At 42.1% G+C, this 118,681-nt stretch overlaps 2 protein-coding genes across 3 annotated transcripts; one reads left to right on the forward strand and one right to left on the reverse strand.

Moving 5' to 3' along the window:
- Positions 1–16,292: 16,292 nt before the first annotated feature.
- Positions 16,293–19,269, reverse strand: LOC128686140 (splicing factor YJU2). Its single transcript, XM_053772845.2, has one exon. It carries the CDS (start codon positions 18,690–18,692, stop codon positions 17,625–17,627), a length of 1,068 nt encoding a protein of 355 aa, XP_053628820.1. The 5' UTR covers positions 18,693–19,269; the 3' UTR covers positions 16,293–17,624.
- Positions 19,270–19,675: 406 nt separating this feature from the next.
- Positions 19,676–77,071, forward strand: LOC128686139 (uncharacterized). Of its 2 annotated transcripts, none has more exons than XM_053772841.2 (5): positions 19,676–19,833; positions 21,553–21,736; positions 53,272–55,255; positions 55,454–55,488; positions 71,098–77,071. In XM_053772841.2, exons 1-5 carry the CDS (start codon positions 19,831–19,833, stop codon positions 76,122–76,124), a joined length of 7,233 nt encoding a protein of 2,410 aa, XP_053628816.2. In that variant the 5' UTR covers positions 19,676–19,830; the 3' UTR covers positions 76,125–77,071. The 2 variants fall into 2 exon arrangements, with proteins under 2 accessions (XP_053628816.2, XP_053628817.2); XM_053772842.2 differs by lacking the exon at positions 19,676–19,833 and adding an exon at positions 19,981–20,174.
- The last annotated feature ends 41,610 nt before the right edge of the window (positions 77,072–118,681 follow it).

A 118,681-nucleotide genomic window follows, 5' to 3' on the forward strand; every position in this document is an offset into this window, starting at 1 on the left:
TGAATTGATACTTTCTCTGTCCATATTACTACCTCATATTTTTTTAAATACTATCAATTGATATTACTTACTAAAATTAATAATTATCATTTTTACTATAATTTCAATTTACTCTTAACATTTTTGACATTTAATAACCATTACTTGTCTAATTACCTTTACCTGTTTTAATACCACATTTACTATCTTAGAGTACTCTTAGTAAGTAAGTAAGTTTATTCAGGTATACACAAATACAGTTACATAGAATTATCATACATAGCAGCATATGTGTAGAGAACCTAGGATAACCCAAAAAAGTCAGACAGAGTGACTTATTTCCATTGGGGTCCTTTTACCTTATTATTATAGTATAAAGGTTATAATATTTTCTTATTATTCTACAATGAAGATAACATCTTATTATCATACTAAAAAGACTATCTGCTACACCAAGGTCATTAAGACTATCTACAATACGAGGGTCATTACAAGGAATAATTACCTTGTACTGCCATATAACCTCTAGTATAACTACCAGTGCAATATTGAATGAAATAAACATTACTTTTTCACTTTTTTTGTAATCATTATTACTTACTAAAATTTTATTAAACACCATATTTACTACCAGTCAATTTTACTTTTATACATTAAACATTATTTTATACTTCCCATAACATTTTGTTGCCAAATTTTCAAGTTTGTATATTCAACTCCAACCTTTATACAGTGGACCCCCGACAAACGATCTTTTTTCATTACAGAAGTATGTTCATGTGCCAGTACTGACCGAATTTGTTCCCATAAGGAATATTGTGAAGTAGATTAGTCCATTTCAGACCCCCAAACATACACGTACAAACGCACTTACATAAATACACTTACATAATTGGTCGCATTTGGAGGTGATCGTTAGTCGGGGGTCCACTGTATTATCCTTTGTACGTGTGTACCTGTCTACCATCTTATTATCATATTATAACCAAGACATTACCATTGTTATTTTTTACTATTATTCTTTTGGTACTTTAATTGTGAATTTTATTTTGTCAATTTAAATCTAGTAAGGAGGCCTGGTCACAGACCGGGCCGCGGGGGCGTTGACCCCCGGAACTCTCTCCAGGTAAACTCCAGGTATACTCTTGATCTTGCCAACAACCTATACCAGACTCTAGTGCAATTGCAAGTACCATTTCTATTTGTATTTTTATAAGTTTATATTATAATTCCTACTCTAAGATTGTTTTCATATCTTAGTGACTATATTGTGTGTGCAATTAGTGTATATTTCAATTATATTATTGTTCAAGGCCCTTAACTATCTTTTGCTAACTAGTACCAACTACCTCATATATCTTTTTTTTTTTCTACATTTTTTATTCTTTTGCTACCTTAACTTGTATATTTTATCTTGTCAATTTAAATCTAGTTATACTCTAATTCTTGTAAACAACTTATATAACACCTTAGTGCAATTACAATTGAGAGTCTTGTGCCTTTTTTATATTATCAGATTAAACTCAGTTGTACTATAGTCAATACCAAATTCATTATATTAGACCATATTGCAATTACTAGTGAGAGACTGGTGCTATTTTTAATTTGTATTTTTATATTATTAGATTAAATCTAGTTGTACTATAGCTCACTCTAGCTCAAAACATAGACTCCACAAAAGTCATTATATTAGACCTTAGTGCAATTACAAGTGAGAGTCTTGTTCTATTTTAAATTTGTATTTTTATATTACTAGTTTATACCTAGTTGTACTTTAGTTCATTCCAGCACAACACATAGACAACATCAACTTCATTATGTGTAGTAGTGACTATACTCTATATGACCAAAATACTCTAGCTATATACTTATCCAAGCTTCCCACCACTACAGATATCAGTACTAGAACTCAACACATAACTCAGGATATAAATAACCATAATTTAAACCTAGAAGATGATTGATCACGTTGACCCTGATCTAAACCTCCATAATCTGACACCCAATCAAAACCTATTGGAAAGTAACTGCCTTTATTACACAGCATCACAAGCCAGCACTATCCTAAACAATGCTAAAAGCCTATCAGTACTTAACTACAACATCAGGTCCTTAAGCAAACACTATGATGACCTCCTGGCACTCCTTGAATCACTAAAGACACCCTTCTCCTGCATTATTCTTACTGAGACCTGGCTTAAGCAGGACACAATAGATATCTACCCTCTACCAGGATACACAGCAATTCACAACTGCAGACCAAACCAAGTTGGGGGTGGTATTGCAATCTATTACACTAACCAATTATCTTGTATTAGCACCACTTGCTTTAGAGATGAATATGGGGAATACATTTTTGCTAATTTTACTGTAAAAAACCTTAAGACACCTATAACAATTGGTGCCATTTACCAGATACCTCACACAAACATCCCAAATTTCAGTGAGAAATTAAAGTCACTAATAACAAACAGACAAATGAATAAGCACCACCTTCTCTTAGCTGGAGACTTCAACATCAACCTTGGCTTACTAGATGATCAGCCTGTAACTGATTTCATCAACAATATGAACAACACACTTCTCATACCAACAATAACTAAACCAACCAGGCTCACTGAGACAAGTGCAACCATAATAGACCACATATGGACCAATATACTAGCCCCCCTTAAATCAGGGATAATCACAGATAGCACTACAGACCACTACCCTACCTTCCTCCTGACAAACATTAATAAACCACTACTTGAATACAACAAAGTCTCATTTAGACTCCATGATGAGGCCTCAATAAGGAAGTTCACAACTGACCTAGAGATTGTTGACTGGCCTACAGAATTCTCCAAGGCCAATGGTATTGATGACTGGACAGACATTTTTCTTAACCAATTACTTAGACTATACAACAAATATTGTCCTATAAAAACAAAACAGATCACAAACAAACGGCTTGGTTGCCCATGGCTAACCAGCACCATTCTGAAATCCACTGACAAGAAACACCAATATGAAAAGCAATATAGACAGGGCTTAATACACAAAGATATTCTTAAACACTATTCATCAGTTCTCACCAAAGTAATAAAGAAAGCCAAACAACTATACTACTCCAGTAGATTCACAGACACTAGAGGAAATATAAAAAAGACCTGGAAAACACTCTCTCAGATTCTAGGGACCCACAAACTGAAAAAAAACAAGAATATTGTCCTAACTAAACCTAATGAAACACCACTACATCCCACTGACACAGCTAACAAGATAAACGACTTCTTCTCAACCATAGGATCTAATCTCGCCAATAAAATCCCACATACTAATGCCCATGCCGGGGACTACCTAGATGGGAATTTCCCAAATTCCTTCTATCTTGCACCAACTGAGCCCTCGGAAGTCACCGAGATTATAAAGTCACTTAAAAACAACTCAGAGAATCTGTCTTATGTCCCACCATTACTGTACAAGCGAGCGGCCCATATCCTTTCACATGCTATTTCATTACTTTTTAACAAGTCACTAGAAACTAGCACCTTCCCGAAACTACTCAAGATGGCAAGGGTTACACCAATACATAAAGGTGGTGACCCTACAGACTTAAACAACTACAGTATAGGCCAATATCAAACTTACCACTGCTATCCAAAATCTTTGAGAAACTCGTGCACAGGAGACTGTATTCATTTATAACAGCACAAATGTTGATGAAGATAGGGAAGCTGTGATTTCGTGTATAGGACAAGGAGGAATAACATCTTGTAGGAGTGAGGAAGAGCCAGTTGTGAGTGTGGGGGAAGTTCGTGAGGCAGTAGGTAAAATGAAAGGGGGTAAGGCAGCCGGGATTGATGGGATAAAGATAGAAATGTTAAAAGCAGGTGGGGATATAGTTTTGGAGTGGTTGGTGCAATTATTTAATAAATGTATGGAAGAGGGTAAGGTACCTAGGGATTGGCAGAGAGCATGCATAGTTCCTTTGTATAAAGGCAAAGGGGATAAAAGAGAGTGCAAAAATTATAGGGGGATAAGTCTGCTGAGTATACCTGGTAAAGTGTATGGTAGAGTTATTATTGAAAGAATTAAGAGTAAGACGGAGAACAGGATAGCAGATGAACAAGGAGGCTTTAGGAAAGGTAGGGGGTGTGTGGACCAGGTGTTTACAGTGAAACATATAAGTGAACAGTATTTAGATAAGGCTAAAGAGGTCTTTGTGGCATTTATGGATTTGGAAAAGGCGTATGACATGTTGGATAGGGGGGCAATGTGGCAGATGTTGCAAGTGTATGGTGTAGGAGGTAGGTTACTGAAAGCAGTGAAGAGTTTTTACGAGGATAGTGAGGCTCAAGTTAGAGTATGTAGGAAAGAGGGAAATTTTTTCCCAGTAAAAGTAGGCCTTAGACAAGGATGTGTGATGTCACCATGGTTGTTTAATATATTTATAGATGGGGTTGTAAGAGAAGTAAATGCGAGGGTCTTGGCAAGAGGCGTGGGGTTAAAAGATAAAGAATCACACACAAAGTGGGAGTTGTCACAGCTGCTCTTTGCTGATGACACTGTGCTCTTGGGAGATTCTGAAGAGAAGTTGCAGAGATTGGTAGATGAATTTGGTAGGGAGTGCAAAAGAAGAAAATTAAAGGTGAATACAGGAAAGAGTAAGGTTATGAGGATAACAAAAAGATTAGGTGATGAAAGATTGAATATCAGATTGGAGGGAGAGAGTATGGAGGAGGTGAATGTATTCAGATATTTGGGAGTGGACGTGTCAGCGGATGGGTCTATGAAAGATGAGGTGAATCATAGAATTGATGAGGGGAAAAGAGTGAGTGCACTTAGGAGTCTGTGGAGACAAAGAACTTTGTCCTTGGAGGCAAAGAGGGGAATGTATGAGAGTATAGTTTTACCACCGCTCTTATATAGATGTGAAGCATGGGTGATGAATGTTGCAGCGAGGAGAAGGCTGGAGGCAGTGGAGATGTCATGTCTGAGGGCAATGTGTGGTGTGAATATAATGCAGAGAATTCGTAGTTTGGAAGTTAGGAGGAGGTGTGGGATTACCAAAACTGTTGTCCAGAGGGCTGAGGAAGGGTTGTTGAGGTGGTTCGGACATGTAGAGAGAATGGAGCGAAACAGAATGACTTCAAGAGTGTATCAGTCTGTAGTGGAAGGAAGGCAGGGTAGGGGTCGGCATAGGAAAGGTTGGAGAGAGGGGATAAAGGAGGTTTTGTGTGCGAGGGGCTTGGACTTCCAGCAGGCATGCGTGAGCGTGTTTGATAGGAGTGAATGGAGACAAATGGTTTTTAATACTTGACGTGCTGTTGGAGTGTGAGCAAAGTAACATTTATGAAGGGGTTCAGGGAAACCGGCAGGCCGGACTTGAGTCCTGGAGATGGGAAGTACAGTGCCTGCACTCTGAAGGAGGGGTGTTAATGTTGCAGTTTAAAAACTGTAGTGTAAAACACCCTTCTGGCAAGACAGTGATGGAGTGTATGATGGTGAAAGTTTTTCTTTTTCGGGCCACCCTGCCTTGGTGGGAATCGGCCAGTGTGATAAAATAAAATAAACAGCACAAAACATACTCAACCCCTGCCAATTTGGATTTAGGAAAAATAAAAGCACTAATGATGCAATCATAAAATGCTAGATCTGCTTTACACAGCATTGGAAAATAAGGAATATCCACTAGGAATTTTTATTGACCTACGAAAAGCTTTTGACACAGTAGACCACTACATCCTACTCCACAAACTTGACCATTACGGTATAAGAGGCCATGCGGTTGCTTATTTCAAATCTTACCTTACTAATAGGTATCAGTATGTTACCATTAAAGACAGCATCAACAACACGGCCACTTGATACTGGAGTTCCGCAGGGAAGTGTCCTTGGTCCCCTGCTCTTCCTCATATACATCAATGATCTTCCAAACGTATCCCAACACCTGAAACCCATTCTCTTTGCTGACGACACGACTTATGTCATCTCTCACCCTAATCTTGCCACCCTCAACACCATTGTTAACGAGGAGCTGATCAAAATATCAACTTGGATGACAGCCAATAAACTTACGCTTAACACTGACAAAACCTACTACATTATGTTTGGTAGCAGAGCAGGAGATGCACAAATTAACATTAAGATCGACAACACTCTAATTACCAGACATAATGAGGGCAAATTCCTAGGCCTATACCCTGACAACAACCTGAATTTCAGCACCCATATCCAACACATAACCAAAAAAGTATCCAAAACAGTTGGGATCCTCTCCAAGATACGATACTACGTGCCGCAAAATGCCCTTCTCACACTATACCACTCACTTATTTATCCATACCTCACCTATGCTATTTGTGCTTGGGGATCAACTGCAGCAACACACCTAAAGCCAATAATAACCCAACAAAAAGCTGCAGTAAGAATAATCACTAAATCCCATCCCTGGCAACACCCCCCCCCACTCTTCATAGATCTAAACTTACTCCCTGTTCAGTACATCCACACTTACTACTGTGCAATCTACATCTACAGGACCTTAAACTCCAATATCAACCTTGACCTAAAATGCTTTCTTGATAGTTGTGACAGAACCCACAGGCATAACACCAGACACAAACATCTCTACGACATTCCCCATGTCCAACTAAACCTTTACAAAAATTCAATGTATGTCAAAGGCCCTAAAATCTGGAACACCCTACCTGAGAACTCTAGAACTGCAGACACATTCATCACCTTCAAAACTACCATTAGAAAACATCTTATCTCCCTGATAAACCCCATCAACTAACTACACGAATACCACCTGGTGGTTCACACTTACACTCACTCACCCATTTGACCATAAACAGAAATATTAATCTCAATCTTAAAATAATGAATCCTATGATACTCCAATACTGAAACTATGTACTGTGCCAAAACAAAAGCATTCACATTGCTAAACTCACAAACTAGTATTTAGTCACTTAGCCATAATACCAACTTACCTCATAATTTGTAATATTTTAAAATAAAGAATTAAACTAAGTCTGCCCGAAATGCCTAGCCATGCTAGGCGTTCTAGTGGTACACTCTGTAATCATTATTTAACTACATGTAAACCACACAACAACCAAATTCTGTAAATTCAACATTGTAATCTTTATAGAGAATAAACTTTGAATTTGAATTTGAATTTGAATGGCCAATGCAAAGACGGGAGAGAGTAGTCTCCCAACCTCGACACTGGTGATAAGAAGACGGCCAGTAACCTATACTCGGTTTAATAGATTGAAGTTTGTTGCCGAGCATAGAAGACCAACGTTGTTGCCAACGGGTGTGAAGGTGGGAAGATATTGCAGCAAAATAGTCCATAAATGGAATACCTCTATATGAAACTGGTAGGTCATGTACTGCTGACCGCGCAGCAGTGTCTGCCTGTTCATTGCCCTGTACGTCAACATGACCAGGGACCCAACAAAAAACAATATCTTTATGCTTGGTAAAGATGCGGCGTAGCCAAAGTTGGATACGGAGGACTAAGGAGTGAGGTAAATCAAATTTCTGTATAGCCTGTAAAGCACTAAGAGAGTCTGAGACAACCACAAATGATGACACAGACATAGATGCAATACAGATAAGTGCTGCAAGGATGGCATACAATTCAGCAGTAAAAATACTAACTGAAGATAGTAAATGCCCTCATACGACGCTGTCTGGAAACATTGCTGCGAATCCTACGCCGTCAGAAGACTTAGAGCCATCTGTGTACACAGCAATGGCATGAGAATGAGAGTGAAAGTGGTCAAGAAAAAGAGAGCGGGAAGCGACCATAGACAGTTGGGCTTTCGAGCAAGGGAGAGAGAAAGAACAGACTCAAACAGCTGGAACTTCCCAGGGGGGTAGGGAAAAGTGAGATGCTACATGAACATAGAAAGGCGGTAATTGAAGAGAAGACAAGAGCGAATGAAGGCGAAGAGAGAAGGGACGGAGTAAACAGGGGCGGCGAACAAATAAAGAATGTCTACTAATATCAGTGACCATTTTATAAATGGAAGGATTGTGGAGATCATGAGAGCGTACATAGTAGTGAAGGCAATGGGCATCACGGCGATCGGATAAGGATGGAACGTTCGCTTCTGCATAGAGGCTCTCGACAGGGGAAGAGCGAAAAGTACCAAGGCATAAACGTAATCCTTGGTGATGAATGGGGTTAAGGCTAGAGAGAGTAGCAGGAGATGCCGCTGAATAGATCTGGTCACCATAATCAAGTTTCGATAAAATGAGGGTGGAATGTAGGCGAAGGAGGGTTCAACGATGAGCTCCCCATGAAAGATGAGCAAGGGTTTTAAGAAGGTTCAGCCGGCTGTGACAAGTTGCCTTCAGAGAGGTAATGTGAGGTTTCCAGGATAACTTACGGTCAAAGAGGAGGCCCAGAAACTTGACTGTATCACGTTCAGGGATACGGGAGCCATAGAGGTACAAAGGATGATCGGAGATGACAGAGCGTCTAGTGAAAGTAATTTGGTGAGTTTTAGTGCTGGAAAATTTAAACCCATGTGTGGTGGCCCAATTGGAAACACGGTCGACTGCATGCTGGAGAGAAACTGTAATGAGGTGACAGTCATCGCCTGCACAGGCAATAGCAAAGTCATCAACATAGAGTGATGACCAAATACAGTGGACCCCCGCATAATGATATTAATCCGTTCCTGAGAGCTCATTGTTATGCGAAATTATCGTTATGCGAATGAATTTTCCCCATAAGAAATAATGGAAATCAAATTAATCCGTGCAAGACACCCAAAAGCATGAAAAAAAAATTTTACCACATGAGATGTACATTTTCCTACACACAAAGAGAAGAATACATGCACAATAGTAGAGTAATACATGCACAATATATATTGTGCATGTACTACTCTACTAAATGAAGAATAAATGACACTTACCTTTATTAAAGATGTAGCAATGACTGATGAGACACTGTGTCCTGGGAGTGCCTTTTCCTCCTGAGTACTGTAGGTCCTGTTTGGCATTTTCTTCCAGAACAGGCCTTATCACACTGTGTATGCCACTACGATTCTTAAATCTCTCAAACCAACCTTTGCTGGCTTTAAATTCACCAATATGAGCACTAGTTCCAGGCATTTTTCCGTTCACCTGGGTGTTAGTCGACTGGTGTGGGTTGCATCCTGGGAGACAAGATTAAGGACTCCAACGGAAATAAGTTAGACAGTCTTTGATGACACTGACTTTTTTGGGTTATCCTGGGTGGCTAACCCTCTGGGGTTAATTGTTTCTTGGTATTCTCAATAAGTCACACCAACAACGGTGCTACAGCAGCAGCAGCTGACAGTGCTACAGCAGCAGCAGCAGTACCAGCTGACAGTGCTACAGCAGCAGCAGACGGTGCTACAGCAGCAGCAGACGGTACTACAGCAGCAGCAGCAGTTGACGGTGGTACAGTAGCAGCAGCAGCTGATGGTGCCACAGCAGCAGCAGCAGCAGCTGACAGTGCTTCAGCAGCAGCTGACAGTGCTACAGCAGCAGCAGACGGTGCTACAGCAGCAGCAGACGGTACTACAGCAGCAGCAGCAGCAGCTGATGGTGCTACAGCAGCAGCAGCTGATGGTGCTACAGCAGCAGCAGCAGCTGACAGTGCTACAGCAGCAGCAGCAGCAGCTGACAGTGCTACAGTAGCAGCAGTGGACAGTGCAGCAGCAGCAGCAGCTGACAGTGCTACAGCAGCAGCAGACGGTGCTACAGCAGCAGCAGACGGTACTACAGCAGCAGCAGCAGCTGACGGTGGTACAGCAGCAGCAGCTGATGGTGGTACAGCAGCAGCAGCAGCTGACGGTGCTACAGCAGCAGCAGCTGACAGTACTACAGCAGCAGCAGACAGTGCAGCAGCAGCAGCAGCTGACAGTGCTACAGCAGCAGCTGACAGTGCTACAGCAGCAGCTGACAGTGCTACAGCAGCAGCAGACGGTGCTACAGCAGCAGCAGATGGTACTACAGCAGCAGCAGCAGCTGACGGTGGTACAGCAGCAGCTGACGGTGGTACAGCAGCAGCAGCAGCTGACGGTGCAACAGCAGCAGCTGACAGTGCTACAGCAGCAGCAGCAGCAGCAGCAGCAGCAGTTGACCATGGTACCACAGTATTTCGATAATATTTCTCACCCTTTTTACCACAGGGTTGGCACTAGAAGCTTTCTTGGGGCCCATGGTCACTTATTTTGCAGATAAAATCACCAAAAACACTGTGATAATACGAAATGTTCCGATTGTATGCTTGGATGTTGCCGCGGAGGCTGGCTTGTAAACAATGCCACCGGCAGAACATGTGAGGCTGGCTCAGGCCGCACATTAGACGCGTCTCAGACGAGTAGCGTTGAGCGGGTTTTTTAGCGATATGCAAGGCAAAATCTTAGCGATAAAATGTATCGGTATGCAGATTTAACGTTATGTGATGCCAACGGTATGCGGGGGGTCCACTGTATTTGATGGAAGACTAGAGGCCAAATCATTAATAGCAAGGTGAAAAAGTGTTGTGCTCAGAACACATCCCTGGGGGACATCTTGAGCTTGGATAAAGTCCGGGGAGAGCACATTATTAACCCGAACACGGAAATGCCTGTCAGTTAAAAAGTTCTTAAGGAAGGATGGTAGATTGTCTCGAAGGCCTAAGGAGTGGGCTTGGGCTAAAATATTATACCTCCAAGTTGTGTCATATGCCTTCTCAAGGTCAAAAAATATGGCAATAACTGAGAGGTTAATCGCAAAGGCATTACGAACATACGTATCCAAGCATAGTAAGGGGTCTATGGTAGAACGTCCCTTACAAAAGCCATATTGACGAGTGGAGAGACTGTTGTGTGTCTCTAAATACCACACTAAACGTCTATTTACTAGGCGTTCCATCACTTTGCAAACTGCACTGGTAAGAGCAATGGGACGATAGTGGGAGGCTTCATGTCCCGTAGTGCCTGGTTTGCAGAAAGGGAGAACAATGGCGGATTTCCACAGCTGTGGAAGAACTCCTTGTGACCAAATAAGATTGTAAAGGCGTAATAGGATTGCAAGGGCTGACTGATGTAAATGTTGTAGCATACGAATATGAATGTTGTCGGGCCCAGCTGCCGATGATCAGCAAGCTGAGAGTGTTGCCTCCAGTTCTTGAAGTGTAAAAGGCACATTATACTGTTCTTCTCTGAGAGAAGAAAAGTCCAAGGGTGCTAACTCTGGCAGACTTTGAGGAAAGAAATGAGGGGCATAGATGGAGTCCCTGAGAAATACGGACCAGATGATTGCCAATTTCATTGGCAACATCTAGTGGGTTTGCTATACCAACACCGGCAACCCGCAGAACAGGAGCCGGGTCAGGAGAATATTTACCACTCAGTTTTCGTACTTTTTTCCAGACTGCACTCATAGAGGAAGCAGAGGTGATGGTGGAGACATAATTTCGCCAGCAAGTGCGTTTAGCGTCACGGATGACACGGCGAGCGATCGCACGCTTCTGCTTAAAATCAAGAAGTCTCTCTGTGGTTCTATTGTACCGGTACCTGCCCCATGCAGCGCGTTTCAAACGTACTGCACGAACACAAGGAGACCACCAAGGCATGCATTTCTGAGAATGCCTGCCTGAAGTTTGGGGTATACAATTAGAAGCTGTGGTTAAAACAGAGGACAAGAAGAGGTGTAAAAACTCATCGATGGAGGACGAAGAAGGAACCTCTCTAAAAACAGTTAGGTGTGAGTAAAGGTTCCAATTTGCCTGATCAAATTGCCAGCGTGGGATGCGAAGAGGTGGTGAATATGAAGGGGAAGTAAGAATGATTGGGAAATGATCGCTGTCATGTAAGTCTGGGAGAAGAGACCAAGTGAAGTCTAATGCGGCGGAGGAAGAGCAGACTGAGAGATCGATGCAAGAGAGAGTGTGAGTCCGAGGATCAAAATGGGTGTGAGTACCTGTATTTAAAACATGGAGGGGGTGGGTGGCAAGAAAAGCCTCTAACTGAATGCCACGGGAATCACAGTGAGACCCCCCCAGAGAAAATGGTGGGCATTAAAATCGCCAAGTAACAGAATCGGTGGCGGTAATGACGAAACAAGAAAGGCAATATCCGGAATAGAAAATGCCTGAGAAGGAGAGAGATATAAAGAACAGAGCGTGTACCACCTATTCAAGTGGATACGGGCTGCTGTGTAATGCAGCGAAGTACGAACAAACAGCTCTTGGTACGGAATATCAGTGCATAGAAGAAGGGCACTTTCATTAAAGGTCTCATCAGGAAAAGGATCTGAAGAATACAATAAATTATAGCCTGAGATGGGAGAGATAACAGCAGAGTGTAGTTTTGGTTCCTGTAAGCAAACACCAACAGGGGAAAACTGGGAGAGTAACATCTGAAGCTCACCTCAATTACCCGAGGCCTCGTATATTCCACTGTAAATAGGCCATGATTGGCAATGATAAAGATACCTGAAATCTGCAGGTAAGGGTTCCTACGGACTAGAGGGGTTAGAAAAGTCCACATGCGGAGGCAGTGGAAAACGTTCAAGCAGCGAAGGAATGGTGCGCTGTGAAGAAAGGAGTTGCGCAGATGGAGCAGAGGAGAGAGAAGGAACGGAGGGTGGATCAGTGTCCATTAATGGTTTGGTCTCTGCAATATATTCAGAGATTGCTTCAAGTGTTTCGGAATTCAGAGACATCGTATGGGAGACAATATTGGAAATGGTAGGGGGAGGATGAGTAAAGATTGGAACTGTAATGGACTGTACCAAGGTGGGGGGAGGGGCGAAAGGGTGGAGGGAACTGGAGAAGCATGGAAGGGGACAGAAGAGGCAGAAACCTGGGAGGTGGCAGAAGAGCAAGAAACTTGGGAGGGAACAGGGGAGGAAGGTACAGTATGAGGAGGAGGGTGAACCTCTACACTTGTAACAGAGCCAGTGAGAGGGTAAGAACCAGGTACAGAGACAGGGAAGGTAAAATGAGGAGGTGGAAGATGGGTAGGAGGTGTGAATGGACCTTTTTTTGACTTTTGAGAAGTAGAGGGACGATTAGGAGGAGGTGTCATACGAGATCTCGTCGCTACTGAGGCTTGTGAGGGAGAACACGAAGAAGCGAGATCAGACTGAGGCGTTGAAGTAGGGACGTCTGAGCCTAGGACAGCAAAAGAATTAGATACAGGAGTGACTATGGGAGAGGTAACCACAGAGGTGGTTGCAGAAGATGGGATCCCAGAAGTGGGGGGATGTTTTGAAACACGGGAATAAGAAACACGAGGTAGTCTCCCTTGGAGGCGGAGATGAGAAACTGCCATGGCATAAGGGAGACCTTCTGCCTCTTTGAGGCAACGGATTTCCCGCTTGTTTAAGTAGACTTGACAACGGCGAGAGTACGAAGGGTGAGCCTCATGACAATTAAGGCAAGAGGGAGGTCGATTGCAAGACATATTAGAATGGTCATCGGCACCACAGACCGGGCATTCGGCGATAGATCTGCAATATTTCGCTGGATGGCCAAATCGCCAGCAATTTCTACACTGCTGCGGTGTAGGGATCACCTTTCGAACTTGTAACCGATGTCCTGCTACATAAACTGAGGATGGGAGTTCACGGCTGTCAAAAGTTAAACGAACCACATTGCTAGGGTATCGTCTCCGCCCGCGGGCAGGAAGAACATAAGTGTCTACCTTGAGGATTGGGAGATCTTGGAGTTCCAGCTGTTCAAGAATGTCAGTGCCACATGTCTGGAAATTTTGTTGAACTATGGTATGGGGCAGAATGACGGTACCACTACAAGAATTGAGGGAATGATGTTTTTCAATAGTGACAGGAACAGTATCGATATGGGAAAGACGAGAAAGCTCATGAGCCTGGGTAGCATTCTGTACGGTGATGATGCGCGTACCGCTCTTAAGAGCATGAAAAGAAATATCTTTACCAACATGGCGTAGGAGTGCCTTGCCAATACTGTGGTCAGAAAAATAGGCAGTAGAGGAAGTCGGTCGTAAAGTGAAGAATTTAGTCCATTGTGCAGTCTGAAACTGAGCGTGGAAAGGTAGTGAAGGACGTGTCGATCTTTTCTGAGAAGAACGAGAAGGTGGAGAAGTATCATCAGCAGGTAATTGTCGTTGGCGTTTAGGCGTGGGACCAGAGTTGGTCCGACGTGGAACGGGCTGGCAATTTGAAAATTGCCGCACCGTAGAGGGAGAGGCCGGAAGCATAGTCAGAGGAGAGCGAAGGTCAGATAAATCGAAGGAGTCAGTCGAGGCCTCAGTACCTGAAGCGGGCGAGGAAACAGCACCGGCAAGAGGTACAGAGGCATGAGGAGTGTCCGAAGAGTGGTCCAAAGACGAGGCGGGCTCAGAACGTGGTGCAGTATCAAGAAGGGGCCCGGGGGTAGCAGGTTCATGGACTAGGGCTGCCATGGTTAGGTTACTTCTTTCTTTTTGTTTTTAAGAAAAAAAAAAGAAAGAAGAAAAGAAAATAAAAATAAAAAAAAGAATAAAGAAAGGGGGACCAGGGAGGGATAGTTCCTAGGAGGAATGAAAGGGCCAGAAATTTCCCTCCGCGCCCAAGAGGACCTCAGCACCCCAAGTAGCGCAGATGCAGCATGGAACCCGTGCCATACCCTACCCATCGTACCAGTAAACCAGCAATCCGGGATAGCAACCTCACATCTGCCGAGCTACCTCGGTGGACAAAAGAGAGGGCGGCCGGAAATCCACCGCAAAGCATACCTCCTTTGGCCACCACCCCCGGAATCCGAAAGGTGGCTTCCAGAGATACACCCGTCGCCCGAGAGACACCCAAAGCCACCCTCCGGGATACCGGAGAGGGATCGGGACATCCCCAGGCAATCCAGATTCCACGGCAAACTACGCCACCGCCAAGAACCTCAACGGAATGGGATGGATCCCGGTACCCTTTCCCCTACCTAGGAACTAGCGTGCCTGTGGAAAAAAAAAAAAAATCCCAAAGGCCAAAAAGGAAGGGCAAAAGGGAGAGGTGGGGAGGAGGAGGAGGAGGAAAGGAAAAAGGGGAGGATGGGATAGGGAACGGGGGATTGGGGGGTAATTAGGTTCGGTCTGAGGAAGGAGACCGACAGGTCTAATTCCTCAGAACAAGAGCCTCTTATTGTTTGTGCAAACAAGTTTTGTAAACAATATATTGATAATTATGTTTGTGCCCCTATTGTGTTGAATACGAGTGTATATATGTACATTGCACCTTACTTTGGACTCACAGACCACAGAAGTTATGTGAAAAAAAATAAAACAGTGAAAAAAAACAAGAAACCTTCGAATACAAGTAAACCAAAGTTTACTGGGTGAGCGGCAGTTGCCGCTGTTGCCATACACGGCTCATTTTCTACCAAATTCACACCTCTATATCTCGGTAAGTACTCATGGCAAAAAATTTTGTTTTGCTTTAAAAGAATCAGAAAAATAATCTTAACATTTTCATAAGAAAAAATATTTTTTTTTTCAAATATTTCTCGACACCAGGAGACACTTCAGAATTGGGGCTTGCGACAGTCAAAGGGTTAATTATATTGTTTATTATGTCATATTAGATGAAATGTGATAGATAAACAAGCTGTACAGTTGATATTAGCGTCATATTCAAGTATTTTGTCCTGTCTCCAGAGTGCAGGAACGGATTAATGGCTTTTCAATTAATTTAAATGAGGAAAATTGATTTGATATATGAGTAAATCGAGTTACAAGGTAGGGCACAGAACGGATTAAACTCGTTAGTCAAGGTTCCACTGTACAGGGTTCACTACTATTTGTAGTTTTGAGTATCCACAGTAGGTCTTGGAACATTTCCCCCATGGATACAGGGGGGACTACTGTATATGACGAGCTGCTGATTTGTACTCTACTGACTAGAATACTGCTGTAAACTGGCAGCTCCATTTTCCAGATATGGTGAATGTACAGAGGAATTTCATTTCTCATAAGTTCAAACACCTAAAATATTGGGAATATTAAAATTTCTCAAACTGCTAACCAGGAGTGTAAAAAAAAAAAGATGAAGTATATCATAATTTACAAATGGAAGATGTTGTAGGGTCAGTTTCCAAATTTGCACACTAAAGTTACTCCATACTGGACAACTGTCAAGTCACAACAGGAGATATGGCAGAATGTGTATAATACCCCCAGTGAAAGGCAGGAATGCAATAAGTATATTAATAATGAAGATTTAACAGAAGAAAATTTTGATTAATAAAATTTTTTTTTAAAAAGATAAAAAAAAGGTTACCTTCCATGAATGTGAAACAAATTTCTTACAATTTTATATGATGCTGATATTAGGATTTAAAAAAATTCAGTTTTTTACACTGCATTTCACATTTTTATTTTCACAGTGATTGTATTTTAAGCATATAATGGTGTTAGGTGATTATTTAATTCAGCCTAATAAAACCCCTCTGGGGTCCCTATCGTTCATATCTCACACCTAAGCACATGCGTGCTACCATAAAATAATTGAGAAATTGTACTTGGCCAAATATATTGCAGAATTTCATTACAAACATTTTGCTGATAATAGTACATGAGAAGAGTACAGTATGTACTCTATTAGCATTTCTCAAGGACCTTCTGTACCTGCTATATAAAATGATAATAATTTGACATCAAATGTTTCTTCTTGGACATCATACAATTGGCATAAAGAGGAAAAAATAAAAATAAATTGGTTTTTAAGCTTATTAAAACACAAGGAATAGAAAATTATACTTCCAAGCAAACATGTACACTACAAAAAAAAATGTTTATATAATACTCTACAAAAATTATGTTAAGTATTGTGCAGTAGTATATCAATTGTATGACTGTCATTGTCAGAGAGGGCCTTCAAAGTTTTTTCCCGTAGTATACAGAAATTGAACATTATGCATAATAAATATAAATTACACAATATTAAAGCAATTAACACATTTATATAAAAGAATATTATCTGGAACTCTATTGTAATGAAAGATACTCTTCAAATTTGAAAAAAAAAATGAGAAAACCAAGAATTCTGAATTAGATGTTAACAAAATGTAAATAAAAACATCTGACTGCCTAATGAAAGTGGATAATGAAAAATAAAAAAAATCTATACAGATTAAGTCTGGGTGCCTGATTTCTCTTACATTTTTATACATAGTACAGTATTGTGTATGTATTAACCTGATCAAAATAAAAATCCATTTTTAATATACAGGTATTAAATATTTGAGTTTTCACTAAGAATTATTATTTCACTCAAAACTATGTGCTAAATCCACAAGGGTCATACAGATAAAGAATTATTAAAACAGTAAATTACAGTCATGTAAAGATATATACCTGTAGGAGTAATTCAACACTTTTCTCAAACATTTCTCAGTACCGTAATTGTAGTGCAAATGGGTGAATGATATTCTAATACAGAAAATCCTCAATTTAAGACTAACAGAGAAGAGTGAGTGACTGGTAATAATGACTGTGACTGAGAAACAAGACTGTTTAGCCATGACAATTCTGTAACTAACAGAATTTGTCTGCTGTTTCTGAATCAACTGATCCAACCTATTTTGTCACGAATTTCCAAAGTCTGTTAAACAAAGGGTATTCTGTAGTCTACAACATAAATACAAACATGGACATATTTACTGTGAGTTATGTCTCACTCTCATCACTTTCAGAATCAGAGTACACTCCAAGAAAAGAAAGGCCACTGAGCCCTGTAGAGCCTGACTTAACCATTGGAATACCTACTGAGGCTCCACCTGACAAAACTGCACTAGTGCATTTTTCTGCTAGTGATAGTTTCTCAGGCTTATTAAGTAGTCCAATCTTTTCTTCTGCTGATTTTTCTGATGTTGATACTTGAGATGAATCATGTTTCAACTTATCTTGTGAACTGGCAGTACTTGCCTTGGCCTCTTGTGGAACTTTTGTTTTAATAATTCCTGATAATCTGGATTTTATGTTATTTTTCTTTGTTTTATTTCCAACTGTATTAGAATTAGTAGAAATGTTCGAAGCTTTTGAATCTTCACATTTTTTTATTTTTTTAAGTGGTGTTTCACTGTCCACTTCCTCAGGTGCAATTCTCTTGACAATTAATCCTTCTACCATTTCATACCCAAGAGCTCTCAGTGCTGCTAGTCTCTCTGCTTCACCAATTTGTTCTCGAGTCATCCTCCTTTCACTTTCAAACTTCTCTGCAATCTTACCTAGATCGATACCTGCATGTCTATCATTCATTTCACGTAGATCTTCAAGTGATTCTAACACCTCCATCTCATACTGGGACTGCTGAGTTCGGTTTTCTAAAAGTAACATTGGGTTTGATTCTATTTCCTCTTTTGCTTCACGCTCTTCTCTTGCTGCCTGTTCTTCTGCTAATTTTAAGGCCTGGAAATTACGATGAGCACCAGCCTCGATAACATAATCTGTGCTCTCAGGGTCAGTTCTAAAGGATATCTCTGCAAGGCACCCTGGGCACTTAATATAAAACCGGTAAATTCTAACACCCAAGTACGTCATATTCTCCACATCTTCTTTCCTGGCGTTGAATTTCTTGCCTTTGGCTATATACTCACCACAAGTATAGCATTTGATATTACAGGGCACCATTAACCTCACAGTAAACTGACGGTTCCTCGGGCACCTCGCCCGGGGGATCTTAGAAGGATCAAAGTCTGGAGGATAATATTTATTGAGCACTTTACGTTCCGACATGTTTGTACGTGGAAAATAAAGGGCAGAGTAATAGCGTTGGTGTCAGTGATGACCTCGGTATGTTATTAGTTACAAACCTCAGGAAGTTGCTAGTGAAATAACTTCAAATCACTTTCCTCTTCTTTGGATTAAGGTCCACCACAGCCTAAGCCGTTTTGACCCTATCTCCCGGTGGTCAGTAATAAAATACTTCAAGTTAGATATAAAAAAAATCAGTGGAACAAGTGTTTACACGCAAAAGTTCACAATGAGGTAAAGATGGAGGAGAATCCCTGGGCACAGCCTCACCTGCACCATACCTGGGATGGTGACCGGCTGGCCTCACAATTATACACAACGTGCTAGATAGTGATGTTCAGCAGCCTCAGCAAAATGTTGTCAGTAAGTCAGCAGCAACAACTTCTCCAGGGGTTAATGTATCGCTGATTAGCTGGACTGAAGGAAACGCAGTAGTAATAGAACCAAAATGCAACAGATATGGTGAAGCTGAGTCAGCCTATGAGGCTCAGTCAACACCATCAGACGTAAACAAGCCGTCAGCTGCACCCGTCTCCCGATTCTCTCTCCTGACTTAGTTCAATTGATTTGTTTGTACGATGTGGCTTCTTGTATGTTTATAAAAGCAAATTGAGTTCAATTACGGAAAAAAATGCATGAGAGCATTAATCATGTTGTAGTGTGTGAACGTGCCATTTAACTGATCTAACTAACTATTATGTCAAGTAATTTTAAGGTGTGTAAGATAAGATAAGATAAGACATCTTAAATATACCCGAAATGCATTACATAAGTATGGGTTTTTCAGTGTATGACACAACCTATGTTAGTTAATCTCTGTTATACATAAGCCGCAATGGAAATAAATCACTGGGACTTTTTTGGATTATTCTAGTTAATTTACATTATGTATGATGATTGTACTTATGTGTATCTGTGCTTAAATAAACTTATTTTCTTAATCTTCTCGGAAAATAAATATGGTGGCATTGTTGTAAGTCATGTGCAGGGTTCGGGAGACAGCGGCGCCGCAGCGCTGCTGCCTCAAGATGGCCACGACTTGAGGGCGGCAAAACGTTCTTTAGTTTCTATCATTGAGGGTTCATGGGTTATGTGACCTGCTGCACCCATCTCCATTAACATGGTGAGAATCTTTACTGTATAATTTGTCAATATAACACACGGGCTTCTGGCTTATTGTAGGTTTGCTAACGAGTAATAATTTTGAAGCTGAAAAGTTTGAAACACTGAAGCTCCCAGACCTTCGCTAAATTGTTTCGTTTATGATAAAACAGCTTCCGCTTCAGTCGGTCGTTTTTGCGGATGACTAGTCGTGCCTCATTAGAGTTCACCGTGCCTACATTTATCCCTGTTGTACACTGGTGTTTTGGTCATACGTCTACAGGAGTTTTTGTGTTCATGTTACAAAATGCTTAAGTAACCGAGCAGTTTCTCCCACATACTTCTTGTCACATCTTTCACATGGTATAATATATACTCTGACGCTGGTTGAAGGCTTTTGTGTTTCTGCACAAAGTCTTTGAAAACGAAGAGTTTGGTGACTATTTTGATGGGTTGATTGTTGGGGGATTCATCTCACACACTGAGGTCCGTGGTTTGATCCCCGGTACTGGTGGAAACATTATGATGTGTTTCCTTAAGATGCTTGCTCTCCATGTTCACCTCCCCTTAAGGAAGGTTCCTTGATTCTGGTGATGGGCTCTTAATCCAGAGAATTGGATCTGTGCTCCAGTTCTCTGAATTGAGCCTGAATACCTTCCATCCCTGCCTCCCACAGGTTCTGTATAATCCCTATGGGTTTAGCGCTCCCCCATGATTATAATAAATCCATGTTCACCTATCAGTAAAATAGACGCCTGGGTGTTGACTGGTGTGGATCGCATCCTGGGACAAAATTGACCTAATTTGCTTGAAATGCTCTGCATAACATGGGGCTTTCTATATAGTAGTATGTCATTCATATCAGCTAGGCCTGTATACATTGTACATGCAGAAATGAAGATAAGTATTATTTTTTTTAACATTTTAGCCACATTTGATGACGTTACTGATTGGCAGAGCAACATATCTGATGGCTTCCTTGGCAGTCGTGTTGGCATTTTTTCTGTTAACATCTGTTCGTGGCATGCTTCCTGCAAACTTGTGTAAAGTGTAGGGGATAATTGAAGTGATGTGAAAGCACGAGTGATATACACGCATTCCTCTAAAAGAACTGAGGACTTGAGATTCTGAATGCTCTGAGAAAGAAACCTGTGACCACCCTCTATCCTCTCTTTGTTATGACATCATTTTGAAAGTAAAGTGTAAAAGATCATTGTTCCTTAATTGTCCAGAACTGTACAAGAGTTTTTTTTCAATTTGTTGGTGGCTCCATACCGTTTACAAGTGAAATTACAAGAGTATTAAAAATTAATGAAGTATTAGGGGTCGGCCTAGGAAAGGTTGGAGGGAGGGGGTAAAGGAGGCTTTGTGTGCGAGGGGCTTGGACTTCTAGCAGGCATGCGTGAGCGTGTTTGATAGGAGTGAATGGAGACAAATGGTTTTTAATACTTGACGTGCTGTTGGAGTGTGAGCAAAGTAACATTTATGAAGGGATTCAGGGAAACCGGCAGGCCGGACTTGAGTCCTGGAGATGGGAAGTACAGTGCCCCTCTGAAGGAGGGGTGTTAATGTTGCAGTTTAAAAACTGTAGTGTATAGCACCCTTCTGGCAAGACAGTGATGGAGTGAATGATGGTGAAAGTTTTTCCTTTTCGGGCCACCCTGCCTTTGTGGGAATCGGCCAGTGTGTTAATAATAATAATATAAATAATTAGAAATAACCTTTTTATTCATTTTTTCAGAACTTTGGCCATCCTTGTTCACACTGCAGGGAGGGATGTGTGCGTCCCTTTCAGTTTTCTCTGGACCAGGCAGTACTGAGATGTGACAATACAGAATGTGAAAGTTTACTTATTTCATCACCTTGGCAAAATGTTATTAATCGTAACATAAGGCAGCAGGTTCCTCGTCGGTCAGCAAATTTTGGTAAGTGGCCTGCTTTTTGTATCTAACAAAGTTTTGTTATTGCAGGGGGTACAGATTTTAAGACCATTTGCATACAAACATTAAAAAGGAGCACTGTGGCAGGCCTGCTGGTCCATGCTAGGCAGGTCCAACGCTCATCCGTCCACACCCATTCATATACAATGTACATACTTGTCTAATTTATTTTTAAAATTACTCAAGGTTTTCACTTCAATGACGATACAGAATTTTTTCCACTCATCCACAACTCATTATAACCGCACACCAAGTGTCTGCGGTTCAGCCCCCAACATGGGTGGTAAATGTTAGATATGTTCCTCACACCTGCTGTCCCTGTTCACTTAGCAGTAAGTGTGTACCTGGGTGTTAGTTGACTGGTGTGGGTCACATCCTGGGGAGATCAGATAAGGACCCCAGTGGAAATAAGACAGTCCTCAATGACACACTGACTTCCTTGGGTTATCCAGGGTGACTAACCCTCCAGGTTAAAAATCTGAATAAATATTATTGGTGTGTGCTTTGTCTTGGTTATATATTTTTAGCATGTTATTTATTGCCCTTTATTTATTCCTGTTTTCCAGTTATACACCTTAGTCATATCCCCCCAATTCTGTGCCTTTCCAGAGTGCAGATTGAGTGCCTTCAGTCTATTCTTGAAGGAAAGATTTCTGACACATGGGTTCAACTTTGTCATCCTTCTCTGTATGTTTTTCATCACATTTATATCCATGCTATAATAAGGTGGCAAAAATTGTGCAACATACTCTAAATGATATATAAACTTGAAACATAACCGGAAGATACCTATTATTTATACTTCTTGATATGAAGTCATGTAAGTTTATTTAGGTATAGGTATACATAAGTACAATATGATGGATAGTTTAACATGTGTGTAAATTTCCTAGGATAACCCAAACAACTCAATGACTTTATTTCCATTGGGGTCCTTGTAATATCTTAATATTATTGTTCAAGGCCCTTAACTTTATCTTTTGCTAACTAGTACCAACTACCTCATATATCTTTTTTTTTTTTCTACTTTTTTTTATTCTTTTGCTACCTTAACTTGTATATTTTATCTTGTCAATTTAAATCTAGTTATACTCTAATTCTTGTAAACAACTTATATAACACCTTAGTGCAATTACAATTGAGAGTCTTGTGCCTTTTTTATATTATTAGATTAAACTCAGTTGTTCTATAGTCAATACCAAATTCATTATCTTTCAACAAATTCATTATATTAGACCATATTGCAATTACTAGTGAGAGACTGGTGCTATTTTTAATTTGTATTTTTATATTATTAGATTAAATCTAGTTGTACTATAGCTCATTCTAGCTCAAAACATAGACTCCACAAAAGTCATTATATTAGACCTTAGTGCAATTACAAGTGAGAGTCTTGTTCTATTTTAAATTTGTATTTTTATATTACTAGTTTATACCTAGTTGTACTTTAGTTCATTCCAGCACAACACATAACTCAGGATATAAATAACCATAATTTAAACCTAGAAGATGATTGATCACGTTGACCCTGATCTAAACCTCCATAATCTGACACCCAATCAAAACCTGTTGGAAAGTAACTGCCTTTATTACACAGCATCACAAGCCAGCACTATTCTAAACAATGCTAAAAGCCTATCAGTACTTAACTACAACATCAGGTCCTTAAGCAAACACTATGATGACCTCCTGGCACTCCTTGAATCACTAAAGACACCCTTCTCCTGCATTATTCTTACTGAGACCTGGCTTAAGCAGGACACAATAGATATCTACCCTCTACCAGGATACACAGCAATTCACAACTGCAGACCAGACCAAGTTGGGGGTGGTATTGCAATCTATTACACTAACCAATTATCTTGTATTAGCACCACTTGCTTTAGTGATGAATATGGGGAATACATTTTTGCTAATTTTACTGTAAAAAACCTTAAGACACCTATAACAATCGGTGCCATTTACCGGATACCTCACACAAACATCCCAAATTTCAGTGAGAAATTAAAGTCACTAATAACAAACAGACAAATGAATAAGCACCACCTTCTCTTAGCTGGAGACTTCAACATCAACCTTGGCTTACTAGATGATCAGCCTGTAACTGATTTCATCAACAATATGAACAACACACTTCTCATACCAACAATAACTAAACCAACCAGGCTCACTGAGACAAGTGCAACCATAATAGACCACATATGGACCAATATACTAGCCCCCCTTAAATCAGGGATAATCACAGATAGCACTACAGACCACTACCCTACCTTCCTCCTGACAAACATTAATAAACCACCACTTGAATACAACAAAGTCTCATTTAGACTCCATGACGAGGCCTCAATAAGGAAGTTCACAACTGACCTAGAGATTGTTGACTGGCCTACAGAATTCTCCAAGGCCAATGGTATTGATGACTGGACAGACATTTTTATTAACAAATTACTTAGACTATACAACAAACATTGTCCTATAAAAACGAAACAGATCACAAACAAACGGCTTGGTTGCCCATGGCTAACCAGCACCATTCTGAAATCCATTGACAAGAAACACCAATATGAAAAGCAATATAGACAGGGCTTAATACACAAAGATATTCTTAAACACTATTCATCAGTTCTCACCAAAGTAATAAAGAAAGCCAAACAACTCCAGTAGATTCACAGACACTAGAGGAGATATAAAAAAGACCTGGAAAACACTCTCTCAGATTCTAGGGACCCACAAACTGAAAAAAAGCAAGAATATTGTCCTAACTAAACCTAATGAAACACCACTACATCCCACTGACACAGCTAACAAGATAAACGACTTCTTCTCAACCATAGGATCTAATCTCGCCAATAAAATCCCACATACTAATGCCCATGCCGGGGACTACCTGGATGGGAATTTCCCAAATTCCTTCTATCTTGCACCAACTGAGCCCTCGGAAGTCACCGAGATTATAAAGTCACTTAAAAACAACTCAGGGAATCTGTCTAATGTCCCACCATTACTGTACAAGCGAGCGGTCCATATCCTTTCGCATGCTATTTCGTTACTTTTTAACAAGTCACTAGAAACTAGCACCTTCCCGAAACTACTCAAGATGGCAAGGGTTACACCAATACATAAAGGTGGTGACTCTACAGACTTAAACAACTATAGGCCAATATCAAACTTACCATTGCTATCCAAAATCTTTGAGAAACTCGTGCACAGGAGACTATATTCATTTATAACAGCACAAAACATACTCAACCCCTGCCAATTTGGATTTAGGAAAAATAAAAGCACTAATAATGCAATCATAAAAATGCTAGATCTGCTTTACACAGCATTGGAAAATAAGGAATATCCACTAGGAATTTTTATTGACCTAAGAAAAGCTTTTGACACAGTAGACCACGACATCCTACTCCACAAACTTGACCATTACGGTATAAGAGGCCATGCGCTTGCTTATTTCAAGTCTTACCTTACTAATAGGTATCAGTATGTTACCATTAAAGACACAGCATCAACAACACGGCCACTTGATACTGGAGTTCCGCAGGGAAGTGTCCTTGGTCCCCTGCTCTTCCTCATATACATCAATGATCTTCCAAACGTATCCCAACACCTGAAACCCATTCTCTTTGCTGACGACACGACTTATGTCATCTCTCACCCTAATCTTGCCACCCTCAACACCATTGTTAACGAGGAGCTGATCAAAATATCGACTTGGATGACAGCCAATAAACTTACTCTTAACACTGACAAAACCTACTATATTATGTTTGGTAGCAGAGCAGGAGATGCACAAATTAACATTAAGATCAACTACACTAATTACCCGACATAATGAGGGCAAATTCCTAGGCCTATACCTTGACAACCTGAATTTCATCACCCATATCCAACACATAACCAAAAAAGTATCCAAAACAGTTGGGATCCTCTCCAAGATACGATACTACGTACCGCAAAATGCCCTTCTCACACTATACCACTCACTTATTTATCCATACCTCACCTATGCTATTTGTGCTTGGGGATCAACTGCAGCAACACACCTAAAGCCAATAATAACCCAACAAAAAGCTGCAGTAAGAATAATCACTAAATCCCATCCCTGGCAACACCCCCCCCCCCACTCTTCATAGATCTAAACTTACTCCCTGTTCAGTACATCCACACTTACTACTGTGCAATCTACATCTACAGGACCTTAAACTCCAATATCAACCTTGACCTAAAACGCTTTCTTGATAGTTGTGACAGAACCCACAGGCATAACACCAGACACAAACATCTCTACGACATTCCCCATGTCCGACTAAACCTTTACAAAAATTCAATGTATGTCAAAGGCCCTAATATCTGGAACACCCTACCTGAGAACTCTAGAACTGCAGACACATTCATCACCTTCAAAACTACCATTAGAAAACATCTTATCTCCCTGATAAACCCCATCAACTAACTACACGAATACCACCTGGTGGTTCACACTTACACTCACTCACCCATTTGACCATAAACAGAAATATTAATCTCAATCTTAAAATAATGAATCCTATGATACTCCAATACTGAAACTATGTACTGTGCCAAAACAAAAGCATTCACATTGCTAAACTCAAAAACTAGTATTTAGTCACTTAGCCATAATACCAACTTACCTCATAATTTGTAATATTTTAAAATAAAGAATTAAACTAAGTCTGCCCGAAATGCCTAGCCATGCTAGGCGTTCTAGTGGTACACTCTGTAATCATTATTTAACTACATGTAAACCACACAACAACCAAATTCTGTAAATTCAACATTGTAATCATTATAGAAAATAAACTTGGAATTTGAATTTGAAAGCCTAGCATGATTATAACCTTCAAAATTAAAATGACTAAGTAACTCAACTGTGTGATATCAGTTACAATAAAAGGAGATACAATAGGAATAAAGTGAACTGAGTTATTTACTTGAAAATTAAACAGAGGATCAGCTTACAATAATAGGTACACAAATGTTAACCATACAAAAAATTACTCTCCTCTCTTTCTGTAGCTTCATTCATTAGGTATCTTTTAGCTCTTTTTCTTGCACTGGCTCATGCTAGGACAGGCTTTGACATGCTCAAACAATCTGTTTACTCCTGGAGAGCAAAACGTTGCCACAATAAAAGGTCACATTAGTTGCGCTTGTATCATTTTACCTAACATAGTAAAAGATGTTTGAGATTTAACCACCTACTGTAGGTTCTACAAAATTGTGTTCATTTTCTCTAGTACTGTACTGGTTTTGGTTCCTAACCTTGACAAATTTGGCAGCAAAATATTCTGGAAACTGCTTGTGAGTAATTTTATAAATATTTAACTTTAGTTGCTTAACTCTTCAATATTCAGCATATTCAGTTGTAATTTATCCTGGCCTACATGATCTCTTGGACCCAGGCACAATATGAACATACATGGTTTCATATAAACAGTTGCTGTTTATATGTTTTGTACTACAAACACAGAAAATTAATTGGCTTGCACCCTTGTAGGAGTTTTGTTACGTATGACTAACCCATTGTATTGTAATTTTTTTTTTTTCTTCAGAAATTCACATAACATTTCTGTTAGTCGTAAATTTTCAGTATGCTGTAAACTTGTGTAGCGTTTGCTTTTGCTGCAAGTTTCAAGCAATATGTAGTTTATGTAGTCATTTCTCTAGTTTCATTTTGTCACAATTTAAATTTTTTCTAGAGCTTAGATTAGCATTTCTGCCTCACATTAATATTATTTCACACATATTGTTGTATCACATGCTGATACTGATCCTGCGCTAAGCCTCTTCGACCTCAATAATAACCATTTTACCACAGAATAAGACTGTAAATATTGCACAGCCATTCATGTTAAAAGTACAGTGGACCCCCGCCTTATGATGGCAGCGCATTACATTAAATCCACCATACGATACATTTGAATGCAAAAATTTTACCTCACCTCACGCGATTTGTCCAGGACACGTCCCGGACGAATCGCATGTATATTACATGTCCGTGTGTGTGTGTGTGTGTGTGTGTGTGTGTGTGTGTGTGTGTGTGTGTGTGTGTGTGTGTGTCGCCTGTCTGTGTGGGTATGTGTTGCCTGTCTGTGTGGGTATGTGTTGCCTGTCTCTGTCGGTATGTGTTGCCTGTCTCTGTGGGTATGTGTTGCCTGTCTCTGTGGGTATGTGTTGCCTGTGTGTGTGTGTGTGTACTCGCCTAGTTGTACTCACCTAGTTGAGGTTGCAGGGGTCGAGTCCAAGCTCCTGGCCCCGCCTCTTCACTGATCGCTACTAGGTCACACTCCCTGAATCGTGAGCTTTATCATACCTCTGCTTAAAGCTATGTATGGATCCTGCCTCCACTACATCACTTCCCAAACTTTTCCACTTACTGACTACTCTGTGGCTGAAGAAATACTTCCTAACATCCCTGTGATTCATCTGTGTCTTCAACTTCCAACTGTGTCCCCTTGTTACTGTGTCCAATCTCTGGAACATCCTGTCTTTGTCCACCTTGTCAATTCCTCTCAGTATTTTGTATGTCGTTATCATGTACCCCCTATCTCTCCTGTCCTCCAGTTTCGTCAGGTTGATTTCCCTTAACCTCTCCTCGTAGGACATACCTCTTAGCTCTGGGACTAGTCTTGTTGCAAACCTTTGCACTTTCTCTAGTTTCTTTACGTGCTTGGCTAGGTGTGGGTTCCAAACTGGTGCCGCATACTCCAATATGGGCCTAACGTACACGGTGTACAGGGTCCTGAACGATTCCTTATTAAAATGTCGGAATGCTATTCTGAGGTTTGCTAGGCGCCCATATGCTGCAGCAGTTATTTGGTTGATGTGCGCTTCAGGAGATGTGCCTGGTGTTATACTCACCCCAAGATGTTTTTCCTTGAGTGAGGTTGGTAGTCTCTGGCCCCCTAGACTGTACTCTGTCTGCGGTCTTCTTTGCCCTTCCCCAATCTTCATGACTTTGCACTTGGTGGGATTGAACTCCAGGAGCCAATTGCTGGACCAGGTCTGCAGCCTGTCCAGATCCCTTTGTAGTTCTGCCTGGTCTTCGATCGAGTGAATTCTTCTCATCAACTTCATGTCATCTGCAAACAGGGACACCTCAGAGTCTATTCCTTCCGTCATGTCGTTCACAAATACCAGAAACAGCACTGGTCCTAGGACTGACCCCTGTGGGACCCCGCTGGTCACAGGTGCCCACTCTGACACCTCGCCACGTACCATGACTCGCTGCTGTCTTCCTGACAAGTATTCCCTGATCCATTGTAGTGCCTTCCCTGTTATCCCTGCTTGGTCCTCCAGTTTTTGCACCAATCTCTTGTGTGGAACTGTGTCAAACGCCTTCTTGCAGTCCAAGAATATGCAATCCACCCACCCCTCTCTCTCTTGTCTTACTGCTGTCACCATGTCATAGAACTCCAGTAGGTTTGTGACACAGGATTTCCTGTCCCTGAAACCATGTTGGCTGCTGTTGATGAGATCATTCCTTTCTAGGTGTTCCCATACTCTTCTCCTGATAATCTTCTCCATGATTTTGCATACTATACATGTCAGTGACACTGGTCTGTAGTTTAATGCTTCATGTCTGTCTCCTTTTTTAAAGATTGGGACTACATTTGCTGTCTTCCATGCCTCGGGCAATCTCCCTGTTTCGATAGATGTATTGAATATTGTTGTTAGGGGTACACATAGTGCCTCTGCGCTGTGTGTGTGTGTGTGTGTGTGTGTGTTAGCTGTCCATGTGTATGTGGTACCTATTCATGTGTGTGTGTGTGTGTGTGTGTGTCACCTGTCCATGTGTGTGTGTGTGTGTGTGTGTCACCTGTCCATGTGTGTGTGTGTGTGTGTGTTAACTGTTCATGTGTGTGTGTGTGTGTGTGTGTGTAACTGTTCATGTGTGTGTGTGTGTTACCTGTCTTTCTGTGTGTACTCACCTAGTTGAGGTTGCAGGGGTTGAGTCCAAGCTCCTGGCCCCGTCTCTTCACTGTGTGTGTATGTTACCTGTTCATGTGTGTTTGTGTGTGTGTGTGTGTGTGTGTGTGTGTGTGTGTGTGTGTGTGTGTGTTACCTATGCCAGTTGTGGAATCCATTGTGCCTGCTTCAAAGATTAAGGAAATGTGTGCAAAGTGGGTTGAACTGCAAACCTTTATGGAAGAAAATCACCCTAACACAGCTATTTCAAGCCGTGCTGGTGACTATTACAATGACAATGTTGTGACCCATTTTAGGCAAATCTTAAAGGAACGGAAGGTACAGAGCTCTATGGACAGATTTGTTGTGCGACAGAGGTCCAGTGACTCTCAAGCTGGTCCTAGTGGCATTAAAAGAAGAAGGGAAATAACCCCAGAAAAGGACTTGATACCTCAAGTCCTAATGGAAGGGGATTCCCCTTCTAAACAATAACAACTTCCACACTCTCCCCTCCTCCCATCCCATCAATCATCACCAGGTCTTCAATAAAGGTAAGTGTCATGTATTCTATTCTTAGTAGAGTATTAATTGTGCATGTCTTCTTAAATTTGTGTGTATTAAAATTAATATTCATGTGGTAAATTTTGTTTTTTTTCAGACTTTTGGGTGTCTTACACAAATTAATTTGATTTCCATTATTTCTTATGGGGAAAATTAATTCGGCTAATGATAATTTTGACTCAAGATGAGCTCTCATCAACGGATTAATATCGTAAGGCGGGGGTCCACTGTATCTTGAGCAACATCAAGAACATATCAGTATTCAGCTACAATGACATATCCCAAAGTAAATACTAAAATGGCATGAGTTCACTGCTACAGTCATTAATCCTTTGAGGGTCTGTCCCGTAGTTCTACGGTTTTGAAGCCAGGGTCCAGGCTGTAGTTCTGTGCCATGTGCTCGGCTCACTCAGATGAACTGTGAGTGGTAAATTTGGGTCTAGATATGAGAGAATACATCTATGTGGTAAGGGTACACCACATGAAACAAATCCTGCAGCACGCAGTTCATAATGAGAAAGTGCGACCGTATTTTTGGATTAAAACAGCGACTTTGCTTTGTTGTTTCGTATGTTTTTTACACTTGTATTTGTGTTTTTTTTGGACTCATTTGATAGAATGGAAGATACAGTAGGAATAGAGATGATTTTGATTGGTTTTTAGTACTGAAAATGGCTTGAAACTTAGCTCAAATTAGCGGACATGTTTGATTTTTGTCGCTGTCCAAGAGTAAACCCCTCAAGGGAGGTTCGTTGATGCTGGTGAGGGGCTCTTGATCTAGGGAATTGGATCTGTGCTCCAGTTCCCTGAATTGAGCCTGAATGCCTCCCATCCCCCACATGCACTGTATAATCCTACGGGTTTAGCGCTCCCCCACGATTATAATTATATCAAGAGTAAACAAATGACGTCAGGCGTTTAATACACATCAGCTGGTGGGTCTAATGTGCGTTTATGAATGTGCTGATATTATTTATACATTTATTACAATATTGCATAATAGTAAATCTAATATTTTAGTATGAGTAAACATTCATTATGTGAATCAAAAATCAAAATGGAATTCATTTGTAAAGCCTGGAAGCATAACTAATAGAGTAAATATTATTTTAGTGCCAGGAATGCCTGCATTGTTTATTCTAGACCCTATTTTGAATTTGAAATATTTTGAACTTTGTGTGAAATTAGCCAAATTACCAATTTACGATCACTTTATTGGGTAGTTGAAACAGTTGACTGGGCGATTTTGTGTGCTCATTCGATAAAATAGAAGTAATACTAGTGAAATAGCTAAGAATTTGGTTGACTGGAATAATGTAATTGGCCTAAAATGGGAGTCAAAGTGGGCAAAATCACTGATGCGTAAATATCGCTGATGCAGCAAAATTCGCGTGTAATTTCATCAGCTTTCCATCAAATTTCATACTTTTTGTTTTATTACCCTCAGAAAAAGATTCTTTACCATTTCATGTTTTTTTTTTTTTTTTTTTTTTTTTTTTTTTTTTACCCTGTGGACAGGTTTCAGATTGGGGGTCTGGACACTGAAAGGGTTAGCCCTTTCAGGGTCCAAAGGCCAAATTTCAAAGTGTGCACCAGGGCCCAAGAATTAAAAAAAAAAATTATTTTTTCTTATGAAATGGTAGAAAATCTTTATCTGAAGGTAATAAAACAAAAAGTACGAAATTTGATGGAAAATTGAAGAAATTACGATCTCGCGATTTTTGACGTGTCAGCAATATTCACGCATCGGCGATTTCACCGAATTTGACTCCCATTTTAGGCCAATTACATTATTCCAGTCACTATTCTATTTCACTAGTATTACTTCTATTCTATTGATTGAGCACAAGAAATTGCCACGTCAACTGTTTCAACTACAAAATAAAGAGAGTCGCGACCTAGCTGCCAGGGAGTGTGGACATGTCTCGTACCTCTCTGCTGACAGTCTAGCAAGCTATCGAAGTTGAAGACAAACGGTTGTTGTGAGAGGATCAGCTGTGTCTAGCTAGCTAGAGGGATAATACTGCAGAAGGTGAAGGACACAGATTACTCACCTTGTCATTGTGTTGTCCACACCTGTCTCTGAATGTGCATTTGTTATCTATCTAGCAATTTACTGTATTTCCATATGTGATAAACAACATCGGAAATGGTTCACGAGGACTATTAGTGGAAGGATAGCCGCTAATTTGCAGAGTGTTCAGAGTGACGCTTTCGAGCCGACCTGTGTTAGTTTACGCACGGTCTCGCACCTTCTTACGAGGACCACGCATTCGTGAGAGCACGCACGAGTGCTGGGATGTTCCCTGTGAGTTCCATGTTGGTTTACGCATGGTTACGCACAGGAACGTTTGTGACAAAGTGTTTTTCTTTCAAGACATTTCTGCAGCGAGTGTGGTGTGTTCTGTGTTAGTTTACGCACAGCCACGCCAGTAATACGTGTGCTACCCGTGCCTCGCTAATTCGTGTGCATTCATGGGCGTTCGTGCGTGCACCTACGCCACACCATCGTTCGTTTTGGCGATAGTGCGACAAATAACACCCCAAGTCCGCATATTGTGTTAGTTTACGCACAATTGCGAATCTGTCGTGTATCTCGTGCATTCGTGTGATTCGTGCATGTGCTGTGGCGTGGCGCTGACCAGCCAGTGTACTTCGTGCACTGGTCCAGCTTGCCAGGCGCCTGTACTGTGTTTACACACAGCACCTGACGGCCCTCGCCATTCGTGCATTTGTGGGTCATATGCGTGTGCTCAGTGCTTTGGGAAAACATCCGCTTGTGACCTACGTGTGCACCGTACGATTCCAGTGAGTGACGTAATCATGGCTTGTGCACCACTGTGAACCCAGTGTGGGCTGTCAATAGATCTTGGGAACTGTGGCACACAGCTACGAGCCTCATTGGGGTGGCTGTACTGCCATGTCATTCCAGGAACCAAGAGGCAAACGGCCCATGTCATCATGCGACGACGACTTTCACAGCAACGTGGAGGAAGTGGAAGGGCCGGCGAAGAAACCCAAGGACAACCTGCACTTCGGGGGCGATGCCTCAGAAGCACCTCAGCTGATGCCAGCTGCTTCCCCAGATGGCCCAGGGACGATGGGGACAGCCGAGGCCAACCCAAGCCCGGTCCAGCAGGTGGACACCCCCCAACATATGGGGACCATGGAAGAGACCCAGGACCCTCCTCCTCAGCAGATGGCACCAGGGACAACCAACCCAGACGAAGCCCCACAGGCAACAGAGGAGAACGAGATGGTACAAGGGCGCTCAAGACCTCAGAACCGTGCTGCAAGGCAACCAACTGTGGTCTTTAACAAGTTCATGATCCCTCACTACGATGTGGTGAAGAACCTGGAGGCGACCATGCCTTCCATCAAGCTCAGCTGCGACTTCATGCTCAGGGGAGAGATAGTGGCGAAGTCTCGCGACGAGGACACATACGATCGACTGAAGTCAATGGCTGCAGAGAATCCGAGGATAAGGGAGCTCCTAGCTCAAGAAAAGATGCACAAGGGGGTTGTGCTTCATGTCCCTGTACCCATCCCAGCAGAGCGCTTCCTCGATGTACCCAACATTGTCAAGGCAGAGAGGCTGACCACCGGGACCAACAAGATCCCAACACAGAATATGTTGATCCACCACCGAGGGCCCCTACCATCCCACATTGCACTGGGGGTGTGGGGGCGGTTCAAGACCCGGCCATATGTAGAGGGCCCGCTACAATGTTACAACTGCCAGGGCTTCAACCATATCGCGGCTACCTGCCAACATGTGAAGAAGTGTGGAGTCTGCAGCAAGCAGCACGACTCCAAAGATTGCATTGCATTGCTCAAGCAGCCCCCGAGACCCCACGCCCTGAACCCAAGTGTGCCAACTGCGGCAAGAAACACCATGCATGGAACCAGGGCTGCCCTGTTATGGTACAGCGGTGGCAACAGGTGCGACAGCGGATGGCCCCTGCGGCGACGACGACCCAGCCCAGCTCAGTAAATGCCCAACAGCAACAGGCGGGGACATTGTCCAATGCCCCACGGGGCCCGAATATGGCCTCTCCACGCCCCAACCCATGGAACTATCAGCACCGGCCGCTGGCAGTAGCCAGCACAGCTCCCTCGACGGCGGCCACACCCTACAGCAGAGAGTTCCCAGCACTGGGGAATCACCAGAGAGGACTGGTTGCACCGCCAACATTCAGGCAAGGGGAACAATGGCAAGGGCAAGTCTCGAAGCCTCAGCAAAAGCAGAACAAAGGAACACAACAAGCCCGGCTCAGGGACGCCGCTCGAGGAGCTGCGGCTACACAGCACCAGACAGGACACCAGCAAGGGCCTTCCCGACAGAGGCAGTCCCCACCAGAATGCAGCGGGAAGCAGGCCACGGCACCCAGTCAGATGGCACAGAGAGCCACGGAGACTTGCGTGACCTGCGAGACAACGGTGGCAACGATCGCAGGAGTGGGCCAACAACCACAGACCACAGCCAAGGAAACCCTGTCCCCCCAGAGGGAGGGCACCTCGCCGGCTCACATTGTCACCGTAATCAAGCTTGTGGTAGAGGTGCTGTCCATGCTAATCCCATCAGTGAAGGACAGGCAGGTCTGCAAGGATCTGACTACCGTGTACAGCATGGCTCTCCTGGAGAGGGCCGACGCAGCTTCCCTTCAGGCCCACCTCACCCAGGTCTTCACGCCCGAGGAATTGGTAGAACACGCACGGATATTCCGGAGAAACATGGACCAACAGGAGGAGATGGAGTCCGACGGGTCGCCCGACAGTCCCTAAAAATCCTCCAGTGGAACATCTGTGGTCTGAGGTAGAAACTCCACCTAGCTATCCAGGCGGCAGTCCAGGATGAGATAGATGTGTTTCTGTTCCAAGAAACCCTTGCCAACCCCCCACCCGCCCCACAGCCACGCATCCCTGGGTTCTCTGCATACCTGCAGCGTGGTGGGCCCCCCGCCAGGGGCACCGCAATCTATGTGCGGAATTCCATTCCCCACTCAATCGTCACTGACCCTGTCAACTGCGGTGAAGGGGTGGAGGTGCAAGCCGCCACGCTGCGACTACCATCTGGACCACTGACTATTTACAATGTGTACCAGAGCACACGGTTTACCCTCGACCTCTCGGAGGTTGCAGCCCTGTCCATATCTCGCCTCGAGGGCGTGCTCGTGGCGGGGGACATCAACGCTCATCATGAGCTTCTCTGCTCTGTCTCCCATACCAATGAGATGGGCAGGCACTTGGCGGCGGTGCTCGAGGATGTTCCCGAGATCGTCCTCCTCAACAATGGGGAGCCGACACACCACGGCGGCAACCAACTGGATGTCACTCTCCTCTCTCGGAGACTGCAGCCTGGGGTGAGGTGGGAGCTCCACCCACTTCTCACCAGCGACCACTTTGCGATCATCACCATGCTGGCGCTCACTCAGTACACCCCATACACACCGCCTCCACGGTGGAACTTCAAGAAGGCTGACTGGCAGTGCTTCCAGGATGTCATACAGCAATGGTGGGAGACGACCTCCCTCACTGACAATCCTGATGCGGCTGCCCAGAACCTCCAAGCGGCCTTCACCCATGCGGCTGAGGTGGCCATCCCACTTACCAAGGCTGGAGGCACCATCAAGCGGGACTGGTGGTTCTACGATGAGACAGTCAAGGAGCAGAACCACCGTGTCAACTGTGCCCGTAGGCTCCACAGACGCAACCCTACTGCGGACACCCTTCGGCTGCTGAGGGAGGTGGTGAGGCACTCGCCACATCTCCCACAGAGTCCGCCTGGCAAAGTGGTTTGAATGGTGTGCCTCCTTCGACCATGCCACTACCCTGTCTGAGATCTGGGCGAAAATAGGTCTAGCTACTGGAAAAACGAAGAGGAACAGCGCGTGCTCACCATGACCCGGCTGGTGAAGCAGAGAGGCTGGTCGAGCTCTTCACCTCCAGGACAGCAACAGCCCGCCTGCCACAAGATGTGCAGAACCTTCAGGCTGTCCTCCTCCCAGACAGGACTGCCAGGCTGCAGGCCGCATGCTACGAACACGATGACACCGACATTGACTTCAGCGATCGGGAGCTGAAGGCAGCATTCAGGACATCTCGGGACACCACCCCTGGCCAGGATGGTATCACCTACAGCATGATCGCAAGGGCGGGCCCCTCTGGACACGATGCGCTCTTGGAGGTCATCAACTGCTCCTGGAGGGCTGGGCAACTCCCCACTGCATGGAAGGAGGCCATCATCTTGCCCATCCCCAAGCCCAGGGACCCGGAAAGCATGAGGCCCATCTCTCTCACCAGCTGTCTTTCCAAGATTGCTGAAAGGATGATCCTTGAGCGACTACGGTGGAAGCTCGGTCCCGAACACCGTCATATATACGGCTTCACATGAGGAGTGGGCACAGCAGAGAGCATCACCACCCTCCTTGCAGGCATTGGGTCAAACAAGAGACCCAAAATTGTTGTCTTCCTGGACCTCGAGAAAGCCTTTGAGCTTGCCAGCTCACCAGCCATCCTCGACCTCCTAGCACGCAGGGGCGTGAAGGGCAGGCTCCTTGCCTGGATCTCTGCATACCTGCAGGACAGGTGTGCACGAGTGCACTTCCAGGGACAGGTGTCCACCCTCAGGCCCCTGGAAAATGGCACCCCGCAGGGAGGGGTCCTCAGCCCCGCTCTCTTCAATGTCCTGATGCATGAGCTGGTGCAGCTGCCGTTCTCTTTAGGCACCCAGCTGCTCAGCTACGCTGATGATCTTGCCCTCATCATCACCGAGAGATGCGGTTTGATGCTTAGAGCCCAACGTGACCTTAACCTCCTCTCCACCACCTGTCGTTGCCTCGGCCTCAAGGTCTCGGCGGAAAAATCCAAGGCCATGATCCTGCACGCCAAAGTGCCGGAAGGGAGACTGCAGGTATTGGGCATCAATCTCGGCTGGGTCAGCAGCTACCTGTACCTGGGAGTGCACATTAACAATTGGCTCTCCTTTCGGAATCAGGCAGAGTACGTCAGAGAGCAGACCATGCAACGGGTCACGGCCATGCGGGCCCTCGCCAACCCTAGGTTGGGGGCCAGCCATGATATTCTCCGATTATTCCACGTGCAGGCGGTGCGCTCTCTTGTCAACTATGGTGCACTTACCCTGGTCCATGCCTGCCCCTCGCACCTTCGAAGACTCGACATCCAAAATACTGCAGCTCGGATCATGCTGGGCGCGCCAAGGTGGACGAACACCGTGCCACTGAATCATGAGGCTCAACTGCAGCCCCTACGCGATAGGATCGCCCTTGTGGCTGCCAGGAGGGTGGCCAAGTACGTACAACTCCCTGGTGGAGAGGGACTGCTGCAAGACCTTGAACGTCAACAGGGAGACCTCAGGGAGTTTCCCGGCCGGCTGTGGGTGTGGTCAGTGGCAGATGTAGCGAGCAAACTCCTCCCCATGGCGCTTATCGTGGACAAGGGCTGTGACCGGCCTGTGGCGGGGTACTCTGTACTCCCGCCCTGGGCACCAGAAGCAGTTGTGGTCCACATCCAAGACCTCCCAGTTAGCAAGCATCACTGTCCACAACACGTGCTGCAGCAAAGGGCTGCAATGAGTATTGCAGCAGCAGAGCACCCTGGGTGCGCCTTATATTACACTGATGGCTCCTGGGATCCAGAGGCTGGCCGCACAGGTGCCGGGGTACACCATGCCACCCTGACGGCCGGATGGCGACTCCAGGATCACTGCACCATCCTCCATGCAGAACTCCATGCCATCCAGAGGGCCCTGCAACACGCGCTCCTGGATCATCGGCGACCCCCAGTCATTCACGTCGACTCCAGAGCGGCGATCCAGGCCATCATGCACAGGGAGCCCAGGGACAACATCCGGCTAATTACTGCCATCAGGAAGGACCTGCACACACTTAATGAGCAGGGACAGCAAGCAACAATCAACTGGATTCTGAGCCACATCGACCTCACTGGGAATGATGCGGCGGATGGCGCGGCAAAGTCAGCAACCCTTGAACCCCAGCCAGTGACCACCATCGCCATCAGCCGCAGGCAGGTGGACCTGTGGGCAGCCGCTGCAGCCAGGCGCCTGCTACCAGGGCCAGGCACATCGCGGAGCCGGATCTGGGGGAGCCCCTGCCGAGCATGCGGAGGCTAGACAGGAAGTTGCAGGTTGGGATCCACCGGCTGCGACTTGGCTACCCTACTGCCAGAAGACTCATCGACCGTGTGCGAGAGGAGTGCTGCTGCCATTGCAACCAGATGGTCCCCGAGCCACTAGTGCACTACCTCCTCGACTGCCCCGCGATGGTGCCACTACGACGGAGGCACTTCCCATTGGCGCCTGGGGACCCAAACCGAGAAGACACCACAGCCCGGCTGGTGTACCTGGCCGTCCGTGACCTGGGAACTCTCATCCCCATCCTGGCTGCCCACTCACCGCCTCGATGACGACGCAACATGCAACGAGGAGTTGCCACGACCTCTCCATCTATTAACTCTCCTACTCTTCCTTCTTTCACTCCCCTACCTCTTCTCCCCCACCACTTAAAAAAAAAAAATCCAACGGAGCCTGTACCTGTTTTCTAAGTAAAAGTCTGAACTCGCCTAGAACCCATGCCACACTACCAACAACTTGATGGGGCAACAAGTGCCCGAAGACCTTCAACCCTGGCGATGCCTGCCAATGAAGCCCAAGTGGATGCCTGCTGATGAAGACCAAGTGACGCCTGCTGATGAAGATGAGAAGCGAGATGACACTCCCCTCCGGGGAGTCGCCGCAAGAGAGATGATGATGTTACCCTCCAGCCGGAGGGCCCAAGAAAGAAGACAGAAGAAATAAGAAGATGAGCGACACCCCCAACCGGGGGCCACAGCCGGGTCACCATATGGAGAAGACCTGGGCCGGAAGTACCGGCAAACCTCTAATGAATGAATACAAAATAAAGTGATTGGAAATTGGTAATTTGGCCAATTTAATGCAAAGTTCAAAATATTTCAATTTAAAAATAGGATCCAGAATAAACAATGCAGGCATTCCTGGCACTGAACTAACATTTCCTCTGTTCATCAGTTACATTTTCAGGCTTTACAAATGAATTCCATTTTTATTTTTTATTTACATAATGAATTTTTATTCAAACCAAAAAATAGAAGATTTACTGTTATGCAATATTGTAATAATTGTATAAATAATATCACCACATTTGTGAACATATATTAGACCCACTAGCTGGCGTGTATTAGACATGTGAGGTCATTTGTTTACTCTTGAACATTGGCAAAAATTTAACATTTCTGCCACTTTGAGCTCGGTTTCAATCCATTTCCAGTACTAAAACCAATCAAAATCATCTCTATTTCTATAATACATCTTCCATTCTATCAAGTGATACCAAGAAATCGCAAATACAACTATAAAAAACATATGAAAAAGCACTGCAAAATCGCTGTTATAATCGAAAATTATGGTCTCGGTTGTTTTTCTCTCACTATGCACTGTGTGCTGTAGGATTTGTTTTATGTGGTGCACACATACCACATAGATGTATTCTCTCATATCGAGGCCCACATTTACTGCTCACAGCTTATCAGAGTGAGCTGAGCTCATGGTGTAGATCTACAGTTTGGACCCTCAGCTCAAAGCCGTAGAACTATGGCACGGACCCTGAAAGGGTTAAACGCTGACCTAGCTTTCATTATTTGTACAGGAGCTTGGGTTGAAAATGCTGCAGTGAGGAGGCGGCTGGAGGCATTGGAGATGTCCTTTCTAAGGGCAGTGTGTGGTGTAAATATTATGCAGAAAATTTGTGTGGAAATTAGGAGGAGGTGTGGAGTTACTAAAAGTATTAGTCAGAGGACTGAAGAGGAGTTGTTGAAGTGGTTTGGTCATTTAGAGAGAATGGAACAAAGTAGAATGGCTTGGAGAATGTATAAATCTGTAGTGGAAGGAAGGGAGGGTATGGGTCATTCTTGAAAAGGTTGGAGGGAGGGGGGGTAAAGCTAATTTTGTGGGCTAGGGACTTGGATTTCCAGGAAGCGTGCATGAGCATGTTAGATAGGAGTGAATAGAGATGAATGGTTTTTGGGACCTGACGAGCTGTTGGAGTGTGAGCAGGGTAATATTTTGTGAAGGGATTTAGGAAAACTGGTTAGCCAGATTTGAGTCCTGGAAATGGGAAGTACAGTGCCTGCACTTTAAAGGAGGGGTTTGGGATATTGGCAGTTTGGAGTGGCTATCTAAACTGTCGTATCTAGGTGCCTCTGCAAAGACGGTGATTATGTATGAGTGATGGGGAAAAGTGTTGAATGATAATGAAAGTTTTTTCTTTCTTTTGGGTTTTTTCTTTCTTTTGGGTCACCCTGCCTTGGTGGGAAACAGCCAACATGTTAAAAAAAAATATATATATATATAGGTTTATTCCACAAAGTTGTTTATAAGTCAAAAAATTTAATTTCACTTAAATGAATATCAATATTCTGTTTGAAAGCTGAGGTTCTCTAGCTAATAGATTAATTTACAAAATAAAATTTGCTTTGAAAATAAGTTTTGAGATTTTGTGTAAAAAAGAAAATGTTAAAATTTTGTGTATAACTGTGAATTTCATTTCAAGTGTAAGTTAACCCTTTGACTGTTGAAAGGCCCAATCCTGAAGTGTCTCCTGGTGTCACAAAATATTCGAAAAAAAAAAATTATTTTTTCTTATGAAAATTTTAAGATGATTTTTCTGATTGTTTTAGTCCAAAAAAAAAAATTCCATCAGTACTTACCGAGATATAGAGGCGTGAAGTTTGCAGAAAGTGAGCAGCGTATGGCAACAGCGGCGACTGCCGCTCACCCGGTAAACTTTGGTTTACTTTTATTCGACGGTTTCTTGTTTGTTTTTTTGTTTTTGTTTTTTCACTATTTTATTTTTTTACATAACTTTTGTGGCTTGTGAGACCAAAGTATGGTGCAATGTTCATATATACACTCATTGAATATAACACAATTATAGCAAAAACACTAGTACAGTGGACCCCCGGTTAACGATTTTAATCCGTGCAAGAGGGCTCATCGTTATGCGAAATAATCGTTATGCGAATGAATTTTCCCCATAAGAAATAATGGAAATAAAATTAATCCGTGCAAGACGCCCAAAAGTATGAAAAAAAATTTTTTTTACCACATGAAATGTTAATTTTAATACACACAAACTGAAAAAGGCATGCACAATTAAATGACACTTACTTTTATTGAAGATCTGGTGATGATTGATGGGATGGGAGGAGGGGAGAGAGTGTGTTAGTGTTTAGAAGGGGAATCCCCTTCCATTAGGACTTGAGGTAGTAAGTCCTTTTCTGGGGTTACTTCCCTTCTTCTTTTAATGCCACTAGGGCCAGCTTCAGAGTCACTGGACTTCTTTCGCACAAGATATCTGTCCATAGTGGCCTGTACCTCTCGTTCCTTTATGACTTGCCTAAAGTGTTTCACAACATTGTCAGTGTAATAATCACCAGCACGGCTTGCAATAGCTGTGTGAGGGTGATTTTCATCCATGAAGGTTTGCACTTCAAGCCACTTAGCACAGATTTCCTTTATCTTTGTAGTAGGCAACTTCTTCAATTTCTCTCTCCCCTCCTCTGAACCAGTTTCCTCAGGTCTGGCCTCTTGCTCTTGAAGTTGATCTATCAGCTCATCAGTGGTTAGTTCTTCATTGTCCTCCTCCACCAACTCTTCCACATCCTCCCCACTAACCTCCAACCCCAAGGACTTTCCCAATGCCACAATGGATTCCTCAACTGGCACAGGATTCTCAGGGTTAGCCTCAAACCCTTCAAAATCCCTTTTGTCTACACATTCTGGCCACAGTTTCTTCCAAGCAGAGTTCAAGGTCCTCTTTGTCACTTCCTCCCAAGCCTTACCTATAAGGTTTACACAATTGAGGATATTAAAGTGATCTCTCCAAAACTCTCTTAGAGTCAGTTGAGTTTCTGAGGTCATTACAAAGCACCTTTCAAACAGAGCTTTTGTGTACAGTTTCTTGAAGTTGGAAATAACCTGCTGGTCCATGGGCTGCAGGAGAGGAGTGGTATTAGGAGGCAAAAACTTCACCTTAATGAAGCTCATGTCCCCATAAAGTCGCTCTGCCACGTCTGTAGGATGACCAGGGGCATTGTCTAACACCAGGAGGCACTTAAGTTCTAATTTCTTTTCAGTTAGGTAATTTTTCACATTGGGGGCAAATGCATGGTGTAACCAGTTACAGAAAAATTCCCTAGTGACCCATGCCTTACTGTTTGCCCTCCACAGCACACACAAATTATCCTTGAGGACATTCTTTTGCCTGAACGCTCTGGGAGTTTCAGAGTGATACACTAATAAAGGCTTCACTTTGCAATCACCAGTAGCATTGGCACACATCAACAAAGTAAGCCTGTCTTTCATAGGCTTATGTCCTGGGAGTGCCTTTTCCTCCTGAGTAATGTAGGTCCTGCTTGGCATTTTCTTCCAGAACAGGCCTGTTTCATCACAATTAAACACTTGTTCAGGTTTCAGTCCTTCAGTTTCTATGTACTCCTTGAATTCCTGCACATATTTTTCAGCCGCTTTGTGGTCCGAACTGGCAGCCTCACCATGCCTTATCACACTATGGATGCCACTACGCTTCTTAAATCTCTCAAACCAACCTTTGCTGGCCTTAAATTCACTCACATCATCACTAGTTGCAGGCATTTTTTTAATTAAATCCTCATGCAACTTCCTAGCCTTTTCACATATGATCGCTTGAGAGACGCTATCTCCTGCTATCTGTTTTTCATTTATCCACACCAATAAGAGTCTCTCAACATCTTCCATCAATTGCGATCTTTGTTTCGAAAACACAGTTGAACCTTTGGCAAGAACAGCTTCCTTGATTGTCTTTCTGGTGCCCACAATAGTAGCGATGGTTGATTGGGGTTTCTTGTACAGCTTGACTAGGTCGGCTATACGCACTCCACTTTCATACTTATCAATTATCTCTTTCTTCATCTCTATAGTAATTCTTACCCTTTGAGGTGTAGGGTTGGCACTAGAAGCTTTCTTGGGGCCCATGGTCACTTATTTTCCAGAAACAGCACCGAAAATACTGTAATAATACGAAATATTCCGAGTGTATGCTTGGATGTTACCGCGGAGGCTGGCTGGTAAACAATGGGACGGAGCGGCACATGTGAGGCTGGCTGAGGGCACATTGGACGCGTCTCGGACGAAAATCGGTATGCGGGTTTTTAATCGGTATGCGCGGCAAAAATTTTGCGATAAAAGTAATCGTTATGCGGAAAAATCGCTATGTGATGCCATCGTTATGCGGGGGTCCACTGTATCATCATAATGTTCATAAAACTTGTTTACGCAAACAAACAATATAAAAAATTGTTTATTACGATTGTTCTATAATATATACAGTGGACCCCCGCATACCGTACGCATTGCATACTGTACAATCCGCATACCGGACGCTTTGATTGCTAAAATTTTGCCTCGTATACCGCCCAAAAACCCACTCACCGCCCTTCGTCCAAGACGCGTCCAATGTGCGGCCTGAGCCAGCCTCAAATGTTCCGCCGGTGGCATTGTTTACCAGCCAGCCTCCGCGGTAACATCCAAGCATACGATCGGAATATTTCGTATTATTACAGTGTTTTCGGTGCTTTATCTGGAAAATAAGTGACCATGGGCCCCAAGAAAGCTTCTAGTTCCAACCCTACAGCAATAAGGGTGAGAATTCCAATAGAGATGAAGAAAGAGATCATTGATAAGTATGAAAGTGGAGTGCGTGTCGCCGACCTGGTCAGGTTGTACAAGAAACCCAAATCAACCATCTCTACTATTGTGGGCAACAGAAAGGCAATCAAGGCAGCTGTTCTTGCCAAAGGTTTAACTGTGTTTTCGAAACAGAGATCGCAAGTGATGGAAGATGTTGAGAGACTCTTATTGGTGTGGATAAATGAAAAACAGCTAGCAGGAGATAGCGTCTCTCAAGTGATCATAAGCGAAAAGGCTAGGAAGTTGCATCAGGATTTAATTAAAAAAATGCCTGCAACTAGTGATGATGTGAGTGAATTTAAGGCCAGAAAGGTTGGTTTCAGAGATTTAAGAAGCGTAGTGGCATACATAGTGTGATAAGGCATGGTGAGGCTGCCAGTTCGGACCACAAAGCAGCTGAAAAATATGTGCAGGAATTCAAGGAGTACATAGAAAGTGAAGGACTGAAACCTGAACAAGTGTTTAATTGTGATGAAACAGGCCTGTTTTGGAAGAAAATGCCAAGCAGGACCTACATTACTCAGGAGGAAAAGGCACTCCCAGGACATAAGCCTATGAAAGACAGGCTTACTTTGTTGATGTGTTCCAATGCTACTGGTGATTGCAAAGTGAAGCCTTTATTAGTGTATCACTCTGAAACTCCCAGAGCGTTCAGGCAAAAGAATGTCCTCAAGGAGAATTTGTGTGTGCTGTGGAGGGCAAACAGTAAGGCATGGGTCACTAGGGACTTTTTCTATGACTGGTTACACCATGCATTTGCCCCCAATGTGAAAGATTACCTAACTGAAAAGAAATTAGAACTTAAGTGCCTCCTGGTGTTAGACAATGCCCCTGGTCATCCTACAGACGTGGCAGAGCGACTTTATGGGGACATGAAATTCATTAAGGTGAAGTTTTTGCCTCCTAATACCACTCCTCTCCTGCAGCCCATGGACCAGCAGGTTATTGCAAACTTCAAAAAACTGTACACAAAAGCTCTGTTTGAAAGGTGCTTTGTAGTGACCTCAGAAACTCAACTGACTCTAAGAGACTTTTGGAGAGATCACTTTAATATCCTCAATTGTGTAAACCTTATAGGTAAGGCTTGGGAGGGAGTGACTAAGAAGACCTTGAACTCTGCTTGGAAGAAACTGTGGCCAGAATGTGTAGACAAAAGGGATTTTGAAGGGTTTGAGGCTAACCCTGAGAGGATTATGCCAGTTGAGGAATCCATTGTGGCATTGGCAAAGTCCTTAGGGTTGGAGGTTAGTGGGGATGATGTGGAAGAGTTGGTGGAGGAGGACAATGAAGAACTAACCACTGATGAGCTGATAGATCAACTTCAACAGCAAGAGGCCAGACCTGAGGAAACTGGTTCAAAGGAGGGGAGAGAGAAATTGAAGAAATTGCCTACTACAAAGATTAAGGAAATCTGTGCAAAGTGGCTTGAAGTGCAAACCTTCATGGATGAAAATCACCCTCACACAGCTATTGCAAGCCGTGCTGGTGACTATTACACTGACAATGTTGTGAAACACTTTAGGGAAGTCATAAAGGAACGAGAGGTACAGGCCACTATGGACAGATATGTTGTGCGAAAGAAGTCCAGTGACTCTGAAGCTGGTCCTAGTGGCATTAAAAGAAGAAAGGAAGTAACCCCAGAAAAGGACTCGACACCTCAAGTCTTAATGGAAGGGGATTCCCCTTCTAAATATTAACACTCTCTCTCCCCTCCTCCCATCCCATCAATCATCACCAGATCTTCAATAAAAGTAAGTGTCATGTAATTGTGCATGCCTTTTTCAGTATGTGTGTATTAAAATTAACATTTCATGTGGTAAAAATTTTTTATTTTCATACTTTTGGGTGTCTTGCACGGATTAATTTGATTTCCATTATTTCTTATGGGGAAAATTCATTCGCATACTGAACATTTCGCATAACAACCAGCCCTCTTGCTCAGATTAAGGTCGCTATGCGGGGGTCCACTGTATACACATGTACAATCACTGGACACTTCTCTAGAACTGGTGCAGCTTGTGGAATTCTTTGAAACATAGGTATAAGCACAATGGTGTTTTACACTCCTCACACATAAAACGAGTGTCAGTGCATTTTTGTGGGCATTTTGTGGTATGTCCATAGACAAAACACCTCTTCTGAGCATTTTTCTTGAGAGCAGTAGCAGGCAGTGGTATGGAGTAGTGATCACCAGGCCTCGGACGAGAGGGCATGTGTTGATAATTTCGTGGGCGCTGGTCTGTTGCAAGTGTTGTTCCTTGGTACTTGAATATTATTTGTCTGATGACTGACAAACAAAATTCACCGTACGTATTTGGGTTTGTTGTTGGTCTTCAGCTATTACATATTATAAGCATTCAGCATGGAAATGTCAAGAAGATGGAAAAAGAGTTTTATGTACCACTTATAACTCTTGCGAACACAATCAGCAAACCCAACATGCATGTCACATTTGTCCACTAAGCGCATATTGAGGTTGTAATCCATCACAGCTGCAGGTTTTACAATGGGTTCATTGGTCTCTCTATTCTGCTTGCCACTGTCTACCATTTCATGTCGGTGAACTGATGTCAACAATGTGACATCACGTTTGTCATGCCACCGAAATGCCATGATGTCATTGGCAACAAACACCTGCACCTCACCTCTACGACTGCCAGCGTCGAACCTGGGCATATGCTTACGATTTCCACGCGCTGTGCCACACACATCTGTCATGTTCACTTGGGAGAAATCACTGAGTACAGGGCTTGTGTACCAGTTTTTTTTTTTTTATTAGCACACTGGCCGATTCCCACCAAGGCAGGGTGGCCTGAAAAAGAAAAACTTTCACCAGCATTCACTCGGTCACTGTCTTTCCAGAAGGGTACTGTACACTACAGTTTTTAAATTGTAACATTTACACCCCTCCTTCAGAGTGCAGGCACTGTACTTCCCATCTCCAGGACTCAAGTCTGGCCTGCTGGTTTCCTTGAATCCCTTCATAAATGTTACTTTGCTCACACTCCAACAGCACGTCAGGTATTAAAAACCATTTGTCTCCATTCACTCCTATGAAACACGCTCACGCATGCCCGCTGGAAGTCCAAGCCCCTCGCACACAAAACCTCCTTTACCCCCTCCCTCCAACCTTTCCTAGGCCGACCCCTACCCCACCTTCCTTCCACTACAGACTGATACACTCTTGAAGTCATTCTGTTTCGCTCCATTCTCTGTACGTGTCCGAACCACCTCAGCAACTCTTCCTCAGCCCTCTGGACAACAGTTTTGGCAATCCCGCACCTTCTCCTCCCTCAGACATGACATCTCCACTGCCTCCAGCCTTCTCCTCGCTGCAGCATTCATCACCCATGCTTCACACCCATATAAGAGCGTTGGTAAAACTGTACTCTCATACATTCCCTTCTTTGCCTCCAAGGACAAAGTTCTTTGTCTCCACAGACTCCTAAGTGCACCACTCACCCTTTTCCCCTCATCAATTCTATGATTCACCTAATCCTTCATAGACCCATCCGCTGACACGTCCACTCCCAAATACCTGAGTACATTCACCTCCTCCATACTCTCTCCCTCAATCTGATATCCAATCTTTCATCACCTAATCTTTTTGTTATCCTCATAACCTTACTCTTTCCTGTATTCACTTTTAATTTTCTTCTTTTACATACCATACCAAATTCATCCACCAACCTCTGCAACTTCTCTTCAGAATCTCCCAAGAGCACAGTGTCATCAGCAAAGAGCAACTGTGACAACTCCCACTTTGTGTGATTCTTTATCTTTTAACTCCATGCCTCTTGCCAAGACCCTCGCATTTACTTCTCTTACGACCCCATCTATAAATATATTAAACAACCATGGTGACATCACACATCCTTGTCTAAGGCCTACTTTTACTGGGAAATAATCTCCCTCTTTCCTACATACTCTAACTTGAGCCTCACTATCCTCGTAAAAACTCTTCACTGCTTTCAGTAACCTACCTCCTATACCATACACCTGCAACATCTGCCACATTGCCCCCCTATCCACCCTGTCATATACCTTTTCCAAATCCATAAATGCCACAAAAACCTCTTTACCCTTATCTAAATACTGTTCACTTACATGTTTCACTGTAAACACCTGGTCTACACACCCTCTACCTTTCCTAAAGCCTCCTTGTTCATCTGCTATCCTATTCTCCGTCTTACTCTTAATTCTTTCAATAATAACTCTACCATACACTTTACCAGGTATACTCAACAGACTTATCCCCCTATAATTTTTACACTCTCTTTTGTCCCCTTTGCCTTTATACAAAGGAACTATGCATGCTCTCTGCCAATCCTTAGGTACCTTACCCTCTTCCATACATTTATTAAATAATAGCACCAACCATTCCAAAACTATATCCCCACCTGCTTTTAACATTTCTATCTTTATCCCATCAATCCCGGCTGCCTTACCCCCTTTCATTTTACCTACTGCCTCACGAACTTCCCCCACACTCACAACTGGCTCTTCCTCACTCCTACAAGATGTTATTCCTCCTTGCCCTATACATGAAATCACAGCTTCCCTATCTTCATCAACATTTAACAATTCCTCAGAATATTCCCTCCATCTTCCCAATGCCTCTAACTCTCCATTTACCAGTTGTCAGTATATAAAATATGCCCCTTACCAAGATATGGTTCTATCATTGTTCTAACCACATCACCAGAGATGCCCAGTAACTTCCTAGTACATATCTTGCAATGTTTTACTGCCAATGTACACAGTTATATCCAAAACCAGACCAGTTTTGTAATCACACTGAACAAGTAACTTTATACCAAAGCATTTCCTCTTGCTTGGTATATACTGCTTGAATGAGAGTCTTCCTTTGAACAAAATCAAAGACTCATCAATAACAAGCTTCCTGGAGGGATAAAAATACATACAGCACTTTTGTTTCAGGTACATAACACATTTCTGATCTTACATAACCTGTCGCTTCTGTCAGGCCTTGTTTTGTCTGAAAAGTGTAGCATACATAACAGTAACACAAATCTATTCACTGGTATAATGTCGCTGAAAGCTGGGGTTGAAATCAGGCGGTCTGTCAACCAGTATGTGTTGACAGAGTGCTTATACACATGTGGCATAAGCATTATTGTGGCAAAGAACAGATACATCTCTGCCACATTGTGTCCTTCCACTGGTGTAGGCATGACCTTGGTGAAAGAATTGTGTTTGCCATGGTGTACTCAAAGTATGTATTGCTTTCCCTGACAATAATGTCCATCAGGGGTTCATCGAACATGATGGCCGTATTCCACTTTGTGTTTCATCAAAGTCATGGGGACTGGGAACAAACTCGTCACCTTGCTGCCAATCCCAGATGCGGTCAGCTGGTGGGTTCTGGATATTGAAACGTGGTTGTGGTTGCGCAGGTTGTGGTTGTTGTGGGAGTGTGGGGTTGGGTGAGGCTGGTTGTAGTTGTGCAGAGTCAGCAGTGTCAGTAGTAGCATGGCCCACTGCTGGTGCCACGTGACTCATGCCACCATCACTATCACCATCACTGCCTGCTGCCTCACTCACATCATTCATACCCATCGTAACAATATCGTCGTGTTCGCTATCAGGTCATTGTGTAGGGCCATGGGATGTGCTCCGAGATTTACTCCTTGCCCTTGGAACAGCATATGGCACACTACCAGACCGCAAGCGACGTTGTATATACTGCCGCTTCACTGGGGAATATTCACCCTCACTGTCGCAACTAGAACTGCTTTCAATAGCTTTGAAATCACTATCACTTTCACTGCTCACATCTGAGTCTCGTACACGGGCAAATAGTTTCCTCTTTCGTCCTGGTACAGGTGAACATAAATGAGCCGGCCCAGCACCAGAGGTGGAAGGTTGTGGGTCATCTGGGTTTTCATCACTAATTACGTTATCCTTGGCACTGTTTTCAGTCACACCCGCTTGAAAACCAAAGAATTCACTTTCACTGACACTTTCATCGCTGTTAGAGCTATCACTTGGGAACAAAAGACCTCCAATCCGCCGAGGAGTGAGGAACTTCTTAACGCAAGGCATGGTGAAAATGGACTACCAAGATGTGTTCACACAATGCACCGCTGAGTCCCAGATTTTTTTCACAGGGTGCACACCCACCACTTAGACCCATTCTCTCTCATGTAGGCCTACCAACCCTCTCCCGCTTGATTTGAAGCCTCTAGAATTTATGAGTATACATATGTCAAACACGGTATCTCGTAAGACGTATATATACAACCGAAACAGTCAAGGGGTTAAATATAATCAGTCATCGTTTATTTTTATGACATCACAAATACAGTAGAGCCCCACTTATACGGCAGGTTAGGTTCCTGGCTACCGCCGTACACATTAAAATTCTATAGTGTTTCTCACCTTTACCAAAGGGCTGGCACCAGAAGCTTTCTTTTGGCCCATGGTGGCTTATTTAGCAGTTGCAAGCACAAAAAAAAATGGAATATTACGAAATGTATCGTATGAACGCATGAGGTGACTTTCACTCGCTGATAAACAATGGCAGACTGACTGTGAATGGTGTGGGATGGTGTGTGGGGCCGCTCGTATGCACTTGGGATGAACAACTATTACCGAGGTAAATGACGATCACCGATCCAATATTTTGACAAAAAAAAAAACTTTACGATTACCGAATACAGTGGACCCCCGCATACCGATTTTAATCCGTGCAAGAGGGGTAATTGTTATGCGAAATAATCGGTATGTGAATGAATTTTCCCCATAAGAAATAATGGAAATAAAATTAATCCGTGCAAGACACCCAAAAGTATGAAAAAACAATTTTTTTTACCACATGAAATGTTAATTTTAGTACGCACAAACTGAAAAAGGCATGCACAATTACATGACACTTACTTTTATTGAAGATCTGGTGATGATTGATGGGATGGGAGGAGGGGAGAGAGAGTGTTAGTGTTTAGAACGGGAATCCCCTTCCATTAAGACTTGAGGTGTCGAGTCCTTTTCTGGGGTTACTTCCCTTCTTCTTTTAATGCCACTAGGACCAGCTTCAGAGTCACTGGACTTCTTTCGCACAACATATCTGTCCATAGTGGCCTGTACCTCTCGTTCCTTTATGACTTCCCTAAAGTGTTTCACAACATTGTCAGTGTAATAATCACCAGCACGGCTTGCAATAGCTGTGTGAGGGTGATTTTCATCAAAAAAGGTTTGCACTTCAAGCCACTTTGCACACATTTCCTTAATCTTTGTAGTAGGCAACTTCTTCAATTTCTCTCTCCCCTCCTCTGAACCAGTTTTCTCAGGTCTGGCCTCTTGCTGTTGAAGTTGATCTATCAGCTCATCAGTGGTTAGTTCTTCATTGTCCTCCTCCACCAACTCTTCCACATCCTCCCCACTAACCTCCAACCCCAAGGACTTTCCCAATGCCACAATGGATTCCTCAACTGGCATAATCCTCTCAGGGTTAGCCTCAAACCCTTCAAAATCCCTTTTGTCTACACATTCTGGCCACAGTTTCTTCCAAGCAGAGTTCAAGGTCTTCTTAGTCACTCCCTCCCAAGCCTTACCTATAAGGTTTACACAATTGAGGATATTAAAGTGCTCTCTCCAAAACTCTCTTAGAGTCAGTTGAGTTTCTGAGGTCACTACAAAGCACCTTTCAAACAGAGCTTTTGTGTACAGTTTTTTGAAGTTTGCAATAACCTGCTGGTCCATGGGCTGCAGGAGAGGAGTGGTATTAGGAGGCAAAAACTTCACCTTAATGAAGCTCATGTCCCCATAAAGTCGCTCTGCCACGTCTGTAGGATGACCAGGGGCATTGTCTAACACCAGGAGGCACTTAAGTTCTAATTTCTTTTCAGTTAGGTAATCTTTCACATTGGGGGCAAATGCATGGTGTAACCAGTTATAGAAAAAGTCCCTAGTGACCCATGCCTTACTGTTTGCCCTCCACAGCACACACAAATTATCCTTGAGGACATTCTTTTGCCTGAACGCTCTGGGAGTTTCAGAGTGATACACTAATAAAGGCTTAACTTTGCAATCACCACTAGCATTGGAACACATCAACAAAGTAAGCCTGTCTTTCATAGGCTTATGTCCTGGGAGTGCCTTTTCCTCCTGAGTAATGTAGGTCCTGCTTGGCATTTTCTTCCAAAACAGGCCTGTTTCATCACAATTAAACACTTGTTCAGGTTTCAGTCCTTCAGTCTCTATGTACTCCTTGAATTCATGCACATATTTTTCAGCCGCTTTGTGGTCCGAACTGGCAGCCTCACCATGCCTTATCACACTATGTATGCCACTACGCTTCTTAAATCTCTCAAACCAACCTTTGCTGGCCTTAAATTCACTCACATCAGCACTAGTTGCAGGCATTTTTTTAATTAAATCCTGATGCAACTTCCTAGCCTTTTCGCTTATGATCGCTTGAGAGATGCTATCTCCTGCTAGCTGTTTTTCATTTATCCACACCAATAAGAGTCTCTCAACATCTTCCATCACTTGCGATCTTTGTTTCGAAAACACAGTTAAACCTTTGGCAAGAACAGCTTCCTTGATTGCCTTTCTGGTGCCCACAATAGTAGCGATGGTTGATTGGGGTTTCTTGTACAACCTGACCAGGTTGGCGATACGCACTCCACTTTCATACTTATCAATGATCTCTTTCTTCATTTCTATTGGAATTCTCACCCTTATTGGTGTAGGGTTGGCACTAGAAGCTTTCTTGGGGTCCATGGTCACTTATTTTCCAGAAACAGCACCGAAAACACTGTAATAATACGAAATATTCCGATTGTATGCTTGAATGTTACTGCGGAGGCTGGCTGGTAAACAATGGCACGGGCGGCACATGTGAGGCTGGCTGAGGGCGCACATTGGACGCATCTCGGACGAAAATCGGTGAGCGGGTTTTTAAGCGGTATGCGAGGCAAAATTTTTGCGATTAAAGCAAGCGGTATGCGGATTAATCGCTATGTGGTGCCATCGGTATGCGGGGGTCCACTGTATTACAAAATGCGATGGCTAGGATATCTGGGGTCCACTGTAGTTTGAGGTATGAAAATGCATGTCTGCATTATCATGGAGATGCTGCCTCCCCACTTACTTTTTTTGTATATCGTTTTAATGTGGGTCATCAGGCTCTTCAGCAAAATCCCCCCCCCCCCTTTTTTTTTTTTTACTTAATTTGCAACTGTATTATTTGCATGTTATTTATGTAATTTATTTTTTACAGGGCATCATCGTTTTTGGGAAGGTAGCAGCAACAGTAGTGGTGTGCAGTTGGATGTAAGAAGCCCATTATTGAGTCCTGCCCAGTCAATGGGGTCCGTAACAGATAAAGAAGTAGAATTGCTTTTACTTAAGTCTTATGCACCTTCAAAATTCGTTAGGAATAAAAGTAAATATTCCAAAAAGTGCCCTGTCTCTCCAAATTTTGCTGCTGTTCCTGCTGATTTTCAGCCTCCAGTATTGAAAGATGATTCCAAGTGTGACAGTTTCTTTGAATTGCTTGGTAGCTTAGATTTAGACTCTCCAGCACATGTACGTTCTCTCACAAAGGAGTCTCCACCTCTGACCTCTAGTAATGATACTGGACTAGATATTGTAACAGCAGAACTTGAATCTTGGATGAAAGGTTTTGAATCCCCAACATTTAACAATGGGATAAATGAAATTGTGTGCACAGACAGTATAGGAGTGAAACCTTCTAGTACTGGACCTAACTCTAACAGAACTTTTAGAAAAAACATTTCAGAGTCAAGGATTTCAGAACAGCAGAAACTTATAATTCCCAGTCAGAGATCAGCTTTTTCTCAAATATCTCCAATGAAAGAAAAAAGTGGACTTAATGATAGTCTGGATTTCACCAGTGATTTGTTACCAAGTTCTCCATTGTTAGAAGTAAATGCAGATATTAAGAAAAAAGTAGCACAAAGTTATCAGGAAAATGATACAAAATCAACATCACTCACATGTCCACCAAATCATCCTGTGAATTATGATCTTTCCGTATTGTGTGATTCTCAGTTTTTATCACCTGCAGCTTCAGCTGCCAGTGATGATAGTGGTTATAATGAAGAAGACACTAACAAAGTTTCAGCTGTTGCATTACCACACTTGCAGGATGAGAATCATCTTTCATCCTGTTCTAAATCCAACCTTGAGTCTGTGCAAACTGTAGAGGCAAATGAAACTTCAAAATGTAAGTCAGTGTTGGCTTCATCTCATAATTTGAAAAGCATAATAGCAATGGATTTAGAATTGTCTGCTTGTCAAGCTCTACCTCATTTTAACATTCATCCAGCAATGGTAACCATTGAAAAATGTTTAGATTTAAATGAGCAAACAGGTGTAGAATCCGAATTATCTAGGTCTCAATTACCTGTTGATCAGTCTGCCATCACTAGTGAATTACCGCTGAGTAGAGTGGAGGGAGAGGTAAAGGCTGATAATGATTCTGAGGCCTTTTTTTTTGAAAATTCTCCTAGTTCATCTGGATCATTTAATGCAGATCTGGAATCTAATAACATTCATTCAGCCTCAAAAGATGATATAATGCCAAAAGCTAAAACTGGTGCTAACTTGATTATAGAACCTTCTCAAGCAGCAGTGATACAAGAACATTGTGATTCTTCTAGTCAGTTTGGGTCTTCTTTATTATCTGATATAGCAGAGAATGTTGAGAGTAAGGCATCATGTTCAGATCATTCTTCAGATACACTATCTTTCTGTTCAGTTACAAATATAAACCGGTATAATACAACTAACAGAGGCAGAAGACGAGGGAGAGGAAAGGGTAGGAAAAAGGGCAAAGCCCATCAATTTTTTAATGGATGTCGAAGGCTCAGTACAAACAACTTATTAGACTCTAGCATCAAAGTCTGTAATAATACTGTACCCATACTCAGAGGTAGGGGTCGGGGCCGTGGAAGGGCTTCAAACAGAGGCAGGGGACAGGACAGTTTAAATAACACCCAAGAGTTGTCAAAATCACAACCAAACAGATCAAAACTTCCATCTGTAATGCTGCCTCGCCAGACAAGGCAACGTACCGGCACCATTGAAGTTCAGGCACCAACTGTCCCAAGAGGACGCTTCTGTGACCAGTTAATAACTGAAGACAGTTATGATGGCAATATTCGACGAAGTCTTTCAACCCTTCTTCAAGGCCCAAGCTTGCAGATACCTGATCAAAGAAGTAATCATCATAATAGGAAGTGAGTATAAAAGTGCAACATAGTGAGTGTGTGCTTCATACCAGGGATTGTACATTTTACCATTTTATTTAATAGCTTCTTTATATATCTCGTGTATTTTCTGAAGTGGATTATACTGGAAAATTGCAAAAAAAATTGTGGTGCCATTTTTCTTTTTTTTTAATGTCTGCAATGTTTAACATATTTTCTTCTGTTTAGTTTAACCAACTTGAGCTTCCGAAGCCTTCTGAGTGGTGAGTAAAAGTTTTAACGTGAATTTAGTAGGTATGTATGTTTAATTTCCTTATAAATGTGAATATAATCCTAATGTGAAACTTTTCGTTGTAGTAATAAAATGGGGACATTCAAGTCTTGAATATGTGCAAGTAATAAAGAGGTTCTTCTATTCTGGCTTTCAGTTGTAATGAGAATCAGGGGCCCTTGATAATTTTTTAAAGATTTTTTACCTTTGGGTCATTCTGCCAAGGCAAGGTGACCCATACAGGGGAAAATATTCACCATCATACATTCAATGTTAGTAGAAATTTATACTGCTATAAAATTCTTTCTTAAAACAGAATTCACCCTTATGTCATACCACTGCAGTTTATCATAATGTCATATATCTTAGCTTCTTCCATAAAAAAATTATGCATAAATAACCTACAATAGGAGAATGAAACTCATGTCATTTCGGTCCGACTTGGACCGTTAGCTAGTCACAAGTCAACCCTTTAACCCTTTGACTGTCGCAGCCGTATATATACGTCTTACGAGGTACTGTGTTTGACATATATATACTCGTAAATTCTAGCGGCTTCAAATCAAGCAGGAGAAAGCTGGTAGGCCCACATGTGAGAGAATGGGTCTGTGTGGTCAGTGTGCACCATATAAAAAAAATCCTGCAGCACGCAGTGCATAATGAGAAAAAAAAAACGACCGTTTTTGTTAATTAAAATGCCAACTTTGTGGTCTATTTTCGTTTAGTATTTATGGTTGTATTCTCGTTTTCTTGGTCTCATTTGATAGAATGGAAAACATATTATAGAAGTAGAGGTGATTTTGATTGGTTTTACTATAAAAAGAACCTGGAAATGGAGCTCAAAGTAGGGGAAATGTTTGATTTTTGCCAATGTTCAAAAGTAAACAAATGATGTCATTGTCCAATAAATGTCCAACTAGCCATTCTAATATGCAGTCATGAATGGGTTGATGTTATTTATACATTTATTACAGTATTCCAGTAGTCTGCATAATAGTAAGTCTTCTATTTTGTTTGAATAAAAATTCAAAATAGAAAGCAAGAGTAATATCAGAGGGGCCTGGAGACATGACTGATGAACAAAGAAAATGTTATTTTAGAGCCAGGAATGTCTGCATTGTTCATTCTGGACCTTATTTTGAAATTGTTATATTTTTTAATTTTCTTGAAAATGGCCAAATTGCAAATTTCTGACCACATTATTGGGTAGTTGAAATCGGTAAATGGGCAGTTTCTTGTACTCAATCGATAGAAAAAATGGAGTTCTAAAGAAATAGCTATGAGTTCGGTCGACTGGAACAACGGAATTAGCTGAAAATAGGGCTCAAAGTGGGCGAAATCGCCGATTTGTAAATATCGCCGAGGCCGCTAACTTCGCGAGAGCATAATTCTGTCAGTTTTTCATCAGATTTCGTTTTTTTTTTTTTTTGGTGTCATTACAATCGGGAAAAGATTCTCTATCATTTCATAAGAAAAAAATAATTTTTTTTTTTTTTTTTTTTGAAATTTTGCGACACCAGGAGACACCTCAGGATTGGGGGTTGCGACAGTCAAAGGGTTAACTGTGTCTGATGTCCTAGTATGCAGTTTCTGGTACTGTGTCCAACGTACTGGTACACACCGTTTTTATACCTGCAAATTTGCCACCTGCCAACATTTTTTACCTTGACAACACTTTGGGGTCTTCTTCGATCTGTTCATACATTCGAAAAAATCTAAGGCCAGCAGTGTATCATGGTTAACTACTCGGGATGACCATATGTCCTGTGTACTAGTACGCCTCACTAGCAAAAGTAAACAAAGTAACCAGGCATGAAGGGTAGGGTATGGCACGGGTTTCATGCCGCATCTGCACTACTTGTGGTACTGAGGTCCTCTTGGGCCAGGAGGGAGATTTATGGCTCTTTCATTCCTCCTAGTAGCTATTCCTCCATGTTCCCCCCCTTTTTTTTATTCTTTTTTTTTTTCTTCCCTTTCCTTATTTTTTCTAAAAAAAAACAAAAAGAAAGAAGTAACCTAACCATGGAGTTCCCAGTCCATGAACCTGCTCCCCCCTGGGCCCCTTCCTGATACCGCACCCTGTTCTGACCCTGCCTCGTTATTTGACCACTCTTCGGTCATTTCTAGCGCCCCTGTACCTCCTGCTGGTGCCGTTTCGACACCTGCTCCAGATTCCGGGGTTTTGACTGACTCCTCCGATACATCTGACCTCCACTTTTCTTTGACTATACTTCGGGCTGCTTCCTCTACAGTATTGCGATTTTCAGATTGCCTGCCATCCCACATCAGACCAACTCTGGTCCCACACCTAAACACCCAAGACCTTTACCTGATGATACTACTTTGCTTCCTTCTCATTCTACTCAGAAAAGACCAGCACATCACGCAATCCCTTTACACACTATGTTTCAAAATACACGATGGACTAAGTTTTTTACTCTACGACTGACTTCCTCTACAGCTTAGCTTTCCGACCATAGTATTGGCAAGGCACTCCTTTGCCATGTTGGTAGAGATATATCCTTTCATGCTCTCAAGAGTGGTACATGCATCATCACTGTCCAGGATGCTGACCAAGCTCACGATCCTTCTCTCCTTACAGCTATCGATACTATTCTTGTAACTATTGAAAATCATCATCCTCTCCATTCTTGTAGTGGTACTGTCATTCTACCCCATAACATTGTCCAACAGAATTTCCAGACATGTGGCGATGATATTCTGGAACAGCTAGAACTCAAAGACCTCCAAATCCTCAAAGTAGATACTTATGTTCTCCCTGCCTGCAGGAGACGATACCCTTGCAATGTAGCTTGCTTAACGTTTGACTCCCATGAGCCTCCATCCTTTGTATATATAGCGGGACACTGTTTACAAATTCGAAAGGTGATCCCTACACCACAACAGTGTAGAAATTGTTGGCATTTTGGTCATCCAGCAAAATATTGCAGGTCTATCGCCAGATGCACAGTCTGTGAGGCCGACAACCGTTTAGTTATAGGTAATACATATTTTAAGAAAAAGAGGATAAATAAGTATGCAAGATATAATGTAGGGCATAATGACAGTAGTTTGTTGGACTATGTACTGGTAGATAAAAGACTGTTGAGTAGACTTAAGGATGTACATGTTTATAGAGGGGCCACAGACATATCAGATCAATTTTTAGTTGTAGCTACAGTGAGAGTAAAAGGTTGATGGGATACAAAGAAAATAGAAGCATCAAGTAAGAGAGAGGTGAAGGTTTATAAACTAAAAGAGAAGGAAGTTAGGGTAAGATATAAACAAACATCTATTGGAGGATAGATGGGCTAGTGAGAGTATAGGCAATGGGGTCAAAGATGTGTGGGGTAGGTTTAAAAATGTAGTGTTAGTGTTCAGCAGAAGTTTGTGGTTACAGGAAAGTGGGTGCAAGAGGGAAGAAAAGCGATTTGTGGAATGATGGTGTAAAGAGAGTAGTAAGGGAGAAAAAGTTAGCATATGGAAGGTTTTTACAAAGTAGAAGTGATGCAAGGAGGGAAGAGTATATGGAGAGAAAAAGAGAGGTTAAGATAGTGGTGAAGTAGTGTAAAAAGAGATCAAATGAGAGAGTGGGTGAGATGTTTTCAACAAATTTTGTTGAAAATAAGAAAAAAGTTTTGGAGTGAGATTAACAAGTTGAGGAAGCCTAGGGAACAAATGGATTTGTCATTTAAAAATAGGACAGGAGAGTTATTAAATGGAGAGTTAGAGGTTTTGAGAAGATGGAGCAAATATTTTGAGGAATTGTTAAATGTTGAAGAAGATAGGGAAGCTGTGATTTCGTGTATAGGGCAAGGAGGAATAACATCTTATAGGAGTGAGGAAGAGCCAGTTGTGAGTGTGGGGGAAGTTCGTGAGGCAGTGAGTAGAATGAAGGGGGTAAGGCAGCTGGGATTGATGGGATGAAGATAGAAATGTTAAAAGCATGTGGGGATATAGTTTTGGAGTGGTTGGTGCTATTATTTAATGAATGTATGGAAGAGGGTAAGGTACCTAGGGATTGGCAGAGAGCATGCATAGTTCCTTTGTATAAAGGCAAAGGGGACAAAAGAGTGCAAAAATTATAGGAGGATAAGTCTGTTGAGTATACTTGGTAAAGTGTATGGTAGTTGTTATTGAAAGAATTATGAGTAAGACAAAGAGTAGGATAGCAGATGAAAAAGGAGGCTTTAGGAAAAGTAGGGGGTGTGTAGACCAAGTGTGTACAGTGAAACATATAGGTGAACAGTATTTAGATAAGGCTAAAGAGTAAAGAGGTTTTTGTGGCATTTATGGATTTAGAAAAGGTGTATGACAGGGTGGATATGGGGGGGGGGGGCAATGTGGCAAATGTTGCAGGTGTATGGTATAGGAAGTAGGTTACTGAAAGCAGTGAAGAGTTTTTACAAGGATAATGAGGCTCAGGTTAGAGTATGTAGGAGAAGGGAGATTATTTCCCAGTAAAAGTAGACCTTAGACAAGGATGTGTGATGCCACCGTGGTTGTTCAATACATATATTTATAGATGAGGTTGTAAGAGAAGTGAATGCAAGGGTCTTGGCAAGACATGTGGAGTTAAAAGATAAAGAATCTAACACAAAGTGGGAGTTATAACAGTTGCTTTTTGCTGATGGCACTGTGCTCTTGGGAGATTCTGAATAGAAGTTGCAGAGGCTGGTGGATGAATTTGGTAGGGTATGTAAAAGAAGAATATTATAAGTGAATATAGGAAAGAGTAAGGTTATGAGGATAAAAAGATTAGGTGATGAAAGATTGGATATCAGATTGGAAGGAGAGTATGGAAGAGGTGAATGTATTCAGATATTTGAGAGTGGACCTGTCAGCAGATGGGTCTATGAAAGATGAGGTGAATCATAGAATTGATGAGGGGAAAAGGGCGAGTGGTGCACTTAGGAGTTTGTGGAGACAAAGAACTTTGTCCTTGGAAGCAAAGAGGGGAATGTATGAGAGGATAGTTTTACCAACACTCTTATATGGGTGTGAAGCATGGGTGATGAATGTTGCAGCGAGGAGAATGCTGGAGGCATTGGAGATATCATGTCTGAGGGCAATGTGTGGTGTGAGTATAATGGAGAGAATTCGTAGTTTAGAGGTTAGGAGGAGGTGTGGGATTGCCAGAACTGTTGTCCACAGGGCTGAGGAAGGGTTGTTGAGGTGATTCGAACATGTAGAGAGAATGGAATGAAACAGAATGACTTCGAGAGTGTATAAATCTGTAGTGGAGGGAAGGCGGGGTAGGGGTTGGCCTAGGAAAGGTTGGAGGGAAGGGGTAAAGGAGGTTTTGTGTGCAAGGGGCTTGGATTTCCAGCAAGCATGCATGAGCATATTTGATGGGAGTGAATGGAGACAAATGGTTTTTAATACTTGACGTACTGTTGGGGTGTAAGCAAAGTAACATTTATGAAGGGATTCAGGGAAACCGGCAGGCTGGACTTAAGTCCTGGAGATGGGAAGTACAGTGTCTGCACTCTGAAGGAGGAGTGTTAATGTTGCAGTTTTATATGCTGTAGTGTAAAGCACCCCTCTAGCAAGACAGTGATGGAGTGAATGATGATGAAAGTTCTTTTTTGGGCCACCCTGCCATGGTGGGAATCGGCCGATGTGTTAATAATATAATAATATGCTGTTGAAGTATAAGAAAGGCAGCATTTATGAAGGGATCCGGGGAAACCATTTAGGTGGACTTGGCTTGAGACAAGAGCAAGGCGATGAAGGTAAAAAAATAAAATAGTTTAGGTAATGAAAAATTGGATATTGGATAGCACTATATTACTGGCTGGATAACTGCAGATATATTTCAGTGACCTTGGATTTTGAAAATTGTTCACTAACATGGCCTTGAGCTTAACCCTTTGACTGTTTTGGTCATATATATACATCTTACAAGCCACCGTGTTTGACGTATATACAGTGGAACCTCTACTTGTGAGTGCATCCACGTGCGAGTTTTTCCAAATGTGAGCAGTTGATGGGTTGATTTTTTGCTTCCATACGCGAGCAAAATTTCCAGAAGTAAGAGGTTTCTTGACGCTGGTGAGGGGCTCTTGCTCTTGATCTAGGGAATTGTATCTCATTTGTTTGTTGGACTATCTTATTGAAACTTGAGCAAAGTATGATGGAAAGATGCTTCTTAACATACACCAAAAATGAAAGAAATCGGAGCATAAATAATGGAGTTCACTTCTCAGCAATTAGCCACCCCTTAGCGGTATTTTTGTATGGTTTTTATGGTTGTATTCTCGTTTTTTTGGTCTCAGTTGATAGAATGGAAAATATATTACAGAAATAGATATGATTTTGATTGCTTTCCCGACAAAAAGCACCCTGAAATTGAGCTCAACGAGGGAGAAATGCTTGTTTGCTTGACTACGTTCAAGAGTAAACAAATGACGTCACTATCCATTCCAGTATGCAGTCATGAATGGGTTGACATTATTTATACAATTATTGCAATAAGGCGTAACAGTAAATCTTATATTTTTTGTGTGAATAAAAATTTCAAATTATTTATATTGTAATAATAATAATAATATGTATAATAATAATAGTATAATACAGTAATAATAATAATAATATATCTAATAATAATACATATAATATTTTTTTTATTATTTTTTTTTATTATCACTGGCCGATTCCCACCAAGGCAGGGTGGCCCGAAAAAGAAAAACTTTCACCATCATTCACTCCATCACTGTCTTGCCAGAAGGGTGCTTTACACTACAGTTTTTAAACTGCAACATTAACACCCCTCCTTCAGAGTGCAGGCACTGTACTTCCCATCTCCAGGACTCAAGTCCGGCCTGCCGGTTTCCCTGAACCCCTTCATAAATGTTACTTTGCTCACACTCCAACAGCACGTCAAGTATTAAAAACCATTTGTCTCCATTCACTCCTATCAAACACGCTCACGCATACCTGCTGGAAGTCCAAGCCCCTCGCACACAAAACCTCCTTTACCCCCTCTCTCCAACCTTTCCTAGGCCGACCCCTACCCCGCCTTCCTTCCACTACAGACTGATACACTCTTGAAGTCATTATGTTTCGCTCCATTCTCTCTGCATGTCCGAACCACCTCAACAACCCTTCCTCAGCCCTCTGGACAACAGTTTTGGTAATCCCGCACCTCCTCCTAACTTCCAAACTACGAATTCTCTGCATTATATTCACACCACACATTGCCCTCAGACATGACATCTCCACTGCCTCCAGCCTTCTCCTCGCTGCAACATTCATCACCCATGCTTCACACCCATATAAGAGCGTTGGTAAAACTATACTCTCATACATTCCCCTCTTTGCCTCCAAGGACAAAGTTCTTTGTCTCCACAGACTCCTAAGTGCACCACTCACTCTTTTTCCCTCATCAATTCTATGATTCACCTCATCTTTCATAGACCCATCCGCTGACACGTCCACTCCCAAATATCTGAATACATTCACCTCCTCCATACATTCTCCCTCCAATCTGATATTCAATCTTTCATCACCTAATCTTTTTGTTATCCTCATAACCTTACTCTTTCCTGTATTCACCTTTAATTTTCTTCTTCTGCACACCCTACCAAATTCATCTACCAATCTCTGCAACTTCTCTTCAGAATCTCCCAAGAGCACAGTGTCATCAGCAAAGAGCAGCTGTGACAACTCCCACTTTGTGTGTGATTCTTTATCTTTTAACTCCACGCCTCTTGTCAAGACCCTCGCATTTACTTCTCTTACAACCCCATCTATAAATATATTAAACAACCACGGTGACATCACACATCCTTGTCTAAGGCCTACTTTTACTGGGAAATAATTTCCCTCTTTCCTACATACTCTAACTTGAGCCTCACTATCCTCGTAAAAACTCTTCACTGCTTTCAGTAACCTACCTCCTACACCATACACTTGCAATATCTGCCACATTGCCCCCCTATCCACCCTGTCATACGCCTTTTCCAAATCCATAAATGCCACAAAGACCTCTTTAGCCTTATCTAAATACTGTTCACTTATATGTTTCACTGTAAACACCTGGTCCACACACCCCCTACCTTTCCTAAAGCCTCCTTGTTCATCTGCTATCCTATTCTCCGTCTTACTCTTAATTCTTTCAATAATAACTCTACCATACACTTTACCAGGTATACTCAGCAGACTTATCCCCCTATAATTTTTGCACTCTCTTTTATCCCCTTTGCCTTTATACAAAGGAACTATGCATGCTCTCTGCCAATCCCTAGGTACCTTACCCTCTTCCATACATTTATTAAATAATTGCACCAACCACTCTAAAACTATATCCCCACCTGCTTTTAACATTTCTACCTTTATCCCATCAATCCCGGCTGCCTTACCCCCTTTCATTTTACCTACTGCCTCACGAACTTCCCTCACACTCACAACTGGCTCTTCCTCACTCCTACAAGATGTTATTCCTCCTTGTCCTATACACGAAATCACAGCTTCCCTGTCTTCATCAACATTTAACAATTCCTCAAAATATTCCCTCCATCTTCCCAATACATGTACCTCTAACTCTCCATTTAATAACTCTCCTCTCCTATTTTTAACTGACAAATCCATTTGTTCTCTAGGCTTTCTTAACTTGTTAATCTCACTCCAAAACTTTTTCTTATTTTCAACAAAATTTGTTAATAACATCTCACCCACTCTCTCATTTGCTCTCTTTTTACATTGCTTCACCACTCTCTTAACCTCTCTCTTTTTCTCCATATACTCTTCCCTCCTTGCATCACTTCTACTTTGTAAAAACTTCTCATATGCTAACTTTTTCTCTCTTACTACTCTCTTTACATCATCATTCCACCAATCGCTCCTCTTCCCTCCCGCACCCACTTTCCTGTAACCACAAACTTCTGCTGAACACTCTAACACTACATTTTTAAACCTACCCCATACCTCTTCGACCCCATTGCCTATGCTCTCATTAGCCCATCTATCCTCCAATAGCTGTTTATATCTTACCCTAACTGCCTCCTCTTTTAGTTTATAAACCTTCACCTCTCTCTTCCCTGATGCTTCTATTCTCCTTGTATCCCATCTACCTTTTACTCTCAGTGTAGCTACAACTAGAAAGTGATTTGATATATCTGTGGCCCCTCTATAAACATGTACATCCTGAAGTCTACTCAACAGTCTTTTATCTACCAATACATAATCCAACAAACTACTGTCATCTCTCCCTACATCATATCTTGTATACTTATTTATCCTCTTTTTCTTAAAATATGTATTACCTATAACTAAACCCCTTTCTATACAAAGTTCAATCAAAGGGCTCCCATTATCATTTACACCTGGCACCCCAAACTTACCTACCACACCCTCTCTAAAAGTTTCTCCTACTTTAGCATTCAGGTCCCCTACCACAATTACTCTCTCACTTGGTTCAAAGGCTCCTATACATTCACTTAACATCTCCCAAAATCTCTCTCTCTCCTCTGCATTCCTCTCTTCTCCAGGTGCATACACGCTTATTATGACCCACTTCTCGCATCCAACCTTTACTTTAATCCACATAATTCTTGAATTTACACATTCATATTCTCTTTTCTCCTTCCATAACTGATCATTTAACATTACTGCTACCCCTTCCTTTGCTCTAACTCTCTCAGATATTAATAATTATAATAATAGACGGTTTCAATAGGCCGTCACTAGATGGCAGTGTTTACCACAACAAAGAGGGAGCGGTTGTGGCTGCCTCCACCTGTTACATAATGATATATTTTATTCATTCTAGAGTATATATCAGGTTTCTATGTTATTTATATTGTTATGTCATATTAGATGAACTGTGATAGATAAATAAGCAATAGAGTTGATGATAGCGAAATATTCAAGGAGTATTTTGTCCTGTCTCCAAACGCTCGTTGGCCGCCGCTGCCGCCACATATATAATGACATGTTTTATTCATTCTAGAGTATATAACAGGTTTCTATGTTATTTATATTGTTTGTTATATTATATGAATTGTGATAGATAAAATAAGCCGTATAGATGATATTAGCGAAATTATTCAAGAAGTATTTTGTCCAATCTCCAGACAAACTGTCTTCCACCGCCGACACCACCCACACCACTACATGAATTACATATTTTATTCATTTTAGAGCATATATCAGGTTTCTATGTTATTTATATTGTTTAATATGTCATATTAGATCAAGTGAGATAGATAAATAAGCCATAAAGTTGATATTAGCGAAATTATTGAGGTGCAGAATTCCACTGGAACGGATTAATTGCATTTTAATTAATTTAAATTAGAAAAATTGAGTCTGCAAATGAGCAGATCCAGTTGCGAGCAAGGTCATGGAACGGATTAAACTCGCAAGTAGGGGTTCCACTGTATACACATAAATTCTAGTGGCTTCAAATCAAGCAGGAGAAAGCTGGTAGGCCCACATGTGAGAGAATGGGTCTGTGGTCAGTGTGCACCATATAAAAAAAAATCCTGCAGCACGCAGTGCATAATGAGAAAAAAAAACTTTTTTTTTTTTTTTAAATGCCGAATTTGTGGTTTATTGTCGTATAGTATTTATGGTTGTATTCTCGTTTTCTTGGTCTCATTTGATAGAATGGAAAGCATATTATAGAAATAGAGGTGATTTTGATTGGTTTTACTATGAAAAGAGTCTTGAAATGGAGCTCAAAGTAGGGGAAATGTTTGAATTTTGCCATGTTCAAAAGTAAACAAATGTCATTTTCCAATAAATGTCCAACTAGCCATTCTGATATGCAGTCATGAATGGGTTGACATTATTTATACAATTATTACAATATTGCAGTAGTCTGCATAACAGTAAATCTTCTATTTTTTTTAAATAAAAATTTAAAATAGAAAGCAACAGTAATATCAGAGGGGCCTGGAGACGTGACTGATGAACTAAGAAAATGTTATTTTAGAGCCAGGAATGTCTGCATTGTTCATTCTGGACCTTATTTTGAAATTGTCATATTTTTAATTTTCGTGAAATTGGCCAAATTGCAAATTTCTGACTATATTATTGGGTAGTTGAAATCGGTAAATGGGCAGTTTCTTGTACTCAGTTGATAGAAAAAATGGAGTTCTAAAGAAATAGCTATGAGTTTGGTCGACTGGAACAATGGAATTACCCAAAAATAGGGCTCAAAGTGGGCTTTTATAAGTTTTTTGTTTTTTTTCGACACCAGAAGACACCTCAGGTTTTGGGGTTTCGACAGTCAAGGAGTTAAAATCTACTGCAATATCAGCTACCAAAATTGTAACATATCACTCTCCTTGGTCATCTTAAACTCCTAGACATATCTTTTTGTTCGGTGGATAAAAAGGTTAATTATGGTATTCTTGTCTCAAATATTGCATTTTCATCAGCTCTGAACACCTGCTTAGATAAATATCCATTTCCCTCCAACAAGAAGTTATCCTTAACCCTTTGACTGTCGCAACCCCAAATCCTGAAGTGTCTCCTGGTGTCGAAAAATTTTTGGAAAAAAAAATTTTTTTCTTACGAAATGATAAAGAATCTTTTCCCGATGGTAATGACACCAAAAGTACGAAATTTGATAAAAAACTTATGGAGTTGCCCTCCCACGAAGTTAGCAATCTCGGTGGTATATACAGGAAGGCCCCACTTATACGGCGGGTTAGGTTCCAGGCTAGCGCCGTAAAGCGGAAATCGCCGTAAAGTGGAACACCCTTTTTTTCCACTTATAAATGCATACAAACACTAGATAACAAGTTTACACTAACATATATTAAGTTAGCAATAGAACCAGGCATCAAAAAACAATAAAAAGGTACAATACACACATAGTGCACTCATTACTTACCTTAAAATATTTATAGTCTTAATCTAGGGTGAGACAAGTAGTATTTATTGTAAGAAATCAAGTGTGGTATGTATTGTAATAGGCAGGCTATTTCACCAGGCCACCCCACCCACACATACTATTCTATGATATTTAAGCATCCCAGAGCGATAAAATGTATATACAGTTCACTCATTACTTACCTTAAAATATTTGTAGTCTTAATGTAGGGTCAGGAGTAAGTAAATGAGATAAAACGAATAAATAAGAGAGAGAAAGAATGAATACATGAGAGGTGACAGGCCAGGCACAGAGTAAACAAACCAGGCTCCCACATCTTATATTTATGTTTATTTATTCTATTGTGGGGTGTATTTATCATCTTTTTATGTTATGTATCGTGTTTATTATATAATTTTGAAAAAAATATCATGGCTGGATTAATGAAAATGTGTATATTACCGTAATATACGACATTTAATGAGACTCCGTGACTATTGTTATTATGGCGTCACTTGTGGAAGTCGTCTGCTACCAGAGATCACATTTATGTTTATTTATTCTACTGTGGGGTGTATTTATCTTATTTATATGTTATGTATAGTGTTTATTATATAATTTTGAAAAAAATATCATGGCTGGATTAATGAAAATGTGTATATTACCGTAATATACGACATTTAATGAGACTCAGTATTGTTATTATCACCACTTGTGGAAGTCGTCTGCTACACAGCTCACATTTATGTTTATTTATTCTACTGTGGGGTGTATTTATCTTATTTATATGTTATGCATCGTGTTTATTATATAATTTTGAAAAAAATATCATGGATGGATTAATGAAAATGTGTATATTAACGTAATATACGACATTTAATGAGACTCAGTATTGTTATTATCACCACTTGTGGAAGTCGTCTGCTACACAGCTCACATTTGTTTATTTATTCTACTGTGGGGTGTATTTATCTTATTTATATGTTATGCATCGTGTTTATTATATAATTTTGAAAAAAATATCATGGATGGATTAATGAAAATGTGTATATTACCGTAATATACGACATTTAATGAGACTCCGTGACTATTGTTATTATGGCGTCACTTGTGGAAGTCGTCTGCTACCAGAGATCACATTTATGTTTATTTATTCTACTGTGGGGTGTATTTATCTTATTTATATGTTATGTATAGTGTTTATTATATAATTTTGAAAAAAATATCATGGCTGGATTAATGAAAATGTGTATATTACCGTAATATACGACATTTAATGAGACTCAGTATTGTTATTATCACCACTTGTGGAAGTCGTCTGCTACACAGCTCACATTTATGTTTATTTATTCTACTGTGGGGTGTATTTATCTTATTTATATGTTATGCATCGTGTTTATTATATAATTTTGAAAAAAATATCATGGATGGATTAATGAAAATGTGTATATTAACGTAATATACGACATTTAATGAGACTCAGTATTGTTATTATCACCACTTGTGGAAGTCGTCTGCTACACAGCTCACATTTGTTTATTTATTCTACTGTGGGGTGTATTTATCTTATTTATATGTTATGCATCGTGTTTATTATATAATTTTGAAAAAAATATCATGGATGGATTAATGAAAATGTGTATATTACCGTAATATACGACATTTAATGAGACTCCGTGACTATTGTTATTATGGCGTCACTTGTGGAAGTCGTCTGCTACCAGAGATCACATTTATGTTTATTTATTCTACTGTGGGGTGTATTTATCTTATTTATATGTTATGTATAGTGTTTATTATATAATTTTGAAAAAAATATCATGGCTGGATTAATGAAAATGTGTATATTACCGTAATATACGACATTTAATGAGACTCAGTATTGTTATTATCACCACTTGTGGAAGTCGTCTGCTACACAGCTCACATTTATGTTTATTTATTCTACTGTGGGGTGTATTTATCTTATTTATATGTTATGCATCGTGTTTATTATATAATTTTGAAAAAAATATCATGGATGGATTAATGAAAATGTGTATATTAACGTAATATACGACATTTAATGAGACTCAGTATTGTTATTATCACCACTTGTGGAAGTCGTCTGCTACACAGCTCACATTTATGTTTATTTATTCTACTGTGGGGTGTATTTATCTTATTTATATGTTATGCATCGTGTTTATTATATAATTTTGAAAAAAATATCATGGATGGATTAATGAAAATGTGTATATTAACGTAATATACGACATTTAAATGACTTGATGTATGTAAGTTTATTTAGGTACAGGTATACATAAGTATAATTATCAGAGTATATATAAAATATGAAATAACTTTTAAAAACATTTGAAATTTTGGAGTTTCCAGACAAAATGGAGAGACTTAGTGCTTACTGAGCTCATGGAGAATGTAAACAAACAGGGTGGGGCACGGTGACCGTATTAGAAAGTCAGGTGGGGGGAGCCGTATAGTGAGTTTTGGTCATAATTTGAAATGTCCGTATTAGCGGAACGCCGTAAAGCGGAACGCCGTAAAGCGGGGCCCTCCTGTACACATTGGCGATTTCACCAATTTTGAGCCCATTTCGGCCAATTCCATTGTTTCAGTCGACCAAACTCATAGCTATTTCTTTAGAGCTCCATTTTTCTATCAATTGAGTACAAGAAACCGCCCATTTACTGATTTCAGCTACCCAGTAAAGTGGTCAGAAATTGGCAATTTGGCCAATTTCACACAAATAAAAAAAGATGCCAATTTCAAAATAGGGTCCAGAATAAATAATGCAGACATTCTTGGCACTAAAATTACATATCCTCTGTTCATTAGTCAAGTTTCCAGGCCCCTCATATATTACTCTTTCTTTATATTTTTATTTTTTATTCACACAAAAAATAGAAGATTTACTGTTATGCAGACTACTGCATTATTGTAAAAATGGTATAAATAAGATCAGTGCACTAATGAAAGAATATTAGACTTCCCAGTTGACGTGTATTGGCCGTGTGGTGTGATGAACATTGGTAAAAATCGAACATTTCCGCTACTTAGAGCTCAATTTCAAGGCTGTTTTCATCATGAAACTAATCAAAATCATCTCTATTTCTGTAATATGTTTCCATTCTATCAAATGAGACCAAGGAAACGAGAATACAACCATAAATACTATAGAAAAATACACCTCAAAGTCAGTGTTTTAATCCAAAATCACGGTCGGAGTTTTTTTTTCCTCATGCACTGCGTGCTGCAGGAATTTTTTTGTACAGTGCACACTGACCACACAGACCCATTATCTCACATGTGGGCCTACCAGCTTTCTCCTGCTTGATTTGAAATCGCTAGAATTATTGAGTATATATATGTCTGAAACACTGGCTCATAAGACATATATTTTTATTATTTTTATTAACACACTGGCCGATTCCCACCAAGGCAGGGTGGCTCGAAAAAGAAAAGCTTTCACCATCATTCACTCCATCACTGTCTTGCCAGAAGGGTGCTTTACATTACAGTTTTTAAACTGAAACATTAACACCCCTCCTTCATATATATACGGCCGAAACAGTCAAAGAGTTAAAATTTTCAGTACCATGTTTATCAGCACTCTCAACCTAGCCACCCAGGATGTGCAAGCATTGAAACTGATGAATGGGATGGATGGGGGGATAAGTAAGAGCATACACAGCCTCTTGGCACCATTCTTGTTTTTACAATCATGTATATTAATGTTTTATAATTTGTATACAACTAAATGATGAATATTCTTTGCAGGTTCACTTGCTAAGGATCCCTGGTCAGTTATGGAGCTCTCTCTTGAAGAGGTAGATATTGAAGTTGTTGTACAGGGTGTTCATTCTTCTGATGTCCTGAATGAAGGAATGTCAGCACCAGACTTGAATGAAATGTCAAATGGAAGCAGTGACACTTCACGTTATGTGCACTGTGAAGAATTAAAAGAAACTGATACAGTGACAGGGAGGGAATTAAAAAATAAGTGTTTATCACAAGTGTATGATAATGCTGAATGTAGGAAGATGTCACAGCAACAGAAGACTGATAAAAAAAATTGTAGTGAAATTTCTTTCTCAAATATATTCAAAGACAGAACTGTGGCTCACAATATACAAATGGCTGACAAGTCAACATTGGATACCAAAAGTGTTGGTATATCTAAAGAGTTAGGTTATTGTATAAATAGTAATAATGAAAAGGTATGTACAGTTAAAGTATTTCCAAGTAATCAGCATTGCATCACTTCACATATACCTCAGAATTATAAAAATTTGGATCAAGTCAGTAACATAATAGAAGTTAAACATAATTCAAAAAGATATGCACATTATCAGCCTAAATCTTCAGTAGAAGCAAAAAAAGAGCAGAAGGTACTTAAGAATGATAACCAGAACATTAATTTAAAAAGTAACAAGAATTCACCACACATACAAACACACATTCAGTTGCAGCCATATGGCAAAAACAAAGAATTAAGTCAACAGCAGTACACTATTGATATGAATAAGGAACCAAACTTTACTGTTACTCAACTCATATATAGCTTGGGTGAAAGTAATGAAGGCCTTAAAGAAAATAAGCAGTCTTTAGTTAACCAAGAATCTTCACATAACCAGCCTACATCAATTCAAAAACAAACAGTGAGCAAGGGAGATAACAGGACACAGAGTGAAAAACTCAATTCAGTATTTGGCACTTTTGAGGAACAGAAGATGGAGGCAACACAAAATAATTCACAGTTTGAGCAATTTGAATCTGTACTGAATGAAATAAAAGTAAATAAAGAATTCAGTCAGGCTGAAGAAACTATTATAATCAACCCTGAATCCTCACTAAGTATTACTAATTATGAAAATATAAATATATCACAGAATTCAAACAATTTATTAAACAAGAGTAAAGGTATAGACTCAAGTCTTCAAAAGAATAGTTTGATACCAGCCCTTCCAAAGCATTTACTAGAAAGTGTTGGCTTAATTTCCGAAAGCAATAATAGTGAGTTACAATGTACGAAAGAAGAAAAAAAAGATACTGTGTTAGATTCATTGCCTCAGAAAGAAATAAAAAATAAATTACCTACAGCAGAAAGTTCAACAAATGCCAGCTTACATTATTTATTAACATCTTCAAATTGTGAAAATATCCGCAGCTGGATGGGATGTCAAGAAAAAACTCCAAAAGACCAAGCTGAAACCCTGTCCTCTATAAATGAGGTTAAAAATATCCCAGACTTATCCAAACATGATACAGAAGCACGTACAAAAAATTCTTCAAGTAAATACTTTGGCTCGTTGTTGCAAGATGTTGTTTTTGATGATGAGTTTTTCCAATGTCCTCTTCAGGAACACCCAAGCAAAACATTTGAAGAACACATTACTAGCTCACTTTTCTTTGGTGAAACTGCAAATACTTCTCCTCAAGCAAGCTATAATGAAACATCAAATTCTAATCAAGCTTCAGATGCCAAACGTGTGTATTATGTTGAACAGTATGAAAAATTCCCAGAAAAAAACAGTCATTCTTTAAAATGCACAGATTTTCAATTTTCAGAACAGTTGACTATTAAAGGATCGGAAAAGGCAGCTACTCAGGTGTATTCCACTCCAGTTTCTTCTAATATAACAACAGGTTTCCTTCCCACAAAGCTTTCAGTGCTTCCTTCCACAGTTTCACCCTCTGGGCTGACTTTTACATCTACAGTATCAGCATCTTCTACTGCTACACCCATTGTATCGTGTAATTATGTATGCACAACATCAGTCTTGCCCACGGTAATGTCAGTTACAATACCAACAGTATCATCCGTTGCAATTAATACCGTACCAATATGCTCGAGTGTTTTAATTTCTGGAGTGAGTGCATTGAGCAAAAAATACAAGAGACAACCAGAGCACAAGTTTATAAGTAAAGTAGATGATGTTAGTACAGTAAAAAAGGAAATTGATAGTAGTAAACAATCCCTTCTATCTGTTCTTACTAATACTGTAAAAGTAAATAATAAGCTTTGCCTTACAAATGTGACCAAAGATATTTCTGGAAAGCTTTTTCTGTCTAATATAACATCAGCGAAAAGTACTGTAAACCCAAATAATAATGGCTGTGGTCTTGAAGGAAATTTTAGTACCAGTTTCCCAAGTACTTCAGTAAATTTTTCTGCAGTCAAATGTGAAGATGAAATAAGTAAATTTGGAGAAGTAGAGAATATGTATAAAATATCAGGGACATCAAAAGTAACCAAAAGTGCCGAGAAAAGTTTAACAGAACCTGCAGAAAATTTTACTTTCAGGAATACTTTTGTGAAACATGATCCAGACTTCACTCATGATGAAGATAATGAGAGTATTCCCATAATTTCCATGGATTCAGAAGATGAGATTCAGATCATAATCCCAGAGAAAAGGAAACTCAGGAAAACCAGAGATGTGTCTGAACCAGGCTATTGTGAATCTCAGCATGAAACAAATTCTGTTTGTTTAACTGAGAAAGAAAAGAGAGAGAGTTGTGTGTGTGGCACCAACTCAGAATTTTGTTGTGAAAAGGAGAGAGAAACACACACAGTTACAGAAACAAATCTAGATAGATATATAAAAGTAGACCTAACACTTGATCAGGGATTAATAGGTGAGCCAGTTAGCAAAGGAAGAAAGAGAATAATTGAGAAAAGTGATGAGACTAGACCTACTAAGAAAACAAGAGCTATGTTAAACATTATGCTCAAGAAAGAAGAAGATGGCAGTAAGTGTAATAATAATTTTTTTAATTCATCAAGGAAGATTAATACTGAAAATAGAGTACTTGTGTGTGGAATTCTTGATAATTCAGTTGTTCATGATAAACAATGCTATAGTCCGAGAGTCAAAGAATTTGTTGATTTTGATGAGAGTGCAAGGGGAAAAAATTATGTGGACAAGTTCTATTTTGGTTCAAAAAAATCAAGGAATAAGGAAAGCCAAGAAAGGAGTGTAACAGTTCAGTTTGAGCCAGTAATGAAAAATGATGAGGATAGTTACACATTAAAGCAAGGTAGCACAGCTCAGAGGAATGTAAATCAGCAAATTTCACAGATAGGAAATCTTAGAAGAGATAGTAACTTTGGTTGTGCAAAGTCAAGCCCCCAACATGAGATTAACTCACCTTTGAGTTTTGACATATCTGATCCTGGGATGTTGGAATTAGATTGTGCTCATAGTGGATTTTTTTCTTTAGGGATTTCATCATCAGGAAGCTGTACATCATCCCCAGAGCCATCACAAGAAAAATTTGGAGCAGGAGACTTTAGAGGTAATTTAAAACCATATGAGGGCAGTGGAAATGGACCAAAAATATCTGATTTGGAAAGCAGGCTGAGATATATAACAAAGTGTGATACATTGGGTAGTGGGTGTGACAACTTTCAAATAACCTCAAACTCTGATAAAAGTTTTAATGATGTTTCAGAAAAACAAATTGTAAGTGAATATGAAGATTCTGAAAGATTACCTAACGATGAAAATTCAGAACTGTTGTCTAATATGAGGATTCAAATTACAAATTCTGAGGGACAGTTTCCGAAGTGCTTGCCTTTTACTAATTCTCAATGCATGAATAATAAGTCAGAGAGTGTTGATACAAACCCCTCTCGGATAGTGAAAATTTCTGAAGATGCGTTTAAGTTAGGAAAGGCAGCTAGCACAGTAATTTTAACCAATAAATGTGTACCAACCCAGACACATCTTATTCCTGTATATCCCATAAAAAACAATTTGATCTGTAATGAAGCAGCATCCATTTGCTCATTTTCATCATCATCTCTTTCATCTTCTCATGCCCGTTGTTTAGAAAGTGAAGAAAAAAATTCTTTAAAAAATCAAGATGCATTAATTATACCCTCTGTGAAAGATGCCAATGGTTCCATAGTAGCACGGAGCAAAGGGGAATTAAATTTGCCTCTTATAACAGCGTTTAAACCTAGTTGTATACCTTTATCAAAATTATTACCCCTTATGCCCACCTGCACAAATATGCAAATATGCCATCGTCCTTCTCAGTGTGAAAACAGAGAGTCTGTAATAGATTACCAAGCTTCTGTTTCACCTAAAAAGCTAACTACTGATCCTCAAGCTTTAGTTGCTAGCTTTGGAAGTACTGTACCAAATGACAAGATTTTTATGCAAGCTAACTCCTCTTGTAATTTAAGAGAGATTCAGTCCACTAGTAATGACAAAACGGAGAGGATTCACAGTTCACACGAGAGGATTATTGCTGTAACAAGCCAAACTACTAGTGGCCCAGTAACCCAAGTTCTGAGGGTTGCAGCACCCTTGTCCACGAAACCAAGTCAGCTTCAAACGGATAACAACCAAAACAATGGTGTTAGTGAAGGAGAAAATGTCTCCATTGATGGAGAAGGCCATAAGGCTTCTAATAAAAACAAAATGCTAAAGAAAATAAAAATGGGTTCAAACGGTGGATTTTACTTCAGACCCACTTCATCACTTTTGAATTCTATATTGCAAATGAGAAAAAAGGAAAAGATTGAAGCTGCAAATGAAAATGATAGAAATTCTACATACCTAAAATTACCTGATGGTAAACCAATTTCTCATCCAATGTTTGTTCCTAAAAAAAGTGAATCACAAATTCATAAATATAAGAAAAAAAAAAAGTTAAAAAGAGATAGAAAAACTAAACATTTTGCTATGCAAAAGGTTATGGAAACAGTGGAGCAAAGGATAAGGAGTGATACTGTGCCAGAAATGGTGGCTGTGTGTGTTGGAGGAAAACTTCATATCTACCACAATGACTAATTTTTAGACTGCACTTATTTATTGCTATGTTAAAAAATAATGAATATTTTTTGTATAATTATTTGTAACCATTTATTTAAAAGGTTGCTACTGACAGCAATTAAATTTGTTTTTTTTATGAAAATATCATGATTGTAATTCTGTACATTGTAAGGTTTAATGAAAGATTGTTTATGACGTGTGTGCATGTACATGCCTAGTTGTGTTTGCAGGTATAGAGGTCCAGCTCCTTGATTCCTGCCACTTAACCATCAACTGATTGGTGTAATTGAATAGATTATATTACTGTATACTCTTCCTACTTTTGAATCCATGAATGCATTCTTTCTGCATGGGGAAGTGGAATAGAATTGTTCCTCTGTAAGCCATGCGTGTCGTAAGAGGTGATTAAAATGCCGGGAGCAATGGGGCAGTAATTCCTTCTCCTTTATACATTATTAAATTTAAAAAGAGACTTTCATGTTTCTAAAAAGAAACATGCCTTGGTGGGATATGGCTGGGTTGTTGAAAAAAAAAAATGCATTCTTTTCTCACATGATCCATCACTGAAGAAATGTATTTTTATTTTAAACTAACTTAATTGATTATTCAGTTTCCATTTACATTCCTTCATTCCAGTAAATCCCAGCCAGACAGCCTGTCTGTATCTAATTTATTAGTACATATTCTTCTCCATCTCATCTAACTAGATAGTACCAGTCTCTCAGCCTAGATGATTGACCAAGTTATGGAACTTCCATCTAGGCTAAGAGACTTCACTTCTACTTAGGATGACTTCACTTCTACTTAGGCTGAGGGACTGAACACCTCAAATCTCCACTTCAACTGTGGCTTTCAAGGCTGAGGGACTGAACACCTCAAAATCTCCACTTCTTCAACTGTCTCAGACATGTTAGTCACCTACTACATAGGCAAAATGTCTTGGCAATAAAGATACTTAAATATTGCATGGTGTCTTGTTCATCTCCATTAATATAATATGTGCAGTATTCTGTAGTGCTGGAAATGCTAATTACAATCAGCAAATTTTGTTGAAAATAAGTAAGAGTTTTGGAGTGAGATTAATAAATTGAGGAAGTCTAGGGAACAAATGGATTTGATAGTTAAAAATAGGAGAGGAGAGTTATTAAATGGAGAGTTAGAGTTATTGGGAAGGTGGAGGGAATATTTTGAGGAATTGTTAAATGTTGATGAAGATAGGGAAGCTGTGATTTCATGTATAGGGCAAGGAGGCATAACATCTTGTAGGAGTGAGGAAGAGCCAGTTGTGAGTGGGGGGGGAAGTTCGTGAGGAAGTGGGTAGAATGAAAGAGGGTAAGGCAACTGGGATTGATGGAATAAAGATAGAAATGTTAAAAGCAGGTGGGGATATAGTTTTGGAGTGGTTGGTGCTATTATTTAATAAATGTATGGAAGAGGGTAAGGTACCTAGGGATTGGCAGAGAGTGTGCATAGTTCCTTTGTATAAAGGCAGTGGAGACAAAAGAGAGTGCAAAAATTATAGGGGGAATAAGTCTGTTGAGTATACCTGGTAAAGTGTATGGTAGAGTCATTATTGAAAGAATAAGAGTAAGATAGCAGATGAACAAGGAGGCTTTAGTAAAGGTAGGGGGTGTGTAGACCAAGTGTTTACAGTGAAACATATAGGTGAACAGTATTTAGATAAGGGTAAAGAGGTTTTTGTGGCATTTATAGATTTGGAAAAGGCATATGAAAGGGTAGGTAGAGGGGGGCCATGTGGCAGATGTTGTAGGTGTATGGTGTAGGAGGTAGATTACTGAAAGCAGTAAAGAGTTTTTACGATGATAGTGAGGCTCAGGTTAGAGTATGTAGGAGAGAGGGAAATTATTTCCCAGTAAAAGTAGGCCTTAGACAAGGATGTGTGATGTCACCATGGTTGTTCAATATATTTATAGATTAGGTTGTAAGAGAAGTGAATGCGAGGGTCTTGGCAAGAGGTGTGGAGTTAAAAGATAAAGAATCAAACACAAAGTGGGAATTGTCACAGTTGCTCTTCGCTGATGGCACTGTGCTTTTGGGAGATTCTGAAGAGAAGTTGCAGAAGTTGGTAGATGAATTTGGTAGGGTATGCAAAAGAAAATTAAAAGTGAATATAGGGTAGAGTAAGGTGATGAGGATAACAGAAAGATTAGGTGACGAAAGACTGGATATCAGATTGGAGGGAGAGAGTATGGAGGAGGTGAAGGTATTCAGATATTTAGGAGTGGACGTGTCAGCAGATGGGGTCTGTGACGGATGAGTTGAATCATAGAATTGATGAGGGGAAGGAAGGGTGAGTGGTACACTTATGAGTCTGTGGAGACAAAGAACTTTGTGGAAGCAAAGAGGGGAATGTATGAGAGTATAGTTATACCAACACTTTTATATGGGTGGTGAATGTTGCACTGAGGAGAAGGCTGGAGGCAGTGGAGATGCCATGTCTGAGGGCAATGTGTGGTGTGAATATAATGCAGAGAATTCATAGTTTTAAAATTAAGAGGAGGTGCGGGAGGAGGAGTTGCTGAGGTGGTTCGGATATGTAGAGAGAATGGAACAAAACAGAATGACTTTGGGAGTGTATAAATCTGTAGTGGAAGAAAGGTGGGGTAGGGGTCAGCCAAGGAAAAGTTGGAGGGAGGGAGGTACAGGAGGTTTTGTTTGTGAGGGGCTTGGACTTCCAACAAGCATGCATGAGCGTATTTGATAGGAATGAATGGAGACAAATGGTTTTTAATACTTAATGTACTGTTGGAGTGTGAGCAAAGTAACATGAAAGGATTCGGACAAGCCGGCAGGCCGGACTTGAGTCCTGGAGATTGGAAGTACAGTGTCTGCACTCTGAAGGAGAGGTGTTAATGTTGCAATTTTATAACTGTAGTGTAAAGCACTCCTCTGGCAAGACAGTCATGGAATGAATAATGATGAAAGTTTTTCTTTTTTTTTTGGGCCACCCTGCTGTATAGCCCTTGTGGCTTAGTGCTTCTTTTTGATTATAATAATAATTTGGGCCACCCTGCCTTGGTGGGAATTGGTTGTGTTAAAAAAAATCATCAAATGTGTAGTATTCAATTTTGTTGGATTATAGAGAAAATATCTTCTATTATTTGTGTAATATGATTATGAAATAGTTGTCATGGCCACTGCCAGTCACCTGTTTGAAGAGAATGCTAACAGTCCTTTTGTTTAGATAATTTTTTTATTGTATCTGCTTCACTTAATAGAACTTGTGATGTATAATTATGACAACATTTACAACTATAAGCCATGTGTGTATGCTGGTGCATGGCAAAGCACATTATTATTGTGTGATGAAATGACGGTCAAAGTGGACTTATCTGAAAACACTGAAAATCTGTGTATGCTTAAATGTTGTTCAAAGAATTTCACTTATTAATGCCAATACTTTGCCTTTCAGCCTAACATAACATGGTTGATATATTTCGAACAGACTGAAACCTCAGACCGCCTCCTCTCTTGATGGAGCTGAACTTCTACTCCACTGTAGTACAGTGGACCCTCAGCTAACGATGGCATCACCTTATGTTAAATCCAACATACGATACATTTTAACTCTAAAATTTTGCCTCAGCTAACGTTAAAAAACTCGCCCTACGCGATTCGTTTGAGACGCATCCACATGTGGCCTGAGCACCAGTGTTTACAAGCTAGCCAGTGTGGTCGCATCCACGCATACAATCGGAACATTTCATATTATCACAGCGTTTTTAGTGATTCTACTTGCAAAATAAGTCACCATGGGCCCCAAGAAAGCTAGTGCCAACCCTGCAGGAAAAAGGGTGAGAATTACTATGGATATGAGGAGATTAAGGAAATGTGTGCAAAGTGGCTTGAAGTGCAAACCTTTATGGATGAAAATCACCCTCACACAGCTATTGCAAGCCGTGCTGGTGACTATTACAATGACAATGTTGTGAACCACTTCAGACAAATCATAAAGGAACGGGAGGTACAGGCCTCTATGGATAGATATGTTGTGCGACAGAGGTCCAGTGACTCAAGCCGGTCCTAGTGGCGTTAAAAGAAAAAGGGAAGTAACCCCAGAAAAGGACTTGATACCTCAAGTCCTAATGGAAGGGGATTCCCCTTCTAAACATTAACAACTTCTACACACTCCTCTCCTCCCATCCCATCAATCATCACCAGATCTTCAATAAAGGTAAGTGTCAGTTTGTGTGTATTAAAATTAATATTTCATATGGTAAAAAAAAAAATTTTTTTCATACTTTGGGGTGTCTTGCACAGATTAATTTGATTTCCATCATTTCTTATGGGGAAAATTAATTCAGCTAACAATAATTTCAGCATACGATGAGCTTTCAGGAACGGATTAATATCGTTAGCTGAGGGTCCTCTGTATATAAAACTTGTTGCAGAATTACATCCTGTGTCACTACATCATTGTTGAAGGGATGGGAATGGGTATATACATTGTAATGTTTGATGCTGTAGCAGACCGAGTTTCCTCCCACAAATTTTATTCTGATGTTCTATAGAATTTAAGCATATGCTTATTAAAGTAATTCTGGTTTACTGCTACTTTGTGTTATTTTGTGGTAACTGGTAAAAGTCATTGCTTGTATGGCTGACAAGCACCTCACTCAGTTTTCAATTGCTGAACATTCATTTCTTTCATTTACACACACTTTTTGAATTTGTAAATTAACATATTAAGTACAGTATCCTTGTCTAACTTCATCTAAACCTGTAAATTAATATTCTAAGTACTGGATTCTTATTTAGCTTCAGTGTTGAAATTCCAAGTAAATGTGAAAAAATATTATGGTCACATGGCATAATGTGACAGTACAGTATTATTTTCTGAACTTCACACTCATTCTTGTTTTACACTATCTTTGTTATCACTGTTCGACTTCATGTGATCAGGTCATCCACTGAGAGATCTGATCTGGGACCAGGCTGCAGAGTCGTTGACCCTCAGAACACACTTCTGGTAGACTACAGGCAGGTAGACTCCCTCCAACACACATGTAGTAGAAATACAATTTTTATAAGTGAATCCATTCTGCACAAATTCCACGTAAATAGTGAAATAAAATACTGTAACAGGATTTAGAATGACGAATAGATGTAGGTGCAGAGCAAGCCTTTATTTTGAATGTATTTCACTGTACAACTTTATCAAGTAATTACAAGAATACGAGAATGTGATCAAAATAGATGACAAAGATTCTAAATGGACACAGCTGCCTTCTGCCAACAGTAATAAAGAAGGACAGCTGCAGAAGATGGATGTTCACAAGATTAGTGGAATGTGAAAGACTGGTGGCAATACAGGTAGAGCTGTGCAAGAGGCCTGTTGGCTAATGCAGCATGTGTACCAGCTAGTTGTGTTGGAGTGTCATCTGGTTAAACTGGGTAAGTTCCTGTTTCTGTTCAGTCATGTCTTGTGTGTGGATTAATTCTACCTTTAGATACCTTGTATGAGTTCTGTTCTTGACTCTGTGGATAAGCTTGGCATCTTTCTACAACAGTAAGTCTGTGATTTATACTCGCATTGTTGGTATTGTGTCTTTCACGCATACTGATTTTCCTGGCTCATGATGCTAAGACTGCAGATGTCTTGCTTATATACTGTGCCTGCAAAAATAAATTGGACCTCCATGAAAATCACTAAAAAGTAACAACATAAACATTGTAGAACAAAAACTGTATTACTTGGTATTGTATCTATATTTTGTCATATACTCCTTGGCCTTGATGATCATTTGAAGCAGTTTCAGAATGTTTTCACTCAGATTTCTGACGTTATCAATGAAAAACTGGTTAACCCAAATGTCCTTGATGTACTGCTGCATGTCATGCCTGCAGCAGATCAACCAGTTGTCCATTGATTACTTAAAGAATCTGAATTAAGCATGCCCAAATGGCTTCAAATGGTCATCAAGGTCAAAGATGACAATATTAAGTCCCAAATATTACATTTTTTGTTCTGTTTGTATTTTTTTTTTTTTTTTTTTTAAATTTGTAATACAGGTCCACATCCCTTTATCCGAAACCCTTGGGGGCAGTAGTGTTTCGAGTTTCAGAATGAAGGTGGGGTCTAGGGCAGCACCCTATAATCAAACATTAACACTGCAGCAAAAATGTATGAATGCTAACACTAAGTGGGATAAATAAAGACTACAAATACTACTATGGTTTATTTATAGAGTAATATATTGATAAATGAAATAACGGGATAATTATAGACCGGGAAGACGATTCTCAAGAGGATTGACAGACAGCGTTTTTAAAGACTTCTTCAAGTGTCATCTATCTTATTAACATAGGTTTCTGTCTAAGCATTCTCTCTTTAACAGTAAATTTCCATAATCTCTTGCTCACTGATAAATGCACATTGTTCAAGGCTAGCAATTAACTGATCACACATTTTCACCATATTGTCTATGGGAACTTTTTCACCTGTCTTTACAATGTCATGCTTATTTGTATTTAATACTATTTCAGCAATTTCACCATCACTCAAGGAATGCACAACAGGTGCATCATTGTCAATGTTCAACATTTCTTCGATGTCAGCTTCCTGTAACTTATTTACACTTTCATCCGACAAACTTTTAGTGTAAGTTACGAGGTTTGATATCATCATCTCATCAGTGACACGAAATCCTTCAAAGTCTTCATCTGTAGGTTCATTTACATTAAACATTGTTTTAGGCCAAAGTCTGTGTCAAGCATTTGTTAATGTTGATTTATCAACATCATTCCAAGCCCAAGCATTAACAACTGCATAAATAGCATCCTTAACACTGAACTCTTTCAGAAAGTGTTGGATTCCTACTCCTCTGTTGACTGCAGCAAGCATACAGTTTAAAAAAGTCTTTATACTTGTTTAGAAGAGGAATCCCCTTCCATTAGGACTTGAGGTAGCAAGTCCTTTTCCGGGGTTACTTCCCTTCTTCTTCTAATGCCACTAGGACCAGCTTGAGAGTCACTGGACCTCTGAGGCACAACAAATCTCTCCATAGAGCTCTGCATATCCCATTCCTTTACGACTTTCCTAAAATGGGCCATAACATTGTCATTGTACAGGTTGCCAGCACGGCTTGCAGTAGCTGTGTCAGTGTGATTTTCATCGTAAAGGTTTGCAGTTCAACCCACTTTGCACACATTTCCTTAATCTCTTTCTTCAATTCCATACTAATTCTCGCCCTTTTTACCACAGAGATGGCAGTAGAAGCTTTCTTGGGGTCCATGGTGACTTATTTTGCAGTTACAAGCACTAAAAACACTGGGATAATGTGAAATATACTGAATGTATGCGTAGATGTGACCGCACTGGCTGGCTTATAAACACTGGCGCTGAGGCACACGTGGGACGCGTTCCGGACGAATCACGTAAGGCAAGGCAAAATTTTTGCGTTCAGATGCTTCATATGGTGGATTTAACCTAACGCGATGCGTTCATAAGGCGGGGGTCCACTGTAGTATGGTATAATGTGTGATAAAATAAATCGGTGTAATTCATCATCCAGGTAGAGGGTGTTCCTCCCAGGAGCTGGTGTTTGTGATATAGTCAGCAGGTTGGATAATATGTGATGTAATGGGAACAAGCCCATTATCTATCTTAAGTGCTGGTGAAAATGACGTTGGGAAGGGCAGGAGACAGGAGCTGCTGGATAAGTACAGGTCAGCCATAGAAGTAGTCAGGTCTAAGGGAGGGATTTCAATCATATGTACCATCTTGCCTAGAAAGGGAGTGGGCAATGAATGGATATCTAGGGCAATTAGTATAAATTGCTGGCTAGACAGGTACTGCAAGGAACTTGCAATCCCATTCATTGATAACTGGGACAGATTCTATGGCAAACATGATATGTATGTAAGGGGTTTGGGTTGGAGTTGTTGCATTAGCCAATTCAATTGAGGGGGGTCATTGATAACTTGTCGAGGAATTTAACAGATTATAGAGGTATGGGTGTTTGTGGGAAACGATCAGGCTGCAGTTCTAGGGTTGAAAGCAGCAGATATTACCAGGATACCCCAGGGATATGTTTAAAAGACAATATTCAAAATAAAGTTACAAGTAAAGGCAAAGCAATTGCTCAACAAACTAAGAGAGATAGTAGAGGGCAACGAGTGACTAGCTCCCTTAAGGTTTTATATACAATTAGTAGGAGTCTAAGAAATAAAATAGATGAGCCAAGATTACTTGCAAGTGCAGGTAATATAAATATTATTGCTATAACAGAGACCTGGTTCAACTTGAAAGATAGAGAAATGCCTTCTGAATGTGTGGAGAAATTTTCTCCAGGAGGGGGGTATCAGCCCCCTTCAGCCCTCTCAGCCCTGAGGGGCCACTCAGAAGGGGCGAGCGTCTTGTTTACTGCTAGAGTGAGTAATTGATCACAGATGCTATGCCACGTAGTCAAATGACCTCTGCTCCTTGCAGCGGTGTTGCAACGTGTATTTTTATAAGAGACAGTACATCTCTTACTTAGCAGGACAATTAAGGAAAATCCTGCTCCCACTTTATTACCATAGTAAAACTAGTGTACATTGTTGTCTATGATTAAGACAGCAAGAAACAAACATTCTGCTTTGCTTCATCGAGGAGGTGACAAGGATGCAAGGTACTAGGTCAGCGTTTTTTTTTGTGCTGGGGGCAGTGACTGCATGGAGCGCTGTGGCGTCTGGCAGACTATCTTTGACTCTACTACGAGTGACACTGACGCCAGGATAACCAACAAAGAACACTGATCTGTGCGTTAGTGTGGACAAAGTGTCTCACAAAACACGATAAACATAGGAGAAGTGTGATCAGCTTCTCTTGTGATACATTGTGAACAATAAAGACAAATCTTGTGGAACATAGTGTACCAGTGTGCGTTTCCTAGACAATGGAAGACGTGGACATCCAAGGACACTTCAGCTTCTATCAAGTCACCGATATCTGTTGAAGGTGTTAAGAACACCATAGCTCACGTTACAAAGAGCAAGGTATGTTACGAATTTCTTGTAGATCGGGGGATTGCGCAATTCTTGAGTCACAAGGAGTTTGTAATCAACCTATAATCGGCAGTAAGGTGTGGACTTTTGAGTCCAAGCAAGTAAGTATTTCGTCAGCCATCATCGAATGAAATATGCTGACATAACACCCCCTAGGGGTAATTTATACTTACAAATTGTATCTCTTGACAGCCCACTGTTGTGATGGTTTCGACAGCTTCTAGACCTCGTCTGCAGGGGCGGCTGTGTAGACGATTTGCTGTCATTTATCAGCTAAGTGTTCATTATATATAGTTATAATAAACACGGCAGGTAAGGCCAAAAATCTCAACAGAATGCATCATACAGAGTTATAAACTATTCCACACTGATAGGGTCAACAGGAAGGGTGGTGGAGTGGCAATGTACATATGTCAGAGATAATTAAAATTGGTGTGTTAGACAAGATATAAGATTAGAAACATCAGACACAGAATCTATTTAGCTACAGTTTCTCGAAGGTTGTGAAAAATTAATTTTGGGTGTGATTTATAGGCCCCCAAATCTTGATAGGGAGTGCGGTAGGCTACTATGGGACAAAATTCATAGGGCGTCTAGATATGAAAATGTTGTGTTAATGGGAGATTTTAACTTTAGACAAATTGATTGGAACAATGTGACAGGAAATCTTGAGTCTAGTAACTTTCTTGATACAGTTCAGGATTCCTTTTTAAAACAGTTTGTGACAGAACCAACTAGAGGAAACAACCTGCTTGACTTGGTTCTAGTCAACAAAGAATCACTAGTTAATAATCTTGAGGTTAATGATAGCTTGGGGAAAGCTATCACAAATCACTTAGTTTCAATATATCATGGAATTACCCAGATAACTGCAATCAAATCTCTGTTCCAGATTTCCGCTTGGTCGACTTCATAGGACTGAGAAATTACCTGGGTGGGCTAAATTGGAATGACCTGACTATGGGTCAGAAAGCTGGTGTTGGTTGCCAATATGATGTGTTTCAGAGCATAGTGCTAGCTGCCCTGACAACTTTTGTTCTGAGTAGGGAAATTAGATCTAACAAAAATGATCCCAAGTGGATAAACAATAGATTAAAACATCTCATTGGTCAAAAGAGAGGCACATACAGGTGTATCAAAAGAGGGGATGGGCAGTTAAGAAATTAATATATTCAATTAAAGAGAGAGATAAAAAAAAAAAGGAATAAGAAAAGCAAAAAGGGATTATGAGGCAAAAGTCGCAAGGGATTTGAAGACTAATCCAAAAGGGTTCTTTCAGGTATACAGAAGTAAGATTTGGAACAAGATAGGCCCACTTAAGAGTAACTCAGGTCAGATCACTGACAGTGATAAGGAAATGTGTAAGCTTTTCAATACCTACTTCCTCTCAGTTTTTACTCAGGAAGATACTAGCGAAATTCCAGAAAAAATAAATTATGTAGAACAGGATGATGATAAACTATGCACTGTTGGGGTAACTAGTGACGTGATCCTCAGACAAATAGAGAAATTAAAAACCAAACAAATCCCCAGGCCCTGTTGAACTGTTTGTGAGGGTTTCAAAGGAATGTAAAGAGGAACTTAGCATTCCTTTGGCTAATCTTTTCAGTATATCACTACAAACTGGCATGGTGCCAGACAAGTGGAAAATGGCAAATGTAATACCTATTTACAAGGCAAGTGACAGGTCCTTAGCTTAGAACTATAAACTGATAAACCTTACCTCCATAGTTGGAAAATTTATAGAATCAATTATTGCTGAATAAGTTCGTAGCCATCTTGAAAGGCATAAATCTCGGCAAATTTACAAATCTTACAAATTTACTAACTTTCTTCACTGGTATTTGAGAAGGTAGATCATGGTATTGAATATGATATTGTGTATATGGACTTAAGTAAGGCTTTCGATTAGAGTTCCATATCAAAGGCTATTGAAGAAACTTAAGGCGCAGGGAATGGGAAGGGAAATTTTTTCCTGGGTAGAGGCATGGTTGACAAATAGGTAGCAGAGAGTTTGCAGAAATGGGGAGAAATCAGAATGGGGGCATGTCACAAGTGGTGTTCCACAGAGGGCAGCGTTGGGCCCCTTGTTCATAATTTACATAAACGACGTAGATGATGGAATAAATAGCGACAAAAGCAAATTTGCTGATAACACCAAAATACGCTGTCCAATTCATACTAATGAGGACATTAGAGCACTCTAGGATGATTTGAATAGGCTGATGCAGTAGTCTGAGAAGTGGCAGATGCAGTTTAACCCTTAAATTGTCCAAACATAGATAAATGTTCATGTGTGTACCACTGAATGTTTTTTTTTTTTTTTTTTTTTTTTTTTTTTAAATAGAGCACATTTTTCCCAGCATCCCAGAATTTTGTTATGCTGCGCACACTGAGTGCACAGACTCGTTCTCTCATGTCTAGACAAGGCAGGCTTATCATGCCAAGGTTGAAAGCATGTAAAATAAAATGTAGATCTTCGATCGGAGTGCTACACACGTGAACGTAGCTCTACATTTGGACAGTTTAAGGGTTAATATAGAGAAATGCAAAATTCTAAATGTTGGAGAGGAAAATAACCATGTCACATATAAACTAAATAATGCAGATCTTAATATTACAGATTCCGAAAAGGATTTAGGAGTTCTGGTTAGTAGTAACCTGAAAACAAGACAACAGTGCATAAGTGTTTGCAGTAAAGCTAACAGAATCCTTGGCTTCATATCAAGAAGTATAAATAATAGAAGTCCTCAGGTTGTTCTTCAACTCTATATATCTTTGGTTAGGCCTCATTTAGATTATGCTGCACAGTTTTGGTCACCGTATTACAGAATTGATATAAATGCACTGGAAAACCTACAAAGGAGGATGACAAAGTTGATCCCTTGTATCAGAAATCTTCCCTATGAGGATAGACTGAGGGCCCTAAATCTGCACTCTAGAAAGGCATAGAATTAGGGGGGATGTGATTGAGGTGTATAAATGGAAAACAGGAAATAATAAAGGGAATGTAAATAGTATGCTAAAAATATCTAGCATAGACAGGACTCACAGCAATGGTTTTAAGTTAGAAAAATTCAGATTCAGGAAGGATATAGGAAAGCACTGGTTTGGTAATAGGGTTGTGGGTGAGTGAAACAAACTCCCGAGTACCGTCATAGGAGCTAAGATGTTGTGTAGCTTTAAAAATAGGTTATATAAATACATGAGTGGGTGTGAGTTGGTCCTGACTAGCTTGTCCTACTAGGTCAGATGCCATGCTCCTCCTTTAAGTGACTGTGACTGACCTGACTAGGTTAAGGCATTGGCTTAAGCCAGTGGGAGAATTGGAACTGCCTCTCATGGGCCAGTAGGCCTGTTGCAGTGTTCCTTGTTTCTTATGTTCCTATGTAAAAAGGGACACAGGTAAAACTTCCTGTAGTCTTAGCCCTAGATTCCAGGTACAGTACATAGGATATACAGTGCCTACTGACAATACATGAGTAATTCACAAAGGAACAAACATATATAATTATTGATATGGAATGATGCCAGGTTATCCTCAAAGAAGGGAATAAAATTTGTGGGTATCTTTATTAATTTATAAAAAAAAGACATCTGTTATACATACTCTAGAAACAGGAACTTACCCAGAACTAGTTGGCACCCAACACAACTAGCTGGTGTACATGCAGCACATAGCTTCCCTACTTGCATCATTGTCCACTTTCCTTCATACTTCAATAGTTTCTCCTGGCCTCACTTCTGCATGGATCTCACCTGCTCACTCCCAACCTTCTAGATATGTATATAAACATGTTCTTTTCTCCTTTTTATTGATCTGATAGTGCCAGTAATGTTAATGTACTGTATGCAGAATGAAACTTTGTAAGGAAAGCTTGCTCTGCACCTGTCTTTTCTAATATTGTTGGCAGCATGCTGCTGGCTTAGAATCTCTCTCGGTTGTTTTAATCACTTGAACTTAATTCAGCTGGTGGTAGTCCTGCTCTCGCTGAATCTTGACAATTGAGAATTTTAATCTGCAGGGATTTGACTGTAGGAGTTGCAATGGTCCTCAGGCCAATACGGTGTCTTAATGCAGCAATAGGTGGCACAATGAGTGCCAAAACAAATGTACCATAATCACAGAGAATATTGGGCAGTGGCACACTACATCCCTCTTGCTCACATTCCTCATTCCTTACAATTATTATGTCTTTGCAAATAGTACATTGAGATTATGCATTTACAATAATTGGTTGCAATGCAAAGAGAGCCTCTATTATGCCTAGGCATTCTTGGAAAAAACCCTGAATTTTTATTTACCTTGAGCACATGTAATATTTAGACATCCAGATATTTACAGCAATTATAATGCTGCAAGTGTTTGTTCACTTCATATAAAATGCATGAGGTGAGCAGAAGTGTGTAGGTAGCAACAAGGTGTCCTACCCATATACTGTATATATATACCTCATTTTCAGCTACAAATTGCCACTTGCTTTGACACCATTCATATAACATAAAATATTCATTGAAATGAACCTGTAAAATATTTGTATATTAGATGAAATATAAAAATAAAATTTGATTTTCCTACAGAATTTCCTTTATTACATTTAGGTCATGCTGTATGTGCAGTGGTGCAGCATGTACATGTGTGTGTGTATACATACTCATCTGAGTTTTCTTCTTATGTCTTAATAGTTCTTGTTCTTATGGTGTTTCCCCTCTTCAAGGGGGGCTCCTTGGCGTGGTGAAGAGGCTCTTGGTCTGAGGAATTAGACCTGTCGGTCTACTTCCTCAGACCGAACCTAATTACCCCCCAATCCCCCGTTCCCTATCCCATCCTCCCCATCCTCCCTTTTTTCCTTTCCTCCTCCTCCTCCCCACCCTCCCTTTTGCCCTTCCTTTTTGGCCTTTTTTTTTTTTTTTTTTCCACAGGCACGCTAGTTCCTAGGTAGGGGAAAGGGTACCGGGGTCCATCCCATTCAGTTGAGGTTCTTGGCGGTGGCGTAGTTTGCCGTGGAATCTGGATTGCCTGGGGATGTCCTGATCCCTCTCCGGTATCCCGGAGGGTGGCTTTGGGTGTCTCTCGGGCGACGGGTGTATCTCTGGAAGCCACCTTTCAGATTCCGGGGGTGGTGGCCGAAGGAGGTATGCTTTGTGGCAGATTTCTGGCCGCCCTCTCTTTTGTCCACCGAGGTAGCTCGGCAGATGTGAGGTTGCTATCCCGGATTGCCAGTTTACTGGCATGATGGGTAGGGTATGGCACGGGTTCCATGCTGCATCTGCGCTACTTGCGGTGCTGAGGTCCTCTTGGGCGCGGAGGGAGATTTCTGGCCCTTTCATTCCTCCTAGGAACTATCCCTCCCCGGTCCCCCCTTTTTTTTATTCTTTTTTTTATTTTTATTTTCTTTTCTTCTTTCTTTTTTTTTCTTAAAAACAAAAAGAAAGAAGTAACCTAACCATGGCAGCTCTAGTCCATGAACCTGCTACCCCCGGGCCCCTTCTTGATACCGCACCCCGTTCTGACCCCGCCTCGTCTTTGGACCACTCTTCGGACACTCCTCATGCCTCTGTACCTCTTGCCGGTGCTGTTTCCTCACCCGCTTCAGGTACTGAGGCCTTGACTGACTCCTTCGATTTATCTGACCTTCGCTCTCCTCTGACTATGCTTCCGGCCTCTCCCTCTACGGTGCGGCAATTTTCAAATCGCCGGCCCGTTCCACGTCGGACCAACTCTGGTCCCACGCCTAAACGACAACGACAATTACCTGCTGATGATACTTCTCCACCTTCTCGTTCTTCTCAGAAAAGATCAACACGTCCTTCACTACCTTTCCACGCTCAGTTTCAGACTGCACAATGGACTAAATTCTTCACTTTACGACCGACTTCCTCTACTGCCTATCTTTCTGACCACAGTATTGGCAAGGCACTCCTATGCCATGTTGGTAAAGATATTTCTTTCATGCTCTTAAGAGCAGTACGCGCATCGTCACCGTACAGAATGCTACCCAGGCTCATGAGCTTTCTCGTCTTTCCCATATCGATACTGTTCCTGTAACTATTGAAAAGCATCATTCCCTCAATTCTTGTAGTGGTACCGTCATTCTGCCCCATACCATAGTTCAACAAAATTTCCAGACATGTGGCACTGACATTCTTGAACAGCTGGAACTCCAAGATCTTCCAATCCTCAAGGTAGACACTTACGTTCTTCCTGCCCGTGGGCGGAGACGATACCCTAGCAATGTGGCTCGTTTAACTTTTGACAGCCGTGAACTCCCATCCTCAGTTTATGTAGCAGGACATCGGTTACAAGTTCGAAAGGTGATCCCTACACCGCAGCAGTGTAGAAATTGCTGGCGATTTGGCCATCCAGCGAAATATTGCAGATCTATCGCCGAATGCCCAGTCTGTGGTGCCGATGACCATTCTAATACGTCTTGCAATCGACCTCCCTCTTGCCTTAATTGTCATGAGGCTCACCCTTCGTACTCTCGCCGTTCCCGTGTTTCAAAACGTCCCCCCACTTCTGGTATCCCATCTTCTGCACCCACCTCTGTGGTTACCTCTCCCATAGTCACTCCTGTAGCTAATTCTTTTGCTGTCCTCGGCTCAGACGTCCCTACTTCAACGTCTCAGTCTGATCTTGCTTCTTCGTGTTCTCTCTCACAAGCCTCAGTAGCGACGAGATCTCGTATGACACCTCCTCCCAATCGTCCCTCTACTTCTCAAAAGTCAAAAAAAGGTCCGTTAACACCTCCTACCCATCTTCCACCTCCTCATTTTCCCTTCCCTGTCTCTGTACCTGGTTCTCCCCCTCTCACTGGCTCTGTTACAAGTGTAGAGGTTCACCCTCCTCCTCGTACTGTACCTTCCTCCCCTGTTCCCTCCCAAGTTTCTTCCTCTTCTGCCACCTCCCAGGTTTCTGCCTCTTCTGTCCCCTTCCATGCTTCTCCAGTTCCCTCCACCCTTTTGCCCCCCCCCCCTACCTTGGTACAGTCCATTACAGTTCCAATCTTTACTCATCCTCCCCCTACCATTTCCAATATTGTCTCCCATACGACGTCTCTGAATTCTGAAACACTTGAAGCAATCTCTGAATATATTGCAGAGACCAAACCATCAATGGACACTGATCCACCCTCCACTCCTTCTCTCTCCTCTACTCCATCTGCGCAACTCCTTTCTTCACAGCGCACCGTTCCTTCGCTGCTTGAACGTTTTCCACTGCCTCCGCATGTGGACTTTTCTAACCCCTCTAGTCCGTAGGAACCCTTACCTGCGGATTTCAGGTATCTTTATCATTGCCAATCATGGCGTGGTGAAGAGGCTCTTGGTCTGAGGAATTAGCCTTGTCGGTCTTCTTCCTCAGACCGAACCTAATTACCCCCCATTCTCCCCTCCCCTATCCCATCCTCCCCTTTTTCCATTCCTCCTCCTCCTCCCCACCCCTCCCTTTTGCCCTTCCTCTTTTTGGCCTTTGGGATTTCTCCCACAGGCACGCTAGTTCCTAGGTAGGGGAAAGGACACCGGGGTCCATCCCATTCCATTAAGGTTCTTGGCGGTGGCGTAGTTTGCCGTGGAATCTGGATTGCCTGGGGATGTCCCAATCCCTCTCCGGTATCCCGGAGTAGCTTTGGGTGTCTTTCGGGCGACGGGTGTATCTCTGGAAGCCACCTTTCGGATTCTGGGGGTGGTGGCCGAAGGAAGTATGCTTTGTAGCGGATATCCGGCCGCCCTCTCTTTTGTCCACCGAGGTAGCTCGGCAGATGTGAGGTTGCTATCCCGGATTGCTGGTTTACTGGCATGAAGGGTAGGGTATTGCACGGGTTCCATGCTGCATCTGCGCTACTAGGGGTGCTGAGGTCCTCTTGGGCGCGGAGGGAGATTTCCGGCCCTTTCATTCCTCCTTGGAACTATTCCTCCCCGCTCCCCCCTTTTTTTATTCTTTTTTTATTTTTATTTTCTTTTCTTCTTTCTTTTTTTTTCTTAAAAACAGAAAGCAAAGGAGTAACCTAACCATGGAGAACCCAATCCATGAACCCACTACCCCCGGGCCCCTTCTTGATACCGCACCCCATTCTGACCCTGCCTTGTGTTTAGACCACTCTTCGGACACTCCTGATGCCCCTGTACCTCTTGCTGGTGCTGTTTCCTCACCCGCTTCAGGTACCGGGGCTTCGACTGACTCCTTCGATTTGTCTGAACTCAGCTCTTCTTTGACTATGCTTCCGGCTTCTCCCTCTACGGTACGGCAATTTTCGAATCGCCCGCCCATTTCACGCCGGACCAACTCGGGTCCTACTCCTAAACGCCAACGTCAATCTCCTGATGATGCTCCTTCGTTACCTTCCCATTCTACTCGGAAAAGACCGACACGTCAAGCACTCCCTCTCCACGCTCAGTTTCGGACCACACAATGGACTAAATTCTTTACTTTAAGACCGACTTCTTCTTCTGCCTACCTTTCTGACCATAGTATTGGCAAAGCGCTCCTGCGTCATGTTGGTAGAGATATTTCATTTCATGCTCTCTAAGAGCGGTACGCGCATCGTCACTGTCCAGAATGCTACCCAAGCTCATGATCTTTCTCTCCTTTCGAATATCGATACTACTCCTATCACTATTGAAAAACATCTTTCTCTCAATTCTTGTAGTGGTACTGTCATTCTGCCCCATACCATAGTCCAACAGAATTTCCAGTCATGTGGCAATGACATTTTTGAACAGCTGGAACTCCAGGATCTCCCAATCCTCAAAGTAGACACTTATGTCCTTCCTGCCCGGGGGCGGAGACGTTACCCTTGCAATGTGGCTCGTTTAACTTTTGACAGCCGAGAACTCCCGTCCTCTGTATATATCGCGGGACATCGGTTACAAGTTCGAAAGGTGATACCTACACCGCAACAATGTAGAAATTGCTGGCGTTTTGGTCACCCAGCGAAATATTGCAGATCTATGGCCGAATGCCCAGTCTGTGGTACCGACGACCATTCTAATACATCTTGCAGTCAACCTCCATCTTGCCTTAATTGTAATGAAGCTCACCCTTCGTACTCCCGCCGTTGCCAGGTCTACTTAAATGAACGTGAAATCCGTTGCCTCAAAGAGGCAGAAGGTCTCCCTTATGCTATGGCAGTTACTCATCTTCGCCTCCAAGGGAGACTACCCCGTGTTTCTTATTCTCATGTTTCCAAACATCCCCCCACTTCTGGGGTCCCATCTTCTGCAGCCTCTGTTGTTACCCCTCCCATAGCCACTCCGGCATCTAATCCTTTTGCTGTCCTTGGCTCTGACGTCCCGACTACAACTCAGTCTGTTCTCACATCTTCGCGTCCTTCCTCACAAGCCCCAGTATCGACAAGACCTCGTACAACACCTAATACCAATCGCCCCTCTACTTCTCAGAAGTCCAAAAAATCCACATTGCTCAAATCTTCTTTGCCCCTTCCTTCCCTTCTTCCACCTCCACACTTTACCTTTCCAGTCTCTGTACCTAGTTCTTCCCCTCTCTCTGGCTCTATTACAAGTGTGGAGATTCACCCTCCTCCTCGTACTATGCCTTCCACCCCTGTCCCCTCCCAAGTTTCTCCCTCTTCTGCCACCTCCCAGGTTTCTGCCTCTTCTGTCCCCCCCCACACTTCATCTCCAGTCCCTTACACTCTTCCCTCCCCCTCTACTTTGGTACAGTCCATTACTGTCCCAATCTTTACTCACCCTCCTCCTTCTATCTCCAATATGGTCTCCCATACATCTTTGAATTCAGAAACGCTTGAAGCCATTTCAGAATATATTGCAGAGATTAAACCTTCAATGGACACTGATTCACTTCCTGTTCCTTCTCTTCCCTCTCCTCCATCTTCACAACCCCATTCTTCGCAACGCTCCGTTCCTTCGCTACTTGAACGTCTTCCAATGCCACCACACGTTGACTTTTCTAACCCCTCTAGTCCGTAGGTGCCTTTACCTACAGATTCCTGGTATTTTCTTCATCGCCAATCATGGCCTATTTACAGTGGAATATCCGCGGCCTCAGGGGTAATCGGGGTGAGCTTCAGATGTTGCTTTCCAGGTTTTCCCCTGTTGGTGCTTGCTTACAAGAACCAAAATTACACTCGGCTGTCTTCCAACCTATCTCAGGCTATAATTTATTGTATTCTTCGGATCCTTTCTCAGATGGGACCTTTAATGAAAGTGCCCTTCTTCTACGCAATGATATTCCGTACTGTCAACTATTTGTCCATACCTCGCTGCATTACACTGCAGCCCGTATCCACTTGAATAAGTGGTTTACAATATGTTCTTTATATCTCTCTCCTTCTCGAGCATTTTCTATCCCAGACTTTGCCTTTCTTGTTTCATCCTTACCACCACCACTTCTGTTACTTGGTGATTTTAATGCCCACCATTTCCTCTGGGGGGGTCTCATTGTGATTCGCGTGGCATCCAGTTGGAGGCTTTTCTCGCCTCTCACCCCCTCCATGTTTTAAATACGGGTACTCCCACCCATTTTGATCCTCGTACTCATACTCTCTCTTGCATCGATCTATCAGTCTGCTCTTCCTCCACTGCACTAGACTTCACCTGGTCTGTTCTACCGGACTTACATGACAGCGATCATTTTCCGATCATTCTTACTTCTCCTTCCTATTCACCACCTTTCCGTAGCCCTCGCTGGCAATTTGATCGGGCAAATTGGGATCTTTACTCACACCTCACTGCTTTTAGTGAGGTTCCTTCTTCATCCTCCATTGATGAGCTCCTACACATCTTCTCGACGTCAGTTTATACCGCAGCTTCTCATTCTATACCCCAAACCTCAGGCAGGCATTCTCAGAAGTGCATGCCTTGGTGGTCTCCTGCTTGTGCTCGTGCAGTACGTTTGAAACGTGCTGCATGGGGCAGGTACCGGTACAATAGAACCGCTGAGAGACTTCTTGATTTTAAGCAGAAGCGTGCGATCGCTCGCCATGTCATCCGTGAAGCTAAACGCACTTGTTGGCGAGACTATGTTTCCACCATCACCTCTGCTTCTTTTATGAGTGCAGTCTGGAAAAAAGTGAGGAAATTGAGTGGTAAATACTCTCCTGTTCTATGGGTCGCTGGTGTTGATGTAGCAAACCCTCTCGACGTTGCCATTGAACTTGGCACACATCTGGTCCGTATTTCCCGAGGGCTCCATCTATGCCCCTCGTTTCTTTCCTCAAAGTCTGCCAGAGAGTTAGTACCCTTGGACTTTTCTTCTCTCAGAGAAGAACAGTATAATGTGCCTTTTACACTTCAAGAACTGGAGGCAACGCTCTCAGCTTGCCAATCATCGGCAGCTGGGCCTGACGACATTCATATTCGTATGTTACAACATTTACATCGGTCAGCCCTTGTAGTCCTCTTACACCTCTTAAATCTTATTTGGTCACAAGGAGTTCTTCCCCAGCTGTGGAAATCTGCCATTGTTCTCCCTTTCCGCAAACCGGGTACTACAGGACATGATACCTCTCACTATCGTCCCATCGCTCTTACTAGTGCAGTTTGCAAAGTGATGGAACGTCTCGTAAATCGACGTTTAATGTGGTATTTAGAGACACACAGTCTCTCCGCTAGTCAATATGGCTTTCGTAAGGGTCGTTCTACCATAGACCCCTTACTACGCTTGGATACGTATGTTCGTAATGCCTTTGCGAATAATCACTCAGTTATTGCCATATTTTTTGACCTTGAGAAGGCATATGAGACAACTTGGAGGTATAATATTTTGGCCCAGGCCCATTCCTTAGGTCTCCGAGGCAATCTACCATCCTTCCTTAAGAACTTTTTAACTGACAGACATTTCCGTGTTCGAGTCAATAATGTTCTTTCCATGTACGAATGGTATATAATACCGACAAGATGAGATTAAGACACATGTGCAACATCTGGGTATCTTTATTGGATGGCGAAACGTCTACAATAAAGATACCCAGATGTTGCACATGTGTCTTAATCTCACAATGTTCTTTCCCCGGACTTCGTCCAAGCTGAAGGTGTCCCTCAGGGATGTGTTCTAAGCACAACACTTTTTCTCCTTGCTATAAATGATTTGGCCTCTGTTCTTCCACCCAATATTTGGTCATCACTCTATGTTGATGACTTCGCTATTGCTTGTGCAGGCGCTGACTGTCATCTTATTGCAGTTTCTCTCCAGCATGCTGTCGACCGTGTTTCCACTTGGGCCACCACGCATGGGTTCAAATTTTCAAGTACCAAAACTCGCCAAATTACTTTCACTAGACGCTCTGTTATCTCCGATCATCCTTTGTATCTCTATGGCTCCCGTATCCCCGAACGTGATACAGTCAGGTTTCTAGGCCTTCTCTTTGATCGTAGGTTATCCTGGAAACCTCACATTACCTCTCTGAAGGCAACTTGTCACAGCCGGCTAAATCTTCTTAAAACCCTTGCTCATCTTTCCTGGGGAGCTGATCGTCGAACTCTGCTTCGCCTACATTCAGCCCTCGTTTTATCGAAACTCGATTATGGTGACCAGATTTATTCCGCGGCCTCTCCTGCTACTCTCTAGCCTTAACTCTATCCATCACCAAGGATTACGTTTGTGCCTTGGTGCTTTTCGCTCTTCCCCTGTTGAGAGCCTCTATACAGAAGCGAATGTTCCATCCTTGTCTGATCGCCATGATGCCCATTGCCTTCGCTACTATGTACGCTCTCACGATCTACACAATCCTTCCATTTATAGAGTGGTCACCGATATTAGTAGACATTCTTTATTCGTTCGCCGCCCCTGTTTGCTCCGTCCCTTTTCTCTTCGCCTACATTCACTCTTGTCTTCACTTCAGTTACCACCTTTATATGTTCATGTAGCATCTCACTTTTCCCTACCCCCCTGGGAAGTTCCAGCTGTTCGGGTCTTCTTTCTCACTCCCTTGCTCGAAAGCTCAACTGCCTACGGTGGCTTCCCGCTCTCTTTTTCTTGATCACTTCCACTCCCATTCTCATGCCACCGCTGTGTACACAGATGGCTCTAAGTCTTCAGACGGCGTCAGATTCGCAGCAGTGTTTCCGGACAGCATCGTGCGGGGGCATTTACTATCTTCAGCTAGCATTTTTACTGCTGAACTGTATGCCATTCTTGCAGCACTTATTCATATCGCATCTATGCCTGTGTCATCATTTGTAGTATTGTAGTAGTCTCAGACTCCCTTAGTGCTCTACAGGCTATACGAAAATTTGATACATCTCATCCCCTAGTTCTCCGTATCCAACTTTGGCTACGCCGTATCTCTACCAAACATAAAGATATTGTTTTTTGTTGGGTCCCTGGTCATGTCGACGTACAGGGCAATGAACAGGCAGACACTGCTGCGTGGTCAGCAGTACATGACCTACCAGTTTCCTATCGAGGTGTTCCATTTCTGGAATATTTTGCTGCAATAGCTACCCACCTTCGCACCCGTTGGCAACAACGTTGGTCAACTCTGCTCGGTAACAAACTTCATTCTATTAAACCGAGCATAGGTTACTGGCCGTCTTCTTGTCATCAGTGCCGAGGTTGGGAGACCACTCTCTCCCACCTTCGCATTGGCCACACTCGTCTTACTCATGGGTATCTCATGGAGAGGCACCCTGTTCCTCTCTGTGAGCAGTGTCAAGTTCCAGTATCGATTAGCCACATTCTGTTAGACTGCCCTCTCTATCAACGAGCACACAGAATTTACCTCCAACGTCGTCTTCGTTCTACTACTCTCTCTTTACTTTCCCTTCTTGCTGATGGACCCTCCTTTAACCCTTTGAGGGTTTTCGTCGTACTAGTACGTCTTACGCGTAGGGGTTTTTGACGTACTAGTACTCATAAATTCTAGCGGCCTCAAATCTAGTGGGAGAAAGCTGGTAGGCCTTCATATGAAAGAATGGGTCTATGTGGTCAGTGTGCACAGTCTAAAAAAAATCCTGCAGCACACAGTGCATAATGAGAAAAAAAAAACTTTTACCATTTTTTTTTAATAAATCAGCGACTTTGCAGTGTATTTTCGTATGGTATTTATTGTTGTATTCTAGTTTTCTTGGTCTCATTTTATAGAATGGAATACATATTACAGAAATTGAGATGATTTTGACTGGTTTTACAAAGAAAGGTGCCTTGAAATTGAGCTCAAAGTAGCAGAAATGTTCGATTTTTACCAAACTTCAAAAGTAAACAAATCATGCCAAGCGTGCAATACACGTCAACTGGTGAGTCTAATATTCTTTCACAAGTGCACCAATAATATTTATACCATTTTTTACACTAATGCAGTAGTCTGCATAACAGTAAATCTTATATTTTTTGTGAAAATAAAAATTCAAAGTGGAAAGCAAAAGAATATAAGAGGGGCCTTGAGACATGACTAATGACTAGAGGAAATGTCATTTTAGTGCCAGGAATGTCTTTCTTGTTTATTCTGGACCCTATTCGGAAATTGGCATCTTTTGAAATTTGTGTGAAATTGGCAAAATTGCTAAATTCTGACCACTGTACTGGATAGTAGAATTCCATAAATGAGTGGTTTCTTGCACCCATTCGATAGAAAAAATGGAGTTCTATCGAAATATTCATGTTTTTTGTCGACTAGTACAGTGAAATTGGCCGAAAATGGGGCTCAAAGTGGGCAAAATCGCCGATGCGTAAACATCGTCGAGACCGCTAACTTTGCGAGAGCATAATTCCGTAAGTTTTCTATCAAATTTCAAACTTTTGGTGTCTTTATGATCGGGAAAAGATTCTCTATCTTTTCATAAGAGAAAATAATTTTTTTTTTTTTTTTAAATTTGGCCGACCCTGAGAACGAGTTTCGGAGAGGGCCTGTCGACCCTCAAAGGGTTAATCCTGACTCTCTCATTGACTTCTTGACAACGATTGATTTACTCCACAAACTCTGATGATACTTTTCGCACTCCCCTCAGCCCTTTCTAGTTCAGTCTCTTGCTGCCCTTTACCCTTTCACCATCCACTACCCCACTGTTATCCATAACCTATTACTCATCCATCTCCCTTTTGCCACCTGATGCCCTCGCTTCCTTCCTGCCCTGCAGCGCTGTATAGTCCTTGTGGCTTAGCGCTTCTTTTTGATTATAATAATAATAATAATTGCCAATCATGGCCTATTTACAGTGGAATATACGTGGCCTCATGGGTAATCAGGGTGAGCTTCAGATATTACTCTCCCAGTTTTCCCCTGTTGGTCTTTGCTTACAGGAGCCAAAATTACACTCTGCTGTTATCTCTCCCATCTCAGGCAATAATTTATTGTATTCTTCAGATCCTTTTCCTGATGGGACCTTTAATGAAAGTGCCCTTCTTCTACGTACTGATATTCCGTACCATCAGCTATTTGTTCGTACTTCGCTGCATTACACAGCAGCCCATATCCACTTGCATAGGTGGTATACGCTCTGTTCTTTATATCTCTCTCCTCGGGCATTATCTATTCAGGATATTGCCTTTCTTGTTTCATCATTACCACCACCGATTCTGTTACTTGGTGATTTTAATGCCCACCATTTCCTCTGGGGGGGTCTCACTGTGATTCCCATGGCATTCAGTTAGAGGCTTTTCTTGCCACCCACCCCCTCCATGTTTTAAATACAGGTACTCACACCCATTTTGATCCTCGGACTCACACTCTCTCTTGCATCGATCTCTCAGTCTGCTCTTCCTCTGCCGCATTAGACTTCACTTGGTCTGTTCTCCCGGACTTACATGACAGTGATCATTTCCCAATCATTCTTACTTCCCCTTCAATAATATTCGCCACCTCTTCGCACCCCACGCTGGCAATTTAATCGGGCAAATTGGAACCTTTACTCACACCTAACTGTTTTTAGAGAGGTTCCTTCTTCGTCCTCCGTTGATGAGCTTTTACACCTCTTCTCGTCCTCCGTTTTCACCGCAGCTTCTCATTCTATACCCCAAACTTCGGGCAGGCATTCTCAGAAATGCGTGCCTTGGTGGTCTCCTGCTTGTGCTCGTGCAGTACGTTTGAAATGCACTGCATGGGGCAGGTACCGGTACAATAGAACCACAGAACAACTCCTTGATTTTAAACAGAAGCGTGCGATCGCTCGCCGTGTCATCCGTGATGCTAAACACACTTGCTGGCGAGATTATGTCTCCACCATCACCTCTGCTTCCTCTATGAGTGCAGTCTGGAAAAAAGTACGAAAACTGAGTGGTAAATATTCTCCTGACCCGGCTCCTGTTCTGCGGGTTGCCGGTGTTGATATAGCAAACCCACTAGATGTTGCCAATGAAATTGGCAATCATCTGGTCCGTATTTCTCAGGGACTCCATCTATGCCCCTCATTTCTTTCCTCAAAGTCTGCCAGAGAGTTAGCACCCTTGGACTTTTCTTCTCTCAGAGAAGAACAGTATAATGTGCCTTTTACACTTCAAGAACTGGAGGCAACACTCTCAGCTTGTCGATCATCGGCAGCTGGGCCCGACGACATTCATATTCGTATGCTACAACATTTACATCAGTCAGCCCTTGCAGTCCTATTACGCCTTTACAATCTTATTTGGTCACAAGGAGTTCTTCCACAGCTGTGGAAATCCGCCATTGTTCTCCCTTTCCGCAAACCAGGCACTACGGGACATGAAACCTCCCACTATCGTCCCATTGCTCTTACCAGTGCAGTTTTCAAAGTAATGGAACGCCTAGTAAATAGACGTTTAGTGTGGTATTTAGAGACACACAACAGTCTCTCCACTCGTCAATATGGCTTTCGTAAGGGACGTTCTACCATAGACCCCTTACTACGCTTGGATACGTATGTTCGTAATGCCTTTGCGAATAACCACTCAGTTATTGCCATATTTTTTGACCTTGAGAAGGCATATGACACAACTTGGAGGTATAATATTTTAGCCCAAGCCCACTCCTTAGGCCTTCGAGGCAATCTACCATCCTTCCTTAAGAACTTTTTAACTGACAGGCATTTCCGTGTTCGGGTTAATAATGTGCTCTCCCCGGACTTTATCCAAGCTGAAGGTGTCCCCCAGGGATGTGTTCTGAGCACAACACTTTTTCTCCTTGCTATTAATGATTTGGCCTCTAGTCTTCCATCAAATATTTGGTCATCACTCTATGTTGATGACTTCGCTATTGCCTGTGCAGGCGCTGACTGTCACCTCATTACAGTTTCTCTCCAACATGCAGTCGACCGTGTTTCCAATTGGGCCACCACACGTGGGTTTAAATTTTCCAGCACTAAAACCCACCAAATCACTTTCACTAGACGCTCTGTCATCTTCGATCATCCTTTGTACCTCTATGGCTCCCGTATCCCTGAACGTGATACAGTCAAGTTTCTGGGCCTCCTCTTTGATCGTAGGTTATCCTGGAAACCTCACATTACCTCTCTGAAAGCAACTTGTCACAGCCGGCTGAATCTTCTTAAAACCCTTGCTCATCTTTCATGGGGAGCTGATCGTCGAACCCTCCTTCGCCTACATTCCACCCTTATTTTATCGAAACTTGATTATGGTGACCAGATCTATTCAGCGGCATCTCCTGCTACTCTCTCTAGCCTTAACCCCATTCATCACCAAGGATTACGTTTATGCCTTGGTGCTTTTCGCTCTTTCCCTGTCGAGAGCCTCTATGCAGAAGCGAATGTTCCATCCTTATCCGATCGCCGTGATGCCCATTGCCTGCGCTACTATGTACGCTCTCATGATCTCCGCAATCCTTCCATTTATAGAATGGTCACTGATATTAGTAGACATTCTTTATTTGTTCGCCGCCCCTGTTTACTCCGTCCCTTCTCTCTTCGCCTTCATTCACTCTTGTCTTCTCTTCAACTACCACCTTTCTATGTACATGTAGCATCTCACTTTTCCCTACCCCCCTGGGAAGTTCCAGCTGTTCGAGTCTGTTCTTTCTCCCTCCCTTGCTCGAAAGCCCAACTGTCTACGGTCACTTCCCGCTCTCTTTTTCTTGACCACTATCACTCTCATTCTCATGCCATTGCTGTGTACACAGATGGCTCTAAGTCTTCTGATGGCGTAGGATTCGCAGCAGTGTTTCCGGACAGCGTCGTACAAGGGCATTTACTATCTTCGGCTAGTATTTTTACTGCTGAATTATATGCCATCCTTACAGCACTTATCCGTATTGCATCTATGCCTGTGTCATCATTTGTGGTTGTCTCAGACTCCCTTAGTGCTTTACAGGCTATACAAAAATTTGATACACCTCACCCCTTAGTCCTCCGTATCCAACTTTGGCTACGCCACATCTTTACCAAGCATAAAGATATTGTTTTTTGTTGGGTCCCTGGTCATGTTGACGTACAGGGCAATGAACAGGCAGACACTGCTGCGCGGTCAGCAGTACATGACCTACCAGTTTCTTATAGAGGTATTCCATTTACGGACTATTTTGCTGCAATATCTTCCCACCTTCACACCCGTTGGCAACAACGTTGGTCTACTATGCTCGGCAACAAACTTCAATCTATTAAACCAAGTATAGGTTACTGGCCGTCTTCTTATCACCAGTGTCGAGGTTGGGAGACTACTTTCTCCCGTCTTCGCATTGGCCATACTTGTCTTACTCATGGATATCTCATGGAGAGGCGTCTTGCTCCTCTCTGTGAGAATTGCCAAGCTCCATTATCAGTCAGCCACATTCTGTTGGACTGCCCACTTTATCAACGAGCACGCAGAATTTACCTCTGTCGTCGTCTTCGCTCCGCTGCTCTCTCTTTACCTTCCCTTCTCGCTGATGGACCCACCTTTCATCCGGACTCTCTCATTGACTTTTTGACAACAACTGACTTACTTCACAAATTTTGATACCTTCAGCCCTTTCTACTTCAATCTCTTGCTACCCTCTACCCCCATACTATCCCCTGCCCCGCTGTTTTCTGTAACCTGCTGATCATCCCCCTCTCCCTTCTGCCATCCAATACCCTCGCTTCCTTCCCTACCCTGCAGCGCTGTATAGCCCTTGTGGCTTAGCGCTTCTTTTTGATTATAATAATAATAATAATAATAATGCAGAGTGATGACCAAATATTGGATGGAAGAAGAGAGGCCAAATCATTTATAGCAAGGGGAAAAAGTGTTGTGCTCAGAACACATCCTTGGGGGACACCTTCAGTTTGGACAGTGTCCGGGGAGAGCAAATTATTATTAACCCGAACACAGAAATGTCTGTCACTTAAGACAGGATGGTAGATTGCCTCGGAGGCCTAAGGAGTGGGCTTGAGTCAAAATATTATACCTTCTCAAGGTCAAAAAATATGGCAATAACTGGTAAGAGGAATGGGACGATAGTGGGAGGCAGCATGTCCCATAGTACCCGATTTGTGGAAAGGGAGAATAATGGCAGATTTCCACAGCTGGGGAAGAACTCCTTGTGACAAAATAAGATTAAAGAGTAGTTAGAGGACTGCAAGGGCTGGCTGATGTAAATGTTGTAACATCCGAATATGAATGCCGTCAGGCCCAGCTGCCGATGATCAGCAAGCTGATAGTGTTGCCTCCAGTTCCAGAAGTGTAAAAGGCACATTATAAGATTCTTCTTTGAGAGAAGAAAAGTGTAAGGGCGCTAACTCTCTGGCAGATTTTGAGGAAAGAAACGAGGGGCATAGATGGAGCCCCTGAGAAATACGGACCAGATGATTATCAATTTCAATGGTAACATCAAGAGGGTTTGCTATATCTACACTGGCAACCTGCAGACAAGGAGCCAGGTTGGGAGAGTATTTACCGCTCAGTTTCCGTACTTTTTTTTCCAGACTGCACTCGTGGAGAAAGCAGAGGTGATGGTGGAAACATAATCTCGCCAGCAAGTGCATTTAGCATCACGGATGACACAGCAAGTGGCCGCTCGCTTCTGCTTAAAATAAAGAAGTCTGTCTGTGGTTCTATTGAACCGGTACCTGCCCCATGCAGTGCGTTTCAAACATACTGCTGAACACAAGCAGGAGACCACTTAGGCACACACTTCTGAGAATGCCTGCCCGAGGTTTGGGGTATAGAATGAGAAGCTGTGGTTAAAATTGAGGTCGAGAAGAGGTATAAAAGCTCATCAATGGAGGACGAAGAAGCAACCTCACTAAAAGCAGTTAGTTGTGAGTAAAGGCCCCAATCTGCTCTATCAAATTGCCAGCGTGGGCTACGAAGAAGTGGTGAATATGGAGAAGAATGATTGGAAAATGATCACTGTCATGTAAGTCTGGGAGGACAGAACAGGTGAAGCCTGATGCAGTGGAGGAAGAGCAGACTGAAGAGATGGATGCAAGAGAGAGTACTCCCACGGGTACTCCCACCCAAAATGGGTGGGAGTTCCCGTATTTAAAACAAGAAGGGGGTGAGAAGTGAGAAAAGCCTTTAACTGAATGCCACGGGAGTCACAGTGAAACCCCTCCCCCCCCCCCCAGAGGAAATGGTAGGCATTAAAATTGCCAAGTAAGGACGAAACAAGAAAGGCAACATCCGGGATAGATAATGCCCGAGAAGGAGAGAGATACAAAGAACAGAATGTATACCACCTATTCAAGTGGATACGGGCATCAGTGTAATGCGGTGAAATATGAACAAATAGCTGACAGTACGGAATATCAGTGCATATAAGAAGGGCACTTTCATTAAAGGTTCCATCAGAAAAAGGATCCGAAGAATACAATAAATCATAGCCTGAGATGAGATGGATAACAGCGAGTGTAATTTTGGGTCTTGTAAGCAAACACCAACGGGAAAACCAGGAGAACAACATCTGAAGCTCACCCCAATTACCTCTGAGGTTGCGGATATTCCACTGTAAATAGGCCATGATTGGTAACGAGAAAGATACAAGAAATTTGCAGGTAAAGGTACCTATGGACTAGAGGGGTTAGAAAAGTCCACATATTGTGGCAGCGGACAATGTTCAAGCAGCTAAGGAATGGGACGCTGTGAAGATAGGAGTTGCGTAGATGAAGGAGAAGGAAGAGGAGTAACAGGAGGTGGATCAGTGTCCATTAATGGTTTAATCTCTTCAATATATTCTGAGATAGCTTCAAGTGTTTCAGAAGACAAAGACGTTGTATGGGAGACAATACTGGAGATGGAAGGAGGAGGGTGAGTAAAGATTGGGACAGCAATGGACTGTACCAAAGTAGGGGGGACGAAAGGGTAGAGGAAACTGGAGAAGAAGTGTGGACAGAGACAGAAGAGGAAGAAACCTGAGAGGGGGCAGAAGAGGAAGAAACTTGGGAGGGGACAGGGAAAGAAGATACAGTACGAGGAGGAGGGTGAACCTCCACACTTGTAACAGAGCCAGTGAAAGGTGAAGAACTAGGTACCGAGACTGGAAAGGTAAAATGTGGAGGTAGAACAAGGGAAGGAGGGGTTAAAGGAGATTTGAGCAATGGGGAATTTTTTGACTTCTGAGAAGTAGAGGGGCAATTGGGAGATGTTGTACGAGGTCTTGTCGATACCAGAACTTGTGAGGGAGAACATAAAGAAGCAAGAACAGACTGAGGTGTTGAGGTAGGGATTTCTGAGTCCAGGACAGCAAAAGAATTAGGGACAGGAGTGACTATGGAAGGGGTAACCCCAGAGGAGGCTGCAGAAGATGGGATCCCAGAGATGGCAGGACATTTAGAAACATGAGAATAAGAAATACAGGGCAGTCTCTCTTGGAGGGAAAACCTTCTGCCTCTTTGAGGCAATGGATTTCTCGCTCATTTAAGTAAACTTGACAATGGCGAGAGTAAGATAGGTGAGCCTCATGACAAGACAAGAGGGAGGTAGACTACAAGACTTATTGGAATGGTCTTCAGCACCACAGACTGGGCATTCAGCTATAGACCTGCAATATTTCGCTGGATGATCAAAACGCCAGCAATTTCTACACTGTTTCGGACTTGCAAACGATGTCCCACTATATAAACAGAGGATGGGAGCTCATGGCAGTCGAAAGTTAATCGAGCTACATTGCAAGGTTATCGTCTCCACCCGTGGGCAAGAAGAACACAAGTGTCTACTTTGAGGATTGGGAGGTCTTGGAGTTCCAGCTGTTCTAGAATGTCATCGCCACATGTCTGGAAATTCTGTTCGACAATGGTATGGGGCAGAATGATAGTGCCACTACAAGAATTGAGGGAATGATGTTTTCCGATAGTGAGAGGAATAGTATCGATATTCGAAAGAGAAAGGTCATGAGCTTGGTTAGCATTCTGGACAGTGATGATGCATGTACTGCTCTTGAGAGCGTGAAAGGATACATCTCTACCGACATGGCATAGGAGCACCTTGCCAATACTATGGTCGGAAAGATAGGCAGTAAAGGAAGTCGGTCATAAAGAATTTAGTTCACTGTGCATTCCGAAACTGGGCTTGGAAAGGGAGTGTGTGATGTGTCGGTCTTTTCTGAGCAGAACGAGAAGGAAGTGAAGAAGTATCATCAGGGAATTGTCGTGGGCGTTTAGGAGTGAGACCGGAATTGGTCCATTTTGAGACGGGCTGGCGATAGAGACTGCACCATAGAGGAAGAGACTGGAAGCATAGTCAAAGAAGAGCAGAGGTCAGACGTATCTGAGTTAGTCGGAACCCTGGTGCCTGAAACAGGTGATGAAACAGCACCAGCAAGAGGTACAGGGGCATTAGAAGTGTCCAAAGAGTGGTCAAAAAACGAGGCAGGGTCAGAACAAGGTGCGGTATGAAGAAGGGGCCCAAGGGAAGCAGGTTCATGGATTAAGGACTCCATGGTTAGATCACTTTTCTGCTTTTTTAGAAAAAAAGAAAGGAAAGAAAAAAAGGGGTGGGAACCATGGATGAATAGCTCCTAGGAGGCAAAAAAAAGGGCCATAAAAAACCCTCTATGCCCAAAAGGACCCCAGCACCACAAGTAGTGCAGATGCAGCATAGAACCCATGCCATACCCTACCCTTCATGCCAGTAAACCAGCAATCCAGGATAACCTTCATAAGTCAGCTGAAATAGGATGTTCAGGAATGACACATAGGAAAGTTCTTTTTACAGCAAATCTTATATGTCAGCTGTACTTTACTGGGCATCATGCCAAATATAAGAGTAAGAATTCGTGTCAATGACAATCAGAAATCCAAGAGGGAAATGCTTGTATTTGTACCAACTCCACAGTTGCATCAGTGGATATATTCCAAATTCACTCTGGTGCAGTACTTCTACTCTCCTCTGAAGAGGAGCTGCTCCAACTACTCAAGCATGATGTTCTTGAAAAATTAAATAATCTGGGTGTCATCCCCATTCCACCTGACAGTTGCCAGGCACGACATACTGTATTTATGGCAAAAATCAACAGTTTCATGAGAGACTGCACTGCTGAGGAGCTTGTTGAAGAAATTAATCAAGAAAATTCTGAGTTCAAGGTTCTTAAGGTATATAAACTTACTAAAAGTTCAAGTATCCAGCAAACACTAAAATAATCCTTGAAACACCGGAGGAAACCAAAATCGTATGTCAAAATGGCATGTAATGCTTTGGAACCAGGTGTACACCGGACCAAATCTCTATGGAAAGGTTTGTCAGTGTCACACAATGTTTTAAGTGTTATGAGTTTGGTCATAACTGTTATGGGGCTATAGGACCCAACATGTATTTATGTATCTAAGCAGCAATCACTCTGGAATACCTAATTATACTGAACTGATGGGGCACAACTACTTTAATTCTGTCATAAGGGCAGATCACTCTTATGGAGAAAAGCTAGTTGGGTCAAGCCTGTTTTTTTTTTTTTTCAATATAATAGGCTGTATTATAGACACACACTCAATTAAAATAAGATTAAAATTTTTGAATTTATTTTTTAAAACTAAAATAAGATGTAGTAATGGGAAAAACAAAATTATTGTAGTAGCTAAAGAATTGGGTCTGTCAACAGTCTTGTTTGTTTTGGAGTGTGGATGGGAGGAGCCTAGCAATAGTAGTTTAAATAACCCGTTGAGAAGGTTGGTGAAAAGATTTGAGACTGAGGACGACCTTATTTAAGCTACCCCACACTAGAACATGTAGTGAGAACTGTACCATCAAAGTAAAAAGGGAAAACAACATAACATAACATAAATAAATGCAACAGCCAGAAAAACAATTTGCAGTATATGCTCTGGTAATCATGTTTTCAGGGACTGCACCAACAGAAACAACCCCAAATGTGCCTTTGTAATGGGAAACATCATGCTGTCTCTCCTGGTTGCCCTGTTAGGAAATCTACAATTCAGCAAATTCTGGATGCTAAGAAACAGACAAACAATAAGAAAGCCACTACCCAAGCACCTCTAGAAATGTCCCAGGATTCGTTTCCTAATTTACCTGGATTTGGTGGGACTCTACTGCAGCCTCCACCAATTCCAATGTTTGGAATTTTGCCCCTCCTGCAGCGCCCCTCCATAACCCTAACCCCAATACACACCAATCCGTATGTCTCCCTGGTCCTCAGAGGTAAATATTATGAGAGGTACACAGCCAGTGGCGTCGTAAAGGGGGAGGGTGGGGCCCCCCGCCCCGGGTGACACCATAGAGCCTCTAAAGAAGGTAACACTAATGACCAAAACCGTGCTGCAGCAACATAAGAGGAAAAATCCTTCGTTTCTATATAGCCTGTTATAGAATTAGAGTACAAATAGGCCTATATAGGGAAAATTTATTTTGATGATGTGATAGACGATTTTGCAGGATTGAAGGCAAGGAAATGAAATATCAGATTCATTGAGATGTTACCTGTACTCAAGGTCAAATCGGAACTAGTGTTTTTCTTTATTTTTCAAGTTTTTTTTTTTTTTCGTTGTTGAAGATGAATAAATGCAGGATCTGTTGCCTATACTCAAAGTGGTATCTGAGTTTGTTTCCTCAATATTACTACGATTATTTATTTTATCATTAATAAAGTCCGGTTTATGGCCTTTAAACGTTCTCACTGCTAAACATTAGTCACTGGTCATGCAGCAGTGATGTAACTTGAGTTTACTCCCCCATCCCCCCGCCCTTGGATTTCATGGGGGTGACACCAAAGATGCCACCCCGGGTGACACCAAAGATTCCGCCCCGGGTGACACCAAAGATTCTGCCCAGGGTGACACCAAAGATGCCACCCCGGGTGACACCAAAGATTCCGCCCCGGGTGACACCAAAGATTCCGCCCCGGGTGACACCAAAGATTCCGCCCCAGGTGACACCAAAGATTCCGCCCCGGATGACACCAAAGATTCCGCCCCGGGTGACACCAAAGATTCCGCCCCGGGTGACACCAAAGATTCCGCCCCAGGTGACACCAAAGATTCCGCCCCGGGTGACACCAAAGATTCCGCCCCGGGTGACACCAACCCTAGCGACGCCTCTGAGTAGTATACTGATGTTCATGTTGGCTAAGGAGATAGCAAGTAGTAATTTTAAACTCTGGTCCTTTATTTTAAATGATTTGTTAGTAGCTAATAGGGTTAAACCTCTAATCATTCCAGATAATGTGAACTCAATTATGAACCAGTCCCCTTCATCACACAACCAAGGCCCAGCCGTAATGAAAGACCCAGTTGAAACAACTCAGACCAATGCGTTAATACCTGCCTCTGAGCTTGCACCAGACACTGATGCACAAGCTACCGCTATTGAAGCTAACCCGTAAGTACAAATAGTTTCCAAGGATATTCCAAGTGGACTTACACATTTCCACATGGAGCCCGCACTGTCTCCTGTAGTAAGTGTTGTGAATATGCCGCCTGAAACTGGGAATGACATGCCTCGGTTGTCAAATGATGAATCTGAAGCATCAGTTAATATCACCAGCAGTAGTGAGAAAGAGGAAATAGTCAGTACACAGAAAACCACTCAGAACTCCAGTCCTCCCTTTGATGAGTCGAGTAGGGAGAACTTGCACTCAACTTGCAGCTATACGTAATTTCAGACACCAACTCTCTGTACGCAGCAAAAACGCAAATTTCAGGAAGATATAGATTAATGGGTAACACTGGAACCCTTTTATGTCCAATAAGGATAACACCACCCCAATTTATGGAGATTTTCTTTATAACTTATCAAGTATTACATCTAACCATGTAACATCGGGAAACCTATTGTGACAGGACAACCTCTGAAGCAGCTGTGCCGGCCAGTATCTCCGGGTAGAAATCGACTTATATCCATCGAATTGCTATTGTCATTTCCAGCCTAAGTCCTGCAATCGCATAAAAAGGCAATTGCAAGTATTACATCTAACCATGTAACATCGGGAAACCTATTGTGACAGGACAACCTCTGAAATAGCTGTGCCGGCCAGTATCTCCGGGTAGAAATCGACTTATATCCATCGAATTGCTATTGTCATTTCCAGCCTAAGTCCTGCAATCGCATAAAAAGGCAATTGCAAATAGTATATCCCTTGCCAACTCAGAATCATGCAGTTATACATTTGTTATAACTGTGAAACTGATGAGTAAGTTCTATACCCCTTTTATTGAAATTGATTTCATTAATGACACAAAACACACACACACACACAAGACTAGTCCCAGAGCTACGGGGATTGTCCTACGAAGAAAGGTTGAGGGAAATCCGCCTGACGACACTGGAGGCCAGGAGGGTCAGGGGAGACATGATAACGACATATAAAATACTGCGCAGAATAGACGAGGTGGACAAAGACGGGATGTTCCAGAGATGGGACACAGACACAAGAGTTCACAATTGGAAGTTGAAGACTCGGGTGAATCAAAGGTATGTTAGGAAGTATTTCTTCAGTCATAGAGTAGTCAAGCCGTGGAATAGCCTAGAAAGTGAAGTAGTGGAGGCGGGAACCATACATAGTTTTAAGGCGAGGTATGATAAAGCTCATGGAGCAGGGAGAGAGAGGACCTAGTAGCAATCAGTGAAGAGGCGGGGCCAGGAGCTATGACTCGACCCCTGCAACCACAAATAGGTGAGTACACACACACATAGTGTAGTGTAGTGGGTCACAAGCGCCAGGCTTTTAGGGCGTGTTTTAGCAGCTAGAAGCAACCAGTGTTAGTGACAACGTCAGTGAACAACCCTACAAGTGATAACCAAAGTATTAGCAAAAATAAATAAAGTAAAGGCGAGAGAAAGCCTGAAATTATACAACAAAATTTCAAAGTGCCAGTTCGTTGAGGCCTAGTTGGCACCTGTTGCCACATTGTTACACATATACAAAGTACAAAGCGAGTGACTAAAGAGAAAAGATCAAATAGAATTAAGAGAGGTTGGCTAACGACAAACTGTGATGTAGCACACAGCGTGAACAAGCTAGCCAGGAACTGGTGGCAGCAGTAGGCCTGAGGGAGTAGCGCCGCCATAACAGGTTGGGTGTCATCACAAATAAGAAGTGTACTTACCAAAAGTGAAGTGTAAATTATAAAAGTAGCAGTATACAAGTGATAAGTGTGGTAAATGAGGACTCAAAAGGGCAACGAGAAAAGAATAGCTGAAGAAGTCAGCGGCAGAAGGGCGAGGTGCACGAGTCATCGTACAGCGAGCATCGTACAGCGAGCATCGTACATCAGGCATCTGGATGGATGTCCCCTCTGAGGAGTAAGGTACAAATCACCTGTTTGTGGTTGGCGGGAAGTTTTGAGTGGTAGAGCCGGCCCTGCGATCACTGGTAGCTGGCTATCACAAACCCTGCTCCAGAGGGATTATCATACACACAACACCTAGCAGTAGTAGGAAGATAAAATTTGTAGGAGCAAGGAATAGGCAGGATTAATTCGGGGCTAATGGGACTACAGCCCTGACAACAGTTTCGAGAGATAATGTTTTAGGACACAAAGACAGTACAATCTGAGAAGCAAGTATTGGGTACACATGTAGTAAAAGGTAGTACATAACTGGGTGAAAGAATGACTTGTTAACACATGCTAGTATTATAATTATTAGAATTACTCTCAGTGTTAGTGGTATCATATTAGTATTACGGATACACGGGTGAATTGTATTTCTGGGACATATAAACAACTGACGTGCTCACACACACACGCGCGCACACATACACTCGGGGCCAGGAGCTGAGTCTCGACCCCTGAAACCACAACTAGGTGAGTACACATAGCTGATCCTTGGAATTTGACCTCATCCCCTTAACCCCCCCACACACCTTTCCCTCCCCCACAGACCTTTCCCCTCCCCGCTCTTGCCTTCACTCCCTCCTCCCTCCTATCTTTCCTTCCCTCGCGTTTCTCTCTCTCATAGCCTTTTTCCCTCCCCTTCCCCCTACTCTTTCTCTCTCTCTCTTTCTCTCTCTCTCTCTCTCTCTCTCTCTCTCTCTCTCTCTCTCTCTCTCTCTCTCTCTCTCTCTCTCTCTCTCTCTCTCTCTCTCTCTCTCTCTCTCTCTCTCCCTCTCTCCCTCACTCCCATAACTCTATCTCTCACCCTCCTCTCTATATGTTTCTCTCTCCATCTCTCCATTTCTCTCTCTTATAGCCTCTTCCCGCGCCCTCCTTTCTCTCTCTCTCTCTCTCTCTCTCTCTCTCTCTCTCTCTCTCTCTCTCTCTCTCTCCCTCCCTCCCTCTCTTTCTCCCTCTCTACCCTTTCTCTCCCCCCTCACATTTCTCTCTCTCCCCCTTGGTCTTATCCCTCACCCCCATACTCTCTCCTCTCTCTCCCTCTTTCTACCCTTTCTCTCTCCTCTCTCTCCCTCTTTCTACCCTTTCTCTCCCTCTTTCTACCCTTTCTCTCTCCCCCTCGCACCCTCTCCCTCCTCTAGCCTTCTGTCTGTGGTAAAAAAAAAAAAAATGGGTGGCCCTAGAAGACGGAAAACCAGAGATCTGGTAGACGAACCAGGGAGGAAAGACTGGGAGTTAGAGCTCCAAAAAAGGGAGGAAGAGTGGGGAAGGAAGATAGAGCTTGGTAAGAAAATGGAGGAGCGGATAGCTGAAGAGTGCAGGAAGTGGGAAGTACAGGTCTTAGCAGCAGAAGCTAGGATACAGTGCTTAGAAGAGAAACTGCAAAGCCTGAAACAGATTAGAGAGACAAATGACAATTCAGATGTGACATCAGGAAATTCAAAGTCAGGCGCAGACAAGGGGACGGTAAGCAACAACGGAGACATGCCGTACACGAAGGCCCTATCAGACCCACGTGGGGCCAGGGAAAAGACGATGAGCACACTAAGATCAAATGACAGGTCCGAAGACAATGAAGGTATGCTATATGCAGAGATTCTAACAGCCAACTGCAGTAGGAAGGGACAGCTGGTCAGGAAAGACAGTTCACTGAGAATAGAAGTTTCAGATATGACAGGGACTGAAGGCAAGAACATGTCAATGGAAGGAAATAAAATGCCTCAGAGGAAGCAGATGGAGACTCAGTGGGAGGAGGAAAGGGCAAGGTCAGTTTTTGTGTACGGGCTCCAAGAAGACAAGGGGGACAACTTTGAAGAAATAAAACAGGAGAAAAAAATGATTGAAGGCATCATGAAAACAATAGGGGAGGGCGATATGACCCAGGTGACAAATTTTCAGAGAATTGGGTGGTTTGCGAGTGGAAGGATACGGCCTGTCAGAGTAACTTTCAAGGAAGAATCAGTTCGAACCAGGATTCTGCAAGAGAAAGCAAGACTGAGGGACAGAGGGGTACCAGAGAGTATACCTCGACCGTGACAGAACACAAGAAGAAAGGACTACACTGAAAGAGAGGGTACAGAGACGCAAGGAGGAACGAGAGGCAATGACGAAAATGAGCAGGACCCAGACACAGGAGGAAGGGCAAACACACCCCACAGAATCTCCCACCAAAAGACTCCAACCGCGACATTCCCAACGCAACTGAGCAACCTATACTACAACCCACTCACTGTTCCCTCTGCCACCAACCCCCATATCACAAACCTCACCCCAACAGCTGTCCCTTATGGGCATTCTAACCCCACCCCCATCAACACAAACCCCACCTACACCACAGCCCCATATAGGCCCCCACCAAGGCTCTCGCTCCCCCAACCCCAATATTCTTGCATGACCACAATGATAGAAAAGAAACTGAAGGTTTGGTACACAAACGCGGATGGAATAATGAATAAACATGAGGAGTGGAACGAAAGAATCAGTGAAAAATCCCCAGACATCATAGCAGTCACAGAAACAAAACTCGCTGAAACAATAACAGACACAATCTTCCCAACAGGATATCAGATCCTGAGGAAAGATAGAAGGAGTAGAGGGGTTGCACTGCTCATAAAACACCGATGGGGATTTGAGGAAATGGAAGGCATGGACATGATTGGAGAAAGAGACTACATTGTAGGTACAATTCAGTCTGGAGAACATAAAGTAGTCATTGGAGTGATGTATAACCCACCACAGAACTGCAGGAGGCCAAGAGAGGAGTACGAAGAAAACAACAGGGTGATGGTGGACACACTGGCTGAGGTGGCAAGAAGAGCTCACTCGAGCAGAGCAAAGTTACTGGTAATGGGCGATTTCAACCACAGGGAGATCGATTGGGGAAACCTGGAGCCACATGGGGGTCCCGAAACATGGAGAGCCAAGATGATGGATGTGGTACTTGAAAACCTCATGCATCAACATGTCAGGGACACAACCAGAGAGAGAGGAGAGGATGAGCCAGCAAGACTGGATCTTGTGTTCACCCTGAGCAGTTCAGACATTGAGGACATCACTTACGAGAGGCCCCTTGGAGCTAGCGATCACGTGGTTCTGAGTTTTGACTATACAGTGGACCCCCGCATACCGATGGCATCACATAGCGATTAATCCGCATACCGCTTGCTTTAATCGCCAAAATTTTGCCTCACATACCGCTTAAAAACCCGCTCACCGATTTTCGTCCGAGATGCGTCCAATGTGCGGCCTGAGCCACGCTCACATGTTCTGCCGGTGGCATTGTTTACCAGCCAGCCTCCGCGGTAACATCCAAGCATACAATCGGAATATTTCGTATTATTACAGTGTTTTCGGTGCTTTTTCTGGAAAATAAGTGACCATGGGCCCCAAGAAAGCTTCTAGTGCCAACCCTACAGCAATAAGGGTGAGAATTACAATAGAGATGAAGAAAAAGATCATTGATAAGTATGAAAGTGGAGTGCGTGTCTCCGAGCTGGCCAGGTTGTATAATAAACCCCAATCAACCATCGCTACTATTGGTGGTACAGCTGCTGCTGCTGCTGCTGCACTGTCAGCTGCTGCTGCTGCTGCACTGTCAGCTGCTGCTGCTGCTGTAGCATCATCTGCTGCTGCTGTAACATCGTCTGTTGCTGCTGTAGCATCGTCTGTTGCTGCTGTACCACCGTCAGCTGCTGCTGCTGCTGTAGCATCGTCTGTTGCTGCTGTACCACCGTCAGCTGCTGCTGCTGCTGTAGCATCGTCTGCTGCTGCTGTAACATCGTCTGTTGCTGCTGTACCACCGTCAGCTGCTGCTGCTGCTGTAGCACCGTTGTTGGTGTGGCTTATTGAGAATACCAAGAAACAATTAACCCCAGAGGATTTGCCACCCAGGATAACCCAAAAAAGTCAGTGTCATCGAAGACTGTCTAACTTATTTCCATTGGGGTCCTTAATCTTGTCTCTCAGGATGCAACCCACACAAGTCGACTAACACCCAGGTGAACAGGGAAAAATGCCTGGAACTAGTGCTCATATTGGTGAATTTAAAGCCAGCAAAGGTTGGTTTGAGAGATTTAAGAATCGTAGTGGCATACACAGTGTGATAAGGCCTGTTCTGGAAGAAAATGCCAAACAGGACCTACAGTACTCAGGAGGAAAAGGCACTCCCAGGACACAGTGTCTCATCAGTCATTGCTGCATCTTCAATAAAGGTAAGTGTCATTTATTCTTCATTTAGTAGACTAGTACATGCACAATATATACTGTGCATGTACTACTCTACTATTGTGCATGTATCCTTCTCTTTGTGTGTGGGAAAATGTATATTTCATGTGGTAAAAAATTTTTTTTTTCATACTTTTGGGTGTCTTGCACGGATTAATTTTATTTCCATTATTTCTTATGGGGAAAATTCATTCACATACCGATTATTTCGCATAACAATTACCCCTCTTGCACGGATTAAAATCGTTATGCGGGGGTCCACTGTATAGTAGAGTTACAAGTGGAGAAGGTAACAGGAACTGAAGGGGACAGGCCAAACTATAAAAGGGGGGACTACACAGGTATGAGAAACTTCCTGCAGGAGGTTCAGTGGGACAGAGAAATGGTAGGAAAATCAGTAAACGAGATGATGGAATATGTGGCAACAAAGTGCAAGGAGGCAGAGGAAAGTTTTGTTCCCAAGGGAAACAGAAATAATAGGAAGACCAAAACGAGTCCTTGGTTTACCCGAAGGTGGCAAAAACTAAGTGCAACAGAGAATGGAAAAGGTACAGGAGGCATAAGACCCAGGAAAACAAGGAGATTAGTAGAAGAGCCAGAAACGAGTATGCACAGATAAGGAGGGAGGCCCAGTGGCAGTATGAAAACGACATAGCATCGAAAGTCAAATCTGACCCGAAACTGCTGTATAGCCACATTAGGAGGAAGACAACAGTCAAGGACCAGGTGATAAGGCTGAGGAAAGAAGGTGGAGAACTCACAAGAAACGATCAAGAGGTATGTGAGGAGCTCAACACGAGATTTAAGGAAGTATTTACAGTAGAGACAGGAAGGACTCTGGGGGGACAGACCAGATGGGGACACCAGCAAGGAATACACCAACAAGTGTTGGAAGACATACATACAGATGAGGAGGAGGTGAAGAAACTGCTAAGGGACATCGATACCTCAAAGGCAATGGGACCGGACAACATCTCCCCGTGGATCCTTAGAGAGGAAGCAGATATGTTGTGCATGCCACTTACCACAATCTTCAACACGTCCCTGGAAACTGGGCAACTACCTGAGATATGGAAGACGGCAAATGTAGTTCCCATTTTTAAAAAAGGAGACAGAAAAGAGGCACTAAACTATAGACCTGTGTCATTGACGTGTATAGTATGCAAAATTATGGAGAAGATTATCAGGAGGAGAGTGGTGGAGCACCTGGAACGGAACAAGAGTATAAATGCCAACCAGCACGGATTCACAGAAGGCAAATCCTGTGTCACAAACCTTCTGGAGTTTTATGATAAAATAACAGAAGTAAGACACGAGAGAGAGGGGTGGGTTGATTGCATCTTCTTGGACTGCAAGAAGGCCTTTGACACAGTTCCTCACAAGAGATTAGTGCAGAAGCTAGAGCATCAGGCGCATATAACAGGAAGGGCACTGCAATGGATCAGAGAATACCTGACAGGGAGGCAACAACGAGTCATGGTACGTAATGATGTATCACAGTGGGCACCTGTGACAAGCGGGGTCCCACCGGGGTCGGTCCTAGGACCAGTGCTATTTTTGGTATATGTGAACGACATGATGGAAGGGTTAGACTCAGAAGTGTCCCTGTTTGCAGATGATGTGAAGTTAATGAGGAGAATTAAATCTGATGAGGACCAGGCAGGACTTCAAAGAGACCTGGACAGACTGGACACCTGGTCCAGCAAATGGCTTCTCGAATTTAATCCTGCCAAATGCAAAGTCATGAAGATAGGGGAAGGGCACAGAAGACCACAGACAGA

This window comes from Cherax quadricarinatus, chromosome 9 (assembly GCF_038502225.1).
Source record: "Cherax quadricarinatus isolate ZL_2023a chromosome 9, ASM3850222v1, whole genome shotgun sequence".
Classification (NCBI taxonomy): Eukaryota; Metazoa; Arthropoda; class Malacostraca; order Decapoda; family Parastacidae; genus Cherax; species Cherax quadricarinatus.

Bases quoted from the DNA above. Each gene is read 5' to 3' on its own strand.
- LOC128686140 (XM_053772845.2), bottom strand. From the start codon at position 18,692: ATGTCGGAACGTAAAGTGCTCAATAAATATTATCCTCCAGACTTTGAT.
- LOC128686139 (XM_053772841.2), top strand. The intron at 21,737-53,271 runs GTAAGTGGCCTG...TATTTTTTACAG, and splicing joins TCGTCGGTCAGCAAATTTTG to GGCATCATCGTTTTTGGGAA. The intron at 55,256-55,453 runs GTGAGTATAAAA...TCTTCTGTTTAG, and splicing joins AGTAATCATCATAATAGGAA to TTTAACCAACTTGAGCTTCC.